Genomic DNA, 144,179 nt, shown 5'->3' with positions numbered 1-144,179 from the left:
TGCAGCTGGCATTAATTACCCCCTAATGATTCATGACACACTGAAAGAATCAGTGTGCTACACCTGCAGCTAGGTGACCCTGGATCAGCTGGGTGGCAACCTGTTGAGGCACGAGGCTGGCATGAGGAGTTTAATGAAGAGATGTTTTATATCTGTTTAATATCAGAATGTGTGTTTGTGTGTAGGGAGTTTTAGAGGTTATGGCAGGAACTGTTTCACCATTCAGTAAATCAAATCTGACAAGTTAATCCAAAGCTATATCACAATGATATGATATTGTTGAGGAGGTACTTGGTAGATCAAAACAAGTGTGCTTTAATATTGATAAAATGAGGCAGCTGCAGGGTTGAACCGCTGTCTGAACCCGGGGTCGTCACAAATACTACATTCTTCAAAGGTTTTCACGTATCTACAAATCAAATTAGTTCAGACTCACCTCTGGAAAGAGCTCAAAGATTTGCTGCCATTCATATTCAAGAAGGCACCTTATAGATGGCTGCCCTCCAAACAGCTGCCTGTAACATTAAACACCGGCTGCAGGGCCAGAAAACACACGAGGCAGATGAGGAGCGATACTCCAACGAAAGTCAACGTATTTTGAAAAAACTAAGATTTTTGAGATACGTTTAAATACCTTCTGAATAGTGTCAAGTGTCTTTGAGTTCATTTCAGTTCAGTGGACAGTGACACTTAACGTGGCATGCAGATATTAAACATCTCAGATGGTGGAAAAATTAATACACGTTTTAATATCGCCTCCAGGGAAGGAGGTTTCTGTATGTGGATTTCAGGGAATTCGAAACATCACTAATAACATTTGAGTGTTGTATAATTTGACACATAGACACTAAAACACAGTCAGTCAGTCAGTCGGTGAGAGCTGGAGTGAAGCCAGCAGTCTTTACTGAACATGAAGAGAATTAATTCCAAGATAGGGCAAAAAAAGGGCATTTCAGTATAATTAATAACTTAAACGTATAACAAATTAAAAGAAATATATATAGGCTATATATATATATATACATATATAAATAGAGAGAGAGAACAACAAAGTATTTCACTGCACAATGTTGAGTATGTGACAAATTCAACTTGAAACTTGAAACTGTCTATCGGTTGGATTGCCATGACATTTGGTACAAACATCCATGTTCCCCAGAGCATGAAGACTTTTTCTCTAGCGCCAGCGTGAGGTTGACATTTGTGGTTTTAAGTGAAATGTCACAACAACTATTTTATGGATCACTATGAAATATGGTACACATTTATGTCCTCCTCAGGATGAATTGTAATAACTTTAACCCTTAACTTTTCATTTGGCGCCATGAGGTAAAGAAATGTCTATTTGTTCAATACTACCTGCAAAACTTATGACATTCACATCAGCCTCAGCTAATGTTAGCATGCTAACATGCTAAACTAAGATGGTGAACATGGTAAACGCTATTCCTGCTAAATATCAGCATGTTAGCATGCCATTGTTGGCATTTAGTGCAGCCTCACAGGGTCGTGTCTAGATGGTTACCCTTGGTTTGTGAAACTCTCGCGAGATGGTTGAGGTCAGGGATTGACCTTGAATGGTTAAGGTTAGGATAGGTTGTCGGGCAGCGAAAAATGATATGAAGTGTCCTGGTAGCACAGTCGTTAGGACGCATATATAGTAGCAGCCCTAAAAATGTGTACTCATTATAGTATAATACTCTGACATTGTAAAGCCTAAGAATAGCTACTTTAAACCTTTTCTTTCCCATCTGCATCTATCCACCCTTCTCCGTTTTCAGTCGGCTCCTGATGGATGGAAGAACTCTGTGCGCCACAATCTCTCCCTGAACAAGTGCTTTGAGAAGGTGGAGAACAAAAATGGGAACTCGTCCCGTAAAGGCTGTCTGTGGGCTCTCAATCCAGCCAAGGTGGAGAAAATGCAAGAGGAGCTGCACAAGTGGCGTCGCAAGGACCCCGTCACTGTTCGCAGGAGCATGGCGAGGCCAGGTGAGTCCATCAGTACCAAAGAACAGATGACCTTTTAATCAGTTTTTGCTGATCTGACCTGTACTTTTTTAATTTTAGTACATCCTATTTGATTCAAACTTTATTTGATACACACTTTTTCCACAGAGGACCTTGATCATCTAATGGGAGAGAGACTAGACAAGCTCAGGTCTTTGCCACCTTACACCAACCCAGCTTTGTTATCCCGAGTGGCTCCTATCTACGGCGCCACCTCGTCATCTTGCACCCCAGCCCTGCTTCGACCACCCTGCCTACCCATTCGTCGTCCACATTACGCCCACGTCCAACCTCAGCAGCCCTGCTACCTGCCTCCCGCCGCCGCTCACCCCAGCAACTCATTTGCCCTGTACTCACCCTGTGGACAGCAGCCTGCAGCTGGCGTCCCATCAGCCACTGGGAGCTTGCACTCCCCCATGGCTGGTAAGATGCCACCTGTTTACAATGAGTACTCCAGGAGCATGCAGGACTTGCTGTTGGAGGGAGACGCCAGTTATGACATCGACACGCTCAACCCCAGTCTGACTGACCTGCAGCTGCAAGGTACGAGAATCAAGTAGAGACAATGCGATGGATAGGAATAAAACAAGCGTTTTACTGTGCAAGGAGATTAGAATGTCAATGAAACATCACATCATCACATTCAGCTGGGACCAGTGGGCAACCTCCGGGTCTGAGAAGTGAAGCCAATGCTGAAGTGCCTTAAACTTGCATTCTTTCTAATAGCCAGCAGGGGGCGACTCCTCTGGTTGCAAAAAGAAGTCTGATTGTATAGAAGTCTATGAGAAAATAACCCTACTTCTCACTTGATTTATTACCTCAGTAAACATTGTAAACATGAGTTTATGTTCCCATCGCTAGTTTCAAGTCTTCTTCAATACAGCATGATGTTGATTTAGTAAGTTATGATCCCATTAAGAGTCAAATAGACCATAAAGCAGGGTATGCTTTAGATCGTGTTTATCTTGTGATTGACAGGTCGCTACCACGGCGTTGTCTGGTCTGAGAGTTGTCCGTGTTTTCGTCTTACAATTTTAACCCTTTCACAGTTCATGAAAGTTAATTGTAACATATTGGTCGCCTGAAAATGTCTTATTCAGCGTTTGGTTGTACCTAGCTCCCTCTCGTGTCACTTGTGGTTGCAAAAAACCAAGCTGGCGACGGCACAAATGACGAATTTGAGGCTTCAAAATGGCAACCCACGAACCAATGGGTGACGTCACAGTGACAACGTCCACTTCTTTAATACAAAAAAGCACAGGTGCAATTAATTACATTAATGATGGATGTGAAATTTTGCTTTATTGTCTTTATCCTCTAACACATCTTTTTCACAGCAGACATTTTGGCTTGTCACAGCAGGAAAAGCTCAGGTGTTACTAGCTGCAAGCTGAACGTAGAGGGGGGCGGAGGTCTGCGCTCTCCGAGTGCCATTCTAGTTAATATTATTATTTACACCTATGCTTTTCTTATTGTGATATAATCAAAAGGTCTGTTCTGTCAGCAAGGAGTTAAAGATATCACTTTATTTTTCTCAGGTAACTTGTGGGAGGAGTTACAGCAGGACAGCCTGGTGTCTGATCCGCAAGTCACCACCGTGACCCCGTCCACGACCTCTGCCCTGCAGGACTACCGCGCCCAGGCCAGCTACCTGCAGGTCTCCTCTCCTGGTCGACGAAAAGCAGAGTATGAGGATGAAAACACGGGCAGAAACTTTGAGCAGCACGGCTGTTTGAACGGGCTGCATCCTGTGGTTTATTCAGGGGTGGAGAGTCTGGCCGGGTGCCTGACCTCCTGCACTGCATCCGTCTCATTAATGTAAACACCTAAAACTCCCTCACCGTTAATGTTCCACATTAACCTTAAGCAGCTTCATGCCACAGTATTAGCTTGGTGGTTATTTAAACCATCAAATCCTCTGTTTACCACCGTGTGACAGGCTGTGGAGGAAATAGTTGTATCTTTTTTTGTCTGTTTCAACACACATTTCTTCCCCCACCATTTATTTATTTGCTCCTGTTGTGAGTTAGCAAATGGTAATAATAATTAAATTGCTTTATTGGTTATCTATTTCCAAGGGTTTAATTTCTCCATATTAGAGTGTAAAAAACATACGAGGATTTCCTCTGCTTAAGCACCTTACATTCAAACAAATGTACAGTCGCCTGGATTATCCTGCTGTGTTAATGTGAAAAAAAACGGATTAAAATTCACCTTTTTAATGTTTTGATAGCTTTGATCTATTTTGTCTCATGTGGCTCACCGGACACACTGTTAATTAGTGCTTTTCCAACTAACTAACAAACTAAAAAAAATCAGTTATTGCATTTTTGAACATCTCGTTGAATAAGCTCAATGTAACTTAACATTATTTGTATTAAAAGCAAACCTGTGAAATTGTGTTTTGTATATTTTACAATCACTGGCTCCACTGTGATGATACGGGCTGAGCATAAGAGAAGCTGTTTACACCCTGGAGTGATGATAGGCGTTCTCATGGCAACAGTGCAGTAAGACTGTTGTCACAGAAGATGGCAGCAAAGACACTTTGTGACCTGCAGCTTGGTCAATATGAGGATTTATTTTCTTATAATTAAAATGATAGAATGATTCTGTAACAGTCAGATTTTTTACTTTTTGTTTGTATTTTATGTTTTCTACAATAAGTATCCTGATAAACATGAGAAGAAATACAATACAGACCACCTGCAAACTTTATTTACAGGCATTATTTTAGCACTTTGGGTTCCTGAGTTTCAACAACTGTTTATTTAAAGGTGTTGTAATGACCTGTTTTGATGTTTTAAAACATGTCTTTAATCATTGCTCTTAAAGTGTTGGAATATGGTAAATTTCAAGACGCTGCTTAGATTTAAACTATTGTATCAGGTAACATTGTCTTTTTTAAATAAATTTCCATCTCACCAATAAAAGCCAGGGAAATAAATTTAATTATGAACCAAGAACACAATAACAGTATAACTTACCTCTGGGTTATATTAACTTAGTTTTCATTCCCTTTATTTTGTATCTTTTGTTTCTATTGATTCTGATTCTGAAGCATCACTGTTTTGATAATCTACATTTTTTACTTCACTGTTTACTTTCTTTGTTCAGTTTCATCTTTAACAATGGATATCAAGATTTCGAAAACAAAATCCCATATTTATTGCAGTGATGGAATTCCCGCTGTCAAAACTTTACATACTTTTTAATTTGATACTTAAAACATTTATCATAATTAAAGTATACACAGTGTTCAGTACTACAGAGAACGTACTGGATATCAAAATCGGTATGGTTTTCTGACACTCCCAAAGTAGCTATTTATTTAAAAAATACTCCTGAAGTAGTAGTACTACATGAACACATACAACAAATGACACATTCACATAAACAAAGTACACGTTTCTGTTTGTCGTTCAAATGAACGACGACAGAATGAATCATTCAGATGTGTGCTACTAGGAATTTAAGAAACTTCAGGAGTAAAAATGTAATGAGCTTCCTATACAAACTATATAAATAAATATACATCTGAATGGACTAATTATTATTATTAAACTGTTTCAGGGTAACTTCATTCCTCTCTATGTCTCGTGGTGTGTTTCTGACTCACTGTCGCCCTTTTCTCTTCATATTAATAGCTATCAAAACACACAAAATGTAAATGAATCAACGTCTTGCTGATGATCAAGTGGAACCCACATATACAGACTGAAATCAACAGTATGTACAGACACTTTGCTGCCCACACACTCGCTCACACACACTGATGATAAAACTGGCAGAATTCGATGTTCCTGCAAAGAGGCAAAGGGAGAAATCTATTGGTCTGGCAGCTGAATACCTGAATGGAAATTTATGGAGTTAACAGGAGTGAGACGTTTAATGCCAGCGAATTGTCCATTAGTTCATCTGTTTCTGGTCCTGAAGTGGTCGTGGGAAATGTCTAGAGCAGGGAGGAGTGAAAGGTGGAGGGTGGTCTTCCTATGGCCCCCCGCTGTAGGAATAGTCTGCCTTGTTGTGCATCACCAGCTTGTTGTCCACAAAGTAGAAGCTGTCGGACTGCGTCTCGTAAGGGTGCAGGATCATCTCACGCACTGAGAGAGAAAAGAGACACACAACACTCATTATATCCTGTCAGATCTGATAAGACGGCTCTGTCTGTTTGTCTCTTGTGGTCACGTGTGCGTCAGAGTGTTGTGTGTGTGACACTCACTGATGTCCTCGGACAGCGCGGGGAACTCGTAGATGTGCTCGCACGTGTTCTTGCTGCTGGGCATGCAGAAGCCGAACTCGAAATCAAAGCTCTTGAGCAGCTGATCGCGGAAGTAATGTCTCTCAATCATGCGGAAGTTGTTGATGGGTGTGTCTCCCACTGTGAACTCCACTCTGTAAAAACACAGGGAGGAATTTAATTTATTAACCTGGAAGCAAATGAAAATATAATCTTTGGGGACTGTTCACAAGTCAAGTAAACTTTAAAGGTTAATTGCAGTTTATTTTAACTCGGTCCTTATTTGTATCGTTTTGGCCATTACCAACATATTCTCATCCCAACTCGTCGACCACTTTGTCACGCCCCTTGGCGTCAATTTAGGTTTTGGCAACAAAACCACTTAGTTAGGTTTAGGAAAAAACTACATGGTTGGGCTTAGAACGACTACATTTGTTAGGTGAAAATGGAACTGAATGTTGTGAACACGGGATACCAGGGTTGCGAGTGTCCACACGGGCAAAGTGACATCACACCATCAGACACGACCCAGATTTTCGCATATCCAAATTTTTCTAATTAGACAGACGCGGATGGACGGCCGAAATGTTGAACTTTGAGGAGCCTTGAGGATGTCTGTTTGCCGTGAGGAGAAATCCGCACGGAGTATAAAAGATCCAAACGTTTCCTCGTCACGATTCCGCGTCTGCTCATGTCCGTGCAACGTTTGAATCAAATGTCTCAGCTGCTGCTCTGCTCTACCTTTCTTCTTCGTTGGTCAAATGTAAAACGTCTGCTGCTTGGACCGTGGCAGGGGCCGCCACAGTCCTTGGAAATATTGGATTCAAAAGGGGAGACAAAATACTGTGGGATCATGAAAATACAAATAAAAGTTTGACTAACAACCTGTCTACTAGCCTGACTTCATTTAATATAATTATCCTTTAAATTGGTCCTCCAGAACAACAGTCAACACAAAGCTTTTCTGACACAACACTGCTACCATTATATGGTGCACGAAGAACATTGTATCTATATATTGAGCTTTCTCATTAAGCCTAGATTATCTATGAGTCAGTTATTGGGTTGGATTGAAATCAGCCACAGAGTAGGAGTCTGATGATGATCGCCACTCGGGAGCCCTGACAGCTATTTGGTGCCTGACTCAGCAGGCGGGCTCGTCTGCTCTGTATGTTCACACTCATCATCGTCAGCCCGCCGTCCCACACGGATGCCCACACACCTCCCACACACCTCCCACATCCGGTATGTGTCTTCTGTCAGTGCAGCGGGGTTGACCAGACATTATTGCATCATTCAGCTTTTTTCGGACGCATACATACACACTGAACGTTGACTTACGTGGCTCCAACCTGCCGCAACTGCAGGAAGGCTGGGGTGAACTGGTATCGGACAAAACGGCCGGCGTTGGGGTCACAGAGCTTTCTGCCTCCCGCTAAAGAGGAGACATTTAAAAGAAAAGAAGTGACATGAAAAATATCAATTATGACATTACATTATCCTCTGCAGGATCTGGAGACAAAGAAGAATATCATACAATAGTATTAACAATATATTGAATATAATCTGTTATCTAGTTCCTGAGGTTTGGAGCTGACCTGGTGTTGGAGGTTTAGTGATCTCAAACAGCACCGTCCCTGTTTCCATGTCACGGATCTTAAACCTGGTGAAGTCGATCATGTGGACATTTTCTTCTGGAGAACAAAGATAATCTGAAAAAGGGAGAAAAACACCCTTTAGACATGTCTTCTCATCCCAATACTACAAAGAGTCTATTTCTCCTCTCTTCATGATGTCACTGTGAATGAAGCAAACCTTTCATGTCAGGCAGCAAGCTGTCAATTAATGAGAAATTGTCACCTCTGTAGTTCTCTGCCAAGATACAGTAATATCTGTTGTTACGGGCGAGTCTGAACAGATTTCATTCATAAGCCTGCTCCATGCTCAAAACATTCTCCAGACCCACTGTAACCTCACAATAAGTTTATTTTTACACAACAGATCTTTCTCTGTGCCAAGGTGCTACACCAACAATAAGCACACACCCTGTCGGACAGGTTTTGTGTTGTGGATCTATACCTAGGCTACAATGAACAAGAATCAGTGTAAATCTTCATGGTGTGCTTGTGTGAATTACACTTTGTGAATACTCAATTCTGATTGGCTGCTGGGTCTACATTAATTCCTGATAATGGACACGTACCGTACGTACGAACAAGTAGTTCTAAGAAGTAAGTTTACACTTTACCTCTGATACTTTATATCACATTACATTTACTATTCAACTCGCTATTTCAGGCTACGGTACACATGCTATACCATTGTTCGTCAAAGTCTTAATATTGATTTGGGGGTCAATGACATGGCTGGATAGCTAGCTAGTCGTGTTGTTAAACATACTGTCAAATTGTATTTACTGTTTGTCAACCGTACGCAATGTTATTGACATTGAATCTTGCTGGCATAGCGTTAGCATTCTGGCTCGTAGCTGAGCCAAACCAAAGAGTATAGAAGCACAGAGGCGAAACTCTGGTGCTTTTTTGACAACAGTGGCCATTTTGGACTGAAAACGCCAATGAGTCCATAGCCATGAATGTATAAAGAGACGTCTGTAAATCAGAGGATAATTTTTTTTTAGGTAAATCAACTTCCCAGTACGAACACTTAAATATCCCTCATTTACATCATTATGTCCTAAAAGTTGTAAAATGAACTAATAGCTGAATCCAGAGCTATTTTCCTCGGCATAATGAACATGCATCAGACCCACAGGACTGCACCGCTCTGCACGTTCATATGAGATATCTGGTTCTGCGGCTGTAATAGTAATAATAATTCACACCACATCAATTAGCACATACATTTCAAAATAGTCAAGCAAAGTCACGTACATTTTTTTTTATGTAGCCCCAAATTACAAATCACAAATTTGCTTTACAGTCTGTTCAACATACAACACCCTCTGTCCTCAGATTGAAAGCCTTATATGCTCAATTTAAAGAAGGAAAAAAGAGGGATTCCTCTTCCAGGACATACAGAAATACACCATCTCACTGTGGTCATGCCCTGTACAGTATGTATCCCAGTGTGATTCAGTGTAAAGTCTCTCTATCTGTGTGTAGAAGACTGGGAGACAATGGGGTATAGTGTTAAAAGAACAAGAACACTAGTTAGCCTGCTTCCTGTCTGTCTGCCCACACTGAAGCTGGACTGTTCTCTCACCTTCTTACTATGTATTTTACAATTTCTTGTGTAAAAAAGTAATTTATTTTTTACACGTATTAAAACAAGGACATGGTGCGCAGAGTGAAGCTTTAATGTAACCATAGCTCATATACGTAGTAGTACAATGTGCTGCACATATTTCTTTTTTATGGAGGTGAAGATGGTTTTAATTGTGTTTACTTTCTCCTTTTTATGCATTACGTTTTTAGTGTTTGACTATGGTCATTTTTGTGTGTTTACCACTGTTTATGTCTCTAATGTATCTTATGTTATGAGGTTTCTGTTTTGTTTTATGTCAGTGTGATTCATTTGATCAAGAGTACTTGTTGGAGATTGAAATCACAATAAAGTGTTAAAACTTTCATCGTGATATACAAATCCAATAGTATTATATAGACACCATAGAAAAGAAATGAACAACAAAAGACATAACACACGCGCACACGCGCACACACACACACACACACACACACACACACACACACACACACACACACACACACCTCCTTATTATAATATTGCTGACTGAACAGGTTGTTTCACATCATGGGGCAAACGAGGTTGGTTGTCACAATCATTAGATCTCGCTCCCTAGAGCTAGAGGGCGCTGTTAAACATGTTGGTAATGAGATTTTCAGAATTGGGGTCAGAGGTCACCTACAGGGTCATTTCAGGAGTAAGACACTTGTCACAGAAGTGAGGGGACTTTTAGTGTTTTTAATGTCTGTGTTAAAATATCCAGCTCTTCTGTGTTTCTCTTCTGGGCTTTTACACAATGGGTTTATATTAAAACCACTATCACCATTAAAAGGTATGATGGGAGAGCTAGATGGGGTTTATCTTAGTAAGCTACAACATGTGGTTGTTTGCTGTAACCGTTAGTGAGTGACTGACATAAGGATGAGTTGAGTATTATTATATGGGGATAAAAAAAAAAAAAAGCACTTTTAGGAATGATTTTTCCTGTATATATATATTCTCTCGATGAATGAGATGTGTTAGGTTGTTGCATTTCAATGAAACTAAACTTTTAAAATTCTTAAGATTGTCTGCATTGTTTTATTTTTCTCCATTAAAATAACACAGAGACAATCAACCCCATGATGGGAATGGTTGTCACAAGTGCACAAGACATATTTAACAGTCCATATCTGTTGAACAAAATGAGCTTAAGGAGAGTACGGTCACTCCATTCCTGCCTGACTGGCCTTCATGATATGAGGATACCGTTTTTGATTTTTGAGGGATTCAAATGAAAGTGTGACCACTAACCCCGTTCTCCTCTATGCTCTTTTTACATTCACATTCATTATTACTTCTCGCTAACAGGTTTTCAGGAGGATCATCAAGTGAACGCAAGCCCACTGGACGACAGAAACCCAGGTACCCCGAGCAGGGTGACGGATTTAGTCATGCCGGCACTCTGTGTGTGTGTGTGTGTGTGTGCATGTGCGAGACACTCCTCATCCAACGCGGCAGGATTAGACCTAAGAGGCTTATTGTGTTTTACGATCACATGGACCGGCTGGTTGGGAGGGGAGCGTCTCACACACACACACACACACACACACACACACACACACACACACACACTTACTATCTCATTAGGGTTATAATCAGGGCAGCTTTTTATTAGCGGTCTATGTTGCATAAGGGTTAAAGGGTCTTTCATACCGATGGCTTAATGCAACACATTTCAAAAGACTGTAAGGTGCAAAGATGGAGGTCAAATAAGATAAACACACACATGAAAGATTTTGTGTATTCGTGCATGTCTGTCTGCGCATACACAAACTTGAGGGTTAGGGAGCAGATGGTCCACACAGGCTTAAGCCACCTGTGTGGAGATATTTATAGACAAGTACAGTACACTATACCTGACACCTTGTCTAAAAATATCCCTCTTGTGAAACAGGACTATTTAGAGATTATTGTTTAATACAGTGGACTGCATGATTCGGACATTGATGTAAAACTCACAGATTTCATGTGACACTACGACGACACAGCTTTCCTAATTAATTAAAGCTGAAATCTGCAAAAAGTCTGATGTTGAAACTACATTAAAGATGACAGAACATCTAATGTCTTTCTTTATGATATCTCACAGTTATTGTTGCTCCAATGTAGACAAAATGCCATTTACTAATTAAATAAAGTAATTGCAAATGTATAGAGCATATGACATACCGTATAAAACTTTTTTTAAACAACAGAACATGCAAGAGTGTGCAGTATTTGTAGTATTTCAGTGCTTCACCATACAGATGGATCTTGTGACATGTTAATTATAAATACACAGATTTCAGCTTTTAGCCTATTAGCAGCCCTAATCTATCTAATCTATCATCAGTCTTTCATCATATCACAACATCATCAGAGTTATTCATGTGATTCATAGTGGTTACAGGTAGAAATCATGTCTGTGTACAAATCAGGGACGTTTTTATGAATTCAACATTAGAGCATTCAAGAAAAAGCTTTTACAAGTACGTGAAGTGTAGAACTAAAAGACTGACCTTTGGAAAAAAAAAAAATCTACAAAACATTCTTTAATGTATAACCTTTTATATCTAACCGAAGAATGTTATGTCATCTTTTTGAGTTGTGTAATCATAATGTTCTTGTCTTTTGATGGTCACTGATGTGACATACGTTGACATGCAGACCCCCAAAAATGAAATCTAGAATAATTATATATCCCCAGTTCTTAACAATTAACAACCTTGTGGTGTCATGTCAAGAACTAATCAGTAATAACTGTAGACTGGTAGTTAGCTGTGTAAAACTTATGTACACTTGCAGCTGTTGCATCTCTATGCACATGCATTGCAGAATGCACTGGGCTTGTCTTTGGTGATGATTTCATGTTTACATACTGTAGATGTGAGTGGAGTGTTTCCATGGTGAACATAACAAGACTGCTCAAGACGTTTCCATGTGAAGCTGCTCAAAGTCTCTTCACATTGTCTTCTAAACTGCAGTTAGTTAGACGGTGAAGGAGAGCTGCTGTTTGATGCAGTGCCCTCTAGTGTCAGTTCATCTGATGTGAGGTGCTTATCTGCTCTGAGAATATTACTATAAGCCTACTGCTAGTCTGGGATTGTGTTTCTTCTGAAGGAACAGCAAGGAAACACTTTCACACACTGTTTATAGAGCACTTGCATACTATGTGGCCTGAAACTAATCACTGTAAAGAGTTAGTTTTAGATGAATTCAAAGCAGCATGACTAGAAGACGAGCTTTAAACATCATAAACTGGACCAAATGCTGATATATAATACTCTGCAATTAAAATTCAATTGAGCTACTCATATTAAAAATATATGCATCTATAACATGATAAGCAGCAATCATTTTTCTAATCCTATTTAATATAAGATGAGTGATGTAATGTGTAAGTGACTGACTGAGAGACTGAGAGGAAGGTTTGTTTGTTTCAGTGTGCTGAGGTTAATCCAAACTAGCCAGTGTAATGGGAGGATTAATTTAATGTGTTATATTGATGTTTGTCTGCGTGTAACACTGCTGACACTGTGAACTGAGCCTTGTTATCATGCTGTATGGAAAACAAACACCACCAACTCCAACTTGACGTGTAGTCTTTCAGTATATCAATGTCGTTAATGTAATGTGACTAATAAAAGGTTAAATAATAGGATTAATAAAGTATCAATAACATTTGTATGATTTTCTCAATCGTAATGAATTAAAAATAATAATAATAATAATAAAATTATGATGATGATGATGATGATTATTATTATTTATATTATTACTTATATTATTAAGTATTTGTCTGTTTTTGCTGAATGGACAATAAATTATCAATAACATCTATAGCAGTGGTCTCAAACTCAATTTACCTGGGGGCCGCTGGAGGCAGAGTCTGGGTGAGGCTGGGCCGCATCAGGTATTCCACAAAAAAAGCTTTGTTAAAAAAAACAACAATCTTCTCAAACGTCATTATTAACAGTTCTTTAACTTGAATGGGTTCTTCTGAACATGAACTGTCCTGAACATGAATGGAACATTGAAGAACATGAACGGTTCTTCTGAACATGGCCTATTGCGTCTCCCACTTTTCCTGAAATTGTCTGTGCTCGTCACCAACCTTTCTCTTCACTGCAGGCTTTGAAAAAGACAAGATATATATTCATTCCACTTGGTGTCACTCCGCAATAAAGTTGTGCCTGCTGTGTTTGTGTTGCTCTGCAATTACACCACCAAACCGCTAGTTGGCGGCGGCGTCTCTATGAGTTTCCTTCTTCTTCTTGTACTACAAACAGAAACTGAGGGAGTTGGAGCTAATAACTGTTGAACCACAGAACTTTTACTGATATTACTGCAACGCCGAAAAGAGACAATATATCTGAGTGGATTTGTGTGAACAAACATTGAAAAGATGGAGGCAGAGAGAAGTAGAACTTGGTCCAGTCGCTCAGCATCGCTGAGCGACTGGACCAATCACAGCTGTTGCGGTCTGCGTCGCCGCGACGTGTAGTTACATTTCTGGAGAGGTGCACGTCAGGCTACGGCGTCGATTCAACGCAGAAGTATAAATCAAGCTTTAATCGAGCTTATGCGATGTTACACGGGCGCCGCCACAGTTGTTGTGAAATGTTTCTCTGCTTGCATCAAGCCCGGCCGATTGCCCGTCCCCGGGAGCCATATACCCCGCTGTGATTGGTAGGTTCGTTCAGCTCGGGCTCGCGCAACAAAGGGACCTTCCACGGCAAACTGCCATTCACATAAAACTCGCGGGCCGAGGGCGCCTGGTTAGCTCAGTTGGTAGAGCGGGCGCCCATGTAACAAGACTTGGTCCTGACCGCGGCGGCCCGGGTTCGAATCCGGCCTGTGGCCCTTTCCGCATCCACTCTCTCTCTCCCCCCTTTCCAAGACTCTATCCACTGTCCTGTCAATAAAAATGAAAAAATGCCCCCAAAAAAAACTTTATAAAAAACTTTATATAAAAAAGGTTAGGCCGCACTAACATTAAACTTTCATATCAAGGTGGGGGCCACAAAATATCGTCTTGCGGGCCGCAATTGGCCCGCGGGCCGCGAGTTTGAGACCCCTGATCTATAGGATCAATTGTAATTAATTAAAGATACAAAAAAAATTCCGTTTCTGATCTTAAAGACTAATTTTATGTAACACAATCATCTATCTGTTATATTATATTACGTATTATTATTATAATTATTATTATAATTATTATTATTATTATTATTATTATTATTATTATTATTATTATTATTATTTATTTGTCTGTTTTTGATGAATGGACACAAAAATGCATCATAATCACATTTCTAATTATTTTCATATCATTATTCATTACTTGTTTAAATACCTCCTGAGGGCACCGATTTTCATCCCCAAACTATAGTCACATTATATCAATACATCAATAGAGGTAACTGGTAAATCTGTCTTCTCCCTCAAGGCAATGTTCCAGTATAAAGACTGGAGTAAGTTAGGAAAAGAGTGTTTCTAAAGGGTAAAATATTTGTCATCCACTAAATTGATCATTTCTGACAAATATGCCGCTTATTTCAGAATCTGTTGGCGGAGTACTCTGAATGTGTCTTGTGTCGCCGTCACTGAGCAGCTCTCTTTGTGGGCAAATGACCGATAGATGCATTTTGTGAATCAGAGATGGCTGCTCGCCAGAAAAAGACAGATGGAGCGTTTCATCTGATAGCTCAGTCGGTGGAGTCACTTTCACCCAGTCCAGTGCAAGAATTCACACATAACCATGTCACTCCCACAGTCGTATTAAACCCAGAGCATGTTACCAACTCCAGACTACACCGCTTTGATTGCATAGCCTCAGTCTGCACACAGAGCAGCTTGACTGACTGTACTGTCTTTCAGAGGTTTGTAGGAGTAGTAATAATGTTCACTGTTTAGTCGGAGGATTATGCATATTTGAGGAAAACATCTTGACTGGTGTATCTGATGAATGTAGCTTCTTTTTTTATGATGAACCAAGGCCTTGTTTCACAGCAATAACAGATGTCTGGGCTTGCATTTGGGAATATTTAGGATCTGGATCTCTTATTTTGGGCAAAACATTCTCATTTGTCAAGGTGTAGATTGATTTCAAAGTGGTTTTCTACTAACACACAGCTGGGACAAATCTAGCAATCAGTGATTTACACATGGTCTGTAAAAGTAATTAAATGATTCAGTAATTCATACTGCACAGTGGTTTTCAGCACTGGGTAATCAAAATAATACTGAGAAATGTGTATAAAGGATCCACCCCAATAACAAAACACGTGTGATTTATCTAACCACGCTGTTGAATAACGTGCATGTCTTTCCAGAACAAATGTCAGATGACAGACCTCAGTGTGGGAACTTTTCACCGGGAGCTAATGTGAATAATCTCCATAGTGAGGTCTGCAGTTCATCCTGAATAACCAACTCTAAAGTGTACTGTTAGGAATAACTCCATGCCTGTTACCCTGTGGGCATAAATACCTCCCTTTTACACTAAAACACATAATTGCATGCTAGGAATAGGTGAGTGAAGCACCCCAGAGGCTAGCTTCAAAACATGAATATGAAGAATTGTTAAAGGAGACATTTTGGGAATAACTCACCTTTTCGCTAAGAGTTAGACACCACTCTGTCTGTCCCTTCAATGCAGGGATACAGCCAGTTAGCTAAGCTTATCCTGACCATGAAATAGTCTGCCACATAACCCCCATGTAAAACCACGAATTGTCATTTTTACACTTTGGTTGTTGTATGGATTAAACACACAAGATATGTAAGGGATAATGTACAGCGAGCCGGTCATTGTTGTGAAATGACCTTCTTGCATCACCCTGAAGGGGTTTATTTCACAACAAAATAACAGACCGTAGAACGCCGTGATTGACCAATCAGAATCAAGTATTCCTCAAAGCCATGTCATAAAACATGGGCTTCGTCCGAAATCGTATACTATGCACTACATACTCAATAGTTCTACTATCGTTCAACCTACTTTTGTGTGAATAAACAGTAGTGTGTATCTTTTCGGACGCACTGAGCAGTAATTTACGTCGTCACTTCCTTAGAGCCTCCTTGCAGGTTGGAGACATGTAACCATGGTAACCCGTGTCAACCTCATGTGACCAAAACGACGGTTTGTGAGAATCAAAGTCTGAATTAATTTAAAATATATATTACACCTAGCAAAGTGAAATCTTATACTTGCAGTTAAATTGAAGCGTTACTGACATTACAGAGCTGTCCGTCAACGTCTGTTATGAACGTTGTCGTCACTACCGCATTGCATTGTGGGATATTTATGCCGCCGTAGTGTCCAGCGTTGCATACTGTAATATTACACCGGAAATAGTATGCAATTCGCGTACTATTGGTTTCATTCTAAGGTTTCGGACATACTAAAATATCTCACATACTGTTTTAGGGTAATAAATAGCATCTTAGTGTGGAATTTTGGACGCAACCATGCTAATTAGTGCTGCTAGGCACATTTTATTTCCTTTGGACAGAGCTTTCAGTTATTAAGCTGAGCTAACCAGCTGCTGCAAATGTATCATACAGACATGAGAGTGGCATCTATCTTATCATCTGACTCTCGGCAAGAAAGTGTAAAGAGTGGTGCAAAAATTAGTCCTAAAACCCGGAAATGAGTTCCGGTTCCCTCGTCTCGAAGTCAATGGGATTTTTTAACGTTTTGTTCTACGATATAAAATACATCAATAAATATCCCACTCGTGAATTGTGAAGCTTTTATATGTCTTAAAAAAGGCAGTTGCTAACAAGTGGCTAAATGAGACTACAAAACGCCATCACGCCGAACACTAGTCCGCATTTAGCGTAGTGGTGGTGAGGTGAAGTCATGTGACCGTGGTGTAGTTCGTTTATAGTCTAACGTTTGCTTTTTACTTCTGCCGATTGCATTTACGCTTTAAAAATCATAAAAGTGGTGTTCATTTGTGAAGATATCTTGCTGAACAAACATGTAAATATCATAAACGTTTGTTTGCCACAGAGCTCATTTTCACAATAATCCAAAACCCAATGGAAAAATACTATTGACTTTTTGTCGAGGGAACCCGAGGCGATGCTAACTTCCTGGTTGGCCTACAAAAATACGTCATCCCTGCCGGGCTCTATTTCCCAACATGTTGAACTATTCCTTTAAGAATTTGCTCTGGCTCCGACACAAATAGTAGCGGTGTTGGAAAAATGATCTTTGCCATAACTCTTCATCAATGCAAAGACATAGTGTTCAACCAAACTATTACAATTACTATAAAACTTGCAAAAGAAAATGTGTTAGTTACTATTTCCCTACATGCATGAATCCCGTTGTCTTGTAAACCATGATAAACATGCACATACTTCAGATCTTTCTTTCTTTTTTCCTTCTGTCTTTTACTGACACACACACACACACACACACACACACACACACACACGCACACACACGCACACATGAAGTGCTCCACTTCACTTCCTTCAACACCGTCACCTAGCAACGCTCCTTCTGATAGTGTGCCAGCTCGATTAGCCTGTCTTTTTCCTTCCCCTCATCCACCTGGCTGCTCAGCAACAACAAGGTGCAGCAGCGAATCAAAGGAGAGGATCTCAGGTTAGGCATCGGTGGTACGCAAATGAAATGTGGCATGTCCGATTATATAGGTATATACCTGAAGCCTCCTCCTATAGACTTGAGGGCCTCCTTTTTGCCTGATTTCTCAAGCTTGAAGCACGGGGGGATTCGGGATGTGCAGATCTGATGCAGAATATTAAGAGGGTGTGTGTGTCAACAGTGACTTCAATTATAATATGACATTATAGATTACAATAGGCTTTATTGTCCCTGTGAGGAAACGCGTCATTACCTCTCAGCACATGCAGGTCTCTCTACATTCATTTTATTGTGATTTCCATGCATTTCATTTCATGTTTTTAGCGTTGCAGTGTGGTTTCTAACAGTCATCTATGCTGACATGCATTAGTCATAGACCCAAAGACCGACAGCAGATTCTTGTTAAACACAGTAATTTCCCCTCTACTGGAATACAAAGTCAATACAGTCCTGAAATGATCCCTCTGGCAGCAGCCCCTCTAAAGAGAGTAAAATTAGCACCACGTCTTGAGTCATGCTGTGCTCCTGTGTTCAGATACAGAGCCTGTCTGACACCAAAGTGGCATTCATAAAGAGCAAGCGAGCTGCCATTTATAGCTCCTTAATCCCCGAGATTAGCCCGGAGTTACAGACTCTCAGCCACAGGGATTGACTTCACATGCCTTATTCTTTCCATTTGACCCTGTGGTCTGCCATCAATGCGGAGACTGCGAGTTGAATTAATCCCAGAACATGAGCAAGAACAATGCAGACATGTTTACTCGTCTTCTCGTTAAAATAACCCATAGCTGAAGGCAGCTAGTGACATTAGAGTTATTACACCTTGATGTTCACACCATGATGTACAGTGCACCTGTGCATGGCAGGCTGTTTCATGTCTCTCGGTTAATAGCACCTGTAGGCAAACTGGCAAACGTTGAGGTTCGTAGAGAGGTTGCGTTCTGAGCAGCTGAATGCAGATGAGATTCATTCCTCTTATCTTTCACCGGCCTGCATCACCGAGTGGAAAAAAATACTTCCTTGAGAGGGTTTTAAGAGGACAAATATTGTGATCTAAACTCACTGAACCACGAAGATGACAAAAAAAGACATGGTTTGACTTTTTGTGATATGCTTGCTCACTTTCTTGCTAAGAGTTAAATGAGTAGATCTATAACGGAGGCTCAGGGTTTCGGACAGAAAAAAATATCAATGCAAGGAAAGAAAAGCCTAATTCATTGATCTGTCTCTGAGGGCAGGTCTTACACGCATACCAAAGATTGATTGACACATTTTGGACCAATCGTTTGGGAGAAATACAGTCAGTGAACACTGTGTCCGGATTAGGGCTCACGGTAATCCAGACGGCGCTCACATTCAAGTCAGACAAAGCGCCTCTGTAACTGTGTGTGTCCCTTCAAAAAGCCAAAATATTTGCAAAAATTAACCCATAATGAGACCTTAAGAACATTTCTGTCATTTTACCGGTGTGTAATCATGTTTTAAAACCACTACCTCTCCCCGCTCCCTGTAATCCTGGCGGAAGTCCCTCTTTCTGCCCTTTTCTGAATGTTCATAGAATTTGCGAAAAAAGGTCAAGTGTCCGCAATACCGTGAGTCTGCGTGTCACTCTCACGTCTGTACAGTAAACATGAAGCTACAGCCAAGAAACGGGGGCGACTCCTCTGGTTGCAAAAAGAAGTCTGATTGTATAGAAGTCTATGAGAAAATGACCCTACTTCTCACTTGATTTATTACCTCAGTAAACATTGTAAATATGAGTTTATGCTCTCAATCGCTAGTTTTAAGTCTTCTTCCATACAGCATGATGTTCATTTAGTAAATTATGGTCCCATTTAGAGTCAAATAGACCATAAAGCAGGGTATGCTTTGGGGCGTGGCTACCTTGTGATTGACAGGTCGCTACCATGGCGTTGTCCGATCTGGGAGTTGTCTGGATTCTCTAACCCTTTCACAGTGTGTTTTCAGTTCATGAAAATTAATTGTAACATTTTGGTCACCTAAAATGTTTTAGTCAGCGTTCAGTTGTACTTAGCTCCACCCTCTCGTGTCACTTCTGGTTGCAAAAAAACAAGATTGGGATGACTAAAAGGCCGAACTCGAAACTTCAAAATGTCAGTCCACAAACCAATGCATGACTTCACAAAGACTACGTTAACTTCTTGTATACAATCTATGGTATTTCCCCAAATGTTAATCCATTTCCTAAATTGGAAAAATAATGTTTGTAAAAGCACTAGAAAAAGTTTTCCACATGCAGCTGAGGAAGATTTGGGCACAAATACATATAAAAGCAATCAAGGATCAAGAGATTTTGTTATCATCAGACTATGGTTACAACTTGATGATGTATGAATGTAATTAGTAGCTCATAAACGGCGAAAACACACCAGAGCAGCGGCGAAGTGAGCTGCGGTCGTTGGATTGTGCGGTCAAACTAAATGTTGGGGATAGTTTAACTTTTGGCAGTGAATTACAGCCAGAGAATATAAATGATATAAACTTTAAACAAACCCTGTGACTCCTGTAACATGTCAGAAAGCCCATTAAGAAGTGTCTTTTCTTCATGTGAACCAAATGACACCACTTCATTACAGAGTATGATCTAACCTCTGTCTCCCCAGGCGCACACACACACACATACAGACACACTGACCACTGTGTCACATTTAGGGTCAGGCTGTGAGAGGAACCCCGAGGGACTCTAATGATTTGTCTGTCTTCCTCCCTCTATGATTTAAAAAGAGAAAAAGCCTTGCGGACAGTAAAACTTTGTACCCAAGAAGTTCTGAGAAAGAAGTGAGTAAAAGGATTTTATTGAAATTAGAGCATCAAACCACAGGGAATGTCTTGATGCGTTTAACTAATTTAGATTTATTATGAAGGAAATAAAGACAGATCGATTCAATCGATGCAAATTCAGTAAAATACTGTAGATTATAGTGATATTTGTGAATTAAATGCCTTTTTTCTATGGGAATCACATGCTGAAATTACAATGCAAACAAATCAAGCTTCAAGCTATCATTGCCTGTTCAAGTGAGCTCCCACTAGCAACCTTTTTGTACAACAGGTTATTAGACGAACAGCATTTCAGCTACTCTTATTGCTCCTTTTGTGCATAGCCAAGAGCCCAAAAGAAAGTAAATCCATTTAAATTTACTTTAATGAAGTTGGTAAATTTAATTTATGAGAACAAAGATTCCTTGTGTAAGTATACTAGGTATATAGTTCCCCCCATAGGATTAATACATGTATAGATAAAGTTATAAAAAATGAATAATAAGTGAGGTCTACAGCAAAACTAGAGAACAAGGTTGGCTTGCTCATCCCTGTTTAATCTGATTTAGATCTTTCAGAAATGTCATCCTTTGCAGAGAAGGTGCATTCACTTTCTCAGCTAAACTACCAACAGAATATGATATATAGGGGTGTTTGGTGCAAGTTTAGGCGTGTCATTGCTGTTTTGTTATCAATGACTGGATAAGCTTATCTCTTCTGGGGTCTATTCAAATTCTCTTTAGTTGATCTGGTCATCACTCACATAGACGTATGGAACCAGTGATGATGGGTCACAAGCAGTGGGCTACCTCCAGGTCTGAAAAGTGAAGCCAATGTGGAAGTGCCTTAAACTTGCATTCTTTCTAACAGCCAGCAGGGGGCGACTCCTCTGGTTGCAAAAAGAAGTCTGATTGTATAGAAGTCTATGAGAAAATGACCCTACTTCTCACTTGATTTATTACCTTGGTAAACATTGTAAACATGAGTTTATGGTCTCAATCGCTAGTTTCAAGTCTTCTTCAATACAGCATGATGTTCATTTAGTAAATGATGGTCCCATTTAGAGTCAAATAGACCATAAAGCAGGGGATGCTTTAGGGCGTGGCTACCTTGTGATTGACAGGTCGCTACCACAGCGTTGTCTGGTCTGGGAGTTGTCTGTGTTTTCGTCTTACAACTTTAACCCTTTCACAGTGTGTTTTCTGTTAATGAAAGTTAATTATAACCTTTTTAGTCACCCAAAACAGCGTTCGGTTATACTTAGCTCCATCGTCTTGTGTCACTTCTGGTTGCAAAAAAACAGGATCGCAACGGCCAAAAACCAAGATCGCAAAACGGTAGTTCACAAAGACTACCGTTTTGCCATCTTGGTGGGTGACGTCACGGTGACTACATCCACTTCTTATATACAGTCTATGGTCACAAGTAGCCATCGCTTTATTTTGAGGGGTCACGAAAGGTCGGGCGTCTTATTGCAGAAGCCATTTTTTTAACAATGTTAAGCTTGGATCATAATTATGTACTTATGGAAAGCCTGTTGGCTGACACACTGTAGTTATCATGTGCAAGCCATTGACAATGCACTTGAGCCATGTAAGAGGTATAACGTCTATAATCTGGCAACCACGGGAACATTGGACTGTGGAGAAATACTGTATATGCTGCCACTTTCTTTATTTGATTTCTGTAGAATATCTGACATCTCTCCTCCAGTAGTGATTAGGTCTTAAGGATTATTCACCCCCTATTGGTACAAAGAGGCACTGGTGGACTTGGGGGATGCCCCTATGGTAGATAAAACATGATAAAGTGCCCTCTACGGTGGCCTTAAAATGGAGAAATCATGATGCAGTGCCATATAGGCTACCCAACATGCTAGAAAATTATGTCCCACCGCATGCAGCTGGCGCCCTTTTTATTTTTTTACGCCTCTGCCCCTCGTCTGGGCTCCTTTGCATGTTGGTCTGAGCTAATATGATGATTTAGTATCAAATCCTGAAAGAAGCTAAATAAATATTGATATGTGTAGACTGCATATTTTCCCGTTTTTGTCAATTGAAAACCAAATTACACACAGATGGTTGGATTTTAACACAGAGCTTCAGCCAGAAAAATCAGAGCCAGCCAATAATCACTGAATTATCTGTATATATAATAACCCTTTCAAGCTCTATAGGACAGTACAATCTTACATAATGCACCTTTAATGTGATAAAACGTCTAATATTGAGTTGATATGATCCTGAGAGTGGCAACAACTGTCTGATTCAAAGAGAAAGAGCAAGCACAAGTGAAAGACAGTTCATGAGATTGCGTGTTGATTACTGATGCAACAAGCCGTCTCTCTCCATGTCAAATCACTGTGAAAGAGTAACCTTGTGACAGCTGTGCATGGGAGATTAAGAACCGGCTGCACCAATCAATTTTAATTAAAGCTGTATCCATTGTGTTGGCAGACATCAGAGAGTGGAAATCCCGCCCGACGTAGATAAAGCACTGCTCTGTGTCCCAGACTTATTAAGGCCAAATAATTGATCACCCATTAGTGTAAAAGGAACTGGGCTGTTCTGAGTAAATCATTTGGATGAGACAAAATTAACACACCGATGTAGATTCTTTGAGTCAAAAATACCCGCAGTACAACAGAGGATCTAATGTTGAGCTGTCCTCTGTTGCCTATTGTGTTGATTTTATTGATGTTCTATTGGTGGTGCTTGTTGTGCATGTATGTTTTTATTACTGATTTTATGTGACGTAAAGGTGACTTGGAGTGACATGAAAGGCGCCATTAAATAAAATGTAATTTTATTATTTATTATTATAGAGCTTCTACATCCACTTACATAATAATTACAATTTAGTTTTCAGTTTTTGAGGGTATTTTTCTTCTGATTTTAAATTTGCTCACTTTTATGGTTAAGAAATTATAATGGGATCTAGCAAGACACCACATTTTTTTTTGAACAATTATGTAAATTTTTGAATTTGACAATCCAACAAGCCCGTCCACTTTACGCTGGAAGTTGCAGGATTCAAACGTGAGTGCAACACCACGAATGCCTTTGACGAGCAAAGTGTGCACCATTATCCTAAGACAGCAGGCCTCTCACCCAACCTTTGTGTGGCCAGTCAGAACAGGTATAAACAGGTTTGCCATGACAGCTCAACCTTATCCTCTTCTCTACCCCACCATCTGCACGTTAAAGGTGCTAAATGAGAGATTGGGGGCATTTCTATTGCCTCCGCACGGCTCTCAACATGGCGACAGCTGAGCCTGCGGCTCACAGCTAACGGTGCTAACAGTGAAAACAACGGCAACAGTGCTGACAGAGCTAACAGTGTTAACCTGAGGGGGAACCGGAGGGTGGGTGCTAGATTTCGGCATTTTGTCTGTCGCCATCTTGGTGTTTTACAACCAGAAGCGACACGAGAGGGTGGAGCTAAGAACAACCAAGACGAAAGGGGACGAAAATGTTAACTTTCATGAACTGAAAACACACTGTGAAAGGGTTAAAGTTGTAAGACAAAAACACAGATAACTCCTAGACCGGACAACAGCATTATCATCTATTTGACTCCAAATGGGACCATAATTTACTAAATGAACATCATGCTGTATTGAAGAAGACTTGAAACTAGCGATTGAGACCATAAACTCATGTTTACAATGTTTACTGAGGTAATAAATCAAGTGAGAAGTAGGCTTATTTTCTCATAGACTTCTATACAATCACACTTCTTTTTGCAACCAGAGGAGTCGCCCCCTGCTGGCTATTAGAAAGAATGCAAGTTTAAGGCAAATCTGCATTAGCTTAACTTTTCTTTACCAGAGGTAGCCCATATCTTTACATAGCAAATAGTTGTCTTCTATATTAAAGCTGCAGTGGGTAGAATTGGAGCAAATATTAAAAAAGTTATTTTTATAAAACGGTCACTATATCCTGACAGTAGTGCATGAGACAGGTAATCTGAAAAAAAATCATGTGCCTCTGTGTCCTCTGGTGCTCCTAACGGCATCTGCAAGATTTCACAGCCCGGAGGAAAACAACCAATCAGAGCCGAGTTGGAGCCTGTCGTCTCTGAGCAGCTGTCAATGACTGGCGAACTCCGATCAAACGGTCAAACTAGGCAGTGCTGATCAAATATGAATCAATATTCTGTTACTGTAATGCCTATTTCTATCCTCAAATGTTTTCAGAAACATCTTGTAGTGTACTGTTTAGCTGTAAAATGAGAAAGTTTGTCGCCCGGCAGCCATGTTGAGATCTGCTGAGGAAATACCAAGCACCGCCCACCAGCCGGAGCACAGCCAATAGGAACGCTCGCTCTCTCTGAAATGACCTGTGATTGGTCAAAGTCTCCAGTCACGGGCTAGATTTTCTAAAACCTGAAAACAGAGCCATGAGGAGGTGCAGAAAAATAGTTTTCTCTCAGAACACTTGAATTACAATATGCTGAAAGGCTATTATGGCATTTTTGACCAATGATGCCAAAAACTTGTTGCCTACTGAAGCTTTAATAATCTGGATATCCTATAGAGAACCTTTAAAGGATAGGTTCACAATATTGTTCACAATAAGCCCTTGTTCTGTGCTAAAATGTATCTCAAAGTTTATCTGAAGTTCATGTGCGGCTTTGGCACCATGATACCTTTCCAGAGTTGTACAATCCTGTCTGTGAGTGTTATTGTACAGCCTTGATAAACCTTTAAACGCATTAATCTGTTACACAAACTGGACTTCCTGGATCGCATTTCATTGTCTCACCGGTACCTTAACAACACGCCCCAGCAACGCAGACGCAGGTCTGAATCTCCGCTGACTGGGCGTTAGGCCAGGGATCTGGAGCTCTGAGGTTGCTATTTACCCAACTGAAGAGTGCATCTTTTACATTCATGGTTCACATTTAAAAAGTCTTGCAGTCAGATTGAAAGACTAAAGAGCATTAGAGGCACGTTTTCACTTTTTATCAACAGGAAATACTTCCTCTGTTGCTCAGACTGCCTAGAGGATGAGAGGAAAGAGAAGTAAATAACAATTTCAGAAATGCATTGAATACAGTAAAACTATTATATGTATGACTTCATAAATATATGTTGATTATAACGAAGGATAATTCTATTTCACACTTCTGCTGTCCATCAGCAGTTATAGTAATTCTTCTTATTAGAAGGTTACAAGATGTCAAGTATAAACATTTATTCTGTAACAGCAGTCTTTCTGTTTACATCTGACTGCCTGCATATCATAAATCATCCATCATGTAAACAGTAGACTGATAATGTGCCATTTTTCATATCCCAGCAGCGCGTCTCTGCCGCCTGGATTATATTTCTTCTCCTCTCCTCCGCCTCTGTGTGACAATGAGGCGCTGTGCCTCGCTTATCAGCACTGAAACACCGTGACAGACTGGAGCTGGGCTGCCCCAAAATGGTGGCATTTACCTCCCAAAAACACAACTGGGAAAGTCATTTACACTGCAGGGTGAGGCTTTTTCTCTTTCCCTCTTTTCACGCCGCGATTTTCGTTCTCTTGCAGCAAAAAAAATGATCGGCTGAATTGTGCGGCACACTATGCTTTCCTCTGTGGTGTCTGTCGATTAAAGTGATTGGGCCTTGGAGAGACATTTTTGTTGCTCTCGTGATTTAACAGGAAACAAGGAAGCAGATTCAACATCAGTTGTTTTGTATAAACCCAAACATCATCCAGATATGGTTCACATTAATAGAAATATCATTGTACACAAAGCCATCTTTGACCATCAAGTATCTAACTTTGAGTGAATACTCCACATATCAGAAGCAGCTTTATTGGCCAAGTAAGTGTGTGCACATACAAGGACTCTGGTTTTTGTTACTCTCAATGTACTTGCACAGAAATGATATGATACACTTGACATAGGCCTATGCTATATTTCTATCACAGCTGTATAAAGCCAGTAAATGAATGGTTAGGGAACACAACAACTACATGTCTAATCTGATATCTACAATGTAAACAAACTCACGTACGCTTCAGCTCCAGGGTTATTAATTACCTGACTGAGGTGTGTATCGCGTCATTGCTGCGTTACAGCCCTCCTGACATAATCCAGATTACTTGGATGTCAGTGGAGAGCGGAGATTACTGCTCCGTAATGAGTGATTTAGGTATAATTGCGCTGACGGAGCACGAGTATTGCTTTTCCGCTGAGGGGGTACCAAATGAAAACGTGTGATGGTCTGTGAGCGGAAAGTTTGTGTTTATATTTGAATATATTATGAATGCAAATTTACCATTTGGAAAACCATAATAACTATTTTTTTGTTGTGTGTGTCAGTTCATTAAAAGATCAATCAATCAATCTGAGAGTGAGAGCAGATTTCAATCCTGTTACTAATAGCGACATTAAAAAAATGCGAATATTCGCAATTTTTTGGCGCTCTAATGTGGTTTAGGTAAGGAGTGAGGAAAAATATCATTATTATCATTAATATTATTTACAAAAAAGAAAATCATTACACACGAAAACATCTTAAAGGAACAGTGTGTAACATTAAGGGGGACCTGTTGGCAGAAATGGAATATAATATTAATAAGTATGTTTTCTTTAGTGTATAATCCCCTGAAAATAATCGTGTTTTCGTTACCTTAGAATGAGACGTTTATATCTACATGGGGAGCGGGTCCCCTTCTCGGAGCCGGCCCCCATGTTTCTACAGTAGCCCACAAAGGACAAACCAAATACTGACTCTATATACGGCCATTCACGTTTTCACATTTTCACGTCGGCCACTGTAGCTCTCCTACATACTTGGCACACGGAAGAAGTTTCGGGATTTTTTGCAATCTGCAATCTCACCACTAGATGTTGCCAAATCCTACACACTGCACCTTTAAGACAAGATCCACTAACTCCCTCTCACAGTTTCTAAAGAGAGAGTTTGCTCACATTCACTGAAAGCTCCAGAAAACTAATATTTAGGTCAAGAATTAACTTTCATGCTCATCATTAGACTTATGAAGTAGTAGACTCCACTGATCACATTTCTTCCGGTTCCTTCGTCTGGAGGTCAATGGGTTTATTTAATGGGTTTTTAGTTAGATGCCTGAAATAAGGTCTGTGGTTAACACAAGCTGAAGAGATTTTAATAATTTAATCTACGATGTAAAATATGTCAGTAAATACTCCACTCGTGGATTTTGAAGCTTTTACGTGTCTACAAAAAGGCGGTTGCTAACAAGTGGCTAAATGAGACTAGTAAACGTCATCACGCTAACTTGTCCGCCATTACATCCTCGTTACTCACACTCATGTAACTGTGGTGTAGTTTGTTTATAGCCTAACGTTAGCTTTTTACTTCTGCCGATTGTATTTACATTTAAAAAGTCTTAAAAGTGGTGTTCATTTGTGGAGACTACGTGTAAGTATCATAAACGCAGAGTTTAATTTCTGCAATAATCCAAAAAACAATGGAAAAAAAAATCACAGTTTTTTTTGTCAAAGAACCAGAGTGATGTTTTACTTCCTGTTTGGCCTACAAAAATACATCATCCCTTGAGCCCTCTATGTTCTGCAAGCTTCAGGTAGTTTTGACTCCAAACCACCTCCGCAAACTTAAACCCATTCTTGTTCCACATTTCCATTTTCTGTCCCAATTTCATCCCAAAACAGCAACATCTTGGTCAGCAATCATTGCATCACTAGACAATCCTATTATGTACTCATGAAATAGAAGCTCAAAGTTTGTGAAACTCCTCTCCTCTCTGACTCCACTCTGCTAATATAGAGGCTTTCTTACCAGGGCCTACTAGTACCAGCCTATATACCCTGTCCTCCTGTTTCCATGACATAATCTGGAAACAGTTTCCATCAAACAACAGTGCTGATAGTATTCTTCTCCTTGTGTTTGTTTCAGCTGACTACTATAATCAGTGGATCACATCTCTGACCACCTGTTACCACAGAGAGCCACAGGTGTCTTTAGGTGAGTATGTAGTAAGAGACAGATTTATTTATTTATATTAAGCAGAATTTGAGCAGGAAGTACACACAGTTCCCTTCTCTTTCAATGCACACTCACCTTTACAATCACATATTAGTACTATTAGTAAAATTCAACATGTTGCATGCCCTATAAATAAATCAAATAGTAGCCTATGTGTCCTTGGGTAAGACATTGAACCTATAACAGCTCCCTGGCTGTGTAAAAGTCTTATTTAAAGCTGTAGAGACAGTCTGTGTCGCTGTCCATGGTATCTGTAGAGACAGCCTATAATAAACAGTATAATGAACACAGGAGATGTGTTATATTATATATATAGAAAGACATAATGAAGAAGGAAGCAGCAGCAGATGGGTCTCACTAATCTCCTCTAACTGTATAAGGCTTTTAACTACTCTTCTTCCCATCGTTGCCAATTAACAGCAGCAGGTTTACTTACTCTTGGTGATCTTCTGCAGCCCCAGCACATCATCGGGTGTTATTACGGTATTTCTGCGCAGCTCTTCTTCAGTTCTCACCGGGATCCCCATGTCTGACGAGTTGCAGCCTTGCTGCACTTTCATGTCCAGCAGGAAGAGATCGGATCTTGCAACCTGTCAAGGCTTTTCTTTCTGATGCCCTCGGCGTCACCGCTGCAGGAGAGCAGATTTAGTTGCGTCGCAGCCTTTTTTAGTTGCGCGCTTGTCTTTTAATACACCTCACAGCAGACAGGCTCTGTGCTGCTGCTGCTGCTACAAGAATAACTCATTCTCCTCCCCTTCTCCTCGATCCGGGAAAAGATAGAAAATCAGCCCCTTAACTCCCCTCCCCTCCCCTACCGCGCTCAAGGCTCATCGGTTCTCTCAACAAGCTATTTAATCCAAATCCTGCAGCTTTAAACCGACCGACCGCTGCTGCTGGTGCTGGTGGTGGTGGAGGTGCGTGGTGGCTCACAGTCTGCGCGCCTCGTCATCTGCTGCTGATACACCAGTGAGAGGAGAGGAGAGCGTGCATGGCTGGCTGGGCTTTACTCACGAACAGTAACTGATTACTGCAATACTCACACATCAGCTCCTACATCCGGTGAGGCAGAGGTTCACAGGTGCCACAAATAACATCTCAAGTGTAGAAATTGTAACATAGTATAATTATATATAAATAAATAAATAAATAAATAATGATAATAAATAAATGTTTATGTTCACTGTTCACCTCAACAGGTAGCTGAAGGTATCATCACGTGTCCTGTGCTTTTAAAGCAGTTTTAATATTCATTTGTTTTTGTTTTTTGGCCACCTGGGGGCAGAAGAACAACCTGTAAATGTAACATGAACATATTATCACCCTTACAATGTTGTTACGCTCAAAAACAATTACCTGTTCAGCAGACACTGATAGTTGTGGAAGAATATTCAGAACTTTTACTTAAAGGGACTGTTTGTAACTTCTTACACGTATAAGTCACCCGGGTCCGTGTTCCATGCGCGCTCGCGTGTGGCTACACTGTTCAGACAAGACTCCAACACAAACTACACGGAAGCACCAAAACCGCAAAGTTAAATCTAGTGAAGCCCGTCTTGCAAAACAGTGTTGGCCGCGGTGTTAACGCAGTCTTAACGGCCACAGGTGTCGCTGTTAACAAGCATTTTTGATTCTTACAAATAGTCCCTTCAAGTAAAAGTAGTAAAACCGTAGTGTAAAAATACTCCTTTACAAGTAAAAGTCCTGCATTCAAAATCTTACCCGAGAGAGTACAAAAGTATTACCATCAAAATAGACTTAAGGTATATACTATTAAGTATCAAAAAGTAAAAGTAGCCTACTTATTATGCAGAATAACCCATGTCAGAATAATATATATTATATTATTACACGGCTTTGTTGAATACTCGATTCTGATTGGTCAAACACGGCGTTCTACGGTACGTTGCTATGTATAACAGCCCGTTGCTATATATAACAGACCGTTGCTATGTATAACAGACCGTCGCTAAGGGCACAGTTCTAATGTCGGACGTTGGCGGACCGTTTTTGTGTCAAATTATTGATTTCTTAGGTAAGTAGCCGTGAAATAAGCGGGATAATGTACAGCTATCAGTTCATTGTTGTGAAATAAACCCCTTCAGGGCGATGAGAGACCCTTCCAAGACTGTCAGGGTTTATTTCACTACAATGACCGGCTTGCTGTACATTATCCCTTACTTATTGGATTATAATTATTGATGCATTACTGTATCCATCACATTAATATTGCAGCTGGTTATTGTGTGGCATATTTTTAAATACTTAACTGCTGGGCAGCTTAATCTACAATGATATATCATAATTTACTAGTTAGTTTACATTATTAATTCAAAATATATATCTGTAAACTAAAGCTGTCGGATAAATGTAGTGCAGTACCTCAAAATTGTACTTAAGTACAGTACTGGAGTAAAAGTACTTAGTTACATTATATCACTGGACACTGAACAACATCAGCATTCATTTGGAGTCATGTTTCTGCTTTCAAGTCCAATATTTAATCTGCTTTTAGCTCTGTTTTGGTCCCTACCAACTCCTGAAGAAAATATCTGGTACTTTAGCTGCTCAATGCTTCAGCTAGTCTTTAACTTTTTAACTTTGTACAGTGGGTTGAAAACAGCTGACTGAAGCTACTGAACAAGGTTGATGAGAGCAGTGAGACTCAACCAAAACCGCAAAGATGTGAGTCAGAAAGCCACTGTTATTAAAACATATTGGTTAGTGACACTTATAAGACCATTATGACCCTTAAGCAAAATACACAAAAGCAGGGAATCAAAGACAGAGATGAGACTGATCTTTCACCTTTATAATATTTTTATTTCATTTTATTTTCATTGGAAAGTTGCTTTCCAGATGCCAGCATCCCTGAGAAAGTGTAAAATGCAAATCTTCCGGACAGCCCCATCAATGAGCTGGAATGGGGCCAGCCAAAAAGATATTCACATCTGCAAAACACAACCCTGCACAGCCACCTTTCCCTGGCCGGTGCCCTCTTCCTCTTCCTCTCAGTGAAGTGAGCCTGAGATGAAGAGCTATTGCCTCCCTCTGCTGGGCAAACTTACTGCAGGGCATGTGCAGAGCTGAGCGCTGTCCATGGTAGTACTTTGTGAGGAGTGATATGATTGTTTATCCCTTTACTCTCTAAAATCTGTGGATCCCAGGAGAGGGAGAGCGCTTTAATTGGCATCATGTCAGCTAGAAACACATAGTAAATAAAAATAAAATAAAAGGGTTATAATAGCATTGAAACAAACTAATAAACACAAACTAATCCCCTATAATCCCCCCCGTTCGTAATCGTTCTATGAGGTCGTAGACAGAGAGCATTGCTACAGTTTTTACCGGTGTTGCAGTTACTCTGGAAGTCTGAATCATTCACGATGCCACATACTCCCGAATCCTACCAGTAAAAGCATAACAATATTCAAAAGCCATTAGCTTATGTGGCTAGGTGGCTGTTGAAGAATTTCCAAGGGATGGTTAGCAGCGTGGCAAGCCGGACCCCTCTGATATTCCTTCCTGTTAGTGTGCTGTTAGACTCCTCTCTATGCGGTCATCTCGAAGCAGCCTCTGCGGTGCGTCTGCATGTCTCTCACCCTGCGCATGGACTGGATCTGGGGGTGCTGGGCTCCCCACTCGTTCCAGTGCTTGAAAGGGCCCATCTCAAACACGTACTGGAAGCCACGGTATCCAGGGTACTGGTAGCCCACCCAGCTGTGTGGGGAAGCAGAGAGAAACATGTGAACATCAAAGTTGTGTGTCCTTTTTAGTTTTCATTTCTTTCTGATGGGATAGAAATGACTTACGTTCCACCGGTGACCTGAATGCTGGCAACGCGGTCCTGGAAGCCGTAAGACCACAGGCTTGGGATATCCTCGTCGCACACCTCCATCTTACGGCCCTCGAAGTTTGGACATTCAAACAGGCAAATCTTGTGATCCTGGGGATCCTGTAAGAGACACACATCACATTTATAATTAGTAACTGTTGACCACTTTTCATACAGATGCTGCAGATGCTGTTGGTGCAGCTCTCTGTCCCAGATTTGAGCCAATAAATAGATTTAAAACAACAAAAGTCCAATCAATGACCTTTTGGGGGAAACACAGATTTTTTTTAGTCTGAACATAGTCAAATTTAAACATAGTGGCGTGAAAAATATGTCAGCCAATAAAAGCTTTAATCCAAAAATACTGTCAGTGGAATGAGCCTATAAATACACATTTAACTGCAGCCATAAAAAGCACTTTCTGTAATGTGCCAATAGAAGATGGATGAGAGGTGCAAATGGAGCTAGACAAAAATCAGCACTTAGACAGGAAGTGCGGCGTAAAAAAACCCAACAGACTGATCCCAACTCACCATTTTGACGGGCCTGACGGACATGAAGCGGTCACACCTGTAGCTGTTGGACCAGGTGTCCCAGCGGGGATACTCTCCCTTCTCCAGCATGAACATCTCACCAGTCATGTTCTGCTGCTCGTAACCCACCCAGCTGGATAGAAAGATAGATACATATTTTACTTAGATATACAATGTTGTGACACATATCTTGATGGCAGGTGTATCAACTTACGGTCCACACTCCACCCTGATGGAGCCGATTCTGTCGAAACCCTTCTCGCACAGGTTACGGCACTCTCCGAACAGGTCCATCCTACGGCCTTGGAAGTTCTCATATTCATAGAGGTATATCTGAAAGGTGGAACAAGCTGAATGCATTTATTTCTGAAGTAAAAACATTTTCAATGCAGAATTTTAGGCTTAGTTTTTAGAAAAAAACAAAACAAAACAGTAGAGGTACCTTGTGATTGCGCAGCCCAATGGTGGCAGAGTGGCTGCCAATGCTACCTTGAGCACCTGAGTGAGACATGATCAGATCTAGAGAGAGAAGCACAGAGTCAGTCAGCCATTTTCACACATCGCTGAGGCTATGAAGACGCTTAATACTGTTTCTTGACTGCTGGAATACAACATGTACAACAAGCGAGGTGTGGGGCAACAAGGATTCCTCTTGTTGATGAGAGCCAATGTTCATTCATTCATAGTTTTTTTGGGCTAAAAGGGAACTTTTTTTTTTACAGCATTTCTTCATATAGTATCTCTTCTGCCGATGTTCACATAACTTTCTAGAACTGATTTCTAGATGTAATTTATTTTGTGATGGGTATACTGTAAAATGAGTCTAAATGTGCAGCCTTACCTAACCTCTTACAACAACATACAGCGACTGAGCGAACTCTGGCGAATGGAGGGTGAAAAATTGTCCAAATATACTAAGAGTGATGTCACTCTCTATTACATAAAAACAGCGGTGTTGATTAACTGTCAGTTACTGTCAATGTTGTTTTTGAACAATGAAAATAATTTGGAAGTGCGCGAAACTTAGGAAGAGGTGTTATGAAGGCTTTAAAGAGTTAACTAACACCAGGCTGAAAAGCAGCATTTCACTGCCCAAAGTTTCAAGTCAGTTCCACCCCTGACCATAATCAGAGTCACTGATGGTTGTGGTTGGGTGAGCACCTGTAACCACACCCAACAATAATGTCACTATGCACTGACAGACACTGGAGTACATTACTGCACCACTGCAGCAAGTTAAACCATGGGAAGTCAGATAAAAAACATTTTTTCATATTGCTCTTTAAAGTTAAAACATATTGTGAAAACAGTCCAGCATATTTCTTTCTTTTGGACTTCTTTTCTTCTATAGTTTACTCAAATATAAACTTCAAAGCTTCTCACTCGATTAAATTTAAAAAGCAAAATGGAGAAAAAGTCAGCAGATTTCTGCAATAATATACATTCAAGCATTTGTAAAACAATGTTGTTCTTTAGTATAATTGAACTCATTTGAATATTTTTGTGTGCCCAAATTCATCCCAAAAAGCTTTTTGTTATAGTTTTATCTGATTCTTCCCTCAAAGTGGGGTTACCTCTCTATATTTCTGCGATTTTGTCCTTTCCATGAGAGCAAGAATACTCATCAACCAGCCATAAAGAACTAATCTGTCCAAACCTGCCATGATCCATTTTTGTCACAGTCCCTCGTCTTTCTCATCCATCTTACATCAGGATGAGCTACTGAACATGAGAGCAGCACTAAAACATCAAATCACACCCCGCTGCCTTTTATCTCAATATCCCATCAGTCCAAAGTTTAAGTTTAAGAGAAGAGCCGATCCTTGCTTGGTTCTTTCGGTCCAAAATGTGAGCAGACATGAAAACCACAGTATGATTCTATCAGTTCCTAAAGAGTCAGAAGACCTCAGAGTGGAAACTTACAGTTACAGTTGCAGGATGAAACGGGCCGACCTTTTGAGAAAGTGATGGACGCTGGCGTTGTTAGCGGGGATATATATATACATTCACATGCAGGCCGAGTCTATAGAGGCCGGATCCTGACTTCTCATTGGCTGTGAGCTCTTTGGAGCACGATGCGGGGTCAAAGGTCACGCTGCTTATCTGCGAGCATGTCGTGCTGACTCGGCTGCCTGTTTTGTTGTCCAGCGCCATTGTGGGGGTACCGGGAACAGTCACTGCCATCAGCAGAAAGTTTGCTCTTCTACACACACACACACACACACACACACATACACGCACACACTTTTTGCATACTTTTGCAGACCCGCTCTCACATTCTGTCCCTCACTTCCTTTTTTAATTCTTTCTCTATTTTCTTCATCCTTCCCTTCTGTCATTTTCTCGAGTTTCTCTGTGATCTGTTTTGTCTTTCACCTCGATATTATTCTCTCTCTTTCTCTTGATCCTTGGTGCAGCCGCTCCAAGCCTTTGAGCCCTGTGTGTGTTTGTGTAATGTGCTGACTGCAGGAGTGGCGTCCATCTCTCTATTGTTTGGGCAGGCGAGTGTTGGAGAGTCTTTTGCCTATTATAGTGCTGGGCAGGCTGTATCCATACATACACATCTCATACAACCTCATGTCATATATGGACACATGCAGACAGAATATTATCTTTCTGTAACTTGTGTGAAAATAAATGGTAATCATGTGACCAAAAGGCCACAGATATATTACAGTAAATGTATTTTTAGCTCTATAAGCATTTGTCTGACTGCTTTCTATGTGTCCTAATAAATTATTTTACATGTTTGGTGTATAAATATTTGCCCACGGACCTCACACCTGTGGCACTATATGATCTTTTTGCAAAACTAATTTCAAGCAGACAGATCTTATTAGAACATTGTGATTTCCACCTGATGTCACTTTAATAACTTTGATGCAGCTGTTAGACAGTGGTGAAAGGCCTGTGGGCAAATATTCACTGTATGAATTTATGAAAGAAATTATTAGAGCATAGAAAACAAACCCATGGGAGATGTCATGTTTTGTTTTACAAAATACAAAAGACAATATGAACACATCTGACATCTAAGCTATTTTAGACATTTATAGAGTAGACATAGGAGGAAGAACAATTAGATCAGTTTCTCTTTTATTCAGGATATTCTGCTCTTACTGCTCAGTTTGAGTTTATAGCACAGAACCGTTTACGAGGGTACACAGGACGAATGACCATCATCATGCACAACTTCCTGTATCTTGGTGTTATAGTTGTATCTTCAGCTTTAGGTTAGGGTTTAAGGTCTAGGTTAAATGATGATCAACAATGTTTTGAATGATGGTAAAATGTTTTATAGTCATCAAAATGCTTCAGTATGTTTTCCAATGTCCCAGAAGTGAGCAAAAGCAATTGGCACATACTGTGTTTTGGTGACTATAAAACCTTTTACCATCAATAAAATATAATTTAACCCTAAACCCTAATCTGCCGGCGGGCAGAAGGGTTTTAAGAGGTTATATTGGTGATGCGAGTTTACAGCATATACAAGGTAACCTGGCAGAAAATGTCAACACCTCATCATCATTCTGGGTGTGACAATTTACAGATGTTTGACTCTGCAGCCATCAAGCTCTCATACACGCACATGCTGTTTGTTGAGCTTAGAAAACGATTACAAGGGTATAAAACATAGATACTGAATGTTTTTACATATTAAATGATTGCTAAATCAAACCTCAAACTAATTTAGTGTCTCTGACAATTATTTCATTCCTCATCAATCCAGAGTATTACTGGAAGGGTATACTGTATGTAGCTCTGTAATATGTGTATAAAATGTATTGTTAAAGTTTAGATCTCAAACAGAGAGGTGAGATGTGTTGAAAAACACTGACCAGAAGGGAAGCTTGTGTGAAGTGTTTGGACGAATTTCAATTTTGTATAAAATACAATGTAAATGTACTTTTGCAACATGTTTAGGCTTAAGTGTTGATTATTAGTTATTTATGCCACCATAAGGAAAAAAAAATAATCATGAAATTAAATGATAAAAGTAGCATTTAAAGTTGTATACTGACTACGAGGTCAGTTGTCGCTGTCTAAATGGTGTAAAAGTGTGTGTACTCCTTTGTATGCTCTGAATGTAATTCTGACCGCATGAACAGGCCTCTCCTTTCTGTGCGCGCCTGTCTCTGTCCATGACTGTGTGCATGCATGACTGAGCATGTGTGTCTATAGGAGTGAGTGAAAAGGTGAAAGGACCAGAGGTGTGGGGTCAGTTGAGATGGAGATGGCGTGCAGGTCGGAGACGGAGCACAGCGCAGTGTGGGAAGAACTCAGTAGGTACAAATATAACTTATTTATTAGAAAACCTCTCAAGTGTCTTTTAGGACCCAGAATTTAAAATACCAACTGAGTTAAAATGTTCTGTTTGCTTTACACTTGAACACCAAATGTGTTTTTTTCCTTTTGACCAGAGTCACTGGCAAGACTATCCACATAGTCCACGTGTGATGATCTGTTTCCTGGACCAGGCCGTGCCAGGACTTGGTCCGGCCCACTGCTCATGGACCATTTGGAAACTTGCGCTTATCTGCACTGGGCACGGTGCCCTCCATCCAGTCCCACCGCAGCGGACTAAAGCCCGGCAGCTCAGTGCCGAACAATGACTGGAGCAGCAATGTGCTGACTCCTGCCCCGACCCATGGGCCGAGCTGCTTTTCAGCACCGGCATGTATAAATAGGTCCGTTTTACTCTAGGGGTCAGGACATCGTTTTTGTGGAGCCCCGCTGTGAGCACTGCACTGCTATTCTTTGAGGCCGGTCAGGTAAGCCCTCCGTCTCAATGCATTCATCCTATAGACCTGTACAGACCATTGTTGCTTTACATTTCTGTGTCTTTGTTGTTCCTGCTGAGTCACATGAATGTATAGACTGAGGTCAGACATGCACATGCATACACATACTGACCAAACAGCACTGTGCCTACATCAGTTGCATCATCGAGTGTGAGCATGTAGTCAGCTTCAAGAAAGGGTTCATACCCAAACAGATGATATGAAAAGTGTTCTTTAAGTCAAGATACTTTCTACTGTATGAAACATGCAAACACAACGAATATACATACACTACAATCGATAATAATCATTAGCTCAAAAACACACGTTGTAGTTGTGGAGCAGGTTGTGTTTGAACTGTGTAATGTTTTCCTCATAAATATGACTCTCCCTGCTCTCTACACTGAAGGTAAATCAGCATTGAGACACACAGTAGCATGGCTCTGAATAATCCCAACCCACTGGGACCATGGAAGGTGAGTGTGACGTCTTGCCACGGATGATTAACAACAAGCAGATTCCTTTTAATTTCATGCCTGGCCTGACGATGTCAATGACATGTGTGTGTGTCCGTACACACATCAGTGTGTGCGCGTGGCATGTGCATACTACATGTATGCATTTGTGTCCTCCTCTCCAGATCACAGTTTACGACCAGGAAAACTTCCAAGGGAAGCGTTTGGAGTTTACCTCGGCCTGCCAGAACATCATGGAGTGTGGCGTCGACAACATCCGCTCCCTGAAGGTGGAGTGTGGAGCGTGAGTCAAACAATAATTCACACAGGAGGAAATTACCTACAGTAAACACATCAACCTGTCATTGCATTTATATTTGGTTTTACAATTGTACTAATGGCCCTTCATGTTGTGTGTATATGTGTTCGTCTGCTTGCTGGGGACAGCTGGGCAGGATATGAGCACTCCAGCTTCTGTGGACAGCAGTTTGTGCTGGAGAGAGGAGAGTATCCTCACTGGGAGTCGTGGAGCGGCAGCAACGCCTACCACATTGAGAGGATGATGTCCTTCCGCCCCATCTGCTCTGCTGTGAGTTCCTGTCCCACTCCAACGGCTTCTGTTTTCACTCTATCTGACTTCTCATGTGTCTCCAGAAAAGAGATAAAAAAAGCACTAAATTTGACTCATCAAATTGACCCACTTGGTTTCTTGTGTGACAAGCCTGCAGAGTGACTCATGGCAGCTGCTGGTTGCAGCTAAAAATAAACTATAGTGCAGTGTGATCTCATGCACTATAAGAATTTGAACTGTCTTTTCTTACATCATGTGTGCACACAGAACCACAAGGAGTCCAAGATGGTGTTGTTCGAGAAGGAGAACTTCATGGGACGCCAGTGGGAGATAAACGACGACTACCCCTCTCTGCAGGCCATGGGCTGGGGCAACAACGAGATTGGATCCATGCAAATTCAGAGCGGCTCGTAAGTCTCAACCGCAGATGGATCGCTCTTTACAGGCTTCTGCAGGCACAATATAGCAGATTAGTATATAAGTAATAGCCTATCAGTAGAAAATAAACTAATCAAAGGACAGTGTTATTGTTTAAATATTCATGAATATGTAGCATTGCCTCAACACTTTGTTTTGCTGTTACACTAACAATCTGCGGACACAGAAAACCACCACCTGATCCCATCCCTCAGGTGCAAATTATGTATTTCATTATTTATTGCAACTTCATTTTGTCACATTATTTATGATTATTAGTAGTATTATTTTTTTCCCCTTTTTATTTATTGACTCACTTATGCCAAACATGTACTCTGTTCTCCAATATACAAATTGTTTTTGAGTAAGCCAGAGAACATGCCATGACATAGTCATAGATCCAAAAGAAATATTTTTATGTGAGGGGAAAGAAAAGAGAGAAAAAAGGAGAAGATGAATAAATAAAAGGAATAAATAAGTAAAAATAAATAAATAAATGAAGTAAAATAAAACAAACAGACAAAATATTATTATTCATCATCATAATAATAATAATAATAATAATAATAATAATAATAATAATAATAATAATAATAATAATGGTAAGTAGGTGAGTGAAAAATACACTGAAATATATTTAAATAATAATAATCATAAAAAAGGAAATGCATAGTATGATAGTAAAATAAATACCAACAAATTAATAAGAAGATGAAAGCTGATTGTGAGACAGTACTGGGAGGAGGGGGTTATAGAGTGGGTCGTCATAATAGTTCCTCTTATTCCACTTAATAAACACAACATACTTCCCCATGGGCCAAATAGGAGAGAAAGAAGAAGAAAAGCATTAGAAAAAAGCATAAAGAAGAAAAAAACAAAACATTATCGGTACATGGGCCATATTATTTGTGATTATTAATGTCTCAACAAGGTTAGTTAGGTATCAGATTTATTTTATCAGGATAAACCTCTTGAGATGTATCATTTAGTTTTCAAGGGGGTCCCATATTTCTGAATGCTTTATACTCTATAATATGTATAGTATGGCTGTATAGTACCTAGTAGTAGTTTTTCAGGGTTTATATTGTATGTTGTAATGCTCATAATGTATATAAGTTACAGCTTTTTAGGTTACTTATCAGTTTTTTTATGTACTTATTACAGTGTAACCATGAAGAAAAAACATGTTTGACAATAGCTCCCATTTCAGTCCACCTGATTAATATAACTGAAATCTGATTTTGCCAAGAGTATGTTTCCCATTTTCTGACTGTAATCAACTCCACCAAAGGTAGTCACACATCTTGTCAAAATGCATCCATTTAAAATGTCTACCCTCACCTGATATTGTCTCTCTACCCTTCATATTTCACTTTGTTTGAATGGAGTGATCGTCATGATCACAATGACGGTGATGTTTTAAAGATGCCTAATAGCATTTATAGTTTTGAAGTGTGGTTAATTTCAATCATTAATCACTGCTTTCATTTCCTCCTCTACCCGTCCCTCTCTCCTCCTCCTCCAGCTGGGTGTGCTACCAGTTCCCCGGTTACCGTGGTTACCAGTACATCATGGAGTGTGATCGTCATGGCGGCGAGTACAAACATTACAGAGAGTGGGGCTCCCATGCTCAGTCCTTCCAGGTGCAGTCGCTGCGTCGAATCCAGCAATGAGACCTGCAGCCTCCCCTCCCAACCTCTCACTCTTTACCTCCTCCACCTCCTCCTCTTCCTCCCCCCTTCACCCAGTCATTCCAAGCTTTAGCCAGCTCTGTCAGGCCTTAGGCTGACACTTTGCTGGTGCTTCACAATCAAGATGTTTACCGCACTTTTGTTTTGTTCTGTTGCCAAATGAAAATAAAGAGAAATGATTGAAAGAAAGAAACAGTCACTGAAGAGAAGCCCCTGACTGACGCCCCACTGAGGAGAGAAGAGGAGGATGTTAAAGGCCTCATGGCGGCAGGGTGGAGATGTCACTCAGAGTCATTGCTCCTCATATTTGTGGGTAAAGATGGTGCTACCAGTGATCAATAAAGAAGAAATGGGCAACATAAAATAAACAGAAATACAAGAGTCTGCTGCTAACCTCCATGGTGCTCAGTTGTGATTTATTTTCATTCTTTACTTTTGGAAAGTTGTATATTGCAGTACATTTACATATATGGCTACTCCATTCAGTCCACATGAAGCTTGCGCCAAAGCTGAGCAGTGTAAACTAGGATAGATCTTATATTGCCTTTCATTTTAGGATGTTTTACATCAAATCTGCAGTTTGAGATATAAAAATAATGCACAAATCAACATTGCCAACATGAAGTCAGTGCTACTGGTTAATTATTGGAAATCATGAGTTTTTGTTTGTGAGAATATCCTCTTCTGATATTGTAACTGAGGAACTACTTAAATCAACAACTTAAAAGCATGATTTTCAAAATGCAAACAAGTTAGATGTATTGTGGTTGCTCCAACAATACACACAATAAGAGCCACTGCATAAAGGTTGCTGATAACAGTTAATAGCATGACAGCATTGATAAGAAAACCACACACCGAAATTCGTTTTCACTTAGAGCCCTAATGTTTTCTTAAGGGAAAGAGCGGCAGTCAGTAATACAAATAATGTGACATTAGTGGGTGGCTATGGCCAAGTGTCAGTATCAGCTTGAGTGAAAAAGGGTTCAACATGGTCTAGACCATTATGCATACATTTATTTACTAATTTACCCAGTAGTATATCTAAATTGAAATATAATCTACTCCCAATTGAAGAACTACAACATTAAAATGTATGTTAGTGATAAAAACAGAATAATACAATATTCTATAACACTTTAAAAGGAACCGTTTTGCATAATGAGTACTTTGATACTTTATCAGTACATTTTGTTGATAATAATACTTCTGTACTTTTACTCAAGTAACATTCTGAATTCACTTGTAATGGAGTATATTTAGACTGTGGTATTTGTACTTTTACTTAAAGGTCCCATATCATGCTCATTTTCAGGTTCATATTTGTATTTTATGATTCTACTAGAACATGTTTACACACTTAAATGTAAAAAAACAACTTTATTGTCCTCATACTGTCTGCCTGAATATACCTGTATTTACCATCTATTCGAAATGCACCGTTTTAGTGCATTTCAACAGAATTGCAACAGAATTGTGTTGCTAGGCAACAGTTTTGGTCCATGTTTACTTCCTGTCAGCTGATGTCATTCACATTCACTGCAACCGGAAATAAACTGGGACACATTTAGAATGTTTATTTTTAAAACTGAGTAATGGTCTAAACATTGTAGATTTGTGACATCACAAATGGACAGAAATCCTGACAGCTTGTTTCAAAGACAGCGTTTCTGAATATGGGCTGTGTGTATTTCTTCATGGATTGAGCCTTTTGATACTTTAACAGAATTTATGTAGCACTTAAACTTGCTTTATAATATAAAAGACATGAAAATCTCACTTCTTACAATATGGGACCTTTAAGTAAAAGATCTGAATACTCTACTTCTTTCACCACTATTATTATTAATGGTCATTTATAAGATAAAACCATAATCTTGTTATTAAAAATGTTAAATAAAATGTCTCTCAAAAAACTCAGAAAAACAATTAACAAAAGAATAAAGTCGAACTCCTCCGGTCCACCTTAAAATGTGTCGTCACCGCAGAGCTCCGCCCCCTGTGAGATGAGCGGAAGTAGATGGAAACAGGCAGGCCAGATTCTTCCACCACTATTATTATTATTATTGGTCATTTATAAGATAAAACCATAATTCAATTCAATTCAATTCAATTTACTCTATTGGCATGACTGTCAGGTGAACAATATTGCCAAAGCGTCAATTCAATAATAAATAAATAAAAAAAAAGAACAAAATAAAAACAAAAACACATATATATATACAATTCATCAAGCAAATCACAATATATAGATATTTCAAAAGAACATGCATGTAAAAGGAAGAAAACAATTAAGAAGTAATTAATGTTTGTTGTGTCAATAAAACAAACAAAAAACAATACAATTAATAACAATACATTGCAACATCAAAGGATAAATGTAAAAAAACAACAAAAAAAACAAACAAAAACAAACAAACCATGAAGTAGAGGAGTAAATAAAAGGCAGAGTGTGACATCTATTATGTGTTTTTTTTTTTTTTTTTTTTATTCTTTCAAAATTACAGTATACATAGTAACAGGAGAAAACATTAAAAACATTTACTTACAGAAGAAGCATAGCGAAAACCTAAACAAAGAGCTGTGCCAAACATAAAAGGACAGCAGAAATGAAACAAAACCAAAATAAAATTAAAAAAAATTACAATAAAAATAAATAAATAAATAGATAATAATAAAAAAAAAAACACGCGAGAATATGGCACTAATTTCACTTAAAAACTTAAAAAAAATTGCATACATTCATTGTTTTCATTGCTTTTTTGTTTTGTTAGGAAGAAATTGTTGACAGATATAATTCCATTTCTTTCATAAATACAAAGAAATTAGGCTTTTTTTTGGTAAATTTACACTTGTGAATGTGGAACTTCACGAGAATTAAAATTAAATTAATAAGAAAAAATGCATTACTGTCTTTGTCACTGTAATCGTAGCAACCAAATATAATATTTCTATAGTACATCTATTATGTGTTGTTGTGCGTATCCTGCAGCTAATCTTCTTATTAAAAATGTGAAATAAAATGTGTCTCTCAAAAACTCATAAAAAACAAAACAACAAAGAATAAAGTCTGTAACTCCTCCAGTCCACCTTAAAACGCGACGTCACCGCAGAGCTCCGCCCCCCCTGTGAGCTGAGCGGAAGTAGAAGGAGAAGCAGGCAGGAAACAGACGTCTGACAGCACAAACACACCGTCTGTCTGTCTGTCCGTCGCTGGGGAGACAAACTCTCCGGGCTCTGTGTGTTTCACTCTTTAACTTCAAAGTCTGAATGGTGTAGAAGTAGAAGATAACGTCAACATGGTTCACATTTCGCAGCATCTCTCTAAACTCCGGGTGTCACTTCTCTCCTTTCTCCTTGTTGTCTCCCATGGCGACGCCAGCGTCAACGCGACGGAGGAGGAAACGGCAGAAACTCACAGTAAATACTACAATTATGTGGCTTTAACGGGGCGTTTACAGTCCTTAGCTCAGAGATACCCTCACATAGCGAACCTGTCGAGTATAGGTCAGTCTGTGGAGGGCAGGGAGCTCTGGGTGATGCGGATCACCAAGGACCCCCTCAGAGACGCTCCGGGGAAACCCAGGTTTAAGTACGTGGGCAACATGCACGGAGACGAGACCGTGTCCAGGCAGGTGTTGGTCTACCTGGTGGAGCACCTGCTGAGTAAATACGGAGAGGAACCGCGTGTTACTGAGCTGGTGGACACTACGGATGTCCACATCATGCCCAGTATGAACCCTGATGGATTTGAGAGGTCCATAGAGGGAGACTGTGGAGGCAGCAACGGGGGGGGGAGGAATAACGCCAAGAATATGGACCTCAACAGGAGCTTTCCTGACCAGTATGATGGCACCGCTGCCAATCCAGATAACATCCCCGAGGTCATGGCTGTGATGAGATGGACACAGGAGAAAAAGTGAGTCACCTTGTCTTGTACACATAATCCTCAGTGTCCAGTTGTTTGAGGTCTTGATCTCCTTATTGATCTCAAACACCTTTTGGTCAATCTGTGTCTCACAGTGGAGGATTTGGAGAGTGACAAACATTCCTGTCAGCAACTCTGCTCTTTGTCTCCTATAGGGCCTCAGGGTAGCAGGTGTTGTGTGACTCATAATAAAGTCTGTGACACCATGTTGGCATGGTTTGTAAGACTGAAACGATAATTGATAAGTAGATCTGGTATTCAACGTAACTTTTTTTTACGCAGACTCAGGTTCTATGGAGTGGAGCAGAAGATCATGTTACTTTTGGAAAGTATCATAAGATTATGGCATCACGGTCTGGTACGGTAACCTGACTGTGCAGTTGAGGTCACAGATTTCTCGCCTGGTGCAGACTGCCATGAAGATTATGGAGGTCAAAAACCACCCTACCCTCCAGATGCTTTATGAGCAGTCTGTTATCAGACAGGCACAGAAAATGTGTCAGACCCAACTCACATCTTACACCAGGAGTACCAACTTTTACCTTCCGGCATGAGATATAGAGTCCCACGGTGCAGATTGAACCGTTACAAACATTCATTCTTGCCGATGTCTATTAAACTTCTCAACAACTCGTAACATAAAGCTATCATAAGGACAGTGCAATATGGTTAGACAGTGCAATATGTTAAATAGGGACAGTGCAATATGCTAAATAAGGACAGTGCAATATGGTTAGACAGTGCAATATGTTAAATAGGGACAGTGCAATATGCTAAATAAGGACAGTGCAATATGTTAAATAGGGACAGTGCAATATGCTAAATAAGGACAGTGCAATATGCTAAATAAGGACAGTGCAATATGCTAAATAAGGACAGTGCAATATGTTGCATCTGTGTGATATTGGGCTATTATCTGTGGAATATGGGCAAGATGGTAGACGGTGCAGTGCACTACCTGGGTGCAATACCTGCCATGGTGTGTGTGTGTGATAGTATGTGCCATTATGTACGTGGACTGTGTATCCCTGTCTTAGGTGGAATTGTTTATTATTGTTGTTTTAATTTAGTGTTTGTCACTACAGTTGGACAGAGTCCAGGAAAAATTCCCCCACGGGGACAATAAAAGTATCTCTTATCTCATCTTATCTTATTCTGCAATTCTCGAATAATCATCCCTAATCGGTGTGTTAGACTGAGGTTCACTTGGAAGACTACACTTTAAGCCTGCAAGTACACATATTAATTCACTTAAAAGTGTCCCTGCCAGCTCCAGGGCTGCTATGCAAAACGTGATTTTACCCCCAAGCAGCTTCACACAGCAGAATTCTTTCCCTGTAACTTTTGAAGTTATGAGGAAAAGTCACATATGGGCATGTTTAGGGCTGCAACTAATGATTATTTTTGTTGAACTCAATTATTTTCTTTATTAATCGATTTAGTTATTTGTAAAACGTCAGAAAATGGTGAAAAATGTTGATCAGTGTTTCCCAAAGCCCAAGATGATGTCCTCAGATGTCTTGTTTTGTCCACAACTCAAAGATATTCAGTTAACTGTCATAGAGGAGTAAAGAGACCAGAAAATATTCACATTGAAGAAGCTGGGATCAGAGAATTTTGACTTAAAAATAGTTGCAGAATAATTTAATAGGTGACAACTAATTGATTAATCATTGCAGCTCTAGGCATGTGAAAATTGTTTTAAGACAGACTTGAATCTAAAATGTGCCATTGTCTCTCCAGATTCGTGCTCTCAGGGAACCTGCATGGCGGCACTGTGGTTGCCAGTTACCCTTTTGATGACTCAGCCTCCCACCAGCGGCAGGGTCACTACAGCCAGTCAGCGGACGACAGCCTGTTTCGCTACTTGGCCCTGGTGTATTCCCAGAACAACCCTGTGATGAAGACTGGTGTGCCCAACTGTCCAGATGCCCAGGAAGAAACCTTTAAAGATGGCATCACCAATGGGGCGCAGTGGTACGACGTGCCTGGTAAGATGATCCATTTTTCATTGTTTTTAATGCCTAATTTAGAGATTGAGAACCAGTTATTGTAGTTGAATCTTGTGAGGGACTACAAGCTCTTGGTTTCTGCGGTGAAAACTGTAATAGTATAAAGAACACACCAAGAATAAATCATTTTAGAATAAAACCTTTATACTGTATGCAAAAGAACTGCATGTGTTTTGCCCCAAACTGCATGTGATTATCATAAAGTGGGCATGTCTTTAAAGGGGAGACTCGTGGGTACCCATAGAACCCATTTTCATTCATATGGGCGTTCATATGGACTCTTCTCATGAACGCGGTAAACACGACCCCATTTGAAGGCACCATTACACCCCTAGAAGTGGGACACTATAGGCTGTGTGTTGCCATGGAGATGGCCAAGTGGGATTGGTGTTGTTTCTTTGAATGAAGACCTATTTTTGTATAAGAGGATGTTTATTTCCTGTCATTGTTCTCTCATTTGCTTCAAGTTTTATTTTTGTTGTGGACAGCAGGCAAGTAGGCTACGACCTGTTTAACGAGCTTGAGGAACAAATTAACACACTTGGTGTAGCGTAGCTTAAGCTATTGTCGTGACAAGGTTTTTTCCCACTGCAAATCACAAGTAAAAAAATCTGCCGTAGTAGCTAAATTGCATTCCAGAGAGCAACTCGAACAACTTGCTTTACAAAGCTGCTGAGAGGAATGGGCCAATAGCTTCTCCCCCCCTCATTTGATAAGCTCAGACAAAAGGCAACACAAAGCAAAGTTCATTGTCACTGTGAGTACTGGTGCACGTCATAAAGCTGTGTTGTGTAACTTGGTATAGACACTTTAAAGGGTTTGTGAACAGAGCTACATAGAATCAAATTGACTGATTCGTCACGCACAACATTGGTAATGACCCAAAAATCACTTCAGTCTCATGTTTCGGTCATTGATGCACTGAATAGTGTGGTCTGGTTTTGGGTTCGCCAGGTGTCAAAATGCTGAAAAACTGTAAGCGCTTAAGCTCAGTGTGTTTTTCTGCCAAAGCCTGTAATTACTGAAAGTGTTAGAGCAGTAGACGGGTTTACCGTGACTGCTCAGTCTGGGTATATTGAAGCCTATGGACTGCTGGGTTGAATCATCTGACTCATCTTATATAGGCTATATATATTTGTGTGTGTGTGTGTATCCCTGTTCTAAGTGTCTTTTAATAGCTGAAGTAAATGCGGGTTGTGTTGTTTCCCCATCTTCTACAGTTCATTCGGGTTCAGAATAAGCCTCTAATCTGCATCACTGGGGCAGAAACTTGATCAGCATACTTTCTACTCTTGTTTTGTTGGTTTATCCGGGGGGGTTGGCAGGTGGTGGTGTAAGTGTCTGCAGCTTCAGGTTACTGCAGTTCTTTTCCTGTTGAGATGTTGCTTTGTTGTAGCAAATTTTAGGTAAAGATAGCGTGTCTTCCAACTGATGATTTCCCACGGATTAACATGCATGCAAACCGTAGCTCTCTAAAACTAGCACCATGTTTGCTCTCATGTTGTTCCCCACTGTACGAAGTTACTTCTCTTTCAAGTGTTTTATATGTTTACTGTGTACATTTCCTGATTTCATTTAGTTGAGCCAGGCAGCTACTCTATGCCTAGGTACCATTTTTTTGCTCCCAAATTACAATAATTTACAATCAGTTTAAAACTTGATTGATCCATCAGGACAATATTTTAAGTCAGTTTATGAGTCCCCAGCTTTAACCATATAGTATAGAGTGTAATTCTGAGTCTGTGGTAGTACGATGATGATTGTTTGGACCAACTGTTTATGTCACTTAAAGGCACAATCAGTAGGATTTGTCGGTTGCGGTTTGTAAACACAACATTCAAAGTTGGTCCCTCCTCCCGGGCTCAACGACACCAGAAGCGCTCAATTTTTTTTATCGAGAGGGATCGTCTCGCTTCCCATCATTGGAGGCTTGATGGGCTGCCATGAGACACAAGGCTTGAGGCACCTGATTGGATGAATGCTTTCCCTTGTGGGCTCCCAGCTTTAATACCAGAACCAACATGGCGGCTCATTTGGAGACTTCCTTCTCTTACATCACAAAAATCGTTCACCGAAATGTGTTTCTGAAAACATTTTATGCGAGAAATAAGCCATGTAGTTGCTGAATCTGTCTTTAGTTTGGATCGACAACGGTTAGTTTAAAAGTTTCTCGTGAGTTTCCAGACGCGGCGAGTCGCGCGGGACGTACTTGATTTGCATAAAGTAGCCTAGACCTCAACTTTATGCAAATGAGGAGCGGCCAACGTCACGCCCCGTCTCTCGACGCTACCAGAATGGATTGCACGGCTGTATACATTGACAATGAATGGGAAGCATGGAAAAAGGACGTAGGCTGTGGACATGTACCATTAGGGTTAGGTTGCTGTTTGGAACGAGCTTTGTCCGCTTGGCGTTTCACCTCGCTATATTTGCATTTTTGGGGCGCTGTGTCCGCCTTTTCGTAGCATCCTCTTGGATGCTTGCTTACAATCTGGCTCCTGCTGTCGCTACGTTTTTATAGAGGTTGACGCCCAGAAAAGTAAATAAGAAAATATACGGTCTCTGCAGATACAGACACCGTCACACACTTCTAGTGTGTCATAAGTGATGATTGAGAGGGATTATTTTTGTATGAGTCTATGCATTCTTTTTGCTTAATCCTACTCATTCTGCCTTTAAGCTTGATATGATGTCATTGCATATCACACTGTCCGTTTACCACCAGGAACCGGAGCTGTAAATCATTACCAAAGCCTTGAGCACACACTTTTAAACGACGGTAAAAGTTTGCTATTACTTATCTGTGTAAATATTAGCTTTCATTGTCATTATGATCCTGATGACGGCCACAAGCAGAAATGTGTCGGTCTTACAATAATGTTGTTCTATATACTACTGAATGACGGATTTAGCTGAAGATTAACTCTTGTTGTCGCTGTTTCTCAACTCAGGCTGCAATAGGAGCTAGTTATTAAAGCTCTTAACGATGTCTGGATATCAAGATGAAGATAGACAGCAAAAAGTGTAAAACAGTTGAATAGACAGTGCTTGTAACTGTCTGACACGTCTCAGTGGACGAAATGTCAGCGCTAAAACTGGGCTAATGGCAGATGATGGAAATGGTCAGGACATTGTGTGACATAATGAGTGGCCCAGGCAAAGAGCCAGGACCAGGAGTCAGGGACAGGAGATTTTTTGTGTGGCAGGCTAGACTTGAAATAGTGATTCAGCATAACATGCTATCTTGAGCCATAATCTCTTCATACAGTGTGTCCTCGAAGGGCGTTCTTTACTTCTGAGCTGTATTTTAACTCTCAGTACATAACTAGGGCACTCTGGTGTTGTTGAAAATGTATATTGTTGGTTATAAACGTTTTCTTTTGCTTTTTAACTTTCACAACTTAAAAGTTTAAAATGTTTATGGGTCATTTGTTCAAGGCTAAATTGTTGTAATCCAGTTATGCGTTGAAAGGCACACGTTACTGCCTTTACACATGCAAGAGAACAAGCTCCAGAATATAATTTTACTGTATGGAAATACAACTCACTCTCTATTGGTGTGATAATCTGAGACCTCTGATAGCTGGCTGTACTTTCATGCTGCTTGACTTTAAACTGCTGACAGTCATATGACAGTAATACTTCAATAGTTTTATTTCCTAGATTATCATTTTAAATGTTTGACTAAAAATGAGGGCTGTCCTTGACTAGGGCTGTGTATTGGCAAGAATCTGGCGATACTATACTTATCATGATACAGGAGTAATGATTCAATATATTACGATGCTGTAAGCAAGGCGATATGTTGCGATTTTCTTTTAAATTTAATTTTAGGAAAACTGTCATAGTATGAAGAACACACCAAAATACATATTTTTTAGAATAGGCAAAAATAACTTATTTATGCTGCATGCAAAAAACGGCATGTGATTATCATAAAGTGGGCATGTCTGTAAAGCGGAGACTTGTGGGTACCCATAGAACCTATTTTTATTCACATATCTTGAGGTCAAGGGACCCGTGAAAGTCGCCAGTTTTCCTCACCAAAATTTAGCATAACATTGGAGTGCTATTAAGCCTCCTTCCCAACAAGCTAGTATAACATGGTTGATACCAATGGATTCCTTAGGTTTTCTAATTTCAGATGATGCCAGTATTTTCACTCGCTTTAAAGCTGAGCCCGCTACAACCTCCGAAAGATCAAACAGTGGCCAGACTTTTAAGAGGTTAATTCAAAATCTATAAAGTGTTTTAGAGAATCGATACAGTATCGCACATAATATCGCGATACTCATGTGTATCAATATTTTCTTACACCCCTATCCTTGTCTAAATTAATTCTTAGACGACTAACACTCATACAATTTTGTCGACTAATCAATTGGTTGATTTAATCGACAGATCTGTAAAACTGAGTTTCTCCACAAAGAATGACACAAAAGCACCACTTTAAATCTTGTGTTTACCAGAGATGTGCTCATAAGTTTCTTGGAAATAAGTCATTCAGCATGAAAAAAGCATAAAAAATGACTAATCGACTTAAGAACTCTTAGTCGACTAAGACCAAAACAACTGAATACCCTACAAAAAACTGTTAATTGCATTGAATCACCGAATCCTTAAAGTCATCTTACATTATAAACATCCCTGTGACCTACAAAGCAAGTTCAGCTAGCAGCTCTGACTTTGGCTCCATTGTCTAGCCAGTGGTTTCCTGCCAGTTTCAGGGTGTGTCACTGGATCCGGTACATAGACAGGATACTTAAGGCTGGGTCTGCCATAATCTGTCTGTGTGTTTGTTGTACTATGTTAGCATACGGGAGGAGTTTTCTTTAAGTAAATGGTACCTAATTCAGTTTGAACGAAGTACTTAAAGTAATTGGTGCAGGACGACGCCTAACGTCTTGTGACTGGACAAAAGGGTTTTGTGCTGTTTGTCAGCCAGGTATGGATTTCACACACTGTCACAGCTGGATGTACATCTATTTGCTCATCATTAGCAGGTGCGATTTTTTTTAAAGGCTTGGTTTGGTTGACATGGCACCCTGCTGTCTCTGCTGCTACCACAGGGGGGAAAACCTCTAATGAATTACCCCGACACACCGGCACATTCAAAATAAGCTCAGAGGGCATGGTCCCTGTTGTCTTGTGTGGATGTTTGAACCCACAAGTTCAGTATTGATGGATTGTTGAGGGGCACATAATGGGGATAACCCTCCTGTGTTTGTTAAAAATCTCTTCTGTTAGACCAACCGAGAAACACGTCTGAAATGTGTCAGATAAGCTGTTAAGAGTCTTTCACTTTTCTGAAGTGGCCCTTTACAGTTTCCAGTAAATGACCTGACAGCCAGTCACCCCCTGCCAAGTTTCAGACTGCCGAACAGCTGCTGCTTGACCGGAGATGACTCGGAGGAACTTGTGTTTGTGGTGTATATTTGGGTACGCGCCTGCTCTCAGAGCCAAGGCGCGTACCACATAACCGCCTGCAGCTTTCCTCCTCAGCTTGTAAGGGATGCATTGTAATCTTCTTTACTGCATCTTTTCCAGTTAGTAATATGACTTCTCATCATCAGGCAAGCAGATCAGATTGTTTGAAAATGGGCAGAATTATGAAACTCTGACAATGGTTGTTCAGTGATTCAGTACAATAGAAATAGGTTGTAAAAAGCGCTGAATAAAGTAGTACGCATGGCACCCATGGCTGTGGTGTTTTCTTAAGTCTTGGGGTTGTCTTTGTTGTGCATCACAGATAGTTAAAGGCCAACGTTTTCTGTTGTAGTGTGGTTGATGTCTTCCTCATTGAGACTACTGGTTGCCCTGCTGAAGTTATTTATTAGTGTTTGATGTTAGAGCCCTTTCACTTTGACTGTTGCAAAGTGGCAAAAGGCGTCTGTTTCACTGGGTTCCTGCAGCCGCCCAGCAGGCAGTCATGGCAACCCTCCAGTCTGCAGCCAGGGAGCCTGTGGCGGCCTGCCGTCGCTCCAGTGGGACGGCCAGCCGAACAGCGTGCCCTCCTGTGCGTCTTTCTGTTTGCCTTACTGCAGATGTCATGGCTTGTTGTCACATTAAACACTATCTTTAAACTGTGGCATTCAAGAGACAAAGATGGACTCAAGCCTTTCCAGATGGAGTGGCCTGGCACCAGCGGGGGGTTAAATTTAGGAAAGCAGAGCATGTTTAAGAATTTACTTTACAATTACATAGTGTACACATCAGTTTTGTTTTCCTGGATTTAGACACATCCTACTATTTTATATAATATAGAACTGAATGTGATATGCCGTTTCTTGCTTGATTTGTTAATTACATTTCTGGCTTGTTTTCTAGGAGGGATGCAGGACTACAACTACCTGTATGGAAACTGTCTGGAAATCACCATGGAGCTGAGCTGCTGCAAATATCCTCCTTCTTCTGAGCTCCTCAAGGAATGGAATCTGAACAGGGAATCCCTAATAGCCTACATAGAAAAGGTAGATCTTATAGCTAAGAACTGGAGTAATGATACATGAGCATTCATTGTAATGTTACCGTCTGTTTATTTAAAAGGATAATGCCAAGGGATGCACCGATACCAGATCGGATATCAGGCATATACTGACTCAAATAACTGGATCGGGTATCGGTGACAATGGGGTCTATTCAATTCAATTCTATGTTTACAGTATATACTATATACATTATAGACAGGAATTTGAATTCCTGTTGAAATTTTGACCAATTTGTTGATGCTTTAAAAAGGTTTACACCTGAATTGTAATTCCTGTTAATCAGTCAAGCCTGATATAGAAAGATGATCCCAGTCACTTCCAAACAGTGAGGCATACAGCTTGATAATGAAACACTGGTATCGGAGCGGTATTCGCCGGTACTGAACCGCCTAGGTATCGGTACCAAGACTGAAAAACTTGGATCATTGCATTGCTAATAATACCACAATCAAACCCTGCCTGATACCTTTTGTCGTACCATTTCTCCAGTCAAGCCAGATACTCTTGGTATTTATTTACAATACCGCTGTCTTCCAGGTCCATATAGGTGTTCATGGCTATGTGAAAGAGGCCATCAGCGGCGCTGCCCTCTCCAATGTCAGCATTGTGGTGACTAGCATTCGCCACAACCTGACAACTGACAATTACGGGGAGTACTACCGCCTTCTACTTCCAGGAACATACAGCATCACAGCTGTGGCACCAGGGTGAGTAATACCATTGAACTTCCTTCACATAGCAGGCTTTTTAAAACAGAATCTAATGCTGCATTCACATGGAATCAGGCAGACGGCAAACCAGATATCATGTTAGTGGATGAGAGCAGGACGGGAAAATTAGGTGAGGCCGGCAGAGAATACCGGCAACGGTAACGGTAGACGACATTGCCATCCAAAGTTTAAATAGTTAATCTTTTCGCTGTCCTCTGTAACGGGAATTTACAGCCAGATGTTCTCCTCACAGGAGAAAATTGTTTGCTATAGAATATTACGAGAAAGCTGCATTTTATAGCTACACACATGTTACTAGAATAATTACATACAATAGTAGACACAAAATAATTTAATTAAGTATATTTTATTCCATCACCATAGCAACATATCATCATGCGTGTTTCGTTTTTCCCGTGGCGTCCAGAGGGTGTTGTCTGTCTGCGTCCACCGTCTGCCTGATTCCATGTGAATGCAGCATTATGCATTTAAGGACAACACTTAGAAAAATGCCAAACAGCCGTCAGGTTTGTCAGGTGACAGTTCATCACTGCTTGTCACAATGAACAAAGGAAAAATTGTAATCTGGCTCTTCCAGACTGTCAAACAATGAAGCTCAGTGTCGATGTCGCAGACAGATTTACCCACAAGTGCTGCATTTCCTCCTCAGTTACAGAGTAACTTCTTCTGAAATGAAGAAAGATGTGTTTTGCAGGGTTATTGGTGAATGACTTCCTGGTAGACGGGTTAAAAAGACACTGCACTGATGATTTTTGTCTGTCATGTAATTTTGGTACTTCCTGGTGATTTTTAAGGAGGAGTTGAAGTAATCAAGCATGTGTTTTTTTTTCCTGTGCACAGGTACACACCAATGACAGTCCCCAGTGTCCAGGTGGTGGAGGGCAAAGCCACAGAGCTTAACTTTACCTTGGCACCTGTGGTCAGTGAGTCTGCAGGCAGCACCACTGTGACTAAACCCTCCATACCATCCACCAGTGATCCAAACCTCACCACCACCACCACGACCACCACTACCACCACCACCACCACCACCACCAACTCCTCTGACTCCACCCACACCCAGCTGGTTCCTTCTGAGGGAAACAACAACAGCCCTCCTTTACCTCCACCTGAAAATCAGCCCATCCAGCCTCAGGAGTTTCGTCACCACCACTACGCAGACATGGAGCTGTTCTTACGCAAGTACAGCAGCGAGTTCCCCTCTATTACCCATCTGTACAAGATCGGCAGCTCCGTGGAAGGCCGTGAGCTCTATGTGATGGTCATCTCAGACAACCCCAAGGAACATGAGCATGGTACGTCTTAAGCCAACTTCACACTACAAGACTTTTAAAGTCGTCAGATGTCTGTACTGTTCACACTACACAACTTTCTGTCTCGTAATCGTGAGTCTTGAAGTCGTTGTGATTTTCACACTACATGACTGACGAGCGACAGGGGGTCACACACTACAAGATCTTTCACCGGGAGGATTCCCCGATGAAGTCTCCAAACTACATTTTGTCACATAAACATGCAAGAAATACACGGTAAATGACGTGATACCATGCGCGAGAGACATTACTGATGTTTACAAAATAGCCTGTTTGCACCGGTTTCCACACTCTTTTTTACTACTCTCACGCTCTCATTGGCTGTAGCTCGTGGCCAGAGTCGCCAACAGGTCCAGATATTTAGCATGCTAGATATCTGGTATGTGTCTGCGAGGCATCAGCGAGCGTCGGCAAGCCTCTCAGCTCATGTCTTTGAACAGTTCACACAGCGCAGAGTGGCAAGCCAATGCCGATTTGTCCCTGATCTGGGGCTTTTGTCTGGGAGCTCCAAAAACTGGGAGGGGAGTCAGGGAGCAGAAAATCAGGGCTGAAGCCATGTAGTTTGAACTAGCCATTAGACAGTTGATTAAAGGAGTTGGGGAAACTTCCTTTTATTTGACGTGTCATGAAGACATGTGATGTGTGTCCCAGCACCCTTGACGTTATGTTAATGCTATCTCTTATTAGGAATTTTCACTCTGACCTCCTTTTTTCCATTTCCTTGTCAGGTGAGCCCGAGTTCAAGTATGTAGCCAACATGCACGGTAATGAAGTGGTGGGCCGAGAGTTAATGCTCAACCTCATCGAGTACCTGTGCCATAACTATGGTACTGACCCCGAGGTCACTCAGTTGGTCAACAACACCCGCATTCACATCTTGCCTTCTATGAACCCCGACGGCTTTGAGGTAGCCACTGAAGGTAAGACACACACACACTAAGAAGTTCTTACACAGGCAACAATAAAGTAACTCACAGTATGAAACTTAGACTTGTAACATTATGGCAAATACATTTTAGTATAGGTCACACAGGTGTTATTTTTGTATCTGTTCAAAATGTACGTTAAAGGGAGATTTGGCAAGTATTTAATACTCTTATCAACATGGGAGTGGGCAAATATGCTTGCTTTATGCAAATGCATGCATATATATATACAGTATATATGTATATATTACTGGAAATCAATTAACAACACAAAACAATGACAAATATTGTCCAGACACCCTCACAGGTACTGCATTTAGCATAAAAATGACATTACTTGACATACTGCAGGCTTCACCTCGTCTGCTGGTTGAAACAGCTTTTGTTGCACCATCCTGCTTCTGTGAACATTTTTAAAGCATGAGGAACATTCACAAAGCACTTCCTCTATCAGTGCCATATGGCTGCTGCTGATGTGTAACAGGAAGTATGGGGGGAAGTGGAGCTGAGTTTGTGTACATCTCATCAGCAGGATCATGCTGTGGTTACAGATACTGTAAATGTGGGTTACTCATTACTAGTACTTGTTTCCTCACAGGTGATGAAAAGGGCTACAGAGGGCGCAACAACAGCAACAATTTTGACCTGAACCGCAACTTCCCGGACCAGTATGTTAATATCACAGAGCCCAGACAGCCGGAAACTATAGCTGTGATGAACTGGCTGAAGAGCATCCCCTTCGTCCTGTCAGCCAACCTCCACGGAGGTACGCTCTCATTTTGAGCTTTTAGCGCCAAAGATTGTAGTCTTTCGGTGTTAATTCCACCATATGATTCGGATCTCTCTGGTCTGTTAATCATATTTATGATTTAAAAATATTGTGTACATGTTTTGCTTGTTTTGTTTGTGTAATTTTTAGAATCTCTTAGAGAGGGTAGCAAAAGACATAATTTGATTTTAAAGTTACTTCAGTAACTCTAGAGCAGTGATTCCCAAAGACTGGGTCAGGATCCGCAGGTGGGTCGCAGGAGATTTTATTAAGGTCGCAAAATGAATTTGTAGAATTTCTTCCATAGTCTTTTATTTCTGTTTGTTTAACTGTTGAGAGGAAAAAACGAGATCCTGTTAATTCTGCCTAAATGCATTTATTTGGTCTCATTCATAAAGTATTTAACATGTGCACATGTTTTCAATAACACGTGCATGAAACGAAGTTGTGATTTATCAAATGTATATCTATTTGTAATGGCTGGTTTACCTTATCAATTCAATTAAATGTATTTTTATATAGCATCAAATCATAACAGAAGTTATCTCAAGATGCTTTTCATATAGAGCAAGTCTAGACCGTACTCTATAATTCAGAGACCCAACAAGAGATCCCGCATGACTTATGCAATGACAAGGAAAAAGTGGGCCCCCCACATAAAATTTTTGGGAAACACTGCTCTAGAGGATTACTGTACTGCTATGATTTATAATTTTAGCTATTGAGCCACAGTTTAAATCTAGATATTAGGCTAGATTATGAAAGGTCAACCAGTTATGCATAGGGACGTTTATTTTAACCACAAAGGTAGATTGTTTTTTTTAAAGGATTGTGTTTTATTTGTGTTGTGTAATTTAGGCTCCTTGGTAGTCAACTACCCCTATGACAGTGACAAAGAAGGGATTTCTCTGTACAGCCAGTCACCTGATGACAAAGTCTTTCAGCTGGTGTCTCGAGCCTACTCACAGGTAACTGGACACGCTGTTGATGTTGGATCTGTTTCAGGCTGGGATAATGTCAGCTTGTGGTTTCATGCTGTAATTGAAAACAAAATGTGGCGATAGGATAGATAAAAGCCACTGGCTTTTTGTGAACTCTGTGGAGAGACGAGGTTTGACCACAGCAGCGCTCATTGTTGTGTTCTCACTTGTGTGTGATGTGCTTGCAGGAGAATCCTTTGATGCACAATGGACACCCTTGTGTGGACCTGTACCGGGATGAATATTTTCAGGATGGCATCACCAATGGTGCCAACTGGTACATTCTTACCGGTAAGCATAGATCTCTCCTTTGTTACTCGCCACGTTCATTTTTTTTCCCACAGTCAAGTCACCCTTTTATTTTTGAGATTTTTAGTTAACTGACATAATCTGGAAAAGTTGTTTATATGTAGAAAATCAGCTTTGGCCAATTCAAACTTCTCTTTTGTAGCTTCAAAATACACAGAGGATTGATTAGGGCTGCACAATTACTCAAATAGTAATCGCAATCTCAATTTTGACTTTCCACAACTAAATGAACATGATCGACTGCGACATTGACGTAAAAAAAACGTTTCCTAAACTAACAGCCAGCCACCAGGGGGCGATCCAGATGTTTTAGCTTCACTTTTGGGGAGCTTTCATGCCGTTGCACACGCACCCTGCAGCAACAACCTGTGAAAAAAAAATGTTGCGGCTGCAGTCCACAGAGTAGAAGAGTAATATACTGTATATTAACGAAATGCACAGAATTAGTAATAGACAGCAGAGAGTTTATGGGCAAAACAAACATACGCTGAATTGAGGTTAAGAAGAACCTTATTTTGTCTGATTTTGATGGAAAGATTTGTTAATTAGCAGGAATGTAGCACATCATGGAAGTGACAGCAGTGCTCTGTTTATTTAAATGTGAAATTGCAATAAACATATTTTGGACCTAAAATAAAAAAATAATCAAGATAAATAATTGTGATCTCAATATTGATCAACTAATCATTATTATAATTTTTGCCATAATGCAGCCCTAGGATTTATATTTATGTTTTATTTAGTATTAGGTGTATTCAGTCAAAAGAAAAAGTCTGAATTAGGCTACAGTAGCTGTAGGCTTCAGTGTTACTATCTTCAATAGTGGAATCTGCCACAGTTTGAGATGAAGTTTAAAGGAGTGTTGTTATTTTCCAGGTGGCATGCAGGACTGGAACTACTTGAACACCAACTGTTTTGAGGTGACCATCGAGCTGGGCTGTACAAAGTACCCCATGGCCAAGGACCTGCCAAATTACTGGGAACAAAACCGACGAGCCTTGCTGCAGTTCATACACCAGGTAATAAAACTCAAATCTTAACATTCTCCCCCGAGCTCTCTCCTCACTTTACTCATGTTTATGTGGTTATGTGTCTCTGTAGGTTCACACTGGAGTAAAAGGCACAGTCTCTGACATCAGGGATGGCACAGGAATTCCCAATGCCACCATTAGTGTGCAGGAGATAGACCACAACGTCACCACAGCTCGTAGTGGGGACTACTGGAGGCTGCTGGTCCCTGGGACTTACTCTATCACCGCCTCTGCCCATGGGTAAGATTTGGATTTCAGAAACGGAGAATTTACCGTGAACTTTGTATCCATTTCTGTGCTGTTTTGTGCCCTTGTTACCAGTGCTGTTAACTTTCTCTGTTGTCCAGTTATAAACCTTTGAGGACCTACGCCACAGTCTCAAAGGATCGAGCAGAGGTGGTGGACTTCAGACTGACACGTGTAAACTCAGACCCTAGTGGCCAGTCTCCCACGGGCCCCCAGCCCACACAGAACCCATCTGAGAAGGCGTTCCACAGCTTAATCAAGGAGCTGTCTTTAGGCCAGGGTCTGGAGCAGCTAGTCAAGAGCACGAACACAGAGAGCAGCTTCCGCTACAGACGCTACAAAGAGCTCTCCGGCTTCGTGAGAGGCCTCACTCTCAACTTTCCCAAAATTACATCTTTACACAGGTAGTTGAACCAGCCTACGTATCATACTTCTCAATCTCTTTGTATGCCAAACGTCAATGCTGTCCAGATGTGCTCTGTGTTTCATAACTTTAGTTACATTTCTTATAATACTGACGTACTGTATATTCTGGTTTCTTCTCTTCTGTGTCCAGTTTGGGCCAAAGTGTAGAGTTTCGAACCATTTGGGCTCTGGAAATCTCCAACAACCCAGAGGAAGCTGAACCGTCTAAGCCCAAGATCCGCTTTGCAGCGGGGATCCATGGTAACGCCCCAGTGGGCACAGAGCTGCTGCTGGAGTTTGCTGCCTTCCTGTGTATCAATTACGGCAAGAACCCAGCCATCACCAGGGTGAGTAGTGGGGTGTCTCAGCAATATAGTGTATTGTTAGTCTGGACCGTATTAACTGTACTGGCTGTAGTAAGAGCCTTTGCTGTTTTTATGTTACCTGAAGGCCAGCGTATTTCTCCGACACACTTGTGAAACTGCAATAACGTGAGCCACCGTCTGAGTTCTGTTGCTCCTAAAGTAAGCGAGGCGAACAGCGTTACCACGGTTTTACACTTAGTGGCTCACGTTATGGCAGTTTAGTTTAGTTTATTAGGATCCCCTTTATGTCGTCAGCTAGTCAGCTTGTCTTCCTGGGGTCCGACACAGAAATCAAAAACAATTATATACATTATATGCATTCAAACAACACATTACATACAAAAATCCCTGTCCTCACATTACCTTATTTAAAAATGCCACAGTCTTGGAAAGGGAGGAGTGAGCGGAGGGGTACTCAGTTGGTTGCAATCTGCAACCACGCCACTAAATCCTACACACTGTACCTTTTAAAAGTAGTACATTTTTTCTCACAGGAATACACAAAAACTCTTTGTTCACTCTCTGAGAAATCTGCAGTCTTTTTCATATCTGGGACTTGGTTGAGTAAATACAGTTTACTATTATTCGGCCATGTCTGTAATTGTTCGTTCTGTTTCCCTTCCCTAGCTGATCAATGAGACCCGAATTGTCATCGTGCCTTCTATCAACCCAGACGGACGAGAACAGGCTGTTGAGAAGCAGTGCACCTCCACCCAGGGCTCGACCAATACTCATGGCAAAGATCTGGACACGGATTTCTTTGGTCGGTTGTATAGATTTGTGTGTGTGCAACTGAATTGACAGACAGAGACAGAAGAAAAAGATTTAATCAACTTATTCACACTTCAATTCGGCAAAGAAATAAAATGTGCAATTTACATACACTTGCCATAAAACGCATGCTCTAACATTTCCTGTCCACCATCTGTTTTCCCTCCTTTTTTTAAAGGCAACGCGTCACAGCGTGTGGTGGAGGCCCAACCAGAGACCAGAGCCATGATGGACTTGATTCTAGACAAGACCTACAGTCTGTCTGTAGCCCTCGACGGAGGCTCCCTGGTTGCTACCTACCCTTACGACAAGCCTGTCCAGTCTGGTACTTTTCCTCACAGCCTCACAGACTGACTTGACAAAGCTTTTCATATGTAGTTATAAACTTTCATTATACAGCAGCAATTTGCAAAGAGTAGGACCGAGGTTATAATAGTTTAGAATTTTAAATTAGTTTTTGTTTTATCTTAGTTTTGACTTTTCGATTTCATTTCAGTTTAGTTTGAGCTAGTTTTCAGAGTGGGCTTGCTAGTTTTAGTTTAGTTTGTTTATCAGAATGGTTTAGTTTTTTATATATTTTGTTTCTGCTAAGGCCAGCTATAATGTCTCAGAGGTATGTAGCTACATACATACAAAATACATGGTTAGAGAACTGTGTAGGAATGGCCATACTGTTTAATGTTTAATCTTCACACTACTTTAGTGAAGCAATTGCGGCGTAGCGCCATCTCCTGGAAGTACAAGTCTGTTCAGTTTCTGTGGTTCAACGTCACGAGAGTTGATTAATTCTGTCTCATTTTTCGGTAGTATATTATAGCTAAAAACTAAAACTGAAATGTATTTGTTCATTTTTATTTTATTTTTATTAGTTTTTCACCCAGGCAGTATCATTTCAGTTTAGTTTTAGTTTTTCTTAAAGGATATAGTTTTTATTTAATTTCAGTTTACTACAAATATTTATCGCAATATATCACTGCTTATTTTCATTTTAGTTTAGTCGTTTGGAGTTTACTTTAATAACCCCGAGTAGGACAAAGGATGCACCATAACAACACTGATTGCTGTTAAATATTACTCAATAGAACTACGTTTGGCTGTGTGGCTTTATGTACTCTTTTGTTTTATTTTTCCAGTTGAAAATGAGGGCACATTGAAGTACTTGGCGAGTGTTTATGCCAACAACCACCCTAAGATGCATCTCGGGGACACTGGATGTTCAAATAATGGGCCGAGTATGTAATTTAAGTACTATGAATGATTCCTGGTGTCGTATTGAATCAGTCATTAATAACTTAATGGAACTTTTCTGTAACACAGTGGGCAACATCCCAGATGGAGTTATGAGGGCAGCAGAGAGACAAAGTCACATGGGGAGCATGAAGGTAAGTCTCCACCCCAGAGTCTGTGATAGCAGTTTCTGCAGTTAAGTTGGCGTTAGGAGCTGGGTATCGGTACTCGACATAAACCTTTACTTCTCCAGTCAAAAGATACCTGCATTCGATCTTCTTCTGTACCCAGATCTAGAAAAAAATGACTATTAGTTTGGTTTTGCTTGCAGCCAATCACCGCAGGAAAAACAAATATCAAATGAAGTACGCTATTGGTATCAGTATCACATTAAATGTACTGATATTAGTACTGGTATCATCATTTTTTACACGATACCCAGCCTGAGTTGGCGTCCATGCTGCCACTACATAGTATTTTATCAAGATATGATGATCTGAAAGGAAAAAGCACACTTCCTTTTTCAAAGCAGTTGGGCTGTTTTTGCAAAATGTTTATGTATCGACAGCTTGTTAAACAGTTTTGAGATCCTGAATATTATATATAATATTAAAATATTAGTTTACAGATATCGGTCAAATCAAATGAGAATTTAAAGCAAAGCAGGAAGTGGGCTTCTGTCCCAGTACTTTCTCATCATGTGTCATCTTGTACATCCTCCCAGGACTTCAGCATGGACTTTGGCCACTGTCCAGAGATCACAGTGTATAGTGGCTGCTGTTTGTTCCCTCCTGCTGAGCAGCTGGCCACACTCTGGGCGGAGAACAAGAAGGCTCTCCTCAGCATGTTGGTGGAGGTATGATGAATTGTATGACTTGTACACCTTTGCAACAGATTTGAAATGAGATATTTTCAGAAAGTAATGCAGCAGTATGAAAATATTGAGTTTTAAAGACATAATTATAATATATATATAGTCCTGAAACTATTTAAGCTAATCATTTCCCCCATCATCATACAGCCTTAATTTGCCCTCCATTTCTACCCCGTCCAGGTCCATAAAGGGGTGCGTGGCGTGGTGAGGGACAAGAGTGGAAAGCCTATTGTCGGGGCGATCATTGTACTGAATGGAGGAGTGAGGGTCTTCACTGCAGAGGGCGGCTACTTTCATGCACTGCTGGCTCCCGGCAACCACAACATTGAAGCCGTTGCTGATGGCTACCAACAACAACGTCAAGAGGTACACAGTTCTGTACATACCATTTATTATGTGAACTAGGAATGTACCAGCCTTCAGGAGGATGGCCATGATGGAATAACACTTGACAACAAGTAAATCTAAGTTATAGTGTATAATTTATATTTTTCTGTTATGATCACTTGAAACGCATACAGAAGGGAATTGAAATGGATAAAGCACTGAGTACAAGAAGAGCCTTACAATGTTCGGTTTTGAGTATTGTTTTTTATGATAGTGTTAGAAAGCAGAAATCAGCTGTGCCTCGGTTGTTTTCTGTTGATCAGGTGGTGATCATAAACACACAAACATAATTTGAAATACTGAGCACTTTGGACTCAGTTTAGGCAGATACAAACCCCATTTAAAATGCAGCATTCACAGGTCTTGCATAATTTCTTTTTTTTTTTAAACTGTTCATAAAGAGGAGCTTTATTGCAAATGTCAAACATTTGACATTGATTTTTTTTTGTCAATAAACATTTGAAATGTTAGAGCTGCAATGATTAATTGATTAGTTGTCAACTATTTTGATAATTGAATAAATCGGTTTGAGTAATTTTTAAAGAAAAATAATGTAAATATTTTCTAGTTTCTTTACTCCTCTATGACAGTAAACTGAATGTATTTGAGTTGTGGACAAAACAAGACATTTTAAGACATCATCTTGGGCTTTGGGAAACACTGATCGACATTTTATAGACCAAACAACTTATCGATTAATCGAGAAAATAATCGACAGATGAATCGACAAAGAAAGTAATTGTTAGTTGCAGCCCTAATATAAACCCAGCTGCTACATTATATTTCAAGGAAAACAGAAATTGTCTTAAAAGTATCAAGAGACATAAATAAAAAAAAAAATTGCACACTCATATAGAAATAATATTACTGTGGTCCCCCATAACAGTCTATATCTATGAAAGGTGTAGGGCGAAGCACACAAAATCTCTCCATCACCTCCACCTTTCTTTTCGGCTGCTCTGAAATTTGAAGTGTGGGGTAGGCCAGCTCTTTAAACAGATGTTCCTTAATGTTACGGCCCAGCTCCAGACTGTAGGCTGCAAGCTTCCCGCAAGGCCTAAAGAGCAGGGGATCCACCACTGAGTGATACGTCTGCTGGTACTCTGGTACCGTGAAGCCGTGGATCATCAGAGGTCCTGGCTGTCTAGTTGACACGGTCCTCTCTTCAGTAGCGAGGGCTCCGTCGCTGTGGGGCTGTTTGAGATCTGGAAGAATGGCGGCGTTCCTCATATACCTGTCATCCAGGGGTTTCTGGGGGTCTGCTTCACTCTGCTGCTCACTCACAAGGTCCAAATCATACCTTGGGGCCAACATGTATTTCCTCTCTTTAATAGTCTCCCCATATTTCTTAGGACACCGAATACTCCGCCTTAGGCCATAGGGACGCATTTCAGTTCTCTGGAAATGAAAGTGACATTAGATTCAGGTGCCTCAGTAGGTTCCTCTGCTGTCAGAAAACTACCAGCAAATCATAAAGATGATGAAAATAAGGAAAGAAATTAGGATCAAGAGGTGCACTTACTCTTTGACTCTTTGGGTGTGTGTTCAGGACACATTACCGAATCAGGTCTGAAACCAAGTGGTTTGAAATCCTTGTTTCTTGAGCTCTGGGTCAAGTTTCCCCCATTTTTTTTTTAACTGCACTGAATAAATAAGAAACACTTGACACTTCTTGCTATGAAGAAAAGTCAAGCAAGTTACAAAAGGTGAATTCTGAGATTCTTGTAATTTACCTCTGATAAGATAGCTGTGTAATTTAAGATTTTTATGAGCCAGCACTCAAATCCTATTTTAGACATACGAGACAACCTGTACCAGATTATACTAAGCAGTCACACCTGCAGATGAGGCTCGCTAATTAAGTAATCAACAGCCCCACTTCTGTAGGGAGCTTCAGCAGACAGCTAAATGCCTTTTACCTCCAGAAACAGCCAGAACAGATGAGATAATGTTGATATTTACTTTACGTTGTTGCATTTTGAGTGTTGTGAAAAGTTAGTAAAGCAGTTTATTTTCAGAGGCTACCGCACGGAAACTAAGAACAGAAAAAATTGTTTGTGAATAGTCGGTGAAATGTGACCATGTGTCTGGAAGGCTCAGAGGCTCATTGAAGGAGTTTTGCTGTGTTGCAGGTGGTAGTGTCCTCCTATGAAGCTGCTAGCTCCATCATCATTGAGTTCGACATGGACAACAATATCTTTGGCCTGCCCAGAGAGTTCGTGGTGGCCAGTGCAGGTAAGCATGTCTATGAAAAGGCATTTTGTAACCATGATGTGACCTGTCTACATAACAATAAAGCCTATATATTTTTGTATTTTGGCTACTGCAATGTGCTAAAATGGTATTCTAACCTGCAGTTTCATGTTTTGATTCAATGTTGCTAAAAACCTCAAACAGTTCCCATGCTTTTTAGCTCTTATGATGCAACTCTTGCTAGTGATAAGTCTCAAAATTAAACAATTCTCCTCTCCTCCTCTAGTATGGTAGTTTTGTGATCTTTGACACAGATGACACTCAATAACTTATTCCATTTCTGATATACCGGTGAAGAAGTACACTATAACTCTCCTTTTCAGTGTTTTTACCAGCAGTTTGGACCAAGACTTTTCACTAAGAAGTATTCTTTGTCGACACTAGTCAGCGTCTTCTCATGGAGTACAATCTTATGTTTAATGTGCTGAATCATCAAAACAAAAAAGAGAAATCTGATTATTAAATTGTTAAGTGTCTGATAGAATGATTTTTTTTAAAGCCTTTTAATTTTCTCCCAGCTAGAAACTGTGTATTCATGTAAACAGACATGCTGAGTTGTGTATTTCTCTTCCTCCTCACAGCAGCCTCCATGACGGCCTTGGTGGTGACGGCGTGCATCATCTGGTGCGTGTGCGCAGCCAAGTCCAATCGTCAAAAAGATGGCTTCCACCGCTTGCGACAGCACCGAGATGAATACGACGACGAGATCCGGCTCACCTCCATGGGCTCTAAGAAGTCATTGCTCGCCCACGAGTTTCAGGATGAGAGCGAAAGCGACGAGGAGACACTGTACGCCAACAAAATCTGAGAACCGTTGCACCTGTTTGGCTGTTGGCTCAATATTTTTATTTTGATCTCCCCCTTAAATTAAACCAACAACGAACAGGTTGAACTCTACATCTGTCTCTCTTAATGACGAAGAGTGACAAAGACATTTTTGTTCTGTTATACCAACAAGCTCCAAGGACTCAGTTATTAGTGCTACTAAAGTATTACTTTAAGAGTATCCTGCTGTGTCTGGACTGAAGGGCTTGCTCCATCTCTACCTGACTGGATCAGGAGGAAAAGGCAAAGAGAAGGTGATAAAGAGGGAGAGACATAAAGGTTCGGTCCACTGTGGCCCTCATCCGTCCTTTATAGCAAGTTTTGCTCCACTGCTCTTTCATTTCCGAGCCATGCAAGAGTGCTCTTTTCGACCGCTGCCTGGCTGAGGGCATCCAGCCGATGAGTCCAGATAAACTCTTGTTTAGAATACGTGTAATGAACTCTGGATTGAAGTGCTTAATTTCACACAATCTCCCCACTGATATCATGCATTCTTTTCAGTACCGCTTCAAGCTAAGAAATGATATGTTTCTTTTATCCAAGAAAGCATTGCCACACTGAAGTGTCCGAGCCTTTTGGGAGACTGAATCCAACACTGTGCCTTGGCTTCTGTAAAGTTTACAGTCCGGTCGGGCTGTAGTATGCGTCAGAATGCAGCAACATAGTGAGTAGATATTTGATCCATCCTATACTCAGGTGGTAGGAAAAGAGAGCTGGTTTAAAGGACTATTGGATTCCAGTGTTGCACTGTTTCTGCACAGGTGACTCCAGGCTGACCGGCCTGGGCTCAGTAGTTTTGTATTTTTCCAGTTGAGTCAATGTTGTGGCCAGAATCATCATCATCATCATCATGGGAGCGAGCTTCTCAAGAGCTTTAAAGCATCAGGGAGAATCTGTTACCAATGAAATGCTTGAAGGAGACCCTTCCCAGTAAATGCAGGGTGCTCTAACATATGCATGGAGGTTCACTTGCACTGAATGGAAGCAAGGATTGTCCCATATCATTGGCCAAGAAAAAACAGTGACTTTCTAAATATACAATCAAAAAAAAAAAGAATGTATTTGTTGTTTTTTCCCTTTTTTTTAATTTTAATTGTAGGTTAATTTCAAACTGTCTGTGCCCTGTTTTTGATCAAGCATGTGCATTCTCACCATGCCTCATAATAAGGAATATCATTTATGTTTTCATTTGATTGTGTTTGTGTTTATTCCCCCACTAAATAATACTTTGGAGTGTAAAAGTCATACTAGGTTTGTCCGTCCATTAAGTATCACTGTCTGCGAATCAACGTCAGAGCCACCCATGCTACATGATTTAAAGGTCCAGTGCAAAGAAATGAATATTTTCCAACTTTCTTGTAAAACAACGGACATATATATATATAATCCATTAAACAGTGAGATGTGGTTGAAATCTGCAAGAAAGCTGTCAAACAAAAGTTTAAAGCTGCTCAGTACATAACTACCATTGTGTAAATATAATATATATTGTAAAGATACTCCTTCAGCCAATTGTCAGGAACACTGAAAAAGAGGCTACCAACAGATTGCCTTAGTGACGTCAAAGAAATGATTATGCCGTAATTTGTCATTTTTTCTTATATGTTAAAGAAGCTCATTTACTCATTTATTTGCTCAGTTACAATTGCATGGGGTATGTGGACAAATCTAGGTAGCAGGTTTGTGTACAGATATGCAAGTAAAGTGGAGGGCTATTAAAAGAAGAAAAAGCGTGATTTCTGTTCGTAATCTGTCCAACATGGAATAGAATTTAACTTTAAGCATCTTCTAGCAAATTAGGTGAACTGCCAAACCAAACTTGTGGTTTTCTTTACATTAGAAATATGTGTAATCATTCTTAACTGAATTAAATTGATGCACTGGATCATTGAAATTAGGTGGCTCTTAAATTGGGAATGCCATGCATGTTTTTCATCACATATTTTGAAGGAATACATACTTGTTCACTAAAAAAATTGCCTTGATTTCCAGGTATGTTGAGAAGAGATTCTTTCCTTCTCCTTTTAACAAATGCAGCTGTCGTCAGTTAAGTTAAACCTGATATCTGTGCAGAGAGACAGTTTTGTATTTCATTTTTCTTTCTTATACAAAGTCTGTGAATGCGCGTGTATGAATTCTGAAAGTTGAGCCCGTGTCGGGGTCATGCAGGATTGGTACAGAGATTTTATATGAACTGGAATCAACTGTAAATGTTTGCCGATTGTGAATGGGAAAATAAAATGCAAATGTTAACCATGAATCTACACACAAAAAAAAACATTTAATAAAAACTGTGTGGTCATGACCTGCTAACATGCACAAAAACTCATGGAACACAATTCAATAAAACACCTCACAACGTCTCTTGCTTTTGTGTTGCATTGTACCATTTTTAGTAATTGGGGAGATTTTGGGATGCTTTGAGCGGGTCAAAGACGTCATTTCATTGCAGGGTTGGTGGTTCAATCCCTGGTTCCTTCTCCTTACATGTCAAAGTGTCCCTGTGCAAGACACTGAACACCATTTACTCTCGATGGCCAATGTGTGAGTATGTACACGTTGCTGAAAGCATAGTGTTTTATCCTATGAAGGTTGAGAAGTGATATGAAAGAGCTTTTCTTTTCCCAATGTAGGGGGACGACCACAGTCGGAGTGACATAATGAGATCTTGATAATGTATGTATTTTAGCAGCTGAAAAGAAAGAGGCCACACTGGGAAGATGTGATGCATAGAATCAAAACCGCACAGGTTAAACAACAGTTAATGTGTAACCATGGTTACTTATTTCAGCTTGAAAAATTTTAACATCCTGTTATTTGTCAACATTCATGAATAAAATGTTGATGTTTATTTGACCATTTGGGCAATAGTGTGTGTGCTAAGATAGATACTGTAGCTAGGTAGATAGTAACTTTATTGATGAGGGAAATTCAAGTTTCCAGCGTCACAGTTCCATAGTGCAAAACATGTTAGTAAAAAAGTTAGTAGTGCAAAGTACAAAGTGCAAAAAATGTACCAGATATAAAAATACAAGCAGATGAAGAAAAACTGTTAAAACTGAATATAGTGCAGGGTAACAGCTGTGATACACGACTATTAAAAAAGTGAATATAGTGCAGAAGAGACTGTTAAAAATTAGTATAGTGCAGGGTAACTCCAGTAGCTTAGTCTATGAAAGTGCACTGTCTGCATTATTATCTGTCCTGCAGACCGTCCTCCAAGTCATACATACACCAAAATATTAGTATAAAAAATTATTGTTTCAGCTGTAGTCTTTTGACAAACTGCTCTGTTATAGTCACTGCTGATTATATGATGCAATATTACCATAATAAAACTCGGAAACTACTTTAACATTTCTCATAGTGGTTTGACAGTACAAAAAAAACACCAAAGTAACATTATAAATAGCACAATTTGACAGTATTTATTTACAATATAAGATAAGATAAGATAAGATAAGATGAACCTTTATTAATCCCCAGAGGGAAATTCAGGTGTCAACAGCAGCAAACATCAGCAAACAGAGTGAAACACGGGAGAAGTAAAGGTATACAAAAATTATAAAAACAATAATAGAGATATCAAAGATACAGAGTGAATGGGTGAACATAGTGTGTACAGTCCCTCAATAAATAAATGTAGTATGTACAATAAATAAATGTAATATGTACATATGTGCAGTCTATAAAGTGGTATATAGGATGTATAGTGTAAAGTAAGTGTAAAGTGCGCCAGTGGTTAGAGTGCTAGATGGTTGCAGATAGTGCATGTTTAAAGCTCTTAAAGTCCTCATAGTTCTCATAAGGGGGTCAGCCTTGGTTGTGGAGCCTGATGACTACCAGCATGAAGGACTGACCCAGGCTCTTTGTTATATATTGTGCATATATATTGTGCATGTTCAAGAATTAAATCAGATTCTTCTTTAAACTAAATATAAAACACAACTGTAACTGTTGAAACGTATTGTGGGTGCCACAAACAGCCTCTAGGTGTCACTGTTTACATGTTGCTGTCTGTACTGGGTGGTGTGTTGTTCTTCCTCTGACGACACGACGTGACGCGAACCCGGAAGTCGGTGACGTCGCAGGACAACAAAGATGGCAGGGATAGGAGGCAGCAGCTACTGGGAAGGTAAGAGAGCACAAATAGACTCGATTTAAGACAACATAAAGGAAAACAACATCTAGTACAAACACTCATAATGTCAACAAGTAACTTACCAGCGTCCCTGTCGGTTTATTTGTCTCATATCTATAGTTTAAACACAGTATTAGCGACGTGTCTCTGTAGCTAAGATAGCTAACACATCGCCATGTACAGTAACGTTATTCTGTATTACATCTGTGTTTATCAATACACACAGTGAGAGACTGATGTGCCAGCTGTTACACCCAATTAGTAGTGTCTTTATGTGTCTCTTGGTTTATGTGAGTTAGCTCGTTCAGGTTCAGGTCAGTGGTAACAGTCGTTGCTGTAATGATGTTGTCATAGGGGGGTTTTCACAGCTGACATTGTGACATGTCACAAAGTACACGTGTTACTAATAACACTAACGATGGCTCTGGTTGTATTCAAGTGTCCCAGTGAGAGTGACAGCAGTAAATCAGCATGCAAAATACCAGAAACCCTGAAATCAAAGCAGCTAAATGAAATTCAGCCATCTATAATTACATTATTTACACTTGTGCTTTTCCTACTGTGAAATGTCAACATGTTAAAAAAGGCCTTTTTTTATTTATTTTTTGTAAAATGTTTTTCCCTCTCTCATCTCTGAAGACAGATTTATCCTTACTCTTCTGCCAGAATCATTATACAGGTGGAGATTCAGCCAAGCCCTTGTGTTCAGCTAGTTTTCCTCACTAAGCCTCATACACTAACAATCCTGTGTTGTAGGCATTCAGGTTTTATGAAAATCTTGAGGTTTGACTACTGTAACAAATACTACTGTCTACGTTTCAGTTATATAAAGGTAACATAATGCTTTTGCGTGCTTGAACTAAAGTGGCATAATAACTCAGGTGTACAATATGGTTCATCTCAGGAATAAACTTCAACTGCTAAAACAATTACAGGAATACACAGATCTTTCAGGAAATGACCAGTCATAACATACAGTTTCACAAGCTCAAAGAAGGAAAGAATGAAAATGAGAAAATTACAGAACATCCAATTTCCCTAACAAAATGGACTTATTATGATGGATACCGTTTTCTTTGTCTTCATTTTAAGGCAAAAATCTCCTCATTAAAGAGCCAACTCAACATATTACCTTCAGACAACCAAAACAGATCCGGGTTCCTCAGTTTAAATTTTTTCAAACAGATGATTCTTCAACTGTCACTGTACACAGGGCAGTGGGAATAACATGTATTTCATCCTCAACAACACCAAGATCACAAAAAACACATAAACGCTGCTCTTCAGGAGTACCTTTATATCTGCCTACCTCAATTGCCAGCGGTAAGGTACCAGTTCTTAACTGAACACATGAGGACATCTGCCCTCTCTGTAAATGTTAAAATGTTTTCTGTGTGCGTCTCTGTTACAGATCTGCGAAAGCAGGCCAGGCAGCTGGAGAATGAGCTCGACCTGAAGTTGGTCTCTTTCAGTAAACTGTGCACCAGCTACACCGGCTCCAGGGATGGACGTCGAGAAACGTAAGATCTGTCTCACCTGTAGCGTAGACAACCACCTAAAGCAACAGTGTGTATAGATTCTCAGTCATACAAGCCATCGGGTGTTAAGAAGTAGTTAGGCAAAGGTAGCTTAACTGGAGACTACACAGTTAGCTAACTACTAAGTCCACCCAGCAAGTCAAACTGCTTTTGACTACTAGGTAAAAAACACAATTGACCTGATTGGGATTGATAGGTTTAGTATGTGATGGTTAAAATAGTAATTTTAGAGCTCTGCATGGCTCCAATGTTCATTTGTTTATTGCATAGTTGCGTTTCGAGCAACACTGCTCTTCATCAGACTCAAGTTGACACTGCAACAGCGTTATGTTAGATATATACATAATGTGGTCATGTGATGCAGTCACGTGTGTTGGGTGACTCAAGTGGCATAGCACAAGCATGCACTTCATAAGAAAAGAAACACTTTTATGTTTTGTTTTGTGGACAACACAAGACATTTGAGGAAGTCATCTTGGGCTTTGGGAAACACTGATCGACGTTTTTCACCATTTTCTGACATTTTATAGACCAAACAACTAATCGATTAATCAAGAAAATAATCGACAGATGAGTCGACAATGAAAGTAATTGTTATTGCAAGGAATTTTAAGACCGCACCTTCGGTTCTGGGAAATAATAAATGGGCATTTTCAAAAATATATTGACATTTAAAAGACCAAACGATTAATCAAGAAAATTCTTGTCAAATGAATTGATAATGAAAGTAATTATTAGTTGCATCTCAAGTAATTTAAGTCCCTCTCATTTGTGTTATGAAGGGATGCATTCCTAACACTTAGCCGATATGAGGGGGATAATCTATGGTAGGACTTGTCTTCCTTGATTTAGTGAAAATTAACAAAAAAACGGCTACTAGTCAAAAACTGTCTTCTGGTCACACTCATGCAATGAAAATTATTATTAAATCATTATTAACATTTATTTAACCATCTCGAGGGTCGTGAAGGTGCAAAAGGGGCAGAAGTCGTAGTGGTCAGAGGGCCGTTATGTGGGTTGAGGCTAGCCAGCACAGGAATGTGTTGGCTGCAGGAAGGAAGTGTCTATGAACAATACATTGAATTCATACCGACTCCAAGGGTGTCGTTTACCAGCTACAGTATGTTAGGAGGGAGGCAAGAAAAGGACAACTTCCCTATGGAGATTTTATTATTCTAACACTACAATACACCTTTTGGTAATTAAGCCACTGCTTACGAGCTGTAACGATGAAACTCAGATCTAGCACACCTTTTACATTTCGATTCTTGAAAATAATTTGTCTAGAAACAGTCATCTATATAAAATGTTCTTTGTTGCCAAGTGGTGCTGGTTTGATTCACCATGTACCAATCATGTACAATTCTACTGATGCATCCATAGGACATGCACTAAACCATCACACTTGTATGTTTCCCAGAGGAATCTCTTAGACTTAGGTCATGCTTGCTTTGGTGTCTATGTGGATCGTGTTAATAAAACACTTTACATGAACAGTACTAATTAAAGTTCATTGTGAGTTATTTCTAATTCAACATTCATTTTCATTTGGATGCAGATTCATTTAATTTGCTAAACAGTTTGAACCCAAGTGCACAAGATTCTTCACACTAGCATTATTCTGTTAATATCAAGTTTTGGTGCTAAAATGAAAGGACCAGTGTGTAACAGTTATTACAAGTAGGCTCAAATCAATATCAGTATATTTTTTAATATTTAGACATGAGAAATTTGTGAACTGCAACATTTTCAAAAACGATCACAAACAAACAACATGAAGTCATCTTTCTAATTGTTCTCCTTTCTTTGTTTTTCCTCCTCAAGGTCAGACACCACCCCGCTGCTCAACAACTCTACCCAAGACAGGATGTTTGACACCATGTCAGTGGAGATTGAGCAGCTGCTGGCCAAAGTAAGTCAATTCTCATGGGCCAGTGGTCTGTGAAAGGCCAGCAAAATGAGAACAGCACTGGGTCTATGCCAAGGGTCTTGTCTTTTCATCAAGGAAAGAGCAGACTGCAGGCTCCACTTCTTCACATGGTTTTCATTGGACCCTAGAGTGCTTTAATGAATTTGAATCATTCAACTCAAAATCTGTATTCCTCATGTGGCAGTCCAAAGGCAGACTCCGCAAACGAACGGGAGATCATAACAGAAGAGTAGAATTTAAAGGACCAGTGTGTAACATTTATGGGGATCTATTAGCAGAAATGGAATATGATATTCATAACTATGTTTTCTTTAGTGTATAATCACCTGAAACTAGGAATTGTTGTGTTTTCGTTACCTTAGAATGAGCCGTTTATATCTACATAGGGAGCGGGTCCTCTTCACGGATTCCGCCATGTTTCTACAGTAGCGCAGAACGGCTTGGGCCGGAGTCGATAACGTTCCTCGCTCCTGTCGCCACCACTTTCTCTTGCTTCACTACTCACTTTCCTCGTAAACACACACTCTATGCACTGGCTTTGCTCCAAATGACCTACACTACTCTTACAACAACTGGCTCTAGAGAGGGCCATTTGCGTTTTTGCTTCGGCCACCGTAGTTTTCCGTAGTTCTAGTTACACGCTTGGCACACGGGAGAGGCTTCAGTTGGTTGCAATCTCAACCTCACCGCTAGATACCGCCAGATCCTACACACTCTTCCTTTAACAGTACAGTGTCATTTTTAAAGTTAATGACACAATTACAAGAGATGTAAATAAAAAAAATGGCTACATTATGATAGTAAAATTGTGCAGTTCTAATCTCAAAATCGTACAATGCAGTAATCCCTATAATGTGTTGCATCATTTGGCTATTTGGCATGAAAGACATCCCTTTGATTAAAGTGTACATCCTTGAATGGACATGTGTGTTATCGTGTTTTGCATATGTGCCATATTGTATTGGGATTCTGTGTGAGTCTTTAACATCATCGGCTGATCTCCTGGTTTCCCTGATGTCTTTTCCATCCGTCTGTCTATCCATTCATTTTCCATCTCTCTTGTCAGCTGACTGCAGTGAATGACAAGATGGCGGAGTACACCAACACCCCGGGTTCAGCTTCTCTCAACGCTGCACTCATGCACACGCTCCAGAGACACAGAGACATCCTACAGGTTTGACCTCTTCCCAATTAGTTTTCCTTTATTCTTTTTGCTCATCTGTTTTCTATAGTCTGTATCTATTTATACTTTACATGTTTTGTTTTCTGAGCTTTACTAAATTCACTACAGAACACAACAGTTTTATGATGCGCACATGCCTCAGTGTTTCCATTTTGGCCCTCTTGATGTTCACTGTTTGTTCTTCCTCAACCCCTTCTTCATTTTCACTTAAATTTGTTTTCTACGCAGGATTACACGCATGAATTCCATAAAACCAAAGGCAACTTCTTGGCCATCCGGGAAAGGGAAGACCTGCTGGGGTCTGTCAGGAAAGACATTGAGTGAGTACCCAGTCACACCACCTTATGATTAATTTGACCACGCAGCTAATATACCAGCCTGTGTCCAAATCTATAGGTATATTGACTCTTTATTATTCACACTGTAAATGCGATTTCAATGCACAAAGACATTGATAACTCATTAAATGTATTGACTGGTGAAGGTCAGAGCCGACACACCACGTGAAACTGTTCGTGGTATTGCATACAAAACAAATCATATCATCACGTGATGCATTTCTTTTGTTTGATCTTAGAGGCTGTGGAGGAATAAAAACTGCCGAGCATTATTCACAGAGTTTATATGTTGTAGACCTTATACCTCAGAGGGACGGTTGAACCTTGACTTCCACTTGGCTCGCTCTTGAAAAATGGTGGCCATTAAAACCTGTGGAAGATTCACGGCCTCTTTGGCCTTGTATTGAGAAAGTGTGTCCTCTACTCAGATTGGCTCGGTTGTGAGTGAGTGTATTGAAATGAGACGGAGGCTCCCCCAGACCATGACTCTTGTCGTTTTTTTTTTGTAATGGCTTATTGATCCGTAAGACGCAGCAGTGAGCATACGGTGAGCACTGCAGGATTCCTATTGATCCCTTTCCATCCATCTACTGTAGTATGCAGATAGTCTCCGGATGCCTCATACGGTCATACACGTTCCATCCATAGGCTTCACACAGTCACTCTATATCATAACTCTTCCTCATTAAGCTCTCACACATTAACCCATTTAAAGCCGTGTCTAGTTCATAATAGGGTGTCAGCCCTATAATACTAAATAATTTGATTTCTTCAATTCTCATTGGTTTTTACTAGTAAAATGTCGTATCAGTGTCATCATAGACTTACGCCAGACTCACCCGGGAAGCGGAAGCGCCGCAAAATGCTGCTATTTTTGGAGAAGCTCTGCCTGCGTCCTTTCGGCACCTATGTAAATCAATTGGGCAGTTCACACAGGACGCGCGGAGCTCCGGCTTGCAAACTTCAGCGATAATTTCGATGTCTGGTCTAATTTCTCTGCATGCCGCAAACGAAGCTGGCAAGAAATCTACTCTAAACAATGTAAATGATATATTATATAAATGATCTGAATCTGATGAATGATAAAATATGCATCCGACGCACACTTTTCGACTTTCCTCCCTTCTCTCCCTGCTGTTCTCCCAGAGTTTCAATTCCTCCCAGTTCCTCCCCCCAATCACATTTCAAAATCCATTCACTATATTTATTAGAAATAGCCGAGTGTCACTGCTGTTTGTGATCGTAGGTTTTAAATTGCGTACTTATTCCACATTGTTGTCCGTTGTGTTTAAACAGAGAGAGAGAGAGAGAGAGAGAGAGAGAGGAACAGACACACTACACACACACGCGACGATTGACATAGCGCCGCACTTCTGCGTCCAGTGTGAACCCGGTGTAACTTGTATACTTGGGGGATATATATCAGACTATCAACAGTTGTACAGACTGCCTTCATGTTTTCTTTAGATAATGCAGAAGTGCTTGGCTTGCTATTTAATACCAGAGACTGCTGCTATTGTTCGTATGGTTATTATAGTAAGAAATGTCCCATTAATATCAAGGTTATGTAATGATGAGGATGTTGACTTAGTTGAGGAGGAACACACCACTTTTTCCCTAAACAGCTTTCTTTCTTTATACATGAACAAAGTATAACAAAGTAATAGTAGTAGTATATTGTTTGTTGTGATAGTGCATTATCTGTCGATTAGTTGTTTGGTCCATAAAATGTAAGAAGATGGTGAAAAATGTTTCCCAAAGCCCAAGATGACGTCCTCAAATGTCTTGTTTTGTCCACAACTCAAAGATATTCAGTTTACTGTCATAGAGGAGTAAAGAAACCAGAACATATTCACATTTAAGAAGCTGGAATCGGAGAATTCTGACTTTATTTTCTTAAAAAATTACTCAAACTGATTAATCAATTATCAAAATAGTTGGCGATTAATTTAATAGTTAACAACTAATCGATTAATCATTGCAGCTCTAAAGTTAACCTATTTTTAAAACTACTTGTATCGATGCAGCACCAAGCCGTTATCGTCTAACGATAATTTGAAGTCACGATGCACATTAGCAGTCACATTTATTTACTGTATATCTACTCAGTTAGTGCCATCCCATGAGGTCAGCACTACATGCCACAGTCAATCTTCTCATTAAATCACATTACTAAGGAGTGCCACTGACCCCGCTAATAGGCTTACTGCTGATGAGTCTAATGCATAGAAATGAGCCAGTCTTGTTGACCCATTGCTCAGGCTAACGATGACTAATGTGCCCAGGGGCTGCTAATGAGGGAACTGCCTGAGCTTACAGGTGGGGGAATTGCAACTGCTGCTGTTGTGGCGCTGTGCAATGAGATGTTGAGTCACGCTTTACATGAGACAATTTCTCCTGAAGAGCAATTTGCCCATAACCTCCCGATTGGCCTTTACTGGTGGGGCATGGGAAAGTGATAAGGTAGGACTTGAGACATGATCTATTGAACTGCCTTGACTGTAATGCAGCTTGTGAGGAATAACAAAACTGTGCGCTAACTTGGTATCACCAACACACTTTTCATCTGATCTTTTCCAATATGTTCTCAGCCGCTTTATCACGCCCATTGGTATCACTTTACTTTAGGCATCAAAACCATTATAGTTAGGTTTAGGAAAGACATACATGGTTGGGCTTTAAACTATTACGTTTTTGAAGTGAAAATGAAACAAACAGACGGCTGATTGTAACGTGAAAATGAAACTTTGCGCATGGGACAGGAACAGCGGTCTCCTGGATGAAAGCCCTTGTGTTTATTGGACCCATCCACCTGCCCTCCTGTCTGCCCTGGGTGTGTCTTTTCCAGGACTGTCCTGAATACCATTTTTTGGGCTTTGAAGCCTCGGTGAGAAATATTCGAAGGTATTCAAAGCTTCGGGACAGTGCTGCTGCCACACTTCTGTACACACATGCACCTCTATACATTTCAAACAGCGATATCTGTCTGAAAATAACTAATAATAATTAATGAACATGAATAATGAATAATGTTGTGTGGTTATTCCTTATTTCATAGGCTAAATTGGGAATTATACATTTTTATTGCATACTTTTATATGTGAAAAAATGAAGCATTCGAATACTGATTTGTAGGTTGAATACCATGGCAACAGCCGAAGCTTCGAAGCATTCGGGTCTTTTCGCTCTTTAAACTACGTCACCACAATCCCGGCGCACTTTCTTTGCATTTACTGTTGCCGTGAATGGGTTTACATTGTAGTTAACGGAAAGCCTGGTGCGTCTGATACAGGCGCTAAAGGGTGCCTTGTGCGGTGATATCAAACGCCGACGGCCGTAACAAAGTGTCAGTATTTGACGCCCTTGGAATTAGAACGGGATGTCTTTTCTGAGGTGCGTACAGAGAAAATCAGTGATCGCAGTTTTATTAAAGTTTACTCAGCAGTGTTCACAACAGTAAAAAATTGCAGTGAGAAAAAAATAAAACTTTGATTTGATCAAACAAAAGTGAGACAAGAGCCGAGATTGTTTTGTTCTTGGCTAGATCAGCCTAGTTTAGAACTTGCATCATAACAGCAGCACAATGTTGTGTGTAAATGCTAATAGTCACAGAACTCAAAATGTAAAATATCGTGGTTTAAGTTGTGTTTGGAGAGCAAAATGTTAGGTCAGTTTGCTCTGAAATGTGTGGCCTTTCATGCCATTGATACAGTGATGGTCGTTTCTGCTGCAGCTGAGCCTTTTGTCAGGTAGAGGGCAGTAGAGATCTTGGGCATGGAAGAAACCTGGCCAGGATGCTTATAACTAGATTTTTATGTGCATCGGGGGTGTTTACACTGCACACACAAAATGCATACTAATTAACAGAAATAGTGCTCACTGTCTCAAGGACATGAATGAGCAATATGACATTGACAAAACTGTGTATCTTTCTGTGTGTTTGTAGACTCTTGTAGACACACACACACAGCTGCACCATTCATAACAGCAAAGCTGAGCTCAGACTTGACGTTCCCTCTTCTCCTGCTTTGATTCTAAATGTCAGCAACAACAATGACAGCTCGTCTGTGATTTACATCGGTGCCCTTTTAAAAAGCCTTGCTGGAGTGATGGAGCTGGCTGTCGGTACAGGCAATTTCTAGCCCCACAGAGGCAGAACAGCTCTGCTGGTGGGGCCGCCAGCTTGGGCTCAAGGCAGCCACCGTGGAGCGTGCTGCTGTGTGTGCACTGAATGTAGTATTTCCATTCAGCGGCTTTGGATGGCGCACTGGGGATGAATTAGACCGATCACAGCAAGCAGGGTGGGAGCACTGGGAGTCAGCTTTTCAGGGATGCTGATAGCTAGATCTGCATCAAGTAAAATAGACTGGGTGTGATGTGTTCAGGTGACCAGAGAGAAGAAGAAAATTAGTTTTGTTCAGCTTTCCACATGCTAGAAGCTCCTGTGTAATAATGTACAGTGGTTGGTTCCACTCCCCATCCTGGCTTTCAACCAACCATTATCAGTCTGTTCTCTGATCTGCTCTAATACAACCATACTGGTGCTGTATTTGCTGTGTTAAGTTACTGCTAATGCAAACTGAATATTTCCTGCTGCTCCTGCTCGCGTCACATTAAAAGCTTTCCACTGGTGAACCACAAGAGGGCTTTTACTGTAAAGCAATAAATGCAGTGGTATTGGCGCCGACTGCTATTTGATAAAAATTGGTCTACGCAACAGTTACACCAGTTCTTTTTGTCAGTGGATCGGATTAAATATATAGCAATGAATAGTAAAAGAATGATAGATAAAGAGCTGTAGGCCACTTGCAGTTTGTGTAAACCAGCAAAGCTCCACCACACTATTAAGATGAACAACGCCTTTTACCATGCCGATAGGTCCCTAATGTTCAGTGGGACGGGCGACTTCACAGAGCTTGTGTATACAAAGACTGACAGATAGTTGCCCCACTTTGCAAAATAAGCTAGCAAACCATGACTGTGGATGTGGAAAAGAAAAGGTTGCGGTGGTGAAAGACTAATGGGTTTCCATTCAGAGAGCTCTTTCTCTGAGCGGCTGTGACAGACATACTGTAAAAGCTACAGCCGACGGGCAGTTAACTCACTCACTGTCAGCTTGGTCTGTCAGGATCTTAACCTAAGATAGTGAGGTCTGGATCTTTTTGATGTTTTTGACTTTGCCTAAATGCAGAAAATTGTCACATTGTCACATTACACAAATAATTTGCGACCTTATTCAAAATGACAGTGTTGTTATCTGCATTCTCTTTTCAGAACATACAAGAGTGGCTCCGGGGTCAACAACAGAAGAACAGAGCTGTTTCTAAAGGAGCACGAGCATCTGAGAAAGTAAGTTCCCATCAACTTTCCTTGCCGTATTTGAAGATTTGAAGTAATAATCAAGAATTCATTTTTTTTATTTCACACAGTTAGTTTGGGTTTATCAATCCCAGCAGTTTAAATATATACATTCATATTCGAATATAGCTTCCGCTGTCATTTTTCCAGAGCTTTACAGCCATTGATTGATTGATTTTATTTATGGATTATCAGACATTGAAAACACAAAAATATCGAAAAGATGTTAAAGTGAAAACACTTATTTCCAACATGGTCCCAGGATGTTAGAAGGCAAAAAAACCCACAATGAAGCACAAGACATGCAACATAAAAACTAGACAAAAACTATCCTGAAATCCAAAAACACGTCACCACAATTCAAGAAAAACTAAAAACGAAGACAGCTACGACATGGCACCATTGTCAAAAGAAGAAAAGGAATCTCTGGCTAAGCTTTCCTGGCGAAGCAGTAGCCTCAGCTTCCCAGAAATCAAAGTTGGGATAACTCATCTTGATGTTGCAGCACAGCCATTTGGAATAAAGCTGAAAATCATTGCTGCTACTGATGCTCGCTTTGTTAAGCTCTGGCACCCCTTGGCACTTTATCTCATCATGCTTTTACTCTCCAGCAGATGGGAGGCCACTTTGTCATGATGATTCATTAATCTAGAGTTTGTCGTATAATTCAGGATAAAGAAAAGGTAGACCAGATTTGAGTGCTTTCCTGGCTGGAGGAGACAAAAAGCATTTGTGCTTTACTTAATGTCCTGTTTAAGAAAATATATGCAGGTTTAGATTTACTTGTAGGGGGATTTACTGCTGAGTATCCTAATCTAACACATTGTCTACTCTATTACATAACTTAGCATCTTAATGTAAAAAGTTAGGCATACTGACACAGTAGGTCAAACAATGATCTGCCAGCTACCTCATTAGCGCCCTACTATCATTTGGCTGACTCTCCAGCACTGCAGAACTGCATGAGGTAGCAAAGTTTGTGAAATGTGTATGTGTGTGTGTTTGTACCTGTGAGTGTGAGAGGCGCCCTCCCTGTGTGGAAAGTAAAATTGGATGTCAGCAGGACACACAAACACAAACACACACACACACACACACACTTAAAAACACAAATAAAACAGAGTGTTTAACATCACCCAGGCTTGAGGATCCCATCTGATAATTTGAAAATAGCAAACACAAATCAGTCTGATTTATTCTCTCTGTGGCTATTTTTCAATTTATGAAATGAAAAGAGGTTTTTATAGAGTGGCTCATATACAGGGAGTGAACTCAACAACACGAACACCTTTCAAATACAATGAAGTAATAAGATAATAGGGATGCACCGATACCGGATGGGATATCGGGCCGGTACTGATTCAAATAGCAGGATTGGATGTCGGTGATGTGGTCGATCTATTAAATTCAATTCTATGTTTATATGCTATATACATTATATACTGGAATTATAATTCCTGTTTGAGTTTTGATCAATTTATTGCTGCTTTAAAACAGTTTACACCTGAATTGTAATTCCTGTTCATTTTGAAGATTTTTTTTGCCAAGTTGTTGGTGTACGATTTTATTATTTTAATAATAACAATTCACTAAATTTGTATTTATTTATTTGTTACATTTCGTTTTACAAAGACAAACCAAGCGAAAGACACACCAAGCCGATGGTCGGCCGTGTTTTCGGTGTGTCCCGCACCGTCAGCTCTAGTCTGCCCCATGTGTGTGTTTTTACGTCAGATTCAGCATGTTGAATCTAATTGGCTGTCGGCTGTAGTCTTTGCGGTGTGTTCGAGTGCAACTTTTTGGCCAAGACTAAGGCGACGCAAGGCGATGCAACTGGTGGCCTTCGGTTCTCGGCACTGACCGATACCCTGAGTTTAGGACTCAGAGGAAATAGGTTTCCAAGAGAGGGATGTAGCTGCAGGATGCGACCGCTTCTAGACTCCATAAGTGAATTTATTAATGAAGTTTAATTGCAGTAGCATTATGTCAGTGTAGCTCCACAGGGGTTTTCAAGAGCCACATAGACTCTCCAACATTGTGACAAGTTGCATTGTGCTACTGACTATGACACTACTAGGAAAGAAGTGAACGGCTTAATGGATTCATGTAGTGAAGCAGAGAGAGAGCCATTGTTCCTGTCCTGTCACTGAGGGAGTGGCCCTGAATAATCAGCCATACTTGTATCTGCTGTGTACCTTGTATTCTGGCTTGAGAGAGGAAAGGAAGATAAAACCCTCTTCTCCTTCCTCATTTATTCATACTGGGCTCCACATAGCCAAACTGAATACTGATGATGAAATAATCTTAGCGACATGAAATGAGAACAGGATTGGCCGGTGACGCATTGTGTTAAACCTCCTACCGGCATTCCCAGCAGTCAAGCCCTCATGCCAATCCAGCACAATTGATCAGGATATCAATAATGAAATTATCTTATTAAAACCACAACCCATATTATAGGGCTTCCCCAGACCATTGACAAAGATTGGAGGGGAAGGAGGAAAATGGAGATGAGGATCAAGTTACGCTTGATTGATCCTAATAGAGCCATAAAACAGGAAAGAGGGCCATAAGAGAAAAGGAATAAAATGTGTTAGTGGCCAGAGAAGTGGTCTGAAGTCTCGCTGAAGGCAGAGCATAGATACTCGTCTGTGATGCTCTCTTTTCATAAAAGACAGTTTTATCAATAATGAACTTAGGTCATCTGTTTGTATCTACTAATTTAATATTCACACTGTGAAGTGTCTGTGTAGACATTTTGCAGCTCAGCTTGTGATCAAAGTGTGATGCGCCCTTGGCTTTTTACCTGAGGCAACATGAGGATTCAAATGTTCTGTCTCTTTAATGGTTTCGGGGTAGATGATGTAATGTGTGATCAATATAAATTTGCACAAATGGCATAGGAGGTAGTGTATAGTGTGTGTGTGTGTGTGTGTGTGTTTGAGTCTATAATATATTGGCAAGTGATGATATCAGCATTGCCAAACTGATCAGCTAAGACTAATCACTTCCCAAAGAAAACAAGTCGCTTCCAGTTAATGTACAAATTTGGTGGGAGGAGTGCTTGCCAGCCTGAATCTAATAAAACAGACATGCCCAGATTAATTTTTCAGATAACGTCCTCTTTAGTTTTTGCTGGTAGTAACCTTGTATAGAGAGCCTTAGTCACGCCCCTTCCAGTGGACCCCCATGGGACCTTATTTCAGAAAAAATATGAATGGTAGTCAACGACTAGAGACAAATATTTTTTTGATCCCATTTGAATTGCGCCATGAATCACACATATGATGTTTGTCAATTTAAAAGATAATTTTGCAGGTCAAGAAAGTCTCAGTTTGTTTTAAAACTGTAGAAGTATAGAACTGTGAAAATACGTAATTATAAAGACTACAAACCCAAACAGTAAGTGACGTCTTTCTCTCTGAAGCTACTGTGGTATATTTTCAGGTCTTGCACAAGACAGCAAGGCCCCTTATTGTAAACATATGTGTAAGAAGCATACGTGGAGACATACATGGTCATACGCTAAGACCAGGGGCTGAAAGGTAAACATGTAGGATAACGGAGACATATATGGTCATGGCTCAGCTCAGCATGTTGCATGACATGAACCCGATATAAGGAGGCACGAGAGCCCCGAAGTGCAGGACTTTCAGATTTGACTTGAGACCTCCGGACGCTCTAGACGTCCGTTATGACATTTGTTGCTTGTTTGTAATAAACTCTATTATACCAAAAAGAACAGTGTCCGCGGAGCATCCTTCCTCATCACTTCAACAGCACTGTCGCAGGAAAGATACGACACTACGATGCCAATAATCGTTTTATGTCGATTATCTTGTTTCATAATCGTTGAAAGCTAAAATCGTAATTGAAATTCGATTAATTGCACAGCCCTATTTGGCGCTCCATTCAGTTTACGAGTTTTACAATGGTTCAACTTTTTCAACTTGTCGCTGCAGCTCGCTGTGTAACCATGGCAACCACATAAACTACAATGTGATAATACTGGTGATAACGGCAGCCTGTGGTATATCGGCTGGTAGGATCTGTGGTGTGCCCCGTTGCTACCAATTCAAAAGACAGAACATTGATTTTGCTAGAAAGCACTTTTAATATTTGAGCACGTTTGTAATAGTGTTGGCTCACTTCAACTTGATGCTCTTTAGTTATTAGAGCTATAAGTGCTGTTGATATTCCTGTCGTCTGTGAGTTTGCCTTATCTCTGTCTTGTTCTCCATCCTTGTATATCTGATTTTCCATTTCTCTCTGCCATAAAGGTCAGTGTTCATGAATAAACTAGAAGGAGGGAGGGGCAGGAAATGCTCTAATGGTATAGTGGTCACTCTGAGGGACTTCCTGTCCAACAGAGGATTTTTTTTTACCCAGCAATGGTGTCAAAAATTGTGGGAAGCAAGGCAAATTTACTCCTCACATTGACACATTTGGTTGAATTTGATGGAGGGCGTTTGCTTTGAGGGTTTTTGGACCCTGCTACTTGCTTGCAGGTCTAGTTTCCAATGACTTTCTATGCAACTGTGCAGCATCTAAAAGTCCTAAAACCATTAGGTGTGTACAAATTGAACACATCATTGGAAATAATGGTTTCAAGTAAATCTCTTGGAGAATTTATGTTTTATCTCATAGCCATCTTCATACATGTTTCTCCTCTGTGTGAATGTTTTCCAAAAGTAAGGTATATCAAATCAGGGCACTAAATACTGCATGTATTTACAGTCTAGCACCTTTTGAATACTTCTTAATTACCATGAAGAACACCATAGTTGGCTGATACAATATTTATTTCCAGTGAGCGCTACAAAGACCAGAATGAACAACAGAAATTTGGTGGAGGTGAATTTTTATAACTACAGTCCCCAGGCGTCTTAGTTGACTCATCTCCTAAAGTTGTGATGTATACGGTCTTGCACCTTTTTGATGTTTTTTTCCCCCAATAAACCGGAACTTTCTCAGTCGCTATGATTAAACCAGGACAGTTTATCGCCCATCCAAATGATTGAAATGCTCAAAGAGCCAGTAACAGAAGATATTTATGGGGAAAATAATTTGGACTATTACTTCCTGAACCCTGATGGCCAATATAACCAACCAACCACCACCTCTCCAATCTGCCTCACTTTCTGCAAGGTCTTATTTGTAACATGAAGTCATATATTGTTAAAACAGTGTTATGAAAACAGTGTTATGAAACTATATTGTGCGTGGTGCATTGTGAAGCGATGGAAAAAGACACAATTAAAGGGTAACTTCTGTATTTTTCAACCCTATTTTCCCATGTTTTTATGTCTAAGTGACTAATAGGGACAAATATTTTTGAAATTGGTCCAGTATTGAGGGAGAACGCTGCAGACTGTCACTGCACCCACTAAACAAGCTGTAATGTAATTGCTCGGGGCAACTCCTCACCGTCAATGTAACGTTATGTTCACTAAAAGTGCTTGTTTTTGCCACTGACAGGCTCAGGTTGTTATAAGTCTCTAACAACATTATTGAACCCTACAGAGAAATAAAATGTTCTTCTTGACTTTTGCTTGACCGGTCCGTTTGTTGTTGTTGTGTCTAACCAAGTCTTGCTCAAGGAGAAGACTTGTTCTGAAATCTTGCGTCGCGTCCACATTGTCAAAATCATCTAAATATTCAGACATGGCATTGAAAATCTTTTAGGTAACACTAAGCTACGTTTTCTGTAGTCCAACGCAACAAACTCTGGCACTCCCTCTCTCCACTCTCACTTTCGTTTCCACCGTTGTCTTCCGGCAAAACAAGTCACATGACACAACAACAAACAGAAAACGAAAGGTTAGAAACACATTTTAAGTCTCTGTCGGGTCATTTCCGTAATGTTGTCAGACACTTAAAACATCAATCTGAGCCTGTCAGTGGCAAAAACAAGCACTTTTAGTGGACGTACATTGACGGTGAGGAATTGCCCCAAGCAATTAGATTTCAGCCCATTTAGCGGCTGCTGTCTGCAGTGTACTCCCTCAAGGCTGGACCAATTTCAGAGATTGTTCTCCCCATTAGTCACTTAGACAAAAAAAGATGGGAAAATAGGGTCCAGGCTGAAAAATACCAAAGTTACCCTTTTAACAAAAATCAAAAAGTATAGGTATGTTTGTGGTTGCCGGTGGTGCCCCACCATCTAACAGTTTTCCCCAGCATTTTAAACAAACTATCAAACTACCACAGTGGCCACCTGCTCTCTTTCTTGTTCTCATTCTCTCTCTTTTTCTGTCTTTCTCTGTCTCTTCTGGTCCCCAAGTTTGAGACCTTTGCTTTTAGTCAGCCTGGCCTGTTGCCCGTCTTAAGAGGTTTGATCTGAGCCGCTGCCAGTTCCCTGATATGCTAATGTTATCATCGGAGGAAAGCTCTGAGAATTCAGGATAAAGTTCCGCCCTGCTCTCTCTAGCTCCAGATCCAAATCAGTTCAGAGGTTTACCCAACAAATATATGAAAGTATCTGGAGCTATGTGGATCAATTAATTTCTGTGCTTTGCTTCTAGCTGGTTATCAAGATAAGCTGCTAGAGAAAGAGCTGGAATCAAAGCTGGCACACAAAAATGATCTGTCACGATAATAACGTTATCAACTTATCGTATGAAATATGGACATGACCTCGATCATTTTTACGTTATCGACTTATTGTACGATATATGGACATGACATCTGGCATTTTTGCTGACCTCGATATTGCCCGTTTCATGCGTGTTTGTTTGCATAAGAATGTCACCAACATGATGCCAGAATAAACAACGGTTTTCACCACTACCATTATAAGACTTGGGCATTGGACAGGCATTGCATATTTTGTTAACAGAGCCTGAGAGTCCATTTTATTTATTGTTTTTGTTATGTGTTTTTATTTTATTTGTTTTATTTATTTAGGATATTTTAATATTTTTGTTCACATTCCTATGTCTGAATACTCTTAAGAATTAAAAGTTCATTGCCCTTATATTATAATTTTATCAGTGCCATACAATGGTCTTAAAATGACAATAATATTGTTTATTTCAATTATATCTGGGACTATATATATCGTACAACAAAAGTAGTTATTGCGACAGGCCAGGTGATATAACCATTTCAAAGTGTCCAAATCAGAAGAAAATAATCCCAGTTCCCTAGTTGTTAAAGATTCCCAGTGTTTACCAGAGTACTAAATTAATTGGCCACGGTTGGTGAACGACTTTACTGTAAAGATCATCTCAGTGATTCTCACAATGTGTGCGGTGTGCTGAGTGTGTAGCTCTGAGCTTTGATTTGTGACCACTCTTCCTCTTTGCTGATGCAGTTTGCTTTCGGCAACTGTTGCCAAGATTTGCTAGATTGTTTCCGAGGCAAAGTAATTAATGTTTCAGTTTACCTGGCGGATTGTATTAGTTGCCTCACGTTGCTCTAAAAGCCAACCTGACAGAGCATTACTCTCAGAAGAAGGCTGCTGCAAAGCATTTCCTTTCAGAATACCACTTGAATAGTCAAATAGTTGATGAGTCAACAGAAAACTTATCATTTTGATTACCTATTATTATCTCGTTTAGGGCTTTCAATGACACTGCCAATGCAGGCATCATTTTTTTTACCGCTGGTTGTTATAGTTCTGAATGCAAATGAAAAATGGATGCATTCAAGGGAGCAGTAAGCAGTCAGTATGTTTCTGTGTTTGTGTGTGTGTAAGTGGCAAGAGAGGGCAAGGAAGCATGTGGGTGAGGCTGGGTTGATGCATCATACTGGGAAAGGCAATTAGCTCGGAGCTAATGAGCGATATGATGACTGCAGCAAAACGTCACTGACCAGGGAAAACGGAAGGAGCCCACTCAACGCTGAAACCACAGAAGGCCACATATACACGAACGTGATGGCACAATCAACCTCCCCACTACAGCTACAGCTTGATGATGGAGGGAACAAAGCATAAATCTTTTGCCTCATCTCATCTCTGCATATAAAAGCTCCATAAATCAAGACTCACCTCAGCTCACAGCCGCCCTCTCTTTTGCTTTTCAGGTCATGATTTACGAGGTGAACACTATTGGCAGACAGACAGTTAAAGGTTTAGTTTGATCTGTCAGTCGTTTGTCCTCCATGATGTTTTTTCTTCCATCAGTTAAACCCGGTGTCATGTGGCTGTCTGGCCTTCGCCTAACCACATTCCACTTAAGTTGTCATTTTTTTCTATTTAGACATACAGCCTTCGTTAGGGTACTGCTAGATCTCATGTATCTAATAATCAAATAAGCATAATGGCAGTCAGTTGTTTGAAGACTGAAGAATAGAAGTTGTTGCTGGCCTGTTTTTTTTTTTTTCTTACAGACTCCACTTTGCTTTGCATCACAACTACCCGTACTTTCAGTATTCTTTGCTGCACCCACCTCCTCCCACAATCCATTTGTGTCAAACGTGCCTGCCAGCCTTCATTCTGAATTATGTGCCAACCTCACCAAATTATTTGATTTGGGCAAATGTTTCCAAGATATATTACGAACTACTGCCAAATAGCAGTTTAGAGCTTGTGTGCGGAGCTGTGATCAAAGAACAGAAGGCGGTCCAGCCCGTGCCGTGTGGTGACCCTTGCAGTGTCCTGTCTCATTGGTGACACACTTGGGGATTACAGCAATTAAACCCAAGAATTAAACATTTACTGGTTGTGATCCAAGTCCAGTTTGGCTCAGCAGCACAGAAAAGGACCCTAACGTTACAGGGCATTAGCAGGGCCAGTCTCAAAATGATTACACTAATATATAACCCAGGAAATATACTATCCTATGCAAGATCAGTTGGTCAATACTTGACATAAGTGCCCTTGTCCAGGTCCCTTGTGTGGCCCACAATCAAATTTAGTTCGAACCCCTTGATGGTATTGGTTTTGTAGTTATGATGCTATCATTTTTGGTCTTCCTGAATGAGCTTTGCAGTGCTCCTTCTGTAATAACAAACTTACTTTTCTTTTGAGATTATTAGGTCTTCCTTGAATTCATAATTTTTGATGAACTGGATCTTTGAAACTCCTTTGAGGGCTGCCCAGCATCTGTTAGATGGAGAAAAAAAAACTGTTAGCTCAGCACACATACTTGCCAACAATGCATGTGCACATGCAGAGCCACATGGCATGTTTTCCCCTCACGTAAAAGGAAAACAGCTGCAGGGCAGAGAGCCCCTCCCACCCACCCTTCATTGAATGTAAGGAGACCTACAAACTCATCCATCTTTCTCTGGAAGTTTGCCACGCGATAAAATGAATTCAACTTTCATATTAAATGATGTGATTAAAAAGCGGTACGTCTCTCAAGGCCAAAGTAAAAAGAAGTTGTTCAGAATATATAAACGTTGCTACACTTAGAAGAGCTGTACAGGTTTGGGATCAACTGACTGTAACATTCAACATTTAAGATAGGAGATCTTTTTCACTGAAGACATTTTGATATGTCACAGTAAGAAAAGCACAGGTGTAAATGATAAAATGAATGATGACTGAATTCCATTTTGCTGCTTCAGTTTCAGGGTCCTGGTAATGTGCATGCTGGTCAAATAATTACCATATGGAGTGAGAGAATGGTAAACATCATCAGAAACTGACATGAAATTATGGATTGTGTTTATGAGCACAAGCACTGTGATTGAGCATCAGACCACATTAATGACCAATAAATTGGGTTGAGGCACGAGATTAAACATAATAAGCCTTGAGATGGTGAAGTTAAGGTAGAAAGAGAAGATTTAGGTAAAGATTGGAGATAGTTGTGGTTTGTTGGTAAGTGTTTGGTGTGGATTAAGGCAAGGTAGGAGTCTTTGAGAGACCGTCCCACTTTTCCTGTAACTTTGATAGGATCAATGGGCGACCTCCGGGTTTCAAAAGTGAAGCCAATGTGGAAGTGCCTTAAACTTGCATTCTTTCTAATAGCCAGCAGGGGGCGACTCCTCTGGTTGCATAAATAACTCAAATTGTATAGAAGTATATGAGAAAATGTCCCTACTTCTCACTTGATTTATTACCTCAGTAAACATTGTAAACATTAGTTTATGGTCTCAATCGCTAGTTTCAAGTCTTCTTCAATACAGTATGATGTTCATTTAGTAAATTATGGTCCCATTTAGAGTTGAATAGACCATAAAGCAGGGTATGCTTTAGGGCGTGGCTACCTTGTGATTTACAGGTTGCTACCACGGCGTTGTCTGGTCTGGTAGTTGTCCGTGTTTTCGTCTTATAACTTTAACTCTTTCACAGTGTGTTTTCAGTTCATGAAAGTTAATTGGAACATTTTGGTCGACTTAAAATGCGTATTTCAGTGTTCGTGTCACTTCTGGTTGCAAAAAAACAAGATGGTGACTGCGAAAAATGCCAGGCTTCAAAACCACAAATCAATGGGTGACGTCACGGTGACTACGTCCACTTCATACAGTCTATGGGTTGGATACATAAGGAAGCTAAGAGCTTAACAGAAACCACATATGGAGCTGGACAATGAGGATGTGGAGTTGTTGAATGGATGCTGAATGGATGTTGAACTATGACATTCAATCCCTTAAGTTTTGTTTGTTTGGTTTACTTCAGTTCTCTGAAACATTATCCAAATTGATTCCAATTAGGGAATAAACCGCTAAGAGCATCGTTGTTTATAAGCAACCTGAGACACAAAACTGGTGTTACAACATAAGAGCTGTGTGTGCGTGTGCGTGTGCTTTCCGATATTCTCTGTAGGACAAAAGCCTCTGACACTCCCTCTCTGATGTAGCTGTGCAGAAGCTTCAGGATCTCTAAGGTGTAATCCTCTGTGGGTCTACTTAGTCCAGACTGCCTGTCGTTGTGGGAATCCTCCATGACAAGATGAACTAAATAAATTACTAAACAGTCAAGCTATTTTGTGCAAAGATTAAACAGAAATTAGCAATGGCTCACAGTTGTTTTTTAGCAGTTTTACTTGGCGTTTAAATTTCAATTGTACTTATTCCTGAATTTACTACAGTTTGTGGGAGTAAATATATCTGTGTTGAGTGTTTTTGTGTGACAAACGGCATACATGCATTCCTCATTGACTTGCATGAGTCATTCTGATCAAAGCTAAAAGGAGGCTGTAACCAAAAGGCTGTGTCCAAAAAGCCTTTTCAACATCTGGTGCTGCTTTTTAAATTGTCCACACAACATTTGAACAAATAAGACTTTCTGTTTGTGTTATTTAGCACAGAACAACAAAGAAATAAGTAGCACACAGAGACGTTATTGGGAAGATTGTAATTAGGTTACGCTGTGTTCTGCCAGACCGGTCGGTCAGTCACTATGTGGGAGTTGATAAGATTAATACAGAGAGAGAAGAAAAGGAAATCCAGTCCCAAACAATGTTAGATTAAATCATTTTCATTGTCCAGCTTGTTGTCAACAAGTAACGTGAACAGAATTCAGCATTGATCGCTGCCAATCTCAAACTGATACTGATAACTTCCCCCACTTCATTTGTTTATAACCATTCCATGTTTTGGTACACTGCCTCATGTCAATAACTAATTAGTGTCTTTATCTTTTTCTCTCCGCTCCCCCCTCCTGCTCTTTGTCTATAGTTCGGACCGACTGATGGATGACACAATAAGGTAAGACCTGCTTTCTCTCCTCCACATATGAGAAGGCATATATTTACATACAGTATGTGACAGCTCCCACCCTCCTTCTCCATTGTCTTAAAACCCCTCAGCATGTGTGCAAACATGGACCTTAACATGACCTGGATACGTCCAGCCTTACAGGTTCTGTTGAACTTGTAGAAAAATGACCCTTGTTTGTTGTGCCTCATTCTTCAGTAGCCACTACATGGCAGAAATGTTAACCCTGAGAGAGGAAATTCATACATTTAACAAAAACATAGAATAGAAAATGTATATAGAAAACGATAGAAAATGTGTGTTTGGGACACAGTAACGTCACTATCAACGCACACAGGAGAAGCAGCCTATTTTTCTCTGATAAAGCTACTTATTGAACAACAAATCCGTGTTGAAATCGGCAGGACGAGAGCTAGTTAACGTTAGCTGTTAGCAACCGGTAAGCAACACAGTTCTGCACGGAGCTAACAGCTAACGTTAACGGGAGGTGCCATTGTATTATGATTATGATATGTATTATTATTGATGTGTTATATATGATATGTATTATTATTATGATGCGTTCAGGATCTATTCAGTAAAAATGAGCATTGGGCGAAGGTAAATTCTAACATTATCATGATGCGTTCAAATGTTATCTTGCAAAAGGTAGTTTTTTGGTGAGAAACTTAATAAATCCAGTTGTTTGAAGGAGATGTTTTCACAGCAATATAAAATAGATAATAGAGAGAGAGTTATGACCTGTTTAACTTCCTAACAAAAAACAGTATGCAAATGGTAACAAAGGAGTGGATGTTGAAGTACGTGGGATTTATTGTTTTACTTTAGTTTTTTTACCGTGGTATTAAATTGGTATTGAGAATCGTGGATTTTCACTGGTATTGGTATCGACTACTAACTTTCTGGTCTTGTTACATCCCTAGTGTATTGGTTCTTAAGAGCTGACTTCTTCCCCAGAGTTTTTATGTAAATTTTTTTGCACCTCGATTTTTTTATTTTTATTTTTTTTAATCAATTAACGTTTGAACTGGGGGAGTTTCATGCACATCAAAGCCTGGAAGTGCAGCAACTGCTGGTCACGTAATACTGTATGTGCATGGAATGAATGGGTCTGTCACGTGCCCAGAATAAGTCCTCCCACTTCACCGATTTATCGTTACCATCCATCTCTCACTAGTCCCGGCTCCTTTCCCTCCCTGCAGATCTGCACAAATGACAAATGTGTTTCTTAGGATTTACCCTCCCTCCTTCCTGACTGTTTTCTCTGCTCTTCCCCCCTTAGCCGTCTCCCACCCATTGCCTTTTCCTTTTCCAGTCCTTGCATCTCATAAACTATGCTTACCCAGAGATTGGCTTAGACAGCGGCCTGATTGGTGGATTTCGTCTTTGAAATGATGGATGATGTTTGATATTTCTCTTGTTTGTTTCCTTCCTGTAATTGCTCATTTTCCCCAACCCTAGCGTTATTTTCTACAGCCCTAGCTGAGCCCACATATTTTTTTAAAACCATGTCATTGCATGTCTTCATCCTAAAACCCTATTCACACGAAACTAGTATTACCAGGGGACCATGTCTGTGTTTCGTGCGGCGCGCGGGATAAATGTAGTCAGTATTTTTCTTGAATTTACTGACATTATCCTCGGCTATGATGTCAAGGCTCTGCGTAACATCTAGTTATATTAAAAATTTGAAACTGTATAGTATTTATATTTAATATAATGAATGTTATTTTATTATATTATATAGGCCTATGTAGGTTTATATATTATTCACAAAGACCTCCTGCTCCGGTGCTCGTGTGAATGGGTCTCCATGCTGTGTAGCGAGATGAGCCTCCTGAATTTGTACACAAAATGCTGTCAAAACTTTCATTTATAATTACCAACACAGCCTCCGTAGAAAAAAGGAACGTAGAAAACAAAAAAACTTTCAAAAATCCCCCAGAGATGCCGATTCGCACGGGACTAATGTTATCACATGACCTTTGTGTTTGGTGAAATACGATAGGTAATTTATGGTGGAATTTTTACTTGACAAGTTACGGACACGGCAGATTTGCACAGGATTAAGATCACAGATGACCTCTGCAATTATTACAAAACACTAGAGGTCCCCAGGTAATACTAATCCTGTGCGGATAGGGCTAAATCCCCCAAAGATTAATGCAGTAATTGTTGATATTGCTGCACAGCTGATCTTATTGCACTCTAAAATGAATGTAATAAACTCAAGGGAATAAAATATAGAGCATTAAAGTTGTTGAGGCTGGATGTTGTGTATATGTGTACAATCTGAAGTGCAGAATTAAACACGCCATATTTGTTGATACTGTTGTAAATTATGATTTACATTAGACTACAGATTAGGTCTCATCTAAAATCATAGCTAAATGATAATCCATACATCTATCTACTCTGTATCTGCATTTTGAATGGTATACCAGTTAAAAGGTTTTCTTTGGACTCGCTTCCTGTCCTGTTTATTCAAGTTACCTTTAATATCTGTGGAGTGTCTATTCCTGTGGTAACCAGGGTTGGAAATTAGCACCAGCCACCAGCCAAATGCTGGTAAAATATGCAAGTGGCTGATGGATTTGCTTTAGGCTACTTACCAGCCAAAAAAACAACGGTAATCTATTGAGTGGCTGGTAGATTTTTTAATCCAATGCCACAGTGGCAGCTGGACAAAAAGGTTAATTTCCAGCACCGGTGATGACCTCTTTGACAACTCGGACCCTAATTTCCATTTCCCTGTGGTGCATATCATAACAAAAAACAACCTTGAAAACAAATGCTGAGTTGTGCTTTTATACAGAGTAACTTTAAGAAAAGTGTTTTCCCCGTGTTAGAGGTTATTTTCTGCAGAGTTTTTCCTATCTGAATGGGTCTTTGTTCTTCAGACAGAGGGGTGTCGTATGTTGCATAGATTGTAAAGCCCCCTGAGGCAGATTATTGATTTTATGATTTGGGGTTATATGAATAAAATTAACTGTACAAAGTGTGTGTGTGTGTGAAGGGAATCTTTATCCTCCAGCTCTGATTCTCATGAGCTGGTTAACATTGAGATAAAGGTTTGTCGAGGCTACTGGAGTCAGCAGAGTGCTTCTTCCTGACTGAGGAGAACACGATCCCCAAAACACTGCTCCAGGCCAAGACTGCGGACTGTCAGGAGATGCCATGACCCCACCCCTCCCCCCCCTCTGCTGCTCATCAGCGCTGCCAGCCGAGAGTAAACAACGCAGTGATTTCATTTACTTTGTTTTGACCTGCCTCCTTTGGGGCTTTGTCACTCCGGGATAGGAGCAGTTTGTCCCCGGTGGCCAGTGCTCTGCTCACTGGTTGTCACCCTGCTCTTCAAGAGTTACATAATGCACCTGTTTTCTTGAGCATATTCACACCATACTGAAGTCTGTATTTTTCTTTGTCGGCTGGTAATGGGGTGCTGATTCCTTTTAGTCAAATTCTCCCACAGTGAAGTTGCTCAAACATGGGCTCAAACGTAGCAGAGCAGCCATTGATTATTGTGTGTAACAGATGCCACAGAGGGCAAACACAGAGCCTGAAACTTTCCTGCCAACTGCCCAGCTGCACTTTCCCTGCACTGAAAGTTGCTGAGGCCCAAGTTTGGAGAGCAAGAGAGCTACAATATCACAGCAATTCTATACCTTCATTCTCCAAGACAAGGCGTCTCACACACACATACTGTAAAGCTGAAGGAGAACCTGATAGGACGACTCATGTTTCAACCCAGAATGACTCCCTTCCTTGTAGCATGGACCCGCCTACAGTCGGATAGTCTTTAAATATTATTATTGCTCAGGAGGATATCAAAATTTGCAAACTGTTTCACAGTCCCATGTAGTTTCATATCCTATACTGTTAAGCGTGCATGGATTTTTATTAGATGGCAATTGTTGAAGCTTCCAAGCATTCGGGTCAGCCCTAATTTCAAGTAGTTCTGTTGTCCTCCTTGGCAGACTGTAGCTCTAAACTGCACCACCTCTCATCCTCTCAACCGGATGCTCATTGCTCCAAAAAAAAACATCCCCTGGTGGAATTGAATTTCTAATCATATGTGGACTCACTTACAGTACTAATGACTGCAACCATATATTGTAGCATATTGTCGCTTCTCAACTCATTTCTCTCTCTCGTCTCTGTAGTATTGCCATGGCGACCAAGGAGAACATGACCTCCCAACGGGGCTTCCTGAAATCCATACAGAGCAGGGTCAACACGCTGGCCAGTATCCTTTATGATGCATATGTGCATGGTTGTGTGTGTGTGTGTGTGTGTGTGTGTGTGTGTGGAAGCTGAAGGGTTCCTGGTATGAAATCACTACTGGTCCTTCAGAAATCAATGCTCATATATTGCTTTTCTGTGACGGACTTTGTTATCAAGATTTATAGGGATGTACCAAGTAGTGGCTGGGCCATTCACCCAAATTATCCTTTCATTTTTAAAGAGGCCAAATAATGGAAGAAGGTCTGAGTAAAGAGCTACAGCAGGTTGAGAAGGGCAGTTATTTATCCACATTGTTAGTTTATGTCAGCTTCTTTACAATGTCAGCATTAATCAAGTCTCCAAACCAACCCAGATTCAAATTATTAATAATTAACAGCAGTTGCTGTCTTGACTATTATACCCTTTTCCCACCAGAAGTTGCGTGTATATGCAGGTTTTTTAAACCCAGGAAAACCTACTAAAAATAGGCAATAGACTTCTTTCCCACTGTGAGTATGGTCTGCCGTTGCACTGGCCTTTCTGTTTTTTTTTGGCTGGTGTGTCACGTTCGACGCCACGGACGCACTGGCCGGCACCGGAAGCAGCGTTTAGTTTTTATTATTATTATTATTATTAGTATTATTAGTATTATTAGTATTATTAGTATTATTAGTATTATTTTTTGTTTTTTTGTTTGTTATTTTATTGAAGTAGAAAATGTACAACAGTATTCAGTCTCTCTTTCAAAGTCTCAAACCAGAGTTGGTGATTGTCGGAACAGTGGAAAGACTAACAAAGACGGTCTGGATGAGTTTTATTTTGTTTCTGTTGAGTTTGAATGAAGTTTGTTTTTCGATGATCAGTGAGGTAAAATTACTTTTGTCTGACTGGAGTCTGGTGGCTTTAAGGAGAGCATATTAGTTGTATGTTTTGTACGTTAATGAATTATAATAATTGTCCAAATCCCTGTTGATTTTATTCATTATATGATCACTTCAACGTGCGTCACATAGCATCGCACGGGAAAAGGGGCGGAAATTCCATCACTGCTGATCGGAGCTGGAGCCGATAAATACCCGTGACTACTGCAGTCATTTGTCTCGGGAATAAATGCCGATTGTAACCTTTCCCTCTAAAGACAAAAGCTAGATGTTAGTGGGTGTTAGTGTTTTTTTTGTCCAGTGGGAAAGGGGTTTGCTTTAGTAATTGCCTTTTAAATCCCAGTCGTAATCCTTCTGTTTGAGTGGTCCTGAGATCTTCAATATTTCACACTTGTGTAGATTTCTGCATGGCATCAACAGTGTTTGATCCATGCCTGCTGTCCAATGTAAGATGTCTTCTTTAACTACTGATTCTCCCAGATCGTTTCCCAACCATCAACAATCTCATCCAGCGAATCAACCTGCGGAAGAGAAGGGACTCTCTCATCCTCGGCGCAGTGATCGGCGTCTGCACCATCCTCCTCCTGCTCTATGCTTTTCACTGAAGGCCAGACCTGGTGGTGAAAACCTTTTAAAGGAGCAGGATCGATTTGCTCTTTGTAACCCCCGGGAGACTGAACTCAGTGATTGGAGGACCCTGGAGGCTCCTGAGCAGAAGGACATTCAGTTGGTCCAGATCTGGGACGTGAACAGATTTGGCCAACATGAACTACTGAACTTGTATTTAGCAGTGGGACAGATGGAGGGCTGCCAACAAGTGAATGGAGACCAAAAGTACAAATAAGACTAGATTTTAATTATATTGATATCTGACTATGAGAGAAACTGAGGAAAGTGTGAAGAGACTGAAGATAATTGTTTTTCCACAGGTGGAAGTATTTTTAGTTGAAGGGTCCTTTTTAATTGATGAAGTGAGATGGTTAGTTCATTGTGGGCTGTAAAATGTGAATTAATAAATTATTCATTTCATTATGTGTAAAACAGTGTGTGACACTACTAGATACTAAACATTTCAAACATTTTATTTTTCAAAATATATGATGTGAACTCTACTGAAAAGTGTGTTAGGCCTTCTCATTTTTAACTTTAGCTACAAGGATGCTACAGCAGGGCTCATGAAAGATTATAAAAAATAATCATTAAAAATACGTAAAATATTATTTTTGCTACATTTCCATATTTTAAAAATAAATACATATTTTTTATGCATACATATTCCCTGGCTGGACTTGAACCATGGACGTTGTGGTTCATGGTCAGTGCTTCCTCCTGGACCACCACTCAGAGCTCACTGAATTTACATCTAGAGCTGAATTAATCAATGTGACCATTAAACAGAAAAATGAATCTGCAAATAATTTGATGGTTGATTAATTGTTAATTAATTAATGAAAGTTCTCTATACATATATCCAGAACATTAATATAGCGGAAAACAACTATTTTTTTAATGTAAAGATATAGAGGAGTAATCTCTACCTGAGCAGAGAATGAAGCCACTCTCCCTCTGTGTGTGTTGTAATCTGAGCTTCTCTGTGCTTTGTTTACATAACCAGGCCTTTTAGTGCATGTGAGCGCTATGTCGGTTACAACTGATAACGCCGTCCCGACCGATTGCGACATCACAGAAGCGTAGCGCAGATCCTCCGGTTCCCCCCCCCCCCCCCCCCCCCAGGTAAACACTGTTAGCTCTGTCAGCACTGTTGCCGTTGTTTTCACTGTTAGCTGCGAGTCACCGGCTCAGCCGTCGCCAGGTTTAGAGCCATGTGGAGGCAATAGAAATGCTCCCAATTTTAAATTTAGCACCTTTAAAGTAATTTTTCAAACAAAAATTTCAAACAGCCTCTAAAATGTAAACATTTTCTGTCTTTGTTTTAAAATACAGTAAAGTAAATATCTTTGGATTTTGGACTGCTGGTTAGAGAAAACAATCATGATGGACATTTTTCACTTTTTATTTTATAGAGCAAATGATTAATTGATTAATCAACTAAAATATGTAAGGGATAATGTACAGCGAGCCAGTCATGGTTGGAAAATAAACCCAGACAGGGCGATGAAGGACCCCGACACAAAATGGATTTTGCAACAATGAACGGCTCGCTGTACATTATCCTGCTTATTACACTTATTACTTACTTAAGAAATCAATAATTTGGCACAAAAATGGTCCGAGATCAGAACTGCATCCATAGCAACAGTCTGTTATACATAGCAACAGTCTGCTATAAAGAAATAACGGACTGTAGAATGTCGTGACTGACCAATCAGGATTGAGTATTCCTCAAGGCTGTGTAATAAAAGTATATAAAACCATAAGGTAAAAGGCAGCTGCACTCTTTTGTTTTTCAGTTTGCATTTCTTTTGGTTTGGTTACTGATCCAAGAGGCTTCATTACTTCTACTGACTTGAGAGTTGATGAGGTCACATAATGGCAGCCAAGACAGATTCATGTGCATGAAGACATTGTCACTCTTTAAAGAGTGCCAATGTCTTCAACACCAAACCAGCCAGTTCTGTTGCCTTTAGTGCACTATACGTCTACGTTTCTATAGATGGAAACGTACTGCTTTGATGATGGGCTGTTAAAGGAGTTAACCATTCTGCTCGTATAGTGTGCCTGGCAGAGCCCATGAACCTCTATTTGATTTCACGCCACCTGAAACACAAAGTGACATGTGCGTTTGAAGGCAGGAGCTAAAGCGTTCATCAGAGAAGGGGATGATAGATTAAAGTCTGACGTTGTTGGTGGGGGTGTAGGAATGTGTGAGAAACATCAATGTGTTTTTGTCTCACAGCATTAGGCTCACTTCAATGGACTGAAGAGGATAAATTAGTTTTCTCTGTCCTCATTCCTTCTGTTTGATGCCTTCCTCGCAAAGAATGAGTAGCCAGACGAGAGTTGCCATCCTCCCATGAATATCTCATTTCCTTTTAGGAGTGAAGTCTAAATTTGGTCCAGACGTGTACACGCCCTCGATGCGTTGAGCTCTTGAATTTTTCATCCACTCAAACTGAACGCCACCCAAGCAGAACTAAGTGCCAGATCCTCTCGGTTAGAAGGGTCGCGCTACAGTAACTTCTGACGAGCACAAAGTCTGCTGAACTAAGATACAAGTCTGGTCTTCTGTCTGTGTGTGGAAACCAGACGGCTATATTAAGCAAAACAAAACATCAGGGATGCTACACTCATCTGATGACACAAAATCCCTTTTCTCTGCAGATGTTTATTGTTGGGTTAAAAGCCTTTTTTGAGTTTCGGCCCTTACCTTCAATGATGAAAGAAAGGATGCAGGTTTTTTTTGTTAGTTTCAGGATTGTGGTGTTGTAAGGATTGCATCAGAGTGTGTAGGTGTGGGGAGCCGGCTTTAAAAGTGCAAAATCTGGAATGAATTCTTAATTTTCCTCTTTTTCCCCCCAGAGCCATCAATAACCCACCGCTGTGGCAGCCATGATTAACGGTGTTTGGGTGCCCCGGGGCATAACTGTGTATCAGGACCTGCTGTATGGAGGGTTCAGGTGTAATAAAAGCAAGAGCTGTATATTATAGACCTAGTGCAATCCAATACAACAGCACTGCAGAGCTGAACCTGTGATTCAGTCTCATTAAAAAGTGAACATTGCACATAAATACTACATTCACAGATATACAACTGTGTTCTATTACACTGTACAGGTGAGGCGGTTATTGTGTCCATCCAACTGCACGTATGTGAGGTAAGTGAAAGAAATTTTGCTTACATGATTTAAAGGTTATACGAGATTTAAGTGGTAAATTTACAAGAAAAATACTCTGATATTAAAGTGGCAAATTTATGAGAAAATGTCCCAGAGGCCATCCTAAACCTTAATAACACTACTTCAGGAGCAACGAAATTCAGACGATGGCTGGCCGTACCACGGTTTTGCACTCTACTCTTCCCATTAGCCTCAGCTGCACTTTGTGTTTATTGCTAATTAGTAAATGTTAGCATGCTAAAATGCTAAAGTAGGCCACTGTAGTTCTCTGACACGCTTGTGAAACTGTGGTAGCGTGAGCCGCAGAGTGCAAAACCGTGGTACCGCCAGCAGCTGTTTGACTTCTGTTGCTCCTAAAGTAGTGTTATTATGGTAGGGATGGCCTCTGAGCGAGGCAAACGGAGTGAGTGGAGGGGGTACTCAGTTGGTTGCAATCTGCAACCACGCCACTAGATGCCACCAAATCCTACACACTGTACCTTAAGTCTTCTGAACTCATTTCTGGCTGTCAACACACAACTCCTCATAAACAGTATTATCAAAAGGCAAAAACTTGGACCATGCATGGTAACATTTATTCCAAACATGCAAAGTGTACACCACAGAGATGAAAACTGGCACATACAGTATACTGGAAAAGAAACACAGTAATATATCCGAATGAAATGAAACTGTTTTACGGACAGAGCAGAGCTTATAGGCTAGACAGTTGGCTCTTGAACACCAGTTTCAGCGATGAAAACTTTGTATGTTAGAGAGTAACACTAGAGCAGTGAATTACACTTCGTGTGATCTACAGAAATTTAGCTTGGTAGTAAACATGGGGAATCTTTGGATTTTGCTGCTTTCAGATGTTTGGATAAAGATTGTGATTTTTATGTACAGCTATGAACTGGAATGGATTTGAAAAAAGCCCATGTCACACTAGACATTGTGCATTATAGTATTAATAATTTAAAGACTGGTTGTTCAGCTTCACATTGATGACGTTCAGTTTAGTACTTGGTAGAATCTCTTCAGCTGGATGCATTTCATCCCTCATCAGTCAAAATTAGCTTGTGTTGTATGAGCCCTTAAACAAACAAACGTTTTATCACTTTGTCCAAATGATTCCTGATTTAAATTGCACAAGATAAAAAAAATGAAGTATTAATGTGGAAAGAAAAACATAGATTTAAATAATGCTACATGGTCTTACAGTGATGTTACCTGTGCTTGTAGCATAAGCCTGTAATGTGTCAATACAACAGTCGTGTGTAGCCACAGGGGAACTTACTGTAATACAGTGACTTCTCTCTGATAAAGTGACGAATACAGACAATCTGTCGTGCTTGGGTTTCAAAGAAAAGGTTCTTTAAATGCTATTTGTTGTTACTCAGTCAAACTCGTAGGCCTGTTCCTTTACAAAAAAAATAAATAAATGTGTGTAAGCCTGTTTGGCCCATAGCATGCGTACATATTGCATATATATTTTCCCATATAAATACATTTCATACCAATACAAGGAGCAGAAAAAACATTCAGTGAAACAATGGCATTTAACAGTCAATGTATAACAATGTAAGAATGGAAAATGGGGAGCTACTGGTGTAGAAAGATAATATGTAAAATGGAGTTTAAGGGTACAAGATGAAGGACAACAGCCACTAAATCAAGTTTTGTGGTAAAGAATTGGAGGGTGTGAAAGGAAAAGAAGGAATTTGGGAGGTTTGGCATGCGTTTCAGTCTCTGCCAGAGCAAGGCAAGGTTCATGTTGGAGACATAAAGGAGGGGTGTTGGAGATCAGTGCGGTGGCTGGACTCAAATAATGTACACAAATCACTCTTCCATGTGCAAACCTGTTCGCCTCTCCGACTCCTTAATAAGAAAAGAGACAACTAATAACAGTCAAAACGAAGGCAGAATTTTGGTTATCTACATTCAGGCATGCAGTTGGTCTCAATTTTTTTTTTTCTTAGATCAAAAAAATGATAATAAATAACAAAAATTAAAAATGTGTTCCCTGCCCCCTTTTTCACAAACCTTTGAATTTTCCACTGATAATCCAAATGCTGACGAAGCAGCCATCGTGACAGTCTTAACAAACCCAGCACCACTTGGCATACAAACATTTTTATAAAATGTACATCTATATATATATTCATATATCCATATTTCAAATATATTTGTAGCTGTATATGCTTTTGAATGCAAGAGGTTCAGTAAGGAATATATGTGGATTATATGCAGCGGTCCGAAGTTTGAAGCCCAAACTCAGGATGTGTTTTTCAACGACATAGAAAACGTCTATCGTTCACTCTCTCCTCACACGTCCTCTTCGTTTTAAGAAGTCCATTATTCCAAAAAGAAACATTCATGAGTCCCACATACATTTCTGCATTTTCTTTTTCGTCTGTTTTAACCTAATTTTACATCAGGTTTTTGGTTATTTTTGTCAAGCAAATGTTACTGGATTCTAATGCATGCATCTCATGTATTTATGTGTTTACCTGCTGCAGTACCTACTCTCATGAGTTGCCTTTTTTTTTTGCTTTCTGAGGTCTGTCATGATGTAATTAAAATATGGCATAAAGATAGGAATTGTATTTCTTTTTTTTTTTGTTTTGGAATGGGCTTGTTGCATCCGTGGTTTGGCTTTCACGGTGCGTTTCTTCCCCTCAGGTCCTCAGTGTCTACTGGTAACTGCAACGGAAAGAAGAGGAGAAGCGTGGCATCGTCAGAGAAAGTCAGGTCAGACACAAAGACAGCTTCATCAAATTCATTACTTTGACTGGTGCAGCTCAAGTGTCGAAGGCTTTGAGCAGTATCTTAGCCGCCCTTGCTGCACAGTCAGCCCACTACGATAGCTGCAGTGCTAAATCAATCCACACACACACACACACACACACACACACACACACACACACAAGGCTTGGAAATGTGCTGAGTTAAGACAGAAAAACACACATCTCATGCTTGTGTGGTAGTGTCATATATCACCCTGTAATCGTAATGCAGTCTTTGTTGTTGAACACTTGTTGTTGAAGCCCTGTGTGTGTGTGTGTGTGTGTGTGTGTGTGTGCATGTAAGTGGACACGTACACACCCACACACACACACACACACACACACCACACATCATTTTCAAGTGATATCCCTTTGCATATTCACAAGCTACTGTATACTGCAATCATAAAATGAATGTTTTGCACTGCGTCATTGAGTCTTCGCCAAGTACTGTATGTAAATGTGAGTCATTATCACAAACATTAAAACTAGCTATCATTGTGTTTTGAAATCCGTCCTCCTTGTCCTCTCTGTACCTGAAACGGAGACGTAGACTACGATGATGACAACGCCGAGGAAGATGGAGACGATGCTGAGCAGACGAGCCAGTCGACCCAGCCTCCTGGCCCCGTCGATGTCCCCCACCTGGAGGCTGTTTCTGGACTGGAGACACAAGAGCACAAGAGGAACATTTGAATGGTAATGTTAAGCAAAGCATAGATATATAAGATGTTATAATAATTGTAAACCAAACCATACTGCAGAGAGAGGAGTGGCCATATTACTCCCTTTTTTTTTGCTCAAATTTTAAGATTAGAAAGGTTGTTATATTCTAATTAAAGAGATGATAAATCACTAATAAGTTACTTTATTTAATGTATATATTCCACTGGCACTGTAGATATCTGAAGACAATTATTATTATATTTGTTTTAATCAAAGTGCAAAGGAGACCCATCAAGTGTAGCCTTCTGGGAGCAAGGTCAATTCTATGAGCATAGTTCAGGTGGATTTGTTAGTGATCGTGTTTATGACAGGCCAACAGAACATTAACCAAGACCGAATCCCAATCAGAATCTCAATTCTGGGACATCTTTTCGCCAAAGTCGATCTAAGGGAAGGTCTTTATAAGAGGTCTCAAGTATAAAAAACAGAGACAAAGCCTCTGCAGGTTCCTCTATCAGTGATGAGTAGTTTGTGAAATGGGTGTTGTTTTAATGGCTGATCCCGCGGGACTCCATAAGCCCTAAGGGCCGTCCTACGTTGTAAATAACAGAAGAAAGACGTACCTGGGAGGTCATAAGTAACAGCCTGGACTGAGCAGAGACTGGTGTCATTGTAAATATCTCCTCAGGTGTGAACACTTTTTCTCCTCCATTGGGAAAAACTAATAGGCCTCTGTCCAACATGTAGTTGGTTGTTATCGGGGAGTTGAGATGCCAGGGGCATTGAATAGTGCATGATTTTTTTATTTTTTTTTATTATGATGTATGGGAAAGCCAGACTAAGACTACTAACTCAAGGTCCTGGAAAGAGTCCTGTTAGAAGATCATATTATGATATTTTCTGACTCCAAAAACAACTGTTTTTTAAAATTAAAATTGGCAAGAGGTCGTTAAAGAAATACAACATTTTGTAATAGAAATGTATTGCTCTTTTGTCACATTATACATCGGCAAATTCCCAGATGAACTCATGGCTCAGGATGAATATCTGCTTAAAATACTCTTATTTGCTAGAAAGCCATCACAGTGAAACAGCTGCAGCCAAAACATCCAACAAAGGACTGCAATTGTCAACGAATTAAATTGAGAAATTGAAATCCACCGTAAAGGAACAGTGTATAGGATCTGGCGTAGGATGTAGGATTGCCACGGTGGCCAACGCGAGAAAACACGAATGGTCCTCTTTAGAGCCAGTTGTTATAAGAGTAGAGTGCTTAGAGTGTGTGTGTATGCAGGAAGTGAGTGGTGAAGCAAGAAAGAGAGAGCGGCGGCAACGGTCGCGAGTGACGTTATCGACTCCGGCCCAAACAGGAAAAGTTCACAGTGTTTGGTTTGTCCGTTCTGGGCTACTTTAGAAACATGGTGGTGCAATATGGTGGACTTCGTGAAGAGGATCCGCTCCCTATGTAGATATAAACGGCTCATTCTAAGATAACAAAAATGCAACGATTCTTATTTTCAGGAGATTATACACTAAAGAAAACATACTTTTTAATATTATATTCCATTTCTGCTAATAGATCCTCCTAAATGTTACACACTGTTCCTAACTACGATATGATCAATATGTAAAATAGTAGAAAAAATGGACTACATATACATGCCTATGAGACGTAACCCATTACAGATGTCATTGAAAGATCCGTTTACTATACAAGTATAATGTAAAATAAAAACAAAGTAGCAAAAAGACAAAACATACCATACTCCTCTTGCTGCCTCACCATATCTATGTTTTTCAGTTGAGTCTGTGGACAGTTCTGACATTCACGTTTCACTTATCCACAGTGACTCTCAATAAGTAAAATTCAATTCATTGATAAAAGCCTCCAGCAACAAAGAGGACTTTAATATTTCTGTGACAAACAGTGAAAATGTGAGAGAAGCATTCAGAAGAAATCTGAATCACTAGTAACCCTAGTTCAACATAAAAGTAACAGGATGTACAGTTTGGAGTCCCTCATACATACATAACACAGAGAAAGTTCCCTCAGCAGTACAAGCAGCTCTGAGAGTTACACTTTAAAATATTTATCAGGTGGTTTTCCATTAATCCACAGCCGAGTTATTTTAAAGGGGAAACGACACACATATAGTAAAGTAATGTCGTCTACTGGGGGCCGTAGAGCCCCTTAAAGTAAAACGGCAGCAATAATTTATTCCCAGCTGTGAATGGCAAAATTGTCTTTTTTCAGATTGGCAGATTGGGATTGATGGAAGGATGTGACTTGCAGAGCCAATTGGATTAGAGTAGGAGAGCGCCGCGGTGTGACGGGGCTGTAGATCAACTTGATGTTGTATGTATATTGCTTTATGTATGCTGCAAATATAGAGACAGGATGATTTATGAGTGTGTGTGTGTGACGGATGATGGATGGGAATCCTCAATCCCCTGTGCATTGCTTTCCTTTTATATAGATATGTTACTGAAGATATTTCTACCTCTACTACTGAAAGAGTGTACTTTTCAACACGACATTGTAGACAAATCCCATGAAGAGACCAAAACAACAATAAATTGATCCCACTAACAGGTATTAGCTGTTTAGCCAAACCTGATATATAGATGACCTCCACTGTTGTCTGCACTGGACGACATGTTCCTTTATTACGATGGACATGGGAGCTGTAGTTCGTTTTGAGTCATACCCATCCATAAATACTAGTTTACCAAATGTGTATTCATCTGTGGTTGAAAATAATCCTCAACTATTTACTCCTGTTTGAGTAACATTTGTTAAAAACTACAGTGCTCAGCTGTTTTAGGAAATTATTGAGCCTTTCTAGAAAATAAAAATATACAGTGATTAATGACTAGTGGGCAAACTCCGGGTCTGAAAAGTGAAGCCAATGAGGAAGTGCCTTAAACTTGCATTCTTTCTAATAGCCAGCAGGGGGCGACTCCTCTGGTTGCAAAAAGAAGTATGATTGTATAGAAGTCTATGAGAAAATGAGCCTACTTCTCACTTGATTTATTACCTCAGTAAACATTGTAAACACAAAGTTTATGGTCTCAATCACTAGTTTCAAGTCTTCTTCAATACAGCATGATGTTCATTTAGTAAATTATGGTCCCATTTAGAGTCAAATAGACCATAAAGCAGGGTATGCTTTAGGGCGTGGCTACCTTGTTATTGACAGGTTGCTACTACGGCGTTGTCCGGTCTGGGACTTTCACAGTGTGTTTTCAGTTCATGAAAGTTAATTGTTACATTTTTGGTTGCCTATAAATGTCTTATTCAGCATTCGGTTGTACTTAAATCCACCCTCTCGTCACCTTTGTTTGCAAAAAAACAAGATGATGACGGCCAAAAAGCCGAACTCGAGGCTTCAAAACGGTAGTCTACAAACCAATGGGTGACGTCACGGTGACGACGTCCACTTCTTATATACAGTTTAAGTTAGTGACCTGTTTTTAAAAATGAGTGCCACAGACAGGATGGGAAAGTCTGAAAGTATGAAAGACGGACTGCTATATAGTTTAGTTGGTTTTGGTCATTTAATGTGATTTGTTGACAATGAGAAACATATAGATGGACTGAGGTCAAGAGAAGTACGATCCCTTTTGGATTTGAAGACACAAACTGTTCGAATGATATGCGATACAATAGACAGGAAGAAAACGTGATTCATCATGAGACTAGGTGTCAGGTTAGAGATTAAAATAGGCCAACAGGAAGGAAGTGTGCAGAGCATCAGCGCAGCATCAGTGCTGAAAAAAACCCATATTAATATAATAATAAGAATGCATAACCTGTTCCACCTTAACACAAATGTGGTATGACAGCTAATGGCCAAACAGAGTTATGTTTCTATCAGCGCTGAACAACAATTACAGGTTGTACTGAGGAAAGGAACAACATCGCACACTGGAGAGTTGGAAAATGATGAATTCCACTTCCTGCTGTCTCACTCTGCATCCATCATGCAGAGTGAAAACACTGCAGTCTCGTGGTGGTGTGATGGTGTTGATTACGTTTGCATGGTGCTCACTGAGCACCTTTTATGACGAACATTTGAATGCTACAGGACAACTGACCAGCGTCTGTCATCTTTTAATGAGATGATGCACCATGCCAGGAGGTTACAACTGTCCAGGAATGCTTCCAAGAACCAAACAGTGAAATCAAGTGATGCAGTGGTCCGTCCACTCACTACTTGGCCCATGTACACAATACCAGCTTGCTTGTGTCAGCATCCCTGTGGGGTGGTTTTAACTACTTTTTGGGTCCATGCTGAGACTGTTTGGAGGTCAGACTCCGGGGGAAAACAGTATTAGACAAGTGTCACTCATTCTCTGTGTTGAAAAAGAGTAAAGACAGAAGGGGGAGAGATCACACGTAAGAAAGCTTGAGTTTTAAATTCAAACCTCTCGTGCAATTTGTGATGGCACCATCTTTCACGTTTAAAGCCTGCTGAAAGCTGTAGGAGCTGTCCGTGGTGCTGAATGAGTCTTTAATCTGGAGGCTGTGTGTGTGCAGTACAGCAGGAAATGGACCTCTCACTCCTCTCATCTATATTAAATTACACCACTATATTTCTGTAGGGTGCTTTTCCCCATAAAGATAATGCGGTATTAAAAGGAATAATTACTATCCCTATCCATTTTAAGAACAAAATATGGCCTATTAAAGCAAGTTCAGCAGTATAAAAGATGTTGTTGTCTATTAATTTACCTCCTATATTTACCCTCAGTGAATGTATCATTAATTTAAAGGAACAGTATGTAAAAATTGGGGTGATCTATTGGCAGAAATGTACTATAATATTAATAAGTATGTTTTCTTTAGTGTATAGTCAGCTGAAAATAGAAATTGTGTTTTCATTGCCTTAGAATGAGCCGTTTATATCGACATACGGAGCGGGTCCTCTTCACGCAGCCGGCATGTTTCTACAGTAGCCCCAAAAGGACAAACCACTGTGTTAACTTTTCCTGCTTGGGCTGGAGTCGATAACGTTACTCGGTCAAGAGCGTCACTCCTTTCAGCCACCGGTAAAACAAAACACAGGAAACCTCTGTTGGTCTTGAGGAGCTGCAGCATTTATTTCTGCACAAACTGTAACTTTCACTATACATTCACTTAATATTCTCAAAGCTAAACTAACTCTATCTTCTGATCCACTAGCTCACTTGTTACTCACTCACATTCGCCGCCGCTCTCTCTCTCTTGCTTCACCGCTCACTTCCCACGTACACACACACACTGGCTCTGCTATTCTCCAAATAACCTACACTACTCTTATGACAGCTCTAGAGAGGTCCATTCACATTTTCACGTCCGCCATCGCAGTTGTCCTATATGCATAAAACACGGGAGAAGTTTCAGTTTCAGATCCTACACGCTGCACCTTTAAAACCATTGCGGGAAAAATCGTACCAAAGACGAAACAGAGAGATATGTAATTAGAAAGGATGTTTCATGGAGGGAAGACAAGGTGAAACCTTAGTTCATTGGGGAAAAAAATGCCCGAAATTTACTAGTTCATCATGATAAAAACACAAATTTTTATTTTTTCATTCTTTATTCTTTTTAAATTTTATTTACTTTATTCTTTTTACCATAATAATGTATTTTAAATCACAATATATTGTCGGTCTTTAGTCAGTACTGAGGGTGCAGAGTAGGGGTTGCCTCAGAATAAGATAAGATTACACTGCAGAGAGAAATAGAGAGCGCTCCCTCCCTCCATCCTCCCTGATCTCCTCCTAGTTACTTCATCCTCTCACTCCCATGAGCTTCTCTGTCTCCAGGCTGTCTCGGGTGTAGTCAGATCCCACAGTGCGCTTGGTGCCGATGGGAGGGGACAGTGCAACACCGGGGTGTTCCACTGAATCAGGTGTTGCTGGTCAGGGAACTACTTTTAAATAAGCACTCTGATATTGCAATCTGTTTTTTTCTGTTTGTGAAAACAGTATATATGGTATATCATTTAAAACTGTGTGTAAACAGCCTGTTTGATTGTAAAACATACAGAATGTAGCCTGATATTTGAAACATTTCTTATGGGAATATTAATACTTTTATTTATTTAAGAAGCATACCCAAAATATGATCTTAACTGCTTGTTTAAGGGTGAGATTTTCCTTGAATTCCAGATGTAAGATGGTTTGCTTTTGTTAGTTCAGTTTATTCAATTTAGGTAATATAATTTATTCAATATAGGCTTTAATTCACATTACGTCCAAAGCATAATAATGCATTTGAAAGACATTTAGTTGACAAAAAGAATAATTGGAGGGGTATAAAACCTGATTAAAATCCCAAAACTTTCAAATTGGCTATTTTCAACATGACTTAAGCCACAAAAGCTAAATCAATGCTTGTGTCAATCTGGGGCTCCTCACAGTAAAATAAGAGATCTTTTCTCTCACACTCACACACACACAGAGGAACGCACTTCGGCTTCTCACTTCCAGGACTGCGATGTGAAGCTATGGTGCAAACACCATCCCAGTGGAGCCCGTATTGATCCGGACTCACATCACAGAGAAAAGCAACCTCAGCACCTTAAATCAATGGAAGCCCCTTTCACAAAACGCCGTCTATGTAGCTTAGAGAGAAAACATTAATGAAGGTAGGTTTAAAAATATGATCATATTTTCCATCCAACATAAAAAGGACAAGAAAAAAAATAATGATAGGCTTATATGTCAGCAATGCAACCTTGTTTTACACACCCTGCATTGTTTGATGTTAGTGTCGGGGGCTGCAAGAGATTTAGTGAGTGTGTGTGTGTGTGTTTGTGTGTGTGTGTGTGTGTTTGTGTGGTCAGTGGGAGGTACCTTTCGCTCGGCTGGTGAATGTCTATATTGATTTACAGTGAGAGTAAGCCGGTCATATTTGTTTTCTGAATGGGAAATTCTACCCTCAAAGTGTCTTGTCCAGTGTGCATTGTGCTACCAGTGTACACTCCCACATACACGCACACACACACACACACACACACACACACACACACACACACACACACACGCACATATGCTACTCTCTCTCTCTCTGTAGTTCATGTGTTCAGCAGACGAAGGTGGAGGCTAGTAAGTGCTCCCTTTCTCTCTCGTCATGAATAATGAAGAGCCAGCAGCAGCCTGCTAGAGAGGGACAGCGTACAACCAGGAGCAGGTGTGTAGTTATGTCTGCAATTTTTATCAAATTAAAATAGTTTATTTGCATTTATGCCCCTTATTTCCTATAAAACGTTCATTTCCGTTCACTCGTATGTGGCTCTCTTTAAAGTATATTCCCAATTTCGGTACGTATTTTACTTTTTAAATTAGAAACTTTTAAAAAAGTTTTTCAAAAGTCTAGGTTGAGGGTTATTTATGATTTAGTAATTGTAGCCATTTTTAAAAGAGAGAGGACAAGGCTGTTGGTTTAAACCACTTTGGTCTGGTTGGGTGTAAGGAGCGCCGCGGCCTCTAGGGGCCGCTACTAAGCAGAGCTTTTAGTCTGTCTTGTTACACTCGAATCTCCATTAAAATTGCAAACCACTCAATGCGGTCAGATGATCAAATCTGTCAGACCTGTGATGGCACCGAGATATAAAATGCTTTCTAGCTGCTGCTGCAGCTCATAAATGTTTATTGTATTTATATCTCGGTTAGCTTGTGAACCGGAAACACAGTTCAAAGAAGCTAGCTAAGCTAAGTGTTAGCACCACAAAACAACGAGGCCATAATGGTGCATGCCTGATTCCATTTAGCACAACGGAAACACTGTTTATTTAGATAATCCAGAGTCAAGTTGCACAATTAAATTCAAGTAGCGCAGCACACAACATGCTGCTATTAGTGATGTGTTTTGTCAAAATGAAATGAGATTATCATTATACAGTACATCTACAAAGTGCTGGCTGGGGGCAAACACATCTATCACTAAATAGGTATCAGGTTGATACAGGAAAAGGAAGAACTCATTACCAGTCAGGAGATGGTTTCTCCGGATCCATTAAAGGTTTTAAAATGATGTGTAACAAGAGTCCAGTTACAACATTACGTGAATGTGTTCAGTACAGCTGAAGCTCATGGGGATGTCATTAGCTTTGAAGGTATTTAGTCATAAACTAAAGTATTGGACCATTTTGACCTGATGATGGCGCTAGAGAGCGAAGAGTCAGAGGATCACGAATATGCAAACCAAATTTAATGTTAACCGATTCAACAGTTATTTCAGTCTGGACCAAAGTGGTAGAGTTAACATCTGTAATTATTACACGGCTTTGTTGAGTACTCGATTCTGATTGGTCAATTACGGCGTTCTACGGTCTGTTATTTCTTTATACCAGACCGATGCTATGGGCGCAGTTCTGATGTCGGACTCTGTCGGACCGTTTTTTTTGTCAAATTATTGATTTCTTAAGTAAGTAGCCGTGTAATAAGCAGGATAATGTACAGCTAGCGGGTCATTGTTGTGAAATAAACCCCTTCAGGGTGACGCAAGACTCCGCTTTGCGTCGGGGTGGCCCTATCGTGGTTTATTTCACAACAATGACCGGCTCGCTGTACATTATCCCTTAAATTTCAGCTCAGGCCTATTGAACTATACCAGAATATAAAAATACTACAATGAGGTGAAGTTGTAGCCATAAGCGTATATCTGACTTTTAGTGACTTATTTTTGCCATCAACTTTGGGTATAAAAAATTACTTTAGCCTGTAATGAATTACTTTCATAACAATGCTAATAAAAAGAAAACATGAACAAGCCCGGTCACACAAAAAGGCATGTGAGTGACGCGATAATGCGCAAGGCAAAAGCGTGCAATAAAAGCGCCATTCTTGCTTTTGGCGTGTCATTTGTACGCCATGCCGCCTATACTGACTGCAATGTAAATGCATCCACGTAAATATGCTACGCTCAGAGCTGGTGACAAAGACTGCTTATTGAGGTGGATGGGTCCAACAAACACATAACAACCAGGGGACCAGTGTTTTGTTTTGTAAGTTAGAGACGTGTTTTTTAGTGACATTTGTGACATGTATCCGTACTTATGTTACGTTGTTTCCGTATCTATTTTACTTAGTTTCTGTACTTATTTTAAGCCCAACCATGACATTTTTCCTAAACCTAAGTGAGTAGTTTAGTTGCCTAAACCTAAATGCGGACATTACTGTAGTTTTGTTGCGTGGCATACAAATGACACGCGAAAAGGCCAAAATGCGTCCTCATGACACGTAGAATGTTGTTGTAATGTTGTGCTATTTATACACCTTGCCATGAGATCGGGTTGCATGGACATGTAGCAGTAAATCAATATTGTTGGGGTACTATTACATTTTCATTCAATGTTAAGTCCCTACTTGTAAGATTTAAAGATATCTGACATTACTAATGCCTCAACATTGCACTGTTAGCTTTCATTATATCCTATTTTATCCACTATGCAATTACAATATCATGACCTGCACAGATTTAACCTTTCAAATAATACATAAATCTATTTTCTCTTATAAAATGAGCAGTCTCTGCAGGACTCTGATAGGCTTCATATAATTGGCAACAACGGAATAAAGTGCTCTCCCACTATATCTGCAGTATTAGATAGCTAATAAGAAGTCATTTACCTACACACACACACACACACACTCACACACACGCACACACACACACATTCACCGTCATCCATCCAGTGCAGCATTGCGAGTCCATATTTCACAGGCAAATCTGCCGAGCGTGCAATAACGCTGCTGCAGTTTGGGCCTTCCCATTACCGGGATAGGCTGGTCTGGGCAGTAAAAACCTATTACCCCTGCCTCTCCAATCCCCATAATTGACTGCACATCTTCCGTGTTTGCCAGCCGCAAGCCTTCCCCACTAGAGCATCCGTCAGGGATGCGTGGCGGCAGCCAGCTGGAAGTTGGCTTTTAGGTGCTCCCGCTGCTGGAAGTGGTGGTGGATGATGATGGATGTAACTTTTTGGCAGTCCTGTTGTTAGCAATGCACCATCTGCTGCCAGGACAGTAAGATGCTGACTCCTTTTTTTACAAGGCTAAATGAGGCTGAGGCAGATTGTACTTTAATTATAGTCCATTTTGGTCATTTGCAGGATTAAAACACGGATACTGTCTCGTTTGCTTGTACATCGGTTATCCCTGTTACAATTCCATTTTTTGCTTGCTGTGCCTTTCCTACAGCGATGCCTCATGAAAGTTTGTTGAAATATGCACAACGTAATGTGTACATACATACATACATCCAACCAAAAAACCGAGCCCAGTGTTGCCAACTCTTTTCCAATGAAAGTAGCTAGCAGCACGAGCTCCAGGAGTCCCTAAATCTAGCAAGAAATAAAGTTGTATTGTGTCGTAAGAAGGTGGCCAGGTCATGACGAGAAGGAACGTGACGAGCAATGAGTGCACAGGCATAGTGTGTGCAGGCAGGCAGGCAGGCCATTCAATCATTCAGGCCGAATGAAATGATTGGACGGGTTTATTACAGTCCTGCGACAGCCACAAATACCGGATTTTTTTTCTTTTTTTTGTCAGAGCATTTGATTTATTGATTGCTGACGGGATAGTATGAGAATTTCAACTAATATAACAAAAATTGTCTCTTTACCAACCCTGCCTTAAAAGCTGCATTCATTGATTTCTTCTGGCCACTTGGGGACAGCTGGACAGCCTGAAACACAACACTGACACATTATCACCATATAAAGTTGCTATGGCAAACGAGTTGGCAAACAATTGCTTATTTACATACCCGCTGCACACACGGAGCAACATTAGCATTTATTTGGAGCCCTGTTTGTGTCCATTTGATGGATGTAAGTCCAATATTCAAGCTCCTTTTAGCTCTGTTTGGGTTTTTACCAACTCCTGAGGGAAATATTTGGGTCTTTAGTAGCTAAATGCTCCACTATGTTCACCTAACTTTGTCTGTGTGCTGTTTGGTGCTGAGCAGGTCAGTCGATTAGACTGTTGTCAGGCCATTAAATAGGTGTTATCAGTCACTATTAGCACCATAGATGTGGGTCAATAGGGGCCTCCTACACCCAATAGTAGGTTGTATCATGTATTTCCACGGTAGATCACTGAAAGAAAGTATAAACGAACATGACAGTGACCTCTAGTGACCGTAGTAATTATGACAGGAGCAGAAGCAGAAGTCAGGTGATGTAGAAAACACACTGTACAAAACAGGGTTTTCACCCAGGAGGCCGTGTTCGCATCCCGTGTGAAACCAACAACGTCTCTTTGTGTTCATAAGCGTTAAGTTTCACTTTCACTTTTGAAACTTCTTTTTTTTTGGGCTTGTGTTTTTGTTTCCTCAACCAAAAAAAAGGATGTTGGTTTGTTGCCTAAACCTACAGATGCCTTTTTGTTTGTGTTCAAAATGTAACATTTCTATCAGTTTTATGTGTTAGAACGTGTTACTGTTAATTTTCGCTTTCACTTTTACAATGTAGTAGGCGTAATAGGCACCTAATGACCCCAATCTATGGTGCTTATGACGACCGATAACACCTAATTAATTTCCTGATAACAGTCGAATGGTCTCTTTTTCAGAGCTCAAAGTAGTTAGTAGAGTATAGAGTCTGGGCTGTTTCCTCTGACTTCCCCACATCAATACCATTTTAACATCAGTTGAGCTGTTTCGTTTTTTCTCCTCAACTTTCCAGAAGTATCCATTTCACATGGGCGAGGTGAATATTAGCACTTAGTTGCGAGCCAGCACTCTAGGGCTGTATCGTGCGGTATCAACCACATCACTTTTGATTCATTTGTTCACAGCGAGCGATGTAAACCTCTGTTTTCCTGCTCTGACTCACTTGCACTTATCTGACATCACTGCGGTATCTGATTCAATTCCTTCCTAATCCAGTGATAGGAACTACTTTATAGCCATTTGCTGTCTCTCTCGCACCCATCTGCCCTTGTAGCGAATAGTGTTTTGGTCTTCTTCGCGAAGAGGCCCGTATCCCCTTTCCATACCCTCAGGAAAGAGAGAGGATGTCGAGCGCTGCCACAGAGCTCGGCTAACTGCTGCAATCTGCCCTCTGCAGAGGAACTAAATAGACTTCTCTCGCCTTCTATTGAGTTAGTGGCCGGCTCCAGTTTCTCCCTCCTTCACTTTTCTTTCTTTTGCCCTCTGTCAAACACTCTCGCTCTCTCTCTTTCTCTCTCACACACACACACACACACTTTCACCGTGCCATTAGCGAGTGGCTGACTTGTGAATGTCAGTGGGTTCATGATGATGATGGCTCTGGGAAGTACAGGCTGTCTCGTGGATACTTCCTGATATTCCCTTTGGTGTGTAGAGCCCACAGGAGTGATATTACAGAACTAATGGGTTTACTGCATTGCCTTTGCCTTGTTTCTCTGCAGATCTGAGTGCTGGCTGCTGTACAGTGTCAGAAGTAAAGTGCGCTGAAAAACACAAATGGCTGTGGCAACAGCAACTAAGCTGCCATCAGCCAGCGGGAGTTAAAAATCCTGACACAACAAGAGTTACTACTGATGATGGCACTAAAAGACTCCTGGTAAAATACTGCCAGATACTTAATGCAAAAGTGTGTCAAAAGCCTTATTTATCTGAACTGCTCAGTTACAGTAGATTGACTTCTCTGCTGTTGTTTCCTGGAGGTTTGGAGCGGGAGGAAGTATTTAGATCTTATACTTAAGTTAAAGTACTAATACCAACCTGTAAAAATACTCTGTTAAAAGTAAAAGTCCTCCATTTAAAATGTTACTTAAGTAAAAGCATGTAAGTATAATCAGGAAAATGTACTTTAAGTGTTAAAAGTAAAAATCCCTGTGATTGTTATACTATTATTATATGAATAAATTATTATTACTCATGCATCAATGTACGTAAAAACAGGATTTTACTGTTGTAGTTGGTTGAGGTGGAGCTCATTGCAACTAATGATTAATCTGCTGATTATTTTTCTCCATTAATCGGTTGGTTGTTTGGTTTGTAAAATTCAGAAAATAGCAAGAAATGCCGTCACAATTACCCAGAATCCAAAGTGACACCTTCACTTATAACCAGTAGCGAAAGCTGTCAAATAGTGAAATTAAAAAGTACAGTATTTCCCTCTGAAATGTAGTAGAGTAGAAGTAGAAAGTGGCATGAGATTAAAATACTCAATTTAAAATACCTTAAAATTGTACTTAAAAACAGTATGTGAGAAAATGTACTCAGTTACTTTCATCCACTGCAGTTTTGTATGTTACATACTATAACACAGGCAGAGGTCGCACATAACAAGACACTTTGCTTGGTTTTGTTTTGCAGATTTTGATGATCCACTTTTTTGTCAAGTGAGAAAAGTGATTTTTTAATGAGAGAATTGTTTAAGGAGTGGAGGTAAATATAAAGCACAGATGATAGCTCTACCAGCTTTGTTTGTAAGTTTTCTTTGGCTTTTGATACTCTTAAATTACATTAAGTACTATAGATATATCAAGATGACAACATTGAAGATTTGAGAAACTCCCTTCAGATGAAACACTGCCTTTTTGAGCCACTCACACTTAATTAGCTGCAATGACAGACCTCAAACAGACAGATAAACCAAGTTTGAAGTTGTGTCGTGTGTTTCCTGGTCAAAAGTGAAACTCAATTCATTTCCTACAGTAAATCAGGTATAAATATGTAGAATTCTGAAAATAAAGTCTTGCTTATAGACAGTAATTTGCAGCTTTTCGAATAAAATCCAAACAGAAGGAGGGTCATGCATTGCTCATGTCTTGAATACAAAGACAATCTTTTCTAATAGCTTCCCATATTGGTGATATAATACTCTACTGCTTCATTTCACAGAAACTTTGCGGAAATTCAGTTTCAAATGAAACACAATCACATTGAGGGAGTCTCTAGTTGGAGTACACACACACATATATAATTGTATATGTCATCAGTAACAAAAGACAGAGGGCTCTTGTGTGATTCAGCAGGGGATTTGACCCTGATGTACATTTTCAATACTTCAGCAGTAGACGAGCACACAGACGTCTGGATTTTGTCACAAGTCCGTGTCAGTCAGCAAAAGAGCTTTTTTACTGAAGATTAGGTCATTACAAATAGAAAGGTGCCGGATTACTGACCTGCTAGTGCTGGAGAAATCTTGGAGAAAATGCTGTGTCACATTATGTGAATGTCTGTGTGTGCAGCAATGTAACACACACATAGTAGAGCGCGGTGTAGTACATAACGACAAATATTGTATTGATCTCCGGGACTTAAATTATGGCTGTAATTACTTCATTGAAATAAATATTGAGCCATTTGCAGTTGTTATCCCATCAAACCTTGACCTTTTTTATTTCAGATGTCAGATATTGACATTTAAAACCTTGACGGAGGAGTGTCAAGATCAGAAGGGTGGAGGAGGGACAAGCTGACATAGTAAAAACACAGCGTTAATTGTCTGGGACAATTAAATCATGCTGGTGCCTTCTATATCGCTTTTGTAGAAGCTTCCTGTAGCAGGATGTTTTATTCTATCAACTTGCACAAGTAATTTGGAGACGAGGTTTACAGGCTGGAACGCCACTTTTTATTAAAGTCTTTTTAGCTTTGCTTGCCGCATTAATGATGAGTTTTTATTGATAGTATATGGTGCCAAATTGAAGCGAGGGTCGCCATCAATGAGGTACTTCATCAATGTTGCGCCGTATCTGTAATTTTTCTAAATTACCACAACCCATTTCTCTGCTTGTCACGTCACACTTGACCTTCACACCGTGTTTGCATTTCTTATACATCAAAATCAAGCACAAGCCCAGCCAGCGGTATCTCGCTGCAATATCTGGGACGTTCTCTAAATGTTGCACCGGCTGATTGAAATGAGCTACAAGCTCTCACAGCCTTCAATAACACATCCACCATTTTTTTTTACTGCAGACCTCTCACCACTGCAGAGGGTGACAACAAGAAGAGTGTCAGCTTTCAGTTTAATAGTAGAGCACCTCAATACAGGTCTTGTAGACTCAATAACATGTGCTGCAATATGAAGGCCACATAATCTATAGTTGGGTTGGAAAGAGTGTTTGATTGGAGAGTACTAAACGGTAGCAGCATATCAAGCGTCTGTTGTTTCAGTGACTTGCATCTTGTATCAGCATTTCCTGCATCCTGAAACTTTCAGGATTAATCAGCGTCTCTAAACCAGAACGACCAGCAGCTGAAGCCTCAGCGCTGTACACTGATGATGTACTGAGCTCTACATGTTGAACCCTGATATTCAGAGTTTATCAGGGACCACAGAGCCAACTGCACTGCACTTGAAGGCAACAATTTTCTTTCAATGAAATATGCAACATCTGGAGGAATTTGAGGATATTCAGAATGCGCAACAACTGTTCTGCGGAGGACTCTCTTGTTTGGGTGGAATTGCTTTCATAACCTTTTTCATTTCCTCTTAATGTTTAAATAAATGTTACCGTCCAAGGATGAAATTAGATTTTTACACTTAATGCTGGACAGTTGCAGCCACTGGTGAAATGAACACCAGGATAGACAGTAAAAAGTCCAACTTAAAAAAATCTAAAATTCATCTGTGACTATTTTTGATAATTGATTAATCATTTGTTGTGATTTATCACAAAACAACACCAAATATTTGTGAGTTCTGGCTTCTCAAATGTGTGGATTTGCTGCTTTCATCTGTTCTATATTACTGTAAATAAAATTTTTGACAAAAAAATTCAGTAATTTTTTGCGGTGTAAATTTCATCACGATACAGTATCATATAGACTTTCTGGACAACGGTACAATATTTGCTGTCATTACAAAGTCTGCCACGATAGGATTTCGATTCAATTCACGTGCTGCGATCGATATAAGACGATATCATATGCCTATTTAACACAATCAGTTACATTTATATTAACTCACAAAAAGAAACTAAAATATTATTTGACAATTTTATCACTGGTCTCTCCAGGAATGAGGTGCGCTCGGACGGAAATGGTGACACAGACGTGCCATGATGTGTTTGATATGTATCGATGTTTTGCACACTCCTGGTAATTTTAAGATGTATATTGACCAATCCAAAAAAGAGTATTGCTATATTTGTTGATGTACTAATATCTCAACAAAGTCTCAAAGCAGTTCATGAAATAGTCAAGAAATTTAATCTATTTGATTCGTGTACATAGACACAAAATTCCCTTTTTTTTGTTAACGCTCTACACGACTTTCAACAACGCATTTTTGTGCGTTTTCCTACAAATATCCAGCAACACATGACGCACGCTCCAGTCTTTTCAAAATAAAACTACTTAGTTATGTTTAGGAAAAGATCGACTTGGTTAGGTTTAGGCAACAGAACTACTTAGTTAGGTTTTGGAATAGATCGTGAATTTGGGTTAAAATAACACCGGAAGTGCTGTAACTTAAGTATGGAAGCTATGTGACAAATAAATCAACTTTGACTTCTGGTTTCATACAAACATCGATCTCCTGGGCGAAAGTCTAGTGTTTTTTGACCCACTCACCCGACCTCCTCCCTATACGCGGCGTTCACTGCTCTTTATAAATCCCGGTTCACCATTTCATGGATTACATACAAATTGATTTTGTGTTGATCATCACAAAAAAAAAGGTGAAATTTGTGTCTATGTACACGAACCAATACATTACAACGAACGGCTGTGCGACTGGGCTGCATTCAGGCAGCTTGATGACCATCCTCTCACAGACTGATAATGCTCCACTTTCTTCAAAAAATCTAAATGATAAGCTATGTAGACAAATAGCGTTAAGTAAACATTCAATGTAGATAATAAACCATAACAGATTACAGCAGAAGTAGCTGTTTTTGGGAGCTTGTTTGTCATGTCAGTTATACAAACTTGACTTTTCTGAACCAGATTATGTTGATATCAGACATATTTCACATTTTGACAATTTATGCTCAATAAAGATATCCCATAAATATTACTAAGTGTATAAAGTTTGAAGAGTTGATAATACATTTTCCCTCCATCAACTGAGATAATGCTGTTCATAGATCATCATCATCATGTGGTCTCTCCATCACATTGACACAACATCATAACTCATCCATCTCTTTTTTCTGCACTATTGTATAGTTTGACAGGTGAATAAATTGATAGGCTGCACTCACCAGACAATAAAGTTGTATCGTATCGTATCGTAAGTAAACATTAAATGTAGATAATAAACCATAACAGATTACAGCAGAAGTAACTGTTTTTTTGGGAGGCATCTTGCTTCATGTCAGTTATACAAACTTGACTTTTCTGAACCTGATTATGTTGATATCAGACATATTTCACATTTTGACAATTTCTGCTCAAAAAAAGATATCACATAAATACTATACATAGATTCATCTATACTATATATAGATATCACATATCACTAAGTGTATGAAGTTTGAAAATGAAAGAGTTGATCATAAATTTTCCCTCCATCAACTGAGATAATGCTGTTCATAGATCACCATCATGTGGTCTCTCCATCATATTGACATCTTAAATCACTCATCCATCTCTTTTTTCTGCACTATTGTATAGTTTGACAGGTGAGTAAATTGATAGGCTGCACACTCACCATGATGGAGTACACCAGTGCAACAATGCTGACTGGCCACACTGGGCAGAAGCAGGACAGGATGACGAGGATGAGGTAATCCTTGGGTTTGGGGGTCTCCTGGACTCCAGCGTTGCCGGTGGAGGAGCGACTCAGGCTGACCTTGGATGGAGAGAGAGGAGCGGCTCCTCCGAGCTGCCCGGCGGAGCCAGACCTCACCGCGGTGCTGTGGCCGTTCTGATCCGCCTCCTGGCTCTTATCTCCGCTGTCTATGTTGACCGTGAAGGAGGTGGACATCTTCATCCCGTTGCCTCCTGGCTCGGTGGTGACCAGGAGTTTCTCCGTCTCATGAGGGTCTGAAGGCTGAGCTCCTCTTTCTCCTCCTTCACTTAGATTGGACTTCAGGAAGTCTGTGTCTGTGTTGATGGCCATGTTCAAAAGTCTCAAATTGTATAAAATTAGTAATCAGAATATTAAAATTGTATTTTTTTAATTAATTACAAACCAGACATCCAATAATAACACAATGCAAGTTTTTTTAAAAGTGTGGTATAGGTAGGATGGGAATTAACAGGTAGCCTCCTTAGAATAAACTAATAAAATCAGAGAGGAGATGAAAGCAGCCTGCAGATGTCATTCTTCCTCTTGAATCACCTTCCTTCACATCCAGTTGTGGTTCATTTCCGAAAGATCAGAAAGAAACTCCCCTCATCATCTCTGATACATCCAAGGAGGAACAGTATAGTCCCAACACTTTTTCCTTTTAAGTCTGTCTGCTCATTGAAAAGTAGCCTAAACGCGTCTCTTTCTCTCTTTTCCTTTTTCTGTACTCAGGAGGATGAAGGTGAAGCGTCTCTCTCTCAAAGCAGACCCCAAAAGTCAGCCAATTCCTCCTCCTCTTCTCCTCCACTGTGTGTCTACACGTCTCAGCAGCAGCACAGAGACTCTATACTCAACTTGGGACCAGTGTCAAGTCGGATATATTAAGACAGAACACTTCCGGTGATAAAACACAAAGTAAAAGCCCCAGCCTCTTTTTGAATATACAGTAATAAGTAATAATTAACTAGCCTGTTATATTTAACAGTTTGTGAACACTACAAAAACGTGATATTACGAGAAGAAAGTCATAACTTTACGAGAAAAAAAGTCGTAATATTACGAGAATAAAGTCATAATTTAACTAGCAAAAAAAGTTGTAATATTACAAGAATAAAATCATAACGAGAAAAAAGTCTGAATATTACGAGAATAAAGTCATAACTTTACGAGAAAAAAAGCTGTAATATTACGAGAATAAAATCATAACTTAACTAGCAAAAAAAGTTGTAATATTACGAGAATAAAATCATAACGAGAAAAAAGTCTGAATATTACGAGAATAAAGTCATAACTTTACGAGAAAAAAAAGTCGTAATATTACGAGAATAAAGTCATAATTTAACTAGCAAAAAAAGTTGTAATATTACGAGAATAAAATCATAACGAGAAAAAAGTCTGACTATTACGAGAATAAAATCATAACTTAATGAGAAAAAAGTCGCAATATTACGAGAATAAAGTCATAACATTACGAGAAAAAAAGTCGTAATATTACGAGAATAAAGTCATAACTTTACGAGAAAAAAGTCGTAATATTAAGAGAATAAAGTCATAACTTTACGAGGAAAAAAAGTCGTAATATTACGAGAATAAAATCATAACTTTACGAGAAAAAAAGTTGTAATATTACGAGAATAAAGTCATAACTTTACGAGAAAAAAGTCGTAATATTAAGAGAATAAAGTCATAACTTTACGAGGAAAAAAAGTCGTAATATTAAGAGAATAAAATCATAACTTTACGAGAAAAAAAGTAGTAATATTACAAGAATAAAAAGTAAATTCAAATTATTACTTTATAATATTATGACTTTATTCTCATAATACTATGAGTTTTTTCTCCTAAACTTCTGACTTTATTCTCGTAATATTATGACTTTATTCTCAAAATCTCAGATTTATTTTTTTTCCTCAATGTGGCCCTAATACTCCGTTGTACCATAGACCTAAAACAATGATTAATAAATATGAAAATGTAAACAAAGAACAGTTATTCGTTTCCATTTTTATAAATCCACAGGGAGCCACTGGAGAGGAGCTAAAGAGCCGCAGGTTGCTGACCCCTGGTCTAGGTAAACAGCTACCGTGGTGCTGACATTGCAGCCAGGTGGCCTTGCTCGGCTCCTGATTGGCTGGGCGGAGTCTGGCTCCAATTAACGTGGAAAAAAAAGAAGAAGATGGCAGCTCCTGTATCCGGGATAGTTTTGCTTAACTTTTGCACAGTGGGAGGAAGTGGAGAGGCGTCATCTAACTGTATTTACATGCTTTTGACTAACATGGTATCACATTTAAGGACAACTTTGAGGAGTTCAGTGGGACAGAGAGACTGAATGGACTGGTGATATTGTGCTCTAAGAAAGAAGGAGCTAAGGGGTTGAACCTGGAGCAGATTGAGGATGACAGTCAGCTACCTGGCAGTGCATAAAGCTCACAGAATGACGTCAGACAGGTGACTTTAATGAGAAACTTGCTGGAAAAACTGTGCATTTGCATCTTTTCTTTAATATGTGTTGCTGCAGCAGCTGGGGAGTTATATTGCTTATACATCTCTGTGTTGTTGCTGTGTAGATGTTTTATTCTGCTGTTGACTGTATAGGAAGTGGTATTTCATTTACTTTATATAGCTTAATAATGTTTATTGCACCCTGGTGTTTTTTTAAATTTATTGTCAGGTTTGATTAAATGTCTGAGTTTTGCTCTCGTTTCCGGTTGTGTAGGCTAATAGATGATCAGTTGTGTGCAGGCTGCAGAGTGTAGTCGTTAGAAGGTGACTATATTGTTGGTTTGGACATATGGGGCTATGTGGTGTGACATGTATCCTATTGGTGTTACATTGACATATTCATGTACTTTATTATGGAGCCTAAAAATGTTAATTAACATGAATGGGTCTATCATATAACATCTTCATCACATACTTTTGTTTCTGTAGCCTACCCTCCCAGCTGGAAAACAAGGTTTCTTTTTACCACAATACAGAATTCCTGGGTCTTTTTTTGGGAAAACACACTTTTGTGCAAATTATGTAAAATGACAAAATATTCTGTGTTAAAAAGTATTGTTGAATACTTCATCTGTAGCCTGTAATAGCTTGCATTGCTTCTGCTCATAGGGGTGCTGCTTCAAAATCCAGCTCCTTCTGCCCACGTGCCAAATAAACTATCAATTTACGCTATGTAAATGGGAAAGGTTTTTCTAAACAAAAGCAAAATGTATAAGAATGAAAGAGAAATGACTCAGTTTTAAAACATACGCAATATATAAAGTATAGCCTAAAGTATACATTAAAACAAAAATAATCAGTTTAACAGTAAAAAATAAAGGTTAAAGACCAAAATAAGGAACATTAAATAAAACCCTTTTATTATTTGTAACAGTTTTTTTTTATTTTGAATACATGATCACCGTACTTCCTGTATGAAATTGGCCTTTTGACGCATCTCATGCTGTAGCAGGGCAGTCTGGCAAGGAGCCGCCTCCTCCTCCTCCTCCCTTTCTTCCCCTCTTCTCAACATCAGCACCAGTGGTTTATGGAGGAAAGCCAGCGGCAGATTGTGCTGCTATGCAGAATTTACTGTAGGCCCCCTGTGTTTTAGCCCAGGGCCGGGTTTCCAGTGGCACAGCCCGGCATCATAAATCTATTCTTTCTAAGTCCATTTCCTAAATGGCACTGATGGTATTCAAGTGTGAAGATTAAGAAAATGTTTTACCGGATATGAGAAGAGATAAATTGCATATGGTCTCTAATGAGTGCTGTATCAAACCACAGTTTTAGTCTCCTTGTTTAGTTGCCTCACATCTGGCCAGACTCAGCAGCAGGAACTGCATTAGTAGAGGTGCTTGTAAAAGGCTGGATGCTCTAGCGTGAATGTGTAATCCCTGTTTTTTTCTTCTTTGATCTGCTCCTATTGATTTTCCTCATCGTTAGACTGGTGCATTAGCGTCAGCCTCATTTGCCTGAGTGACTGCTACACTGCATCGTGACCTGTGGTAGTGATGGGTGTGTGGGTGTGGTGGTGGTGGTGGGGGGTACAGTGCAGATAGTGATGAGTGGGGATTCCCTGAATGAAACTGGGCTCTCAGCGTGATGTCATACTATTGATCTAATATTTCAAACCTAAGTGCATTCAAATGTGTTTTTTAGTGCATTTCCCAGATGTGTTAGTCATAACTCTCCCTTTGCATTAAACTCTCTCTGTCTCCTTCCTCTCTCTCTCTCTCTCTCTCTCTCTCTCTCTCTCTCTTTAAGATGTACAAAGGAAAAGAGGGGAAGGAGACAAGCGATAGATACAACCCAGATCATATATTTTTCCGAGCCTCTAGACTCTTCATGAAAATGAGATTGCTGCTTATAGGCTCAGGATTATTTCTCCAGCAGGGTTCAGTTTGAAACAGAGGAATAATTGTGGTCAGAGCCCCACCTTGTGGAAAGCCAATGTGCTTACAAGACACTGAGAGGGAACTTGGTTTTTATTTTAAAATATATGACGAGTGACTAGTAGATAACACCTAACATAGCCACTAATTCAGTTCTTCCATATCAAGGTGTGACATACAACTTGAAAAGACTACAATAATGGTGGTATTGTGGACTCACATAACATCTGGGGTGGGGAAATATTTAAATACAGAAATCCAACTTTTACTAGTGGCAACCAATCAGAACGGATGATTTCTTTCTACGCATGAGGAAATATTACAAAACAATATTACAAATCAGAACAGCAGCAAAGGAATAGTTCGGCATTTTGGGAAGTACGTTTTTTCGCTTTCTTTCCAAGAGTTATATAAGAAGACCACTCATGTCTGTACGTTAAATCTGTAACTAACTAGCTTATCATATAGACTGGAAACGAGGAGAATGGTATCAATCTTCTCATCTAACTTTTGTCAAGAAAGAAAATAAGCATACTACTCCTTTAAACAAACTCCGTAATAATTATTCACTCAAAGCACTTAACACACTCGTTACATTAACGTCTTCACATCTGTCTATATGTGTTACATTAACACACATCTGTTTGGACTATTATCTCTGTACATTGCTTATTATTTTTATAATTTTTTTATTCAGATTTTATTGCATCCATAATCTTCGTATTTAGGTTCATCTTTAGACCTTGCTAAACATAGCATAACTTAATTTAATAGGTTGTCTCACTCGTAGTTCGGAGGAAAAAGACAAGCAGAAAGGGAGGGGTTTATAATTTCTTGATTTAATAAAGCAGGATAATTTTATTGGACACTTTCTTTAACACTTCTGGGAGTGTCTCACAGTCCTTGTGAAAGTCAAAGCAGGGAGTGTGAAGCATGGAGATTTGTGATTTACCAACTCCACTCTTCTTTAACCCATCACCTCTCTGATTCTCCAACCTCTGCTGCAGTCTGGTCAAAACATGCCTTTGTACTTGTTCTTGTCCTCCTCGTTCTTCTCCTCCATGCGCATGTTGAGGACAGCCAGCTCCCTCTTGACGGCCTTCTTCATGCCAGGGTCCAGGTCTAGCACCCTGCTGAAGTCCTGCCGAGCCTCCGCCTCGTTCCACACTTCGGCGTGGGCCTTCCCTCGCAGGAAGAAGGCCTTAGAGTTACCTGGAGGACAAATACATGTTTGACAGCAGCCATTCATGTGAGGGATATCTGTAGCTCTTGTGTGTGCTAGATGTTTTCAACTGAAGTGAAGTATTTGCAATAAATGAATAATTCTAACAGTCTTTTACAACTTAGTTTGATTCACATGTGCATCGAGGAACACATATAGGACATAGTCCCCGTGACTTCACTAATTTGTGTGTGGACTACGTTTTTGAAGCCTCAACTTTGGCATTTTGGCCATTACCATTTTGGTTTTTGCCCATTGCCATCTTGTTTTTTTGCAACCAGAGGTGACACGAGAGGGTGGAGTACAACCGAACACTGAATAAGACATTTTTAGGAAACCAAAAATGTTATAATTAACTTTCATGAACTGAAAACACACTGTGAAAGGGTTAAAGTTGTAAGACGAAAACACGGACAACTCCCAGACCGGACAACGCCGTGGTAGCGACCTGTCAATCACAAGGTAGCCACACTCTAAAGCATCCCCTGCTTTATGGTCTATTTGACTCTAAATGGGACCATAGTTTACTAAATGAACATCATGCTGTATTGAAGAAGATTTGAAACTAGCGATTGAGACCATAAACTCATGTTTACAATGTTTACTGAGGTAATAAATCAAGTGAGAAGTAGGGTCATTTTCTCATAGACTTCTATACAATCAGACTTCTTTTTTTGCAACCAGAGGAGTCGCCCCCTGCTGGCTATTAGAATGAATGCAGGTTTAAGGCTTTAAGGCTTCACTTCTCAGACCCGGAGGTTGCCGCCTGAGTCATACACATCACATTAGTCTCTGTCGGTGCCAAACCTGGGTGCTGGTTGACGATGTCGCTGGTGTGCTCGATGACCTCGTAGTATTCTTCCATGCGCAGTAGACACTGGCAGTAGTTGAGCGTTAAGGTATTGCCAATCTTCTCCAGCTTCAGCCACGGGACTTCCCATGCTTTCTCCTGTAGAGGAAAGTAGTTTAGATCCATGTCTATACACATAATGTTTTACAACTTCGGACCACTCATTTGACGTTATCACCTTCGTCTGAACATTCTTGACGCAGATGATGGCCTCCTTGTACTTCTGTGTGGCCTCTTCGAATTGTCCTTGTTTGTAGAGCTTGTTCCCCTGGCCGTGCAGCACAGGGACCACCTTCAGCCTCTCCTCATCATTCAAAGCCCACGTTTCCCTGTTGTACTCACTGGGCTGTTGCACCTGTCAATCAGACACGCATATGGAGTTTTTTTAAAGTTTCCTCACGAGGGAAGCTTCCTTTTGACACAGATCCACACAACTCTGTGTGGCTGTCTCTGTTCTTTCTCACCTTGATCAGCTCCAGGACAAAGTAGAGGGGTTTTGGTTCCTTCAACAGCTCATCCAAGTCGTCATAGCCGAGGCTGTGGTAGGCGAACATGTTGGCCATACCACATGTGTGGAGGTGCCAGTCGACTGGGTCTTTGCCCTCGGCAATGCGCCTCATACTCTTGGACACAAGTGGATAAACGCCAGTGTGCTGGAGAGAAGAGAGGATCGTAAGAGTCAATATTTAAAACAGAATTAGACTAAAGGTGACTTTTGATATTTGAGCTGCTTTCAAATTCTCTTATGCACTTGTTTGAAGAGTAACTTGATGATATAGATCATACTCCTCATACTGCACTTACCCTGCACAGGAAATCAGATTTGATTTTACATTAAACTGATTAAAGATTGATTGTAATTAAATAGAGTTGTTTGACATTATCTCCAGTCTATCTGCTCAGTCTAACATGGCAAGTTTGCCCTCCACTGGACGGGAGCGATACTGCACGGCACATCCAGTGGAGTGTGTTGGTGCAGCCATGTTGTTCAGAGAGGAGTGAATAAATGCTCTAAGCCCCATCAAATCTAATCAGAGTGGAGGCGAGTCAGTAGTGCTGATTCAGCAGGAATCAGAGCCGATTAGGGAAAAGTGAGGCTGCTGCAGATTAATGACAGAACGCCTCAACCCATCTGTCTCTGACAGCGTGCGGAAATCACTCACACACACACACACACACACACGCACACACACACACAGAAACACACAGAAACATCGACCAGAAAGAACAAATTATACATTTAATCAGTTACACCTAAATTGACACATATTCAGAGGAAGTATGTTTTCTTCGTAACACCTGTCTCTGGTATAAGGGCATTATATTTATCCATTAGGTATGTGTATTGGACATTTCATAACAAGAAGAGGTCACACAGAAACCACTTTCATTATGACAAAACATTACTCTCACAGAAAATATGCAGGGAATTCAAGGTGAAACTAAACAGAAAGTTAATCGGATGTCCCTGAGGCAGTGTTCTTAATACATAGTGTACATGTTTGTGATAAACCACATATTATTATTATTATGTAGGTGTTCCAACTTCACGTAGCCTGTTGATCCAGTTTTGAAAAAGTTTTGATCACTCCACTCTTTAATCTGTCAAACAGTGATAGATTTATTATCTGGATACTCCTATGTTCATTTTCTATTTCAAGAGAGAGAGTGAAACGGGAGAGTTATCAAAGAGTGTGCAATATACTGTATGCTTGTGCTTTTAGGCTTTACATTTATAAGTGGAGCACATAACACTTGTCTTATTGTGTTGTTTTGTTGCTTGTTATTGAAAGCATTGTCTATAACTTCCACATTTGCAGTGTGACGTCATTCTGTATAAAGTGAACAGTCAAACTTCTCAGAAGGGATTTGTACTAACAGACGGTGCACTGTGCTTATTGTACCATATACTATAATACTACTATATACTAATACTATATATATAAGCAACGTATCCTCATATAATTGTTCGTATGATATCTTAAGAAAAGTTATTCCACATTTTTTTGTGCATTTCCCTACTAGCGTCCAGCAACGCATGTCAATTTCCGGTCGTTACATATATACAGTCTTTTCAAAATAAACTTCTGTCTTCACAGGAAACAACTTAGTTAGGTTTAGGCAACAAAACTACTTAGTTAAGTTTAGGAAAAGATTGTGGTTTGGGATAAAATAACACCGGAAGTGACGTAACTTAAGTACAGAAGTTACATGACAAATTAGGTTTGACTTCTGGTTTCACACGGGGTACGAACAGCGGTCTCCTGGGCGAAAGTCTGGTGTTTTTAGACCCAACCATCCACCCCAACCTCTTCACTATGCGGCCTTTGTCTCTCTTTCTACTTCCTGGTTCACGAGTACGTGGATTACATACAAATTAATTTTGTGGGATATACATACGAATAAGAGTGCAATGCTTTTTGTAGGTATATACGAACGGTGTATGAGAACAGTCTGATATATTTAACATGCCAACAAATTAAAACAGGAAGCAGGTGTCACTTAACGTTGTTTTAGCACTCACAATGGTGTCACACCAGAATTCAGCCACCTCTCCGATCCTTAAGGAAGACAACAGGGTCTCCCAGATGTCCAGTTTAAACATGTTGCCGACCACTACCTCCATGGGCGTCCCCACCACTTTGCTGTCATCTATCACTGTGCGTTCGTCGTCGCACAACTGGGTACGGAAGTGGAACGTCACCTGGAGTAAAAAAAAAAACATAGAGAAGGAGAATAGCAAAGACTTATGTTGGCTTTAATATGGGTAAAGACTCTTTCAGGTAACGCAAGGCAGCTAAAGTGATCATCAGAAAGTCCAAATAGTGCCTGAAATGCAGATGGTCACAAATACCATAGAATTAAAGATAGCGTCGGGCATTAAACACAGCTGAGAATCTACAAAAATGTTATGTCACAAGCTTCATCTCAGTTATTCAACAGGGCAGACAGACGGGAGGAAGGACAGACATGTCAAGGTTGCATGGTTGTATAATGTCCTAGGAAAGTGAAACCATAAAAAACTGCTCTTTCATGAGCTTCTCCCATATTTCATGATAACAGTGCCCTCATATATACAACCAGTGCAGGTCAAGAATGATTTTATGAACCTAGGATGATGTCAAATGTCTTTTAGTGACTTGTCAGTTGTGAAAACTATTAGGGAAACTAAAGCAAAGAAGGAAACTATAACAGAGTCAATAAGCCACATACTGTAGGTCATGAGTGTCACACAGATGGTATAAACAGGGATATAGCAAGGCTACACACTCGTATAACATCCAAGAAATATGAAGCAGCAGATTTTTCTAATTCAAGAATGGTTTCATTGTGTCAAAAAAGTTAACATTTCAAAGAAGTGGAGGTTATCCTTCTTGCCACACTCACATTTTATAAAAGCGTTCTTTAGGTTAGACTAATTGTGTCCAACCTGTGGCAGATGGTTCAAAGTGTATTGATCAAGCTCTAAAAATGTTGTTCTCATTAAAGGGGCATTGAGTGATTTATGTCCTCTATCAGCCTCTACTGGCCGCCAGGGGGAATTGCGACTACATAAATGTGCCTAACTCACCCATCCTGAGCAGTTTCAAATGGCTTAAAATTGGCACAAGTCAGGAAAATAAAACCCATAAATCTCAAGTAATGAAGCCGTGCATCCGTCTGTTACTTATTGCTCCCTGAAGTCCTGTGCATATTAAGAGGGATCCCCAAGGAGACACAACAAACACAGCTGAATTGATCCTTTATTAGATCATTTATTAGGAGAGAACAACATCTGCCATGTTTAAAAGGAAGTCTAAATGATAGGTTTGTAAAAAAGAGCCTCAATTTGGACACTCATTTTGAGGATGCTTTGCAACCACAATCTAGAAAAACTGTTGCTTCTTTTGTCTCTGCATGCCCATATGGTCCTGTGCACGTATGATCATTAAGTGCATGTGTTAACTTCCTCTATGTAATTAGATTTAGAACATTTAAAACTAGCTTTGTGAGACATATTTTCAATCATTTGTCCAAAAGAAGGACCATGCATTACGGCTATTTTCCTTACAATATGGTTCAGTTATGTTAACTTACTGTACAGTAAATGGGCTGTATAGCGAAACAGCTGTGTACTAACACAACTTGGTCTATAATAGATGAGAGCTTAGTTGGTAAACAGTCTAACAAGTGAAATTAAAGACATTTATTTATCAGAAAAGGGCCAACAGTACCTTTGTCCCAGTGATGAATTTTGGGATGTCTCCAGTCCCTCCATGAAGGATGGTTTTCTTGATTCCCTCCAAGCCAAGCAACATCGTGTCCTGCATATCTGACATCTTTTTTTGTTTATTGATATGGATCACCTTATATTACCAGTGCATATGTATATATCTTAGGAGTAAGTCACAATGATAAGTGTAAGTGGTATGGATGACTTGGAGGTGTTGTTCCTGGCGGATTAGTTTAGGCAGGGATAATGAGATTAGAAACTTCTCCTCCTCTCCTTACGTTTCATCATCTCTCTGACGCTTTGTGTATCGGTCATCATCAGCACTTTCCCTGAGTACTGTCAGAAACATCCAGAAAGGAGGAGGAGAAGCAGAGAGTCAGAAGTGGATCAAGTTTTTGGAATGATTTAATGAGTTTTTTTGTTTTCTTAGGTGTACATGTCGATGTCTGTGTGGGTCCAACCCTGTTGAATGTGCCACAAGACCAGAATAAAAGTGTGTGTGTGTGTGTGTGTCAGAGAGAAAAGAAAACTCAAATAGGTCTGTGAGAGTAGGACATGGTTTCCATTCCAGAGGAAATTTCCTGGATTTATGTGGATGCGGTGATCTGAACAATGCTGTGAATACTGAGAAATGGTGGAGCAGACAATTACTGTATGGACTCCTTGACCTTGTCTGTTAAACATCTGTCTCCCATCTGGGCAGCGTGTGTGTGTGTGTGAGTATGTGTGTGTGAGTGAGTAATCTAAGACTCCTGTAGTGTGTGCTAACAAAGTCTGCAAGCAGTTTGAGGGCGCAATTATTCTAAAACATTACCCCAGTGTTAATGCCTTATTCCGTACTAATTGCGCAAATAGAAAACCCCATAACTGCACCTTGGCAGCGCTCAAAATTGTATAACTTTACAGCTTTGTGTTTCCTCTGTGGAGTGGAGCAACATGGAGGTATTTCACCATGTATTATCAGGCAAGGTTGCACTCTTATCTCCTGTTCAAATAAGACCTCAATATCTTTGGAAAATGCTGCGATATACTATCAAGTTTGCCTTTTTTTCCATTGATGTGACAAACAGGATTGGGCAACAGTTTGGCATGTACCTGGCAGCTCTCCCAGTACAGGCAATGAGCAGATACTACTCCCTCTTGTGGAAGAGGTCGGTGGTGCAGCAGGAGTTGGTCCTCTTCATGATCATATCGGGCCTGATCTGGAAGTGTTGCTAATGTGGACGTGGGAAGCTCCTAAAAGACATTTATATGTGATACTTGGCTGCACAAATAAACTTCATTTCACTTCATAATTCCACCCATATCCTTTCAGCATATTGTAATTCAAGTGTTCTGAGAGATAACTAGACTTCTGCACCTCCTCATGGCTCTGTTTTCAGGCTTTAAAATATCTAGCCTGTGACGGGACTTTGTAATAGGCATTACAGTAACAGAATATTGATTCATATTTGATCAGCGCTGCCTAGTTTGACCGTTTGATCGGAGTTCACGAGTGATTGACAGCTGCTCAGAGATGGCAAGGCTCCAGCTCGGCTCTGATTGGTTTATTTCTTCCGGTCTGTGAAATCTTGCAGATGCCATTAGAAGCACAAGAGGAAACAGAGGCACATGATTGTTTTCAGATTACCGGTCTCATGCACTACTGTCAGGATATAGTGACCATTTTTAAATAATATATTTTTTTTATCATATTTGCTCCAATTCAACCTACTGCTACTTTAAATAGACGTTATCGGTCGCTATAAGCACCATAAATATGGGTCAGTAGGGGCCTACTATGCCTACTACGTTGTAAAAGTGAAAGCGAAACACACTGTAAAACACAATGAAATGTTACGTTTTGAACACAAACAAAAAGGCTTCTTTAGGTTTAGGCAACCAAACTACAACTTTTTTAGGTTTAGTTCTGCGCCTGTAGTAATTACTACGGTCACTAGAGGTCGCTTTCGTGTTTTTCTTATACCCTCTTTCCGTGATCTACCATGTGAATAGATGATAAAACCTACCAGTGGGTGTAGTAGGCCCCTATTGACTCACATCTATGGTGCTTATAACGACAGATAATATAAGCACCATATTTACACAATATTTAATACCTGACAACAGTCTAATCGGCTGATAATTCATCTATAGCAGTCACAAACACTTACAAATTGTGACTCGGCTGTGATTGTGGCTTCAATATCATTACAATATTAATAATGGTATATTTATCCTGTCTGGATTTTGCTCCTCCATCCTCCTCTGTGGAAACACTGGGCATATGGTGGGGTGCTTCTCTTGGATGACAGGTTTGTGTTGCTATAGTTACAGCCTTTTACATAATTATCATGTCTGTGAGTTTAAAAGAAATAGAATGAAAAGTGTGATTAATCATTGTTGGACCCCTGTCTGTAATTATAAACCTGAGAGAAAAGGGTTGTACTGAATCAGGTATTTTCGTTCGGCGATTTAAATTTATGTCCTCACCTCTGGTCAGTTCTGCTACCAGTGAGTGGAGGGAGAGCAGCAATACGTCCGACCTGTTGGAGAGGTAATACCATGACAGTGGTTTGTGTTGTAACTCAGGTTTTGTGTCAGACTGACTCATAATGCTTGCGTCACACCGCCTACATCTTTCTGCTCTGCCTATGCGTGTCTGGCTGCATTTGTTTTCTGTGTGTATACGTGCATGCATATCTGGATTTGCTGCATGTACAGTGTAGCGTAGGGAATCGAATGTGCCAGTTTGCTGAACCGCATGCACACACATATTTTGAGAACGGGTTCAGCTACAAGCAGTCCTACAGTACCAGCAGGAGTTACACCCCAGTCTCCATCACATTTAGCCTTGCTGGAAACCCGTCGCTGATGCATTAGTTCCACTTTAAGCAAGTCATACTCTATTTCTGGAAAGTACAGTCGTGGATTTCCTGGGGAGGAGCCATGCCCTGTGTGGAAGCCATTCATTCATATACATAACCCACGGGGGAAGGGCTCCTTCCATGACGCACAACATATACGCACATAGCATAATGTTTATGAATGTGTAAACCTTTTGTGCTTCTGCTGTGGGAATGAGGCGTGCAGAGAGAGAAAGCGAGAGAGAGAAAATCCTTCTTTCTCTCCCCGTCAGATTGACATGTAGCGCTGACATAGCAGATCTGTAAAGGAAGAGGAACATGCAATAAGAGCAGTGTGGGGGTTACTATGCAACGTTGGCAGACATACTCCAGTACATTTATTTGGCAGATGTAGTTACGAGGCATTTTGCAGATTGAAATTGTATACACAGTAAGTTTAACCACGCCAACATTTACATTTACATTTACAGTGTGTAACATAGTTAGAATTAGCACCAGCTTGACCAGCTACACCATCAAAATGCTGCATACATGTTCAATTATCAATAAGTGCCGACCGTCATCTACTGTAGTAGGTAATACACTGACTATGACTAAGTATCTCTTACAAACCCCACTTCAAAACACCCGGACTATCCCTTTAAGTAAAGGATCTGAATACTTCCAACACCGCTGACACACACATACACAGATTAAGACCAAGGCACCGTGTCGCTACGTATCCATCTCCTCTGTGTTTGTGTACGTGTGTTGTTACACATTGAATCACAGCCTCCCTGCCCTCCTCCATGGAGACGCTCAACTGGTATGGTTAATCTACTGACGGACTCTGCACACCTACCTTCTGGGCCAAAGACAAATGCACAAATATTTTTATCACACTCTCAGCCACGTCCTGTTCCTGCACACACACACACCCACCAGGAGCACAAAGACTGAGACGGGAGTGCTCTCTGGCATGCACACGCACTGTGCTGCCCGGCGGCTGTACCCTCAGCTGGAAATATGTATCACGTGCACATCAGTAATGCATATAACAGAATTCCTAACATCATCAGTGGAGACATTTTGCCAGAGATTTCATCTGTTCTGACTTTGGAAGGAAAACATTCGAAACTTCCAACTATATAGATGCTTTCCAACACTCCCTGCACTAATGATGACACGTCTCGCTGCCTGAAAATCTTTTATTCTTCTGTTATTGAATCAGTTTGAACTTTTTGGATCACTCGCTGGTTTGGGATCGCCTGGCAAGGCTGTTCCACAATTTTCGCTTACGTCATTTTGGAACAGCAAGGCCATGGATGAAATACTTAGAGACAGATGTAATTTTAAGGAGACTGACTCTGTATAATAGATGATTCAAAGTTTTCTCCTTCGGTTACATATCGACACACACACTACACGCCGTGCTGGTCTTTTCCTCACAGTTTTTAATCTGGAAAACCACAGAGGCTACTCTGGAAATGTCAAATGTCTCCCTAAACAATCTGGAGAAAATCCGTAATAAATGTAGAGGGAGAAGTCGCAGAACACGCTTTATTTTATATCTACAATGACCCTCAAGTAGTTGTTTAGAGTCAAAGATTGTGTAGCATAAACTGAGTTTGTTATATGAAGCTGGGTTTTAGCCTAGAACAACAATATGTCGACATAATTATGTAAAATGTGTAGTGAGATGCTAATATCACTGATACAAATCTTGAAATCTATTCTCATCTTAATTCTCTCCTCAGTAAGTCTCAGCTTCTCCCACCGGGGAGGAACAAATAGGCGTAGGAATGGTTTCACACCAGCTGCTATTGTCCTCATGAACAGATCTGAATTATCAGTTGTTGGTACTTCCCCGTACTACTCTGTTACTGTTCTTTGCCGGTTGTTTAGGTTTCTGATGAACAAATTGACTTTCAGGAACACTCAACAGCCATTCCTGGATGCATACAGTCCAGCCCAGTCGCACGAAAAGCCGTGTGAATGACACGATAATGCGCAGGGCAAAAGTGTGCAATAAGAACCTCATTCTTGCTTTAGGCTTGTTATTGTCATGCCATGTAGTCTGCACTGACTGCAATGTAAATGCATCTGCGTAAATATGCCACGCTCAGAGCTAGTGATATAGAATAAAAAGTAAGAAAGACCGCTTATGGCAGGCAGGTGGGGAGGTGGATGGGTCCAACAAACTGGGCTTTCGACCGGGAGGCTGGTGTTCGGTGTTTTGCAAGTTACATTATGTGTGACGTTTGTGACGTGTTTTCCGTACCTATGTTACGTTGTTTCCGTACGTATTGCAGGGTTTCCGCCAGAACAGTTGTTAGTTGTTAGTACTCTGTTTCTCTCTCTGTGTGTCTGTACCGCACGGTTACACTCGCTAACGTTAACCACACAACCTACGCACTGAGTTATTCCGTAAAGGAGTCCACTACTTGTATAACACATTTTAGTTTAAAAAACATCTTAAAAATACATATTTTCCCGATGCTTAGGCCTGGCTTGAAGTCAATTTAAGCCTGTCGGACCGTCAGGCTTGCAATACACTGGCGGAAACCCTGTATTTTATATGTTATATGTATATACTGTATATGTCATGGTTGCAACACTGAATACCATTCGGTATTAAAGAAGAGGTACACACAAACTTATCCCACATCAAATGAATAAATTATGTAAAAATTTTTTTTAACCTCTCAGGTAAACATTTGAAAAATTGCACCATTGCAACGCAAGTATGTGGTGCACAGATGTGTACTATCAAATGATCCCAAAAAGTCAATGATATTTATTATGCAATTTTGCATCTTCTTCTTTTTCTTCCAATTCCAAATTCCAGCTTTTTGATGAAACATTGCTTCTGCAGTCATATGAGTAAATGTTCGAGGCTTCTGATTAATGAGAGCAATAAAAGTTATGTCTTTTTTACTCTTCTACTCGGATTAGAAAGTGAAATGTTGAAGATATCCAGTCCATCCCTCATATTTCCTCCAAAGATTTGAAAAGGATAAACGAGATGGCCGCAGTTCAATCAAACCAGTCAAATCCCCCAGGCTCACAGGATTTCATATTTGGATCTTCTATTCAACATTTTTTAAACTGTGTGTGTGCCTTATTTATCAAAGGGACCAAAATGGAGGAAAGCTGTGCACACAACTTCCATTCATAGATTACAGATGTCTGTGGAATTTGAACAATCACCCGCTCGCCTAAGCTCCCAAAACAATGTATCTGAAAAGTTATGAGAGTCTTCTGGTCCTTCAATATATCCATAGTATTCATCACCACATCATGCAGGTGCTCATGATATTGTTTCTAACCCTTGTAATGTTCCACTGGCACATATTTCCATGTTTAAATTTCCTTGTAAGCCTTGCAGAACAAGGTCACAGATCTGAAAAGATATTGGATAACAAATGGCAGCCTCCCAAATATGTCTTACAAAGTTCTGCTGCAAGTCAACAAGACAATGATGATTTTCTTCTATGGCTAGATTAACACAGGAACAGACCTAACAAAATAGCTATTTAACCCTTTAACACTATTAGTGTTTCCGTATTTAACCAACAGGAAAAGGACACAATCTAGGCCATGTAGTGATACTTAACTATCTCTTCCTTGTGTAAATCCAGTCTATTCATGCAGCAAAACACGGCCCTGACGTGTGTAAAGCAGACGCCTAAGCAGAAAAGGTCAGAGGTCAGAGTCAAAGTTTGCTAAAACCAATGAAGCAGAGGACTTTTGACCCTGCAGTACCCCCTCTGGCCAATAGGGGGTCTACTGGATAGCTCATTATATGTGTGTGTGCGCTGTAGCTATCCTGACTTGCAGCATTCTCAGGAACAGCCTGCTCTAGAGTCCTGTGAAGTCATGCAGTAGGTAACGACAGGCGAGGAGTTTCTGGAATGACACATTAGTTCAGATTCCGAGGAGGTGTGCGTCAGTCGCCGCTCTTAAATTACACACACTTTTTACTAAATGCAGCCTCCGTAGAGGGGAATGAAATATACATAGCTCACTAACTGATTATTTCCTCTTGCATTCTATAGCCTGTAATCTTTTTAGCCCCGTGCACAAGGATCTGTATTGTTTCGCTGTGATATCCACGGCTCCGTCCTAATCCCCGCTCTCGTCAGAGCTGCTGGCCTTTGGCTCTGCGGTTCTTCCCAGCCACAGCTCCCCCTGACCGGGCCCCTGCCGCCCTGCTCTCCGCCTGGCCCCGACCTTTAGCTACATACCAGAACACATAGCAGCCAGGACAAAGGGCAAAATGCACACGACACATAAACACACTCATACAGTACATACCGGCTCCCTGATTCTCATGCACACACTAATGCTAAGGTGTTCTCTGTGGCACTAGGTCTGTGACGTGCAAACAAGAAGGGTATAGATAGAATAACTCAAGTGAGTATACACACACACAACATGGTCATTGAAACAGTCACCTTCACAGCTCACACAATCACAGGAGCTGGGTTACCCAGGGTTACCAGTTGGATATAAGGGAATTTTCTGTGATAGAACTGGGCAGTGGAGGACTCGGGCTGTCTGAGGGGTAGGGGCGAAAAAAATTTAAAAGGTCACCAGGTGCATGTGGTTGCACACCAGCGCGCAGAAAGTTTTCTAGCATGTAGGGCAGCCTATATGGCACTGCATCATGTTTTCTCCACTTTAAGGCCACCCTAGAGGGCACTTTATTACTTTTTCTCCATTTAAGGGCACCCATTAGTGCACTGCATCTCGTTTTCTCCACTGCAAGGGCACCCTAGAGGGCACTTTATCATGTTTTCTCCACTGGAGGGGCACTTGTAGAATAAACTTTATCATATTTTCTCCCCTGGAAGTACACCCTAGAGGGCACTTTAACTTGTTTTCTCCATAAACATAGTAGTAAATTATAAAATATTTGCAGTGTTCATGAATGGATGAAGGTATAAAATCAGTAGTATCTATGTAGAAGTGCAGCAAAAGTACTACAATCGTAATCTGCAGCAGTGCTCATCAATGGGCCCTATTAGATAAACACTCTCAGACTCCACCATGACACTTAAAACAATCCTATTTAAGCATCGTTGAGCCGCCTTAACCTGTTGATTTATGATTCAAGATTTTAATTTAGAGGATGCATATCTGTCGCTGGAACGTCTCATATCCTGGTGCCCGTAAGGCACCAGGTGGTGTCAGGTGATGTCGGTGGTAATTGCAGTATAGTTTTGATGAGACACTGACAAAGACAAGGCAAATCCTCCTGTGCCCATGCTGTGAGCTAATGGAGCCAATTGACCTAACAGCCCTGCACAGATCTGTGCAAACCTAATTCTACTATTTACTTTCAACAAGATCTCTGTCTCTGCCACCTGCAACAAACAAAAGGAAAAGAAGCCTGTATACAGACAAACGCAGGGCATTTTCATGAGATAATTTGTGCCAGTGCAAAAAAAACCCAACAAGATAATCTACAGGTCAAAACATTAAGAAACATGCCCATGTGTGAAGTGAATTTGAGTATAATTCACCGGAAAGTCTGAATTCTAACCGTACGGCGTTGTTGCAGTAGCACGTCAACAAAACCCTGATTTCTTTAACTGTTTTTCTAAATAAACCAGCTACATATCAGATGAATGACATCAGTTTTCTATTTTTTCACATAAGGCACAAAACATTGCTTTTGATGCCCATTTTTGATCAACTAATAACTAATATAACCCCCACCATACATTAGTTTTGTTAAAAAAAAGGAGTAAAACATTTTTCTTTTGTTTGTACCACCTCTCTCCCAACCTCATGTATTGTACTTTAATTCTATATAGCACCAATGATTTTTCATGAATTTACCCTTATGTAATCTACCCAATAATAGCAGGCGTGTCACAGGTACGTCATATTTGAAATGAAGAAGTTAAAAATACTTAGATGACGTGTGTTGCAGTTGTTATTCAACCTCCTGCTGAAGTGTGATGACGTTAATGTAATTGCTTTGATTTCATTGTCTCTTACAATATTGTCTGTTCTTTCCTGGTTTTTCCAGTACTAAATGCCACGAAGTCACCCTTTTACAAAATCCTGCCTGTGCTACCGTCATTACTCATTGTGTTCTGCGCTGTGATCAGGCTATGTGACGGCGCCGTATTGACCTTCTCTGCCGGGCCAGTGGGGATATGAGAGGGGGAAGTCGGATATTGAATTTGATTGAAGTGCAGCCAACAGAGAGTGACAGGATCGACCTGAGTATTTCCCCCAACAGGCTGGTGTAATCCCTTGACCTGGTCCAACCGACAGATTAAAGGCGTGCTGTTCAGCGGCCATCCTGTCTCACTTAACCTGGCCTACAGTCCTTAAGAGAAGTCGTCTGTTAAGAAGCAGATGGATAAAGCTACAAAGAGATGCTGGAACTCTGCAATAGAAAAGTATGATGTTAAACTTATAAAAGGCCCAGTTGGAGGCACATTAAAATATGTTTACTTATTTATAACCCTCGGGAAGTTGTATAATGTTTTCTTTAATGGATAAATATCAAATTATATACATTTTTATATCCGTTAAACCCAGTTTCCCTCCCTGTAGCACACCAGCAACTTGGCTCAACTCTGAGCTACTACTGAACTACTCCCTTAAACCACGTAAATCATAGTAGAAAGAAACAATATTTAAAAGTTGTCTTTTGGGGCTAATTTTAATCTCTAAGCCATTGTTGTACTTACAGAGACGTGTGGAGAAATCATTATCTTGTACTTTCTGAAATGTGCAACCTGTAGATTGACTCCTGCACAGTTTAGTTTTATTTTAACTTACCCCCCTGAGGTGCACTATATACCTTTTTAAAAGGAGACTAGGTTGCTTTGGAGCTCTGGAGCTAAACCGAGTTATGTGAATAATGCATTGATCCCAGCCTTACAGTATCACAGCCCTCTGTTACAGTCTGCATGACTGAACACAAACCCAGTGAACTTGGAAGTCTCTGCTAACACTCCCGGGAGAGATTATCCACTCAGTAGCCCTATTTCAAATGCAGCGTCATGCCCTAACCTAAGGACGACCACTGAAATAGCCAGACGATTGACTGGAGAACCTGATGGTGAGCGTGCCCTTGTGTGAGATGGCTTTAATGTGGACCATGTGCTCTCAGAGGGTAGGACGGGGCTAAGCTGGTCCTGGTCTTCAAGACCAACTATTGACAATTTCCTCAAGTATGCGTGAGATGCACACAGAGAGGGACACTCCCAGATGCACACACAAACTTTTTCCACGCTAGTGAGGTTGTTGCATGCAGCTAGAATCAAAGGTCGGCCTGCACTCACACGGGTGCAGCATGTGGTGAGCAGACACACATAGACCAGACCGGCAGTGTGTCATCGAGCGCCAAGGCCGTGACCCTTTTGGGGGAAAGAATCGCGGTGAACAGGAAAATGCCGAAAAGCTGTTGTGTAGCGGATTAACCGAGGCTTTCATACTGAGATTTTAGGCACATAAGATGCGCGAATATTCACTGTCAGTGTGGTAAATGGCTAAATGATGCTGGTTACAGTCACTAGCATGGCTAGCTAACATTAGCTTGAGTGGGAGGCTGCTGCAGTAATACTGTCATACATTAA

The 144,179-nt window shown here is 40.2% G+C and overlaps 8 protein-coding genes across 9 annotated transcripts in view; 4 read left to right on the top strand and 4 right to left on the bottom strand.

Moving 5' to 3' along the window:
- Window positions 1-4,858, top strand: part of foxn1 (forkhead box N1) — a 16,407-nt gene extending 11,549 nt beyond the window's left edge. Inside the window, exons 7-10 of one of the 2 annotated variants that reach the window (XR_012594727.1) lie at window positions 1,782-1,989; window positions 2,116-3,113; window positions 3,162-3,445; window positions 3,546-3,685. Coding sequence is in view for 1 of the 2 variants with exons in the window: in XM_074641950.1 (XP_074498051.1) it covers window positions 1,782-1,989; window positions 2,116-2,550; window positions 3,546-3,829 (927 nt within the window). In the remaining variant the exon portion in view is untranslated. Of the gene's footprint in view, window positions 1-1,781; window positions 1,990-2,115; window positions 3,114-3,161; window positions 3,446-3,545 lie in introns of both variants that reach the window. The other variant, XM_074641950.1, reaches the window with a different exon arrangement.
- A 480-nt stretch (window positions 4,859-5,338) lies between these two features.
- unc119a1 (unc-119 lipid binding chaperone a1) lies at window positions 5,339-29,802 on the bottom strand. The gene is made up of 5 exons (XM_074641953.1): window positions 29,300-29,802; window positions 7,846-7,959; window positions 7,589-7,682; window positions 6,230-6,402; window positions 5,339-6,110 (listed from the first exon to the last, which is right to left on the bottom strand). The coding sequence occupies exons 1-5, from the start codon at window positions 29,421-29,423 to the stop codon at window positions 5,998-6,000; spliced, it is 618 nt and encodes a 205-aa protein (XP_074498054.1). The 5' UTR covers window positions 29,424-29,802; the 3' UTR covers window positions 5,339-5,997.
- Window positions 29,803-31,657: 1,855 nt separating this feature from the next.
- crybb1l3 (crystallin, beta B1, like 3) lies at window positions 31,658-35,222 on the bottom strand. The gene is made up of 6 exons (XM_074640597.1): window positions 35,152-35,222; window positions 33,671-33,747; window positions 33,443-33,561; window positions 33,229-33,361; window positions 32,673-32,815; window positions 31,658-32,580 (listed from the first exon to the last, which is right to left on the bottom strand). Exons 2-6 carry the CDS (start codon window positions 33,737-33,739, stop codon window positions 32,412-32,414), a joined length of 633 nt encoding a protein of 210 aa, XP_074496698.1. The 5' UTR covers window positions 33,740-33,747; window positions 35,152-35,222; the 3' UTR covers window positions 31,658-32,411.
- Window positions 35,223-37,908: 2,686 nt separating this feature from the next.
- On the top strand, window positions 37,909-41,540 carry cryba1a (crystallin, beta A1a). The gene is made up of 6 exons (XM_074641956.1): window positions 37,909-38,000; window positions 38,419-38,485; window positions 38,650-38,768; window positions 38,912-39,053; window positions 39,303-39,445; window positions 40,978-41,540. Exons 2-6 carry the CDS (start codon window positions 38,447-38,449, stop codon window positions 41,123-41,125), a joined length of 591 nt encoding a protein of 196 aa, XP_074498057.1. The 5' UTR covers window positions 37,909-38,000; window positions 38,419-38,446; the 3' UTR covers window positions 41,126-41,540.
- A 2,739-nt stretch (window positions 41,541-44,279) lies between these two features.
- Window positions 44,280-69,346, top strand: cpda (carboxypeptidase D, a). Its single transcript, XM_074641941.1, has 22 exons — window positions 44,280-45,062; window positions 46,815-47,062; window positions 53,411-53,553; window positions 54,109-54,278; window positions 55,143-55,597; window positions 56,344-56,535; window positions 57,140-57,307; window positions 58,169-58,278; window positions 58,479-58,581; window positions 59,476-59,618; window positions 59,701-59,870; window positions 59,978-60,280; window positions 60,433-60,628; window positions 61,274-61,409; window positions 61,596-61,742; window positions 62,551-62,649; window positions 62,735-62,799; window positions 63,369-63,500; window positions 63,699-63,884; window positions 66,038-66,140; window positions 66,740-68,687; window positions 68,752-69,346. Exons 1-21 carry the CDS (start codon window positions 44,443-44,445, stop codon window positions 66,964-66,966), a joined length of 4,116 nt encoding a protein of 1,371 aa, XP_074498042.1. The 5' UTR covers window positions 44,280-44,442; the 3' UTR covers window positions 66,967-68,687; window positions 68,752-69,346.
- A 1,631-nt stretch (window positions 69,347-70,977) lies between these two features.
- gosr1 (golgi SNAP receptor complex member 1) lies at window positions 70,978-99,301 on the top strand. Its single transcript, XM_074641911.1, has 9 exons — window positions 70,978-71,118; window positions 72,536-72,644; window positions 74,487-74,574; window positions 75,659-75,766; window positions 76,004-76,095; window positions 81,388-81,462; window positions 93,046-93,075; window positions 97,248-97,330; window positions 98,670-99,301. Exons 1-9 carry the CDS (start codon window positions 71,085-71,087, stop codon window positions 98,792-98,794), a joined length of 744 nt encoding a protein of 247 aa, XP_074498012.1. The 5' UTR covers window positions 70,978-71,084; the 3' UTR covers window positions 98,795-99,301.
- A 5,080-nt stretch (window positions 99,302-104,381) lies between these two features.
- Window positions 104,382-123,942, bottom strand: trarg1a (trafficking regulator of GLUT4 (SLC2A4) 1a). The gene is made up of 3 exons (XM_074641910.1): window positions 123,009-123,942; window positions 105,288-105,414; window positions 104,382-104,668 (listed from the first exon to the last, which is right to left on the bottom strand). The coding sequence occupies exons 1-3, from the start codon at window positions 123,417-123,419 to the stop codon at window positions 104,652-104,654; spliced, it is 555 nt and encodes a 184-aa protein (XP_074498011.1). The 5' UTR covers window positions 123,420-123,942; the 3' UTR covers window positions 104,382-104,651.
- A 4,343-nt stretch (window positions 123,943-128,285) lies between these two features.
- aipl1 (aryl hydrocarbon receptor interacting protein-like 1) lies at window positions 128,286-134,059 on the bottom strand. The gene is made up of 6 exons (XM_074641909.1): window positions 133,752-134,059; window positions 132,062-132,241; window positions 130,002-130,190; window positions 129,716-129,892; window positions 129,495-129,636; window positions 128,286-128,677 (listed from the first exon to the last, which is right to left on the bottom strand). Exons 1-6 carry the CDS (start codon window positions 133,854-133,856, stop codon window positions 128,478-128,480), a joined length of 993 nt encoding a protein of 330 aa, XP_074498010.1. The 5' UTR covers window positions 133,857-134,059; the 3' UTR covers window positions 128,286-128,477.
- Window positions 134,060-144,179: the final 10,120 nt, after the last annotated feature.

The sequence above is a fragment of the Sebastes fasciatus genome, chromosome 7 (genome assembly GCF_043250625.1).
Source record: "Sebastes fasciatus isolate fSebFas1 chromosome 7, fSebFas1.pri, whole genome shotgun sequence".
Lineage (NCBI taxonomy): Eukaryota > Metazoa > Chordata > Actinopteri > Perciformes > Sebastidae > Sebastes > Sebastes fasciatus.
Note: the sequence above shows the minus strand (reverse complement) of the source record. Positions and strands in the feature narration are given on the sequence as shown.

Excerpts from the sequence above, each read along its gene's own strand:
- unc119a1 (XM_074641953.1), bottom strand. The coding sequence starts at position 29,423 with ATGAAAGTGCAGCAAGGCTGCAACTCGTCAGACATGGGGATCCCGGTG. Across the intron at positions 7,960-29,299 it reads GCTGCAGAAGATCACCAAGA|ATTATCTTTGTTCTCCAGAA; the intron begins GTAAGTAAACCT and ends TCCCTTTTTCAG. Across the intron at positions 7,683-7,845 it reads CACTAAACCTCCAACACCAG|CGGGAGGCAGAAAGCTCTGT; the intron begins GTCAGCTCCAAA and ends TCTCCTCTTTAG.
- crybb1l3 (XM_074640597.1), bottom strand. The coding sequence starts at position 33,739 with ATGTCTCACTCAGGTGCTCAAGGTAGCATTGGCAGCCACTCTGCCACC. Across the intron at positions 33,562-33,670 it reads TTGGGCTGCGCAATCACAAG|ATATACCTCTATGAATATGA; the intron begins GTACCTCTACTG and ends TCCACCTTTCAG. Across the intron at positions 32,816-33,228 it reads CCGTCAGGCCCGTCAAAATG|GATCCCCAGGATCACAAGAT; the intron begins GTGAGTTGGGAT and ends TGTCTCTTACAG.
- cryba1a (XM_074641956.1), top strand. The coding sequence starts at position 38,447 with ATGGCTCTGAATAATCCCAACCCACTGGGACCATGGAAG. Across the intron at positions 38,486-38,649 it reads ACCCACTGGGACCATGGAAG|ATCACAGTTTACGACCAGGA; the intron begins GTGAGTGTGACG and ends CCTCCTCTCCAG. Across the intron at positions 39,446-40,977 it reads ATGCAAATTCAGAGCGGCTC|CTGGGTGTGCTACCAGTTCC; the intron begins GTAAGTCTCAAC and ends CTCCTCCTCCAG.
- cpda (XM_074641941.1), top strand. The coding sequence starts at position 44,443 with ATGGTTCACATTTCGCAGCATCTCTCTAAACTCCGGGTGTCACTTCTC. Across the intron at positions 55,598-56,343 it reads CCCCAAGGAACATGAGCATG|GTGAGCCCGAGTTCAAGTAT; the intron begins GTACGTCTTAAG and ends TTTCCTTGTCAG. Across the intron at positions 58,279-58,478 it reads TGTCTCGAGCCTACTCACAG|GAGAATCCTTTGATGCACAA; the intron begins GTAACTGGACAC and ends ATGTGCTTGCAG.
- gosr1 (XM_074641911.1), top strand. The coding sequence starts at position 71,085 with ATGGCAGGGATAGGAGGCAGCAGCTACTGGGAAG. Across the intron at positions 74,575-75,658 it reads TTGAGCAGCTGCTGGCCAAA|CTGACTGCAGTGAATGACAA; the intron begins GTAAGTCAATTC and ends CTCTCTTGTCAG. Across the intron at positions 93,076-97,247 it reads CTGATGGATGACACAATAAG|TATTGCCATGGCGACCAAGG; the intron begins GTAAGACCTGCT and ends TCGTCTCTGTAG.
- trarg1a (XM_074641910.1), bottom strand. The coding sequence starts at position 123,419 with ATGGCCATCAACACAGACACAGACTTCCTGAAGTCCAATCTAAGTGAA. Across the intron at positions 105,415-123,008 it reads CACTGGTGTACTCCATCATG|TCCAGAAACAGCCTCCAGGT; the intron begins GTGAGTGTGCAG and ends TTGTGTCTCCAG.
- aipl1 (XM_074641909.1), bottom strand. The coding sequence starts at position 133,856 with ATGTCAGATATGCAGGACACGATGTTGCTTGGCTTGGAGGGAATCAAG. Across the intron at positions 130,191-132,061 it reads AATTCTGGTGTGACACCATT|CACACTGGCGTTTATCCACT; the intron begins GTGAGTGCTAAA and ends TCTTCTCTCCAG. Across the intron at positions 129,893-130,001 it reads TTGTCCTGGAGCTGATCAAG|GTGCAACAGCCCAGTGAGTA; the intron begins GTGAGAAAGAAC and ends TCTGATTGACAG.